General features: G+C 37.2%; 7 protein-coding genes, 1 long non-coding RNA gene, 1 other non-coding gene and 2 pseudogenes across 13 annotated transcripts; 9 read left to right on the forward strand and 2 right to left on the reverse strand.

The window, feature by feature from the left end:
• The first annotated feature begins 13,975 nt into the window (after positions 1-13,975).
• Positions 13,976-14,082, forward strand: LOC120078895 (small nucleolar RNA R71). The gene has a single exon (XR_005482171.1). It is a non-coding gene; the product is annotated as a small nucleolar RNA R71 (small nucleolar RNA).
• Positions 14,083-24,391: 10,309 nt separating this feature from the next.
• On the forward strand, positions 24,392-28,027 carry LOC120078783 (RING/U-box superfamily protein). The gene is made up of 7 exons (XM_039033092.2): positions 24,392-24,612; positions 25,466-25,560; positions 25,654-25,733; positions 25,823-25,878; positions 25,979-26,091; positions 26,973-27,034; positions 27,633-28,027. The coding sequence occupies exons 1-7, from the start codon at positions 24,474-24,476 to the stop codon at positions 27,922-27,924; spliced, it is 837 nt and encodes a 278-aa protein (XP_038889020.1). The 5' UTR covers positions 24,392-24,473; the 3' UTR covers positions 27,925-28,027.
• Positions 28,028-31,656: 3,629 nt separating this feature from the next.
• On the reverse strand, positions 31,657-32,040 carry LOC120076131 (uncharacterized). The gene has a single exon (XM_039029908.2). The coding sequence runs from the start codon at positions 32,038-32,040 to the stop codon at positions 31,657-31,659; it is 384 nt and encodes a 127-aa protein (XP_038885836.2).
• A 22,690-nt stretch (positions 32,041-54,730) lies between these two features.
• Positions 54,731-58,606, forward strand: MK (mevalonate kinase). Its single transcript, XM_039032897.2, has 5 exons — positions 54,731-55,160; positions 55,757-55,997; positions 56,082-56,335; positions 56,896-57,309; positions 58,166-58,606. Exons 1-5 carry the CDS (start codon positions 55,028-55,030, stop codon positions 58,282-58,284), a joined length of 1,161 nt encoding a protein of 386 aa, XP_038888825.1. The 5' UTR covers positions 54,731-55,027; the 3' UTR covers positions 58,285-58,606.
• Positions 58,607-60,505: 1,899 nt separating this feature from the next.
• LOC150035680 (zinc finger BED domain-containing protein RICESLEEPER 2-like) lies at positions 60,506-63,098 on the forward strand (annotated as a pseudogene). Its single transcript, XR_016530193.1, has 2 exons — positions 60,506-62,778; positions 62,871-63,098. The product of XR_016530193.1 is annotated as a zinc finger BED domain-containing protein RICESLEEPER 2-like (transcript).
• A 1,985-nt stretch (positions 63,099-65,083) lies between these two features.
• Positions 65,084-70,613, reverse strand: LOC150035681 (uncharacterized). Of its 2 annotated transcripts, none has more exons than XR_016530351.1 (5): positions 70,474-70,613; positions 68,254-68,718; positions 67,425-68,155; positions 65,517-65,598; positions 65,084-65,310 (listed from the first exon to the last, which is right to left on the reverse strand). It is a non-coding gene; the product is annotated as an uncharacterized LOC150035681 (long non-coding RNA). The 2 variants fall into 2 exon arrangements; XR_016530350.1 differs by having other exon boundaries at positions 67,425-68,176.
• Positions 65,120-66,261, forward strand: LOC120077428 (putative GPI-anchored protein At3g06035). The gene is made up of 2 exons (XM_090315040.1): positions 65,120-65,261; positions 65,605-66,261. Exons 1-2 carry the CDS (start codon positions 65,180-65,182, stop codon positions 66,102-66,104), a joined length of 582 nt encoding a protein of 193 aa, XP_090171166.1. The 5' UTR covers positions 65,120-65,179; the 3' UTR covers positions 66,105-66,261.
• LOC150035682 (putative GPI-anchored protein At5g19250) lies at positions 68,201-68,730 on the forward strand. Its single transcript, XM_090315041.1, has one exon. The coding sequence runs from the start codon at positions 68,201-68,203 to the stop codon at positions 68,702-68,704; it is 504 nt and encodes a 167-aa protein (XP_090171167.1). The 3' UTR covers positions 68,705-68,730.
• LOC120077427 (putative GPI-anchored protein At3g06035) lies at positions 68,649-71,031 on the forward strand. The gene is made up of 2 exons (XM_090315039.1): positions 68,649-69,309; positions 70,484-71,031. The coding sequence occupies exons 1-2, from the start codon at positions 69,213-69,215 to the stop codon at positions 70,993-70,995; spliced, it is 609 nt and encodes a 202-aa protein (XP_090171165.1). The 5' UTR covers positions 68,649-69,212; the 3' UTR covers positions 70,996-71,031.
• A 3,670-nt stretch (positions 71,032-74,701) lies between these two features.
• On the forward strand, positions 74,702-87,627 carry LOC120077179 (uncharacterized). 3 transcript variants are annotated; one of them, XR_016530137.1, is made up of 11 exons: positions 74,735-75,670; positions 75,944-76,012; positions 76,258-76,572; positions 76,657-76,959; positions 77,046-77,111; positions 77,929-78,420; positions 78,532-78,600; positions 78,905-79,069; positions 79,528-79,740; positions 79,820-80,146; positions 86,958-87,627. XR_016530137.1 is itself a non-coding variant. In XM_039031083.2 (11 exons), the coding sequence occupies exons 1-11, from the start codon at positions 74,930-74,932 to the stop codon at positions 87,071-87,073; spliced, it is 2,880 nt and encodes a 959-aa protein (XP_038887011.1). In that variant the 5' UTR covers positions 74,735-74,929; the 3' UTR covers positions 87,074-87,627. The 3 variants fall into 3 exon arrangements, 2 of the variants coding, with proteins under 2 accessions (XP_038887012.1, XP_038887011.1); XM_039031083.2 differs by having other exon boundaries at positions 79,524-79,740; XM_039031084.2 differs by lacking the exon at positions 75,944-76,012 and having other exon boundaries at positions 74,702-75,670; positions 79,524-79,740.
• A 2,890-nt stretch (positions 87,628-90,517) lies between these two features.
• Positions 90,518-96,482, forward strand: LOC150035683 (uncharacterized; annotated as a pseudogene).
• The last annotated feature ends 24,574 nt before the right edge of the window (positions 96,483-121,056 follow it).

The raw sequence follows: 121,056 nt of genomic DNA on the forward strand, positions 1-121,056 counted from the left end.
ACCATTAAGAAAGGCAGTCTTGACGTCCATTTTCCATATTTCATAGTAATAAAATGTGGCTATGGACAGGAGAATCCTGATAGACTTGAGCATGACAACATGTGAGAAAGTTTCTTCATAGTCAACTCCCTCAACCTGGGTATAACCCTTTGCCACGAGTCTATCCTTAAAGGTTTGTACCTTTCCATCTACACCTTTCTTTCGCTTAAAGATCTACTTATACCCAATAGGTCTTACCCCATCAGGTGGATCAACAAGCTCCTAGATGTTATTGAAAGTGCATAGACTCCATTTCCTGGATCATGGCTTTAACCCATTCATCTTTGTCAACATACTCCATTGCTTTCTTAAAAGACAATGGATCCTCGATCCTATCATTCGTAATGACGTTTAAGGCTTCAGTTAAACCCATGTAGCGATCTGGTGGGTTCATAACCCTCCCATTACGTCGAGGCAGTCTCAACTCTTGAGCTGGTTGACTAGATGTACTGACCTCAATAACTCTTGTTGATTTGTCGGCCTGTTCAATAACTCTTCTTGAACCCTCAGCAGTTTCAGTCTCACTAGAGATCTCAAGAAAAATAAGCTTACTCCATGGCTTATGATCCCTCATGTAGTCTTTTTCCAAGAAGATAGCATCTGTAGAAACAAACATTTTTTTTCTCACTCGGATCATAGAATTATCCACCTGTCGTTTCCTTGAGGTGGCCTACAAAGAGGCAAGCCTTCGAACGTGGTTCTAACTTCTTTTGGTTAGTCATTAGCACATGTACTAGACAGCCCCAAATCCTGAAGTGGTATAAACTACCTTTATGGCCTCTCCATAACTCAAAAGGTGTTTCAGAAACACTTTTCGAGAGAACATTGTTCAGGATATAACATGTAGTCTCCACCACGATCAGATCGTAGTGTTTTTATCTTCTTACCTAACAAGTTTTTAACTTCAGCCATATACTCCTTGAACTTCTCAAGGGCTTTAGACTTACGTTTCATTAGGTAAAGATACCTAAACCTTTAATAATCATCTATGAAAGAGATGAAATATTCATACCCACCTCGAGCTTTAACATTCATCAGACTACAGAGGTCTGAATGTACAAGCTTCTAGGCTTCCTTGGCTCTGTAACCTTTTCTAGTAAAAGGTCGTTTGGTCATCTTGCCTTCGAGGCATGATTCACATACCAGCAAGGAGTTTTCTTCTAAACTCTTTAGAAGTCCACTTTTCACCAACTTCTCAATCCTATTGAGGTTGATGTGACCTAACCTAAGATGCCAAAGATGGGCATTTTCCTTAGAAGAAACCTTTGGTATTTTAGCTATTGTTGCCGTACTGAACATTTCAGGGTTAAACAAGGCTTTTATGACTAACGGCCTTAGTACATATAAGTTATTTTCCATTGAACCATAACCAATCTCCATTCCATTCTTGAAAATAAATATTTTATTCTCAGAAAAGAAGATGGTATAGCCTTGTTTAATGAGACAAGAAACTGAGATTAAGTTCCTCTTAATATGAGGAACTACAAAAACATTATCCAGTAACAGATAACGTTTCTTGTCAATAAATAACTTCGGTCTACCTACAGCAACAGTTGAAACAACCTCACCAATACTGACTCGAAGAGTCATCTCTCCCTGTGACAACGTTTGCCAAGAACCGAATCCTTGGTAAGAGAAACTAACATCCTTGGTAAGAGAAACTAACATGATTGGTAGCACCTGAATCAAAGATCCAGGCAGAACCATCATTCTCTACCAAACATGTCTCCAAGACCAATAAATCAGATTTACTGTCTTGTCTTATATTTTGGAGAGTAGTGGGATCGAGGTCGTTTGCCATGAAATACGTTTCACACGATTCTTTCCACTGTAAGTAGTCGGTCATATTAAAATCACTAAACGAAAATACTAGCGAGTTGCTGAAAAGAAAAACACATTGACCTACGTTAGGTTTTAAGAAAATACCCGTTGTAAAAAAAACATCCAATAAGATTTTAGCAAAACTAATATGAACCCCATATGACATCTAGTTTCGCAATGACACTTCAAAGGTAGAGGAAAAAAGCCGTCGAAGGGAGGTTAGTTATCCCTCCTCTGAATTGAAAAGATCTCAACCAGTCATTAATACCAAAACAACTCTTGCTCCTATAACGACTAGCCATCATTGATTTGCCCAAGAGATCATTAACTTACTTAACAATCTCCCGTAAGTGTAACCCACCATTTTAGTCCGCCCCAAAAAGCCAATCCGAAGGGAAAAAATCCGATTGGGGAAAAACCTAAAGCGACCCTATCCATTTCTAGAGTTCACCTTGATCTTGACCAATTGTATAAAACCCATCTGAAGGGGGACGCTCCCAGAGCGCCACGAGGGAGTACAGAATGATTTCACGGTGTGAACCAATGATAGAAGCCATAGGACGTGTTGACACACACCCTCACCCACTTACTATAAACACTATCTCCGTTCACCTTGATATTGACTCATGCAAACACCATCCGGAGGAGGATGCTCCCAGGGCACCACGAGGCCAAGCATGAATCTCACAATGTGAACATTCAGGGAGAAACATGAGTGGAATCATAGATATATCAGATACATCTCTTCCTTCCACTGAGTATTTTATAACCTAGGGTTTAGCTTACTTAGAAAAAACACGGCTAAAGATTTTAACTAAGTGACTTTTAGGTTTGCCTAAGAGTAACTTTTACCTTGGATAGTGAAATAACTTTTGATCATCATCCATTAAACTCTTTAACGGAGTCTTTGACCAAAATGTCGCATGCTTGTTGAAAATCTATCTAATCCACCTTTCCAGGTAGGTTCCCAGGTAGGGGTGTTACGTTTTCGTCAACTTAAGAACCCCAACCTAGCTAGAACCCGTATTAGACAAAAGGTCCCTTATAATAGATTTAAAACAAATTTAATCTTTTATGCCAACTAATTTAATCCTATTAAACCGATTTTAAAAGATTAATTTGGGTTACTAAACTCTTTAGAACCACTTGAACTTAGGTCTATCTCAATCCAATTTTAAAACCCTTTTTAAAAACTTGAGTTCACCCTAAGTCCGCATGCAACTTTTTCTTATTGATTTTAGGTCTAATTTCCTTTATAACACTTATAAATGGAAACCATAACCACAATACTAAGCTAACACATGCAAGGTATTCATAATGATTATAAACAGCCTAAGTGTCATGCTCAATGCATTGTCCATTCATTGCTACTTCTTTTATATCACTTATACAAAACAACAATGAAACAAGCAAAACATACTTCCATTCACCGTTAGACTATAACATTTAAAATAAAAGAATGATGCATGATAATGTTCACTGCATGCAAAATATAACTCTTATATTTCATGATGCATGCACATGCTTTCAAGTAATTTCTTCATGCTCAATTATAACAATTATAATACATGATGCATGAATAATTGCACAAGCTAAGGTGGATTTGAAACTATATGTCAAACACTTTGGCATATAAGCACCATACATCACATGTATAAAAAATAAATGTTGATGAATCGGGTGAAATTGCCTTAAAAACACAAAAATAAAGCTAACTATTACAAAGACAAGGAGTTTCCGGTTCAAACAGGCAAATCGGGTCTTGAACCGCTCCGGCGAAGCATCGCGTCTCCAACCATCATGTACTAAACTCCCCGCGATCGTCTACACGATAAAACAAATGCTTTGCTCTATCGCTTACCAACGCTCCCAGAGCTAAACGATCGTTTAGCAAATACTACACGATCGTGTACCTTTTACTAAGCGATAAAGTCTGAGGTACACAATCGTTTAGCGCGCTTAGCCATAATGCCTGCCTTCCGCGATCATCTAAACGACTACGATGCCACAAAGCACCATCATCTAAGCGATCGCTTAGCTAGCGCCTCCATATCGTATACGTGCGATCGTGTAGGTAGTAACTAAATGATGAGGCTTGCTAACTACACGATCGTTTAGCACACGCCTTTCATTAAACGACGAGCATCACATGCTCCCACTACAATTGTCTACCTCCAGTGCCTACGCGATCGGGCAACCAACGCTACGCGATAGAGTAAACGATTTACCTTATTGCTTAGGATTAGCTAAACGATCGTTTAGTAAATACTATACGATCATTTAGAAAAATCTAAACGATCGCTTAGTTAAATCCCAACGATCGTTTACCTTAGGCTACACGATACGACCAACGTTTGTTCATCTTCTTTGTTTATAACTGCATCTCCATGCTTCGAAACTTCATCACGAACGACCCAACTAACTTAAACTCTTTGAATTATAGACTCGATTGCAAGTTAATTTCGCCCAAAAACACAGGGACCCTTACAAATTAACACTTTGTAATTGAAAGAAAGCTTTAACTAAAGGCAATTAAACCTGAAACATTCAGCAACTCCATCCACAAATGCATTTAACAATTAACCACAAATGCAGAAACCCACTGCGCTTGTAAAATGAAGTTCAAAACAGACTTGTAATTTGGAATATCAGAACAAACTGGCTCGGATACCAATTGAAGGAAATCGAACACGAGAATTTCATGAGCAGCGAAAAGATCATTCCAAATTACAATCATGTATGAACATTACAAATTACACTCATTAAAAAAAACATACGGTTATGCAATCAATACAGAAATTACAACATGAAACTATAAAAATCAAGGAGAAATATACACATTTTTGTAGACTCGTCTCCACACTCCTTGCTCAAAAATTCTCGAACACAACAACCTCGAACGATCGAACAACATGACCGCTACGCAGCACGAACACCGCAAACTCGAACTCAGCGATCGCCTCGGTCACGAACACCCCAACAGGACGAACGACCTCCACAGAAGCTCAACGGCATCGAGTTGAGTATGGCACCACCAAGAAAGCTACCTTGGTATTCTTGGTGTGAGAATCCAGATGGTGGACTCTGTGTGGACTTGGTTTGAGGTAGAAGATGGAGGAAACAAAATTTTGTAAACGATTGAGCAAGTGGGAGATGGTTGAAGCCTATCGTATAGGTCGATGCCCAATCGTTTAGCAAAAGCTAAGCGATCGTCTAACAAAAGCTAAGCGATCGTCTAACAAAAGCTAAGCGATTGTCTAGCAAAAGCTAAGCGATCGTTTAGCTGCGTGTCTGTCGCCTACAAACACTACACGATTATTTACCTTTGTCAAGCTGTCGCTTAGTAAATCATATTTACTTGACAACTTCCGTGAGATTCTTTTTTCGAGAGAGAAAATCTCAAAACATTTTTGCCAAAACTTACTAAAATTAGGAAAACAATTTTTCTTTTATCTCACGGTTACCATGAACCACCAATAACCTCCCACTCAATTGATTATTAGAGAAAAATATTTAATTATCCAATAATTAATATTATTATAAATATAAATGATAACCAATTTATCATACTATATTTATAACCTATAGTTTTAATATTATCTCATGAAACATATAAACTATAATTCTTTTTCTATTCCATGGTACTTAATGTAAATCTCATTTACATCAATCCTCCACTAGATGTATCTCAAACATTATACCGATCATATCATATATAATCGAATTACCTCTTGTCAATTTGAATATTTCAAATCAACACCAAGAACTGATCCTCAACTGAATCCATTGAACTACCAAGGGGACCTTATGGACCTGTAACTCGAAGCTTCAATGGTATGTGAATAACTGACTAAACTCTTTAGTCATGAGATCCACCATCCGTTAACTGCCAGGCACTCCACTAAAGACCGACAGCTGAACTCTCCTTACCACAAATATATTATGTGTCCATCTTAACCAATCAAAAGTACGACAACCTTTCACATATCGCTCGTAAGTATAGCTCGACCAATAACCCTTATGCCCCTGTAGCCAGGTTCAACGCCCCACTTTAATAATATATCGCAAAGCTTTGAATTTTTTTAAATGAATGCATTGTAAAAAGATAAATGCAAAGATGCCAAGAATGGGTAAAAAAATTTTTTGAGTAGAGGCTTACCAAATTTAAACTTAGAAAATATCCCTTTGAAGAAGTAGACAAAGTTGAGGAGAGTGTTGCTGCCAAGGTTAGAGGTACAGGTGAATTATGTTTTGAAAAGCTGGTCATCGCAAAAGGAAAGCTAGAGGATGAATTGTGAATTTCCTAAGTATAAGGCATGCTTGAGGACAAGCATGATTCTAAGTTTGGGGGTGTGATAACTAGTAGAAATACAAGTTATTGTAGCCTCTTATTTAGAATTATGAGGGCTAACAAGTAGAATATGCGGTGATTATACTAAGAATTCATGTGAGAAGTGAGCTTGCGTCGATCAACATAGAAAATTTCCACTAACCCAATTTTATGTGTTTTCTACGTCGAAATGTCTTATTTTGTAGCTATCGCAGGAATCGATCGCATGCGGTGAATCCCAAACGATAGCAAGGGTGATCGCGTACGTTCATCGCATGGATGTTGCGGCTACAAAGTAATAACCATGATAGAAGGTTGATCGTAAGGTTGGTGGAATTCGGCTACACTTCGACAAAAACGAGCATGAATGTATACCTTGGCAGTACCGAAAAGATAATGTTGACATTTCACCTACCACGCTGTTAGTGGCAGAGGTTCAGAGCTGGACCATCACGCCGTTAGTGGCAGAGATTCAGAGCGGGACCATTAATGCTGTCAGCGATTGAGCTCTATAAATAGAGCCTTAGAGCCCAAATTCAAGGCATCCGAGCTTCTGCCTTAAGGCAAATCCTTGTGATCATAGATAAGAGCATGAGAATACATTCTTTGAGAGTTCTTCATTCCTTCACCCATTTCGAGTGACGACTGGAGCTTTGTCGGAGATAGATCTCGAGATAGACTACTCCACCGTCCTTCCATGGCACCACTGGCAGCTTTTACACATATCTAATGGAAGCAAGAGATTGCCTACATCTAGCCCTTCATCTCTCTTCTATCTCTATATTGTATTATATTTTGGCTTAAGACATTAATACATTTTGTAATCAATGCATCTCTTTATTTCCTTCAACTCCATCTTCATTAACTTCTTCTTTATCATCCCTTACTTTCATTGCAACGAACTAAGTAAGATTGTAAGAGTATTGCATACTCAATCATGTGGCATAGACATATGAAGCATGTAGCAAACCACCGAAAGGTGTGCGTTATGCGAGTATAGTGAGTAAATCCTCTTTGCTTAGTGTGAGGCTGTAGCAACGCATGTCTATAAGCTGATCAGCGACGATTAACTGCCCGAGAGGGTAAGTAGTGGAATTCACTAAGCAAAGTAAACAGTGTTCCTAGAGATAAGAATAATCTTATGTTCAACCATGCTTTATGTGATCATCTTGTCTTATGAGTGCATCATTCACCCTTTGAACATACTTGAGAGAGTAGTCTAAAGATAAAATCTAGACATGAGAGAGTCGGATTAGAATCACATAAGCAAGAAGTAGAAACTTAGACATAAACTCTATTGCTATTTAAACAGCACATGCGCCCTAGAAATAAGATGTGGTGGTATGCGGTCACCTTGTCTTATGTGTGAGAGATCGCATAAGCAAGAGTAGAGACTTAGACATAAGTCCTATCGACATTATCACATATGCATCGCATGCGTATATTTGTGTATAGCATGATCGCATAACTTGTGCTGGCTGAGGTTACCCTTGCGATCAAGCTTAATGATGCGGTGAAGTTATCCCTTCCACTATTTTATCTATTTTTCCATGCATCTTATTACGAGTTAACAGTTTCCGCATCTCTACCAACTCTCATAGTCATACTTCCATTACTTAATCTGTTTAGTTAGGAGTAGGAGTAGCGCATAGTCCTTTAACTTCATTATTCTTTTATTTTTTGCCGCAAACATATCACTTCGCAACATTTAGTTACAAGTCCCTAAGTTCAACCTCGGATCACCCCGAGAAACTTGCGATCTCATTATATTTGGCGAAAGAGCAAGAAAACTTGTGGCAGAAATGCATGGTCATCATATATTCTTAAACACATATTACATATTCCTTAGTCCAACGCATGACCATCTACACATGGAGAATGAACGCATATCATAAGATGCACGCATATTTACTCTCCATTTTCCACCCATCGTAAGCCTTCCCAAACACCAACGCATACGGTGACATGCCTATGGGTGTTTTATAGGCAGTTTTATATGCCCACAATGCATCGTCAAGCTTCATGGCCCAATCCTTCCATGATGGATTCACCACCTTCTCTAAAATCGACTTGACTTCTCTATTAGAAACCTCGACTTGCCCGTTTGTCTGAGGGTGATATGCGGTGGCGATCTTATGGTAGACATTGTATTTGATCAGCAGTTTGTTAATGATACGATTGACAAAGTGGGTCCTTTCGTCACTTATTATGGCACGTGGAGTGTCAAAACGAGTGAAGATGTTTCTCTGTAAGAACTTGGAGACTGTTGCCGCATCGTTTGCAACGCATTAAACCGCTTCAATCCATTTGGAAACATAGTCGACGGCCAATCATCATCAAGTTTTTGGCACCGTTGCCGGGGACTTGGCAGCTAATAGTTTGTTGAGTTTTGTGTTTTCGCAGGAAACCTTTTTACCCTGGGAGTATTGTAGCTTGTGCGACCAAGTTGCAAACAATATTTGAATTGTAGGCGATGTGTCGAAAGCTAGTATTGACCCTAGGATAGAAGGGCAATCAGTCGTATGAGCTGAAGGTAGTTATAAGCGCGTGGTGGCCAACATGTGCCCAACAATTGCCAGAAGTTCCACTGGTCAGGGCGAGCCCTTTGACCTAAGCAGTTGAGAACAATCTCCTGCATGAAAGACTCCTTGCAGTGGCCTCACTCCAATTTCTCTAGGGACGTCTTCTACTCTATCTTTACCTTGCTTTTCTAGTTTAGTTTATTTTTATTGTTATTTTGGATATGCGGCTGCTTTCTTAGGTGTGGTGTGTTTGCTCCTTGTAGGTACGACAATAGTTCTCCTCGGTGCGCAGTTACAACGGAAGAATCCTCTCCATCATTCAACGCATGGCTTCAACCGCATGAATTCTGAAGCATGATCGCAAGTGTTATTCTACTCAAAGGTTCTTTTCTTGTTACCTTTTATGCATTATCCTTTTGAAATTCTCTTTTGTCCGCTTGCCTACCTTTGCAATGCATCTATGATGGTACGTATAATTCATTATATCCGCTAACTAAGTATCGCGAAGCTCACCTCACTTTTAATAGCTTCTTCAAAATTTGACAATCTAAGTTTTATTATGTGTAAACCTCTGCTAAAACATTTGTTACCGCATTCCTAGTGAGTTTGTCTTTAACTTTGCGGCGAGAGTGTTGCCAATCTCTAAGTTTGGGGGTGGCAGTGGTCCCGAAGAAATGTGTTCACTACATTACCATGCTCTAGAAAAAAAGTTTAGGAATAAAAACTCCACTGTCAGCACAATGAGGAAACCCATGCTGATAAAAGTTAAGTTGTGAAAGGTACTTACCCGTAGTTAGATACTTCGCATGACACACATGCAGGTAAGCCAAAACGAAAGTAAGTGGCCAAGATCAACACATAAGAGCAACTCCTCTGTCTGGCGCAAAATCAAGCCAAAACAAGAGTTGAGTTGAATATGGTATGCAACCGAAGTTGGCTGTCCGCATGACACACGTGGGGGAAAGCCAAAACGAAGAGCGTAACTAGGTTCAACGCCACATTCGAATAATAAATCGCAAAGCTTTGAATTGTCTCAATAGACGCATTGTTAAAAGCTAAACGCAAAGTTGCGGGGAATGCATAAAAAAAATTTTAGCAGAGGCTTGCCGGATTTAAGCTTAAAATAGATCTCTTTGAAGAAGTAGCTGAAAGTTAGGGAGAGCGTTGTTGCCAAGGTCTTTGTGATAGCCTCTCTTTTGCACATGCGATCGATTTCTGCGTTTGCTACAAAAATAAACAGTTGAATGTATAATAAGGAATAAAAGTGGGTTAGCCGAGATTCTTAATGCCAATCGACGCAAACCCGTTTTTCATGAATCCTTAGTATAATCGCCGCATAATCTACTTAACAGCCCTCATAATTCTAAATAAAAGGCTTATAATAACGTACATTTCTGCCCGTCATCAGCCAACAGAATGTATTTATTACCATTTGACGGTGAAAATGATCCCATGAAATCTATACCTTAGACGTCGAATAGTTCCAATTCCAATATGATGTTCATCGGCATCACATTTTTCTCTGAAATGTTTCCAGTGCGTTGGCACTTATCGCATTTCATAGAATATTCTCGTGCGTCCTTAAATAGAGTTGGCCAGTAATACCCGCTTTGCAAAACTTTGCCGCTATGCGCTATCCCCCAAAATGTCCTCCATAGGATGATTCATGATATTGAAAAAGTATGCGCTGAAAAGTAGTCTCTGGAACACAGAGTCTCGATATCTGGTCTGATCCCCTTTTGTAAAGATTTGGCTCGTCCCAGTAGTAGGATTTACATTCATGAATGAGCCGTTTGTTTTGGTGGGATGTGTACTTTTCTAGAAATTTTTTGTAGACCAAGAAGTTGACAATATCTGTATACCAGGGTAATTCTTCAATTTTAAGCAATTGCTCGTCCGAGAAGGATGCGTTCACCTCGGACTGAATGGGATCCACTTCAGGATTCTCTAACCTCGATAAATGGTTTGTGATCTGGTTCTGCGTTCCCTTGCAGTTGATTATCTCCATATTAAATTCTTGGAGTAGGAGAACCCATCGGATTAGTCTCAGGTTTGAATCTTTTTTGGTCATTAAATATCTTATTGTTGAGTGGTCAGTGTGGACTACAACTTTTGATCCCAATAAGTAAGGTCTAAAGTTTTCAATCGCAAAGATTACCACTAGAAGTTCCTTCTCTGTGGTAGTGTAATTCGCCTGCGTGGAGTTCAATGTTCTACTTGCATATGCGATGGGGTGTAACATTGTTTTTACTTTTTGTGCCAGGACTGCCCCCATCGCATATCCGCTGGCATCATACATCAGCTTGAATGGCTTTGTCCAATCAGGTGCGATCAAAATAGGCGTTGTAGTCAATGCGTCCTTCAGTGCTTTGAATGCAATGAGGCAATGTGAATCAAAGTTAAAAGGTCTGCCAGCTTCTAGCAATGCATTCAATGTACGGGCTATTTTGGAGATGTCCTTCACCAATTGTCTGTAGAACCCCACGTGTCCTAAGAAACTCCTTAAAGCTTTCACATTTGCTGGAGGTGGAAATTTTTCAATGGCTTCAGTTTTTGCTTTATCCATCTCTAGCCCATCCTTTGAAACCTTGTGCCCAAGCCCAATTCCTTCTTTAACCATGAAATGACACTTTTCCCAGTTCAGCACCAGATTAGTCTCTTTGCTTCTTTTCAGTATCCTCTCCAAATTTTTCAGACCGATTTCGTATGTTTGCCCATAGACCGAGAAATCGTCCATAAAGATTTCAACTAAGTCTTCAAGGTACTCGGAGAAGATTGCCATCATACACCTTTGAAACGTGCTAGGTGCATTGCATAGTCCAAAAGGCATGTGACGAAAGGCGAATGTTCCATATGGATAGGTGAATGTAGTCTTTTCTTGATCCTCTGGTGCGATCATAATCTGGTTATAGCCTGCATACCCATCAAGGAAACAAAAATAGTCATTCCCTGCTAGTTGGTCGAGTATTTGATCAATGAAAGGTAAAGGGAAATGATCTTTCTTACTCGCCGCGTTGAGCTTCCTGTAGTCCATACAAATCTGCCAGCCAGTGACGGTTTTCATGGGGATCAACTCATTGTTTGCGTTCGAGACTACTATCATTTTGCCCTTTTTGGGAATGCATTGCATGGGGCTAAACCACATGCTATCGGCGATAGGGTATATAATGCCGGCGTCTAACCATTTAATGATTTCTTTTTTAACAACCTCTTTCATCGTAGGGTTCAGTCTGCGTTGAGGTTCTATCGAGCCTTTCTGGTTTTCTTCGAGCCGAGTTTTATTCATGCAGAAAGTCGGGCTAATTCCTCTAATATCTACGAGCGTCCATCCGATTACTCTAATATATTTCTTCAGAATACTGAGCAGCGCAGTTTCTTTTTATTCCGGTTATGATTACTGGCAAGGTTTCATTCTGGCTAAGGAAAACATACTTTAAGTGATTTGGTAGAGTTTTCAACTCCAGTATAGGTGGTTGCTCTAAGGAGGGTTTCTGTGTTATTATTTCTTCATCAAAATTCAATTTTTCTTCATTGTTCACTGTTTCTCTTATTGCATGGCAGGTTTCTAAGGATGCTGTCGCATCCTCTCTTTCTTCATTTTCTTCCTCAGACTCCAAATCTTCAACGCAAGTGTGTTCATCGTTGGAATCTGATAAGCCTTTATCTTCTGGGAACTTCATTGTCTTGATAATATTAAACCTGAGCTTTTTTCCATTGATGCTCATTGTGATTTCTCCTTTGTGCACATCTATTTGAGCACAACCAGTAGACAAGAATGGTCATCCCAATATGATTAGCACATCTTTATCCGCTTCACAATCTAGAATGATGAAGTCTGCAGGTAGAATGAATTTGTCGATTGTGACCAAGACATCCTTCAATTTTCCTTCAGGGTGTACTAGGGACCTATCTACAAGCTGAAGAGTCACCGTTGTGGGTGTCAGCTGTCCTACATTCAATTGTTTGAAGATTGACAGGGGCATTAAGTTTATGCTTGCCCCAAGATTGTATAATGCTTGACCAATATAGATCCCTCCTATTGAGCAAGGTATTGTAAAGCTGCCTGGGTCATGCATCTTAGGTGGGATTATAGTGTTTAATTCTTGTGTTAGTGCCATCATGACGAATTTTCCTGTGCTTCTCTTCTTTGAAACCATATCCTTCAAAAACTTGGCATACACCGATATTTGCTCTATCGCTTCTATAAATGGAATATTGATGTGTAGTTGTTTCAATATTTCCAAGAAGCGATGATACTGACCTTTATTGTTTTGCTTCTTTTTCAGTCTTTGAGGGAATGGAGGTAGCTGTACTTTTACTGTTCCATGGTCTGGAGGCTTAGAGGTGATTGCATCTTCAGGTTTCATAATCTTGGGCTTCTCTAACTCAGTTTGCGTCAACGGTTTCTTTGATTCCATCGCATTTGAATCAATCCTACTAGGCTCCTTCCTAACTTCCACCGCCGCCTTTCCACTTCTCAGGGTGACTACTAGGATTGTTCTTTCCCTGTATTCCCTGGGTTGCATAGGAGCTCAGTTAAGCTTGGTAGTGTCCCCTACGGTCTATTTTTTAGCTCTCCCAAAATTTTTCCTATTTGGATTTCCAAATTGCGTATGGAAGTCACTTGGTTCTGGAGGACCGTTTCATTCTTTTCGATGTATTGTTTTAACAAGTTCTCCAGAGAGAATGGTGGTAGTGTTTGAGAGCTGCTGGCTTGCTGTTGCTGTTGACCGTTAGTTCTTTGGAAAAATCCTGGTGGTCCTTCTCTTTGCGCAATAGGTTGACAGCCTTGTTGTTGGTTATTTTTTCAAGCAAAATTAGGGTGGTTTCGCCACGCGGAGTTGTACGTGTTTGAAAAAGAGTTGTTCTTGACAAAGTAGATTGACTGCTGATTTCGTGGACAATCTTCAACAGAATCTGATTCTTCACATGTAGCACAGCTAGTGTTTGTCTGTTCTATCACATTGACTTGTCCTCTTTGCGTTCTGGGATTGTTTATTGCGATGCCCTGTAATAAATTTATTATCGCATTCATCTGATTTTGCAATGATGCGATGGCACAATTACTTGCGTTACCTTCTCTGGGTTTTACTCGTTGATCACTTTCTTGCCAATCTTCGTGGTTTTTTGAGATGCGATCAAGAATATTCTTTGCCTCGTTATAAGTTTTGTCCAGTAGTCCTCCTGCTGCTGCCGCATTGGCAGCTTCTGCAACGTAGAATTTAGTCCATGATAGAAAATCTCCATTTGGAGCCAATCTAGCAATCCATTGTGTGGGCAGTCGCGCACTAGTCTCTTGAATCTTGCCCACGCGTCATTGAGCGATTCATCTTCCTCTTGTTCAAAATTGGTGATCAATTTCCTCATTCTGGCATTCTCTGTAGGAAGGAAATACTTCTTCATAAACTTCTCCACAACTTGCTCCCATGAAGTTATCTCTCCTGGTTCGAGGAAGTATGCCCATGTTCTTGCTTTATCGCATAGTGAAAATGGAAATAGCGTGAGTCGAACCTCTTCTGCGGAGATATTAGAGAACACAAAAGTGTTACAAATTTCAATGAAGCTTCGTAGATGGGCGTGCAGATCTTCACCACGTCGTTCTCCAAACTGTCCTCCTGTTTGTATCATTTGTAACATTACCGGCTTCATCTCAAACCTTGATCCATCCAATGCTGGTCTCATGATTCTTAGGGAGAAATCATACAAGTTTGGTGACGCATAGTCCCGGATGGGTCTATTGCGATCATTTGCCAATAGGATAGGATTTTCCATTCTGTTTTTTTCATTTGCGGCTCGTTCTTCAGGTTGTTCAGCCATTCTATGAGTTCTTCCTTGTTGTCTACGTCTGTCTTTCTATCTTCTGCGAAATGTTCTTTCGATCTATGGGTCGTAGTTGGGCTTAGAAGTGTGTCCTTCGCTCATGCGATGCTTTCTTCTTCCTTTACCGAAGGAATGGCAATGCAATAGAGGTCAAAAGCTGCAAAGATCAAAGAGGTTTGATGTTAGTGCAATCTATATCGTAGTCCCCGGCAACGGTGCCAAAAACTTGATGCGTTAATTTATGATGCGATGGTGTGAGTATGCGATGATGTGTATTATGCGATGGTCATGCAAGTTTTCCTAACAAAGCCCAAGTATAAGCCTTCTTAGGTTCCTGGTAAGTCCAGGGTCGAACACAGGGACTACTAAATAGATGTGTGATAGACTCTTTGATTCTATTGTGGTGGCGAAAAAAAGTGGATAGTGTTTTGATTTAGATTTTTCCTATACGACGAAGTTGAACACGGAGTGATGAAAGCGTAGAGTTACAATAAGTATGCGATGAAGGGGTTGAGAAGGGGTTTAGCTAACATTTCCCAAGATTGTGCACAAGTTATGCGATCATGCAATACGCAAATATCAGTACTACATTTCTCAATGCAGAATGCCACAATTCATATTTCTAGGACGCATGCGATATATGTGAAACAGTCGATAGAACTTATTTCTAAGTTTCTACTCTTGCTTATGCGATCTAATCCGACTCTCTCAAGGCTAGATTCTATCTTTAGACTACTCTCTCAAGTATGTCCAAATGATGAATGACGCACACATAAAACAAAATGACCACATACCACCATTCCTATTTCTAGGACGCATGCGATGTGTAAATAGCATATAGAACTTATTTCTAAGTTTCTACTCTTGCTTATGCGATCTAATCCGACTCTCTCAAGCCTAGATTCTAATCTGACTCTTTCAAGCCTAGATTCTATCTTTAGACTACTCTCTCAAGTACGTCCAAAGGGTAAATGATGCATACAAAAGACAAGATAATCGCATAAAATGCATATCTTAAGTCATGCTAGCTAAGTACTTCTCAACCCATTCAGAAATTTAGCTACCCATGCATGGTGTGGAGAGATTGAACATAAATCGAAATGAAGTTTCCATTTTCTAAAAATAAAGTGTTGAAGACAAAATAACAAATGGATTTAAGAGATAACAAGCCCGGTACACAATGTCTTGCTTCCTGTGGCCTTTTACACTGCTTTTTATCACTTCAATTTTGTTCTAGTTGTGGATTCTTACTCTCGCAAGGGTTGGCCTTTTCTCCTTTGTATTGCTTTTCGGCAGTCTCTCGATCTGTTCGGAAGCGATTTCTCTCGGCTTTGCCTCGTCTTCTTGCTCTCTCCGTCCTTTATATATATGTATATGTATGTGCGTGAATCACTCTCTCACTGGTGGCATTCGGTATTTATAGATTTCAAGGTGAAGTAGCTTTTCTTACAAATGATTGCAATGATGGGCTCATTAATTTCCTTACTCTGTTGCGCCATTTAAAAGTCACCAAAAGTTCAATGTACTTACTACAGTGTCGCTTTTAACGGCTTGTCAACTGAATTCGGAATCGACCATTATCAGCTTTACGTCCCATCATGATTTATTATGTTGTCGCCTTGATGCGAGGTCTTTATGCGATCACTTTTTAAGAAACTTCTCATAATCACATGACTTGCGATCGCAACTTCAAGCGCATTGTCGCATTGTGCCCTTGGATCACAATTTCATGTGCGCCATCACATTGTATCTGTACAAAATAGGTAAATTAACTGCTTTTATGCGATGAGCATTAGCGATCGCAATTTCTTTCAATTTGGTGCTTTCAGACATGATATTGTCTATTTTATCATTGCTTTCTCTCATTGTTTTACTAATTTGAGCTGTAATAACTTATATTTCTAACAGTTATCATATAGCGTTGGACAAAGCTACACAATCACCTAGCGTCTTCCAACTATCATGTATCGCCATCGTCTAGCGTCGGACAAAGCTACACAATCGTGTAGTGCTATCATATAATACTTCAACGCATCGTTCAGCGCCTGCGCAAAGCTACATGATCATGTAGTGCCATCGTATAGCACTTCAACGCATCGTTCAACGCCTGCACAAAACTACATGATCGTGTAGTGCCATCGTATAGCACTTCAACGCATCGTTCAGAACCTGTAGCTACACGATCATCTACAACACTTCAACACCCTGCGTCCATAGCCACATGATCGTCTAGTCCTTTCGCTCTTGCTTTGTATCGAGATTTGAACAGAGGTTGAAGAACTTGAATCTACAACTCAACCTTCTTCACTTGTTTCTTCAATTACATTTTAATTTCAATTCTAATGACTCCAAATAAATTACAGACTCTTGAGAACACATATAAGCTCATCAGTCAATAGCCAATTACAAATTTAATCAAGAAATCAAAGAGAAATAAAATGCCAAATCTCAAAAAACCATATCAGTGCACCATTTTCATATAAATCATGAAAAACACCCATCACACAAAAATTAAATCGAATTGAATGCTTAAATGATGTTCTGATACCAATTGTTGGAGTACATCAGCAAGCAGCGGAAACAACAAGGATCAATAAGCACTCTAATTCATTAATTTTAGCAGTAACTAAAGCATGCTCATATCAAAACAAGAAGGTTTCAAGCCATACCTTTGAAGAACTTTTTCAATCTTGATTCTCAGTTGCAAACTTCTCCAAATCTTGTTGTAAACCACCTCAAGAACTTCCCCACTATTCTCTTGGAGCTTTAGATTGAGTTGTGGGACTCAAAATAAGCTTGAATGAAGGGAACTTGGAGAAAAACTCACAATAACAACCCACTTGAAGAACACCTTCTTCAACATGAATTTTTCAGCAAAAAATCTATAGATGCATGCCTCAATTCCACTCCAATCTTCTCAATATATTGTAGGACCTTCATGCAAAGAAGATGGCTGCATGAGATGCAGTTCATGCTTGGAGTTATTGAAGCCTAATGGAGTGGGTTTTGTGTGAGCTACTTTGAAGATGATAATGGAAAAATCCACAATTCCATTTTTGTGTTTTTCAATTTTCAAATTTGATTTTTAAAATTGGAAAAATTATTAATTTTACAAAATTAATTTCATAAATTATTTTTCTTATAAAATTAATAAATAATTATTTAAACAATTTAAACAATTCTAATTAATTTAATATCAAATATTAAATTAATTTTACACAAAACCACCTTTATATATTTAAATCATATTTAAATATTAGTTCTCCAATTCCGTTTAATTCTTAAAATTAAACGTGTAATTATATCTCATATAATTATTAATTCCCTTAATTCTAATTTGAACGTTTCAAATTAACTTATCACACTACTCTAAAGTTAATCCATTTACGAGCTAGTAGGGGGACCTCGCGGGCCTATAGATCATGGCTTTAATGATCTGGGATTAATTGGCTAACTCATTACACCGAATTAACCCCATTCGTTAACTAATGGGTCACTCCACTAAAGCCCATAGTTGAATTCCCCTCACTATAGATATATTATGTCCACTCGATATAACTATGATTAGTAAGTTAACCCTTCACAGGTTGTTCGTAATAACGGTTGGGTCAAATGTCTGTTTTACCCCCGAGATTATCTCTTGTTCCTTAAGTTCCACTGATCCTCTAATGAACAATTGATTTGTGATCCAATCAATAAATCGAGTCCCTCTCGGGCCAATGAAAAGGTGGGCTCCTTGTTCAAGACCCGGAGTCAGCACTTAAGGGAACAACCTCTCTACTATCCTTAAAAGCGGGTAGGAGCGAATTTCTTCTTGCACCCTATGTCCCCAACTATCTACCTGGTCTTACTCCTGAAATAGAGGTTTATTGAGCCAGTGCTGTTGAGCCAACCCTCACCTATGCAATTCTAAGGATAATCCTGAATAAACAGGAGTTCATAGTTAGCTCAGGATTAAGGTCAAGTTACTTAGGTCATCGCTTTGAAATAGTCAGTCTTAAATAGTAAACAACGTTATAAAGTAAGAGTGACTGATTCGTGGTCTAATCTTGTACATGAAGGATCTCTTAACGAGGAGTTCCATGAGCGCGTTTGGATCGCTCCAATTTCATCGTGACTGAAATACACCATGTACATTCAAATGCACAGTTATGCAAACAAACAGTAATTAACGACATGCTTTGAACAAGAAATAACAAGGGAGAGAATTCTCGTACTAGTTGAAGACGCTCTTCAAACTATGGAACTCAATGTAGCGAAAGACCTCTACCCGAACAACCAACACCCAGCAGATGCGTCGACTACAGTGGCACGAACAACCGCAAACACACGAACGCAGCGGGGAGGACACCACCAGAAAAGAGCCCCAGGTATTCTCGGAGTGAGAACCCAAAGCATGATCTTTGGTGAGTTTGGTAAAGGTAGAAGGAAGAACTGATCGTGTAGACGATAAGCAAGTGGGAGAGAATACGAAGCTATCGCATAGCAAGATGTTTATCGCTTACGATCGTGTAGATTTTACTGAACGATCGTTTAGAAAATAGTAGGCGATTGTCTAGCAAACACAACACACTATAGGATCATTTAGGAAAGCTAACCAATCATTTAGGACTTAGTGTGTGATCGTTTAGGAGCTAGGTAGGTGTCGTTTAGGCGCGAGGTATGCGATCGTTTAGACACTGAGCGACTATTGTATAGGCTCTAAAGTTTAAGCGATAGATTATGTTTTCACACCAACATCTGTAGTGTGAAGAGTGCAACTATCGGTCTTCAGTGGAGTGCCCGACAGTTAACGGATGATGGATAATGTAATTAAAGAGTTTAATTAATTATTCATGTACCATTGAAGCTTCAAGCTACAGGTCTATAAGGTCCCCTTGGTAGCTTAAAAGGATTATGTTGAGAATTAGTTTTTAGGTTAATTTGAATTGTTCAAATTAATAAGAAGGAATTTAATTATATATGATATAATTAAATTAATTCAATTATATATGATATAATTAAATTAATTCAATTATATATGATATAATTGATATAATGTATTTGATACATTAATTAGAGGAATAAATATTTGAATGAGATTCAAATAGTTGTTAATTTAATATAAATATTAAAACTATAGGTTACAAATATAATATGATAAGTTGGTTAACATATTTATTTATATTATTTATTATTTTGAATAGTAATCCATTTTTCTCAAAAACTACCTTAGTGGGTGGTTATGGAAATTTTATGGCAATTGGAATAAAATGAAAAAGAGTTTTTCATTTTTTAACGCTAAGGCTAAGATTTCCAAGAAATCAAAAATTAAAAAAAAGAATGCAAATAAAGACTATACGATAGTCTACATGACAAACATAGAGCATATACGATAGGCTGTCTTTGTCTATGCGATAGCCTATGCGATAGGAAGTTTTGCTATGAGATAACCTAAACGATCGAGAAGTTTGCTATGCGATAGTGCTTCTTCTTCAATTGTCTTCCTCCTCTAAACTCACAAATATCCTCTTAACCAAAATAGTTAGAGTCCACCACTCCTGGGTTCTCACCCTGGGTATACTGAGGAATCTAAGTGGTAATGCCCCTGTTGGTTCGAGGATCGAGTTGCTGTTTGCTGCTTGTTCGAGAGGAGTGTTCGTGACTTGTTTGAAGTGTTCGTAAACAAGTTGGATTGAGGGATTACTTGAAGAATAGTTCTTCAAAGGTATGATCTCTCAACCTTTGTCTTATTTGAAAAGCATGTTGTAATTTACTTTGATTTCATAATCTTCTTCTATGATTATAAATGTATGCGTTCAATCACAACAGAATTTGGATGATCCACTTCCACTCAAGGAACTCCTCATGTTGAGTTTCCCTTCGATTGGTATCAGAGCCAAGTTGTGTTTTGGTTTCTAAATTCCATTTGCTATATTGAATTTTGTTAGTTTCTAGTGGGTTTTAAGTTTCTACAATGCGTTTAAGTGTTAAATGTTTATGGATGTTGTTGATGGATGTTTCAGGATAGTTGTCTCTGTTTAATGTTTTCGTTTTACATTACAAAAGTTAATTGTAAGGGCCCCTACGTTTTTGGGTATAATTTACTTGTAATCGAGTCTGTATTGTTTTAAGTTTTTGAGTCGTTCATGAAGCAGCTTCAAATGCAAAAAGTTGTAGTTCGCTTCAATGGAGAAGACGGAATGATGGTTGCATCGTGTAGCTCAAGCTAGACGATCGTTTAGATTTGGGTATACATTCGTGTAGAACTTTTCTACTCGATCGTGTAGCATTTGCTAAATGATCGCAAAGCTAATGCTACCTAATTGTGTAAAGAGTTTACTCGATCGTGTTGCGTTGGCTACAGGATTGCATAGACGCTCGGGGGTAAACGATCACGTGGTATTTGATACACGACGCAAGGCATGCATGCTAAACGATCATGTAGGCTATCATGTTCATCGAATAGTCAGTAGCTACACGATCGCATGGTATACGATACTCGATGCTTGCTATTTGATCATGTAGTCTATCATGCTCATCGCATAGTTATTAGCTACACAATCAGGGCATGCGTTACTCAAAGCACACTGCACAATCGCATGGACTTTCATGCTCATCGCATAGTCCTAAGCCACGCGATCATTACTACACGATCATTTACACTCAACAAGCGTTACTCGAAAATCAAAGGATTTGCTACACGATCAAGTGACGAGGCTTCAAGGCGGGCGGTTCAAGACTCGGTTCACCTGTTCGAACTAGTTGACTCCAACTTTTGTAATAGTTTAGCAATTTTTTCGGTTTTGAGATAAATTATCCCGGCCCATCAACTTTTAATTAAACATGCATGTGATATATGTTTATTATATGTCATAATGTAAGTCATTTAGTTTTAAAACCCACCATAGGTTATGCATTTATTTTCATGCATCATTTTTATATTATAAGAGTTATAATATATTAGTATGCATGATTAAATTACTTAAAGCATGTTCATACATCATATAATATAAGAGTTATAATATATGCATGCATTAAAACATATCCATGCATCATCTATATTATAAATGTTATAATATAAGGTTGTATGTTAGCATGGAACGTATGCTTCCTACATTACTTAGTTATATAAAAGTTATATATTAGTAATGAATGAACATTGCATGAAGAATGATACTTAGGTTTGTTTATAAAAGTTATAAATATCTTATGTATGTCTAGCTAGCAATATGAATAGTTTTAATTGTTTCATTCTTTATAAGAGTTATAGTTAATGAAATTAGAATTAAAATCAATAACCAAGAGTTGCATGCAAACTTAGGTAAAATTATTTTTTAAAAATAGTTTTAAAATATGATTGAGATAGATCTAAGCTCACAAATTTCTAATGAGATTAGAAATTAGATTAATCTTTTAAATTGGTTTAATAGGATTAAATTGATTTAAAAAAAAGATTAAATCTGTAATAAATCTATCTATAAAGGACCTTTTGTCTAAGGCGGGTTTTGACTAGACTAGGGTATTTAAGCTGACCAAAACGGAACACCCCTACCTGGGAACCTACCTAGAAAGGTGAATTAGATAGATTTGCTACAAGCATGCAATTGTTAATTAATATTTGTTAAAGTGTTTAATGAATGTTAATCAAAATTGTTTAACTTTCCAAAGTGTTACTTTTGGGCAAACTTAAACAATCACTTAGTAAAAATAATTAGCCGTATTTTTTTCTAAGTAAATTAAACCCTAGGTTGTTTAAAATACTCAGTGGGAGAAAAAGATATATATGATATGTCATCATCACGTGCCCTCTTACCCTTTAGGGGGTTAGTCTGAACCAGTATACGTGGTTTCGGCTCTATGGGTTAGTTTGAACAGACATACGTGGTTCCGGCTCTATACGTTGCACATTTACAGGTTGATCTACATGGGGTTCATGCTCTTCGTTGTCCCCAAAGGACTCGTGAGTATCGATGGAGTGTTCAACCCTTTCGATCCTTCTTTCTCCAACAATATGAACCACATTAAGTCCTTCCAGTCGATCCTCCTTGTACCTTATCTCCTCTGCACTAAATACAAGTATTAACACAACAATAGTCTATACATAAACAAATGAGCAAGTCAAAAGTGATTTGTTACTTACTTTTTTCGGCTGGAAAACCTTATTGCTCAAAGATTTATAAGATAGAGCACAAGAACAAGTCCATCTAAGAATTATAGGAATTGCAACCTGGCTGATTTTTGTGGCAATGAACTTACTTGATGTGGATAAAATTTCGTAAACCCAAACCTACGATATGGGAACTTTGTTACACATATATAACACACAGGTTCAATATATATTAAAGAGAATCATAAACAAAAGAACATACTTGGAATGCAAGTGCGAATCCCTTTATACAGTAATATGAGGCATGGTGATCATTTTTTGCTTTCTTTAAATCATATGTCTCTTTCTTCCCGCGTATAATAGTCTTCATGCTATTCAATGTACGTATATAAAAGAGAGAAGACCAGTCGTAATGTACAAAGACTTCATGGTGATCGACAATCCCAAATATATTCACATTGAATGGAGTTTTCTTGTCTTTTCCAATCATCACTGTTTCAATGAATTATGCCAATGCAACCTTTACAACATCTTCGTCATTAGTAAAATTGAACTTCTCGAATGCAGTCTCCACATCCTTACAAGAACTATCATTTTCATTTGGGCCCTTCGGTCCAAGAATGAGTTTTTGCAACTTTTCACCGCTTGTTTCCCTTTCTACTGTTTCCCTGGTCGGTCACAACCCAGTTATCAAGTTAAAATCATCTTGAGAGAGTGTTACCTTCTTCCCTAGAATGTTGAATGATATAACGTCTAGTTTTGTATCCGCTACCTTCCTTAACAGAAAGTAGTACAAAAGTTGTCCATTAAAAACAAGATCTATATCCAACAATGGATCAAAGGCCATTTTCCTATACAATCATATTCATTCTTCTGTCAACTTATTCTTAATCATAGAGACAGTTTTGTGGACTTGGCAAGAGACTGTAGCAGGGAAATTTTTCTCAACGAGGATGACCATCTTACCAATATGACAGACGTGTATATTACAACAATTAGTAAACAATCGCATAACAAAATTAAACAATCGCATAACACAAACTAATCGATCGCATAACAGATATCTCAACGATTGCGTAACAGTTAGCTAAATGATCGCAAAATGGATAGTTAAACGGTCGCATGATATAAACCTAAACAATCGCTTAGTATTCTCTATTCGATCGCTTAGTAATCCTTATCCGATCGCTTAGTAATATCTAAACGCTCGCTTAATATTCTCTAAATGCTCGCTTAGAATTCTCTATCTGATCGCTTAGTATTCTCTCAACAATCGATTACGAACAAATACGTGATTAAACCCTAAAAGATAGTCAAACCTCGAATATCAACATGCATTCTTCAAGGAGAAGAGTCTCATATCTTTCAGATCACGACTATAGTGGCAAGTGCATAAAGACGACTGACGAGAAACCTACGAGGAGTGCTTGACTGAAGTTCGGAGAGGAAACAGGAGCAAATTTTAGAGAAAAATCTTCGAAGAGAAATGCTTTGAGAAGGAAATGAAGGAAATGAAGGGACATATTGTTGTAAAATATTCGTAGAGGCGCCCGGATATCAAACGGTCTGAGGGCTTTTTAAAATTGGAGGTAATTTTGGAATTTCGCATGAACAAAAGAGTACTGTTAGAAAAGTTTTTAGGGAAAGTTGGTGGTAGAAAAGCTTTTAGGGAGAGGTTATTGGTAGAAAATTTTTTAGTGGTCGATTTGTGAAATTTTTGGAAAACAATATTGATTTTTAAAAGCTCCCAACCAAATAGTTGCGCAAGGGATTCAACTGTAATTTAATCTAATTTACATATATATTGAGTGTCTGCTGGTCGATTGATCGAGTTATCGTTCATTGTAAACCCATGTCGGAAAGGGCCATGGAATTGCAAAGCACGGCGCCAGTGGAGACAGCGACGAGCAGTTCCTTTTCCGACGATACCAATCCTTGCCCGATCTGCCTCGGACTCATAATTCAACCTTCCTATCTCGACAAATGCTTTCGTACGTCTTTACTTCTCTCAATCTGTTCCTTCTTTCGTTTTTCTTGAATTTTCCAGTCATCTAAACAGAAATTAATTAAGAAAAATTGTTCGTTTTTATGAATTGGGGTTTCTTTTTTCTGATTCTTATAGTGACCCACTTGTAAATAATCCATTATGTGTTACTGTATCACCAGAAGAAGTAAGAACCACTCTGTTGTCCTTTTAGGGGATTTCAGCTTTTAGCTCTTCCCCAATTATCACGGTTTCTGCCATTGTTACTCGTATTTGATGAACGAAATTGTTTGATGATTATAGTATTTTAAAAGATAATTAACTGGATTCATTTGGGATAAAGGTAAACTAGCTAATTCTTTAGCTTTGAGTGGACATAAAGTTCTTCTGGAGGTTCTCAATTTAATCCAATGTACTCAGCTCTTCAGTGCTGTATGTATGCTTTATGTAAGCCATTTGAAGTGTTTATTATGGCATCTTCTTCTTTGAGGAAAACAGAAACAGCAGCTAGAATGTTTTAGGTTTCTTTGATATGTCGAGTGTAAATTTATTTTTTGTATACTTCCTTATGTCTGGGCTTGAATATTAGTTTTGATTATGTTCTGCAATGCACGGAATATTGAAATGAAAGAGTAAATATCACTTACCTTAAGATTTTGCATTTTGTATCATGTTGAGTATCGATAATTTCCAAAGTTAAGCCTTAAAGTTTGGGTGAATATGATCATTTAATTAACCCTAGTGATTCTATTTGTTCATTCACGTTAAGTACAACATACTATTTAGAAAAAAAAGGAATGTTGAAACACTTTGTTGAGGAGTTTGAATGGTTCTAGCTTAACTCTATTTCTGTCTTGCAGATAAATTTTGTTACAATTGCATTTTACAATGGACCAAAGTGGTTTCTGGGAAGCACTCCTGCATGCTCTCGTCCATTAAGTGTCCTTTATGCAAGGTTCAATTTTCCTTCCCCTCTTAATCTCGTTTTATTGTAGCATTCTATATTTTCTGTATTGCATTTCTTATTTTTTTTATACTTAAACACCAGACAGAAAGTTCTTCTATAATACACGGATTAGATGGACACTGTCTCCAAAGACATTATGTTAATCGGGATTTTCAGGATAGGTATCTTCCTGTTGATACTTCCCCTAGGTTTTCTAATCTTATTTTCTCTGCCTTTATTGACTGTGGTTTATAATTAATGTTATTTGCAGCTTTATCTTATCAAAAGCTCACAAGTATAGATTACAGTGCTATTATACTGAACCAGGTTTGTCTTTTGTTTATTGTTCAACTCGTTATGTGATGATGCTCCGACATTTACATCCAGTAACTTGGATTTATGAATTTCCCTAATTGTCTACATGTAGGTTTCTTGGATGACATATTCAATGTACAGAGGTACTGGAAGTTACGGAAGTATCTCCAGGCAAACCAATGGCTTGAAGTTTGGTTGAAAAGGGAACTTCAAGCTTTGATTCAGGTTCCTGTCTTAGTTTCTTACATCACATTTGTACTTCTATGAGATATGCTTCCTTTGGCCCTTTTTTTTCTTGGAGAATTGTTTACATCCAAAATCAAACAACAATCTCAAAACCAAAAATGCTGGTGGGAAAGCCATTCCTCATTCCTACATTCTCCTACAGTCGGATTCTTGGGGAAATGAATTCTATCACTGCACCTAGTAGTTAATGAAATTCTTAATTCCAAAATGCCCCCGTCGTTTGCCCATCAATAAATGGACCATTTGTTATGGAGACACAAGACGCTAGAAAGCATTTTTTTTTTTCCTGCAAATCATCTCAAGGCTTTCAAACAAAGGCATCCAAGCAATTGGTATCCCATTGAAACATAGAATCCATAGATTCTGTCACCTACTTGCGTCAAGCACAAATGAAATGGCTGATCATTCATTAAATTCATGAAGTTTCTAAGACTTCACTAATCAGGCTTACGCTTTCGAGTTCATAATGAATGAAATTCACCCTGGACGAAGATCAAATCTCTCTTCCGCATAGGCATATAAAAAGGTAGGAGAAGGTTGGGGTTTCTCCCATTTGTGGCATAGTGGCCCCTAGGAGGTTTTGTCTCCTCTAAGGAGGGGGATTTATCTGTTAATTGAGGATTTGTGAACTCTATTTTATTCTCAATGTTAAGGAAAACTGTGTATTGTGGAAGTAGGCAAGATGAGGTAAAGATGTGTCACTTTAACTATGAGGATTTGTGAACTCAGTTTTAGTAGAGAAGGAATTACTTCGACAAAACCGCGTTTCTATGGCATAGTTTCTTGATTTACCCATTCTATTTCTCTGCATTACAGTTCATTGTGGATGATGACTGATAGTGTCTCCTTCCCTTTTACAGGAAGAAGATATTGACATCATTATGCACCACCTACTTGGTTTTATTAATTCATTTTTTAGTAGGTAATAACCATCCATTATTGCATTCTATACTTTCATCAAATAGAAAATTGGATAAAGAACACAACTTTCATGGTTAGTCCCTAAACTTTAGTTCGTAATTAGTCTCGGCAAATTTTAGTGTAAATTTTATTTATATAAAAATTTAGTATTTTGTTATAATATAATGTCTGTATCATGAAAAGTATTGTCAAAATTTAATGGAATTTCTTACTCTTGTAGATCAATAAACTAATAAGGGATCAAATAAGTGGTTAAATAATAAAACTTGACGCTAGTTTGATGAGATTTTTCATGTTAGAAACTAAATCATTACGATAAGTACAGAGACTAAGTTGTTGCATACTAAAGTTCAATAACTAAATTGTTAAAATTTCAAAGTATATGGACAAAATTGTTACCCACCAAACTTTAGGGATTTTTTTATTTTTTGGTTAATGCTTTTCATTCCGGTTTGGCATGTAGAATCTTTTGAAAACACCCATTTTCATTTATCTCTCTGACTATCACCCATCACCTATCCACATGAATGTAAATATACATGATATGATACATGATTACACCCTAAAACCTGCTTCTTGTTCTCTGTCTTTCCTTAAAGAAATGAACCTAGGTATCAAACAGAAACGCCTGAACTGAAGAGGGAAACGTTTAACCGCATGGTCCTTGATGCAGCAAAGCCATTCCTGTCGGCAAGAGCAGACCGATTCGTGCTTGAGTTGGAGCTGTTTCTTGCTTCAGGTTTGAACATTGAAGCGTATGATTCGGTTTACTTGCAAAGGTTGGGTTGGAATGAGCCTGTAGTGCCGATCATGGCTATCAAAGAAGATCTTGGACTCAAACCTGTAACTCCATACTTGTATATCTTTGAATATGACCCTGATGATGATTAAACAAGTTCTTACAAAATTGGTTTCTGTGACAGTAACTGCTGTGTGTTATCTCTCCACCTTCCAATATGAGTTTAATGAAAAGTTGGTCAAATCTGATTATAAATTGTCATTTGAAATTTGGTAGCTCTTTCACTGGAATCTGTCAAGTTGTTTGCTGTAACTTTTGGTTATTGAATTTGATCATCTTCTAACTACATATTAATATTTCTCTCATTGAGATTGGCTGCGTACCAGACCCCCCATCAGCACAGACAGAATTAATTGGTTTCGGGTTGGTTTTGGCCAAAATCGATTCTAAGTCATATATAAGAGATTAAAAATTGATGTCAATTTCTCTTTTAAACAAAATCAAATTGGTTACCAATTCCAACCAACTTCTGAAACTGCTAAAGCAATCTAAGTGAAGTTAACTGATTCAAATGGATATTAAATTGATGCATTGTTTCTCAATGGTTGGCCACAAATAAATTTTCAATTTTATGCTTTAGAAAATCAATTAGTTACAAAGTAATCTTTAAGAGACTTTAAAATTTTGTTTAAATTATAGAAAACGTCCTTCACGTTGCCCAATTGTCCTATGAAAGGAAAAAGTAATAGTTTAGAAATAGATGAAGTTTTAAAAATTCAATTATTAAATTTGTTAATACCTTCAAACTCCTTCTCCTCGTCAGATGACAATGAAGAATCCTCCTATGACTAAATTTTTGAAATCTAAGAAATTATTGATAATTTTGATTCTGAAATATCAACATCCTCTAGTGATAATCAAATCAAGACATGTACATGACCAAAAGATTCTTTTTGAAGTCATTCGCCAAATTGAAGACCCCGAAATTAAAAGAGAATATTTTGAAAAACTTAAAGATCTTATTATAGAACCTAAACAACAAAGTTTCCAACATTATAATCTTAAATATATAATTTCTCGCTTTGAACCAAAAACAAAACCAATAACTATTCCCGACCTTCAAAGAGAAATAAATACAATAAAGGAAGAAATTTCTAACATTAAAAAAGAAAATTCTCAAATAAAATTTGAACTCTTATCACTTCAAACTCAACAAATAATTGATCAACCTTCCACTTCTGAAAATCCTGGAAACATAGAAACTGACAACAAAGCCGATAAAATTTCACATGAATCGTTTATCAATCTTATTAATAAAGCTCAAATACAAAAATAGTACTTTATTATTGATCTTGTCATAAATCAGGAATACCATTTAACTTCTAAGGTTTTAATTGACTTGGAGTAAATCAAAACTGTGTACGAGAAGACTTAATACCTACCAAATACTTTGAAAAAACCTCAGAAAAATTACATGGTACCAATGGTCAACGATTAAAAATTCGTTACAAACTTTCAAATACACATATCTGCAATCAAGGATATTGTTTCAAAAATACCTTCATATTAGTTAAAAGACTTACATGAAGAAATAATATTAGGAACTCTATTTCTATCCCAACTTTATCCATCAGTAAATGAGAAAGGAATAAATTAAAAAAATTTAGATAAAAAACATAACTTTCAAATTTGTAAATCCACTATCTACTAAATTAATAAATTCTATTCAAAATTCCTCAATATTTAAAACTATTAATTTCATTAAAAGAAAGACACAACAAATACAATTTCTAAAAGAATAAATAAGTTATAAAAGAATCGAAAAACAATTAGATGACCCTTATTGTAACAACCCCACCTCCTAGGACTACTAAAAAGGGGATCGCTACTGCATGCATGCATAAATATTCTCATTGAAGAAAGATAAAGTAAATTAAAATAAAATAATCATGATTTTGAACTGCTTTAGGTATATAAGAAAATGTTCTGACATCATCTCAAAATCTTAAATCGTTCAACCCGATCATCCTTTTTAACAAGAAATAAATTATATAAAAAGAAAATTAATTAATTAATTAATTAAATTATAATAAATCCATAATTGAAATAAAAAAAAAACATGTGAAAATATAAAGGGTCAAATGTGGAAGTGAATTTTGGTTCCTTTGGCACTGTCACGGATTCCTCTTGTCAGTCGCTCGAGTGTTCTTACCCTTACCTGAAAAAAAAATAAAGATAAAGGTTGAGTATAAAATACTCAGTAAGTGATCCCATTATCGGGATCAGACTATGCATCCACGAGCAAAGAAAGATAGCCTGTGGCTCATACAGTTACATCGATTTTTTTTATGATGAAAGGAAAACCAAAAGATGTACTATCTTGCCGTGAAACGCATGTCTAATGGCCCGTAGGCACACCGTCAAACATGATAATAACATGAACGTTAATCTGTCGATTCACGCATGTCTAGCGGCCCGTAGGCACACCATCAAAACATGAAACATGAAAATAAAAGTAACATGAACGTAAACCTGTCGGCTCACGTATATCTAGTGGCCCGTAGGCACACCATCAAACATGATAATAACATGAACGTAAACTTGTCGGTTCAGACATGTCTAGCGGCCCGTAGGCACACCGTCAAACATAATAATAACATACGTCAAGGCGAGACAATAAACCGTTCTACTGGTCTATTCATGCATCACATACATAATATCAGTACTAATTAGAAATTTTAACATGCTCATAATACTTGTAACCGCCATGCAACTAGCAAAACATAAGGTCAAACAAAATCATGCTCCAGAGTCCACCAAGTAACTTGATAGGTCTAATCTAGGTCACCTGGCACGAAGGCACCAGTAATAGTATCACTTACCTCAACTTGGTCTCAAATGTCTACACAAATAACTCCTTAATAGCCCTTGGATAAAACTCAAATCAACCTTAAGACATTAACCACAAGTTTAGTTTAGCAACTATGGCCTAGGAAGTGAGCCAAAAATTAAGTAAATCCTCGGGGTCCAAGTCCGAAGGATAACCAACTAACTTACACAAAACTTACCCAAACTAAAACTCTCCGATGAAAAGAATGGTCTCTTCTTTTATAATAACGCCCCAGAATCTTCAAAAAAATCCAAATCCTAAAAGTCGACACAAAGGGTAAAAACTAAATTGTTTCCAACACTAAGTGACACTCCAAAAAGACTCAAACACCAACCCTTGCCCAAAATAATCTAATTCTTACCCAATCTCAAAAAGGCAGTGGCAGGCGAACGACGAGGTTGGCAACGCTGCTCGCAGCGGTGACAGAACGGCGAGGCTAGCGGCGGCGAGGAATGGCGAGGTGAGGCTGCTTGCGGCGGCTGGAAGGAAAAGAAGAAGAAGAAAAAGAGAGAAAAAAAAAAAGAAAAAAAAAGGCTGCTTGCGTGGGGAGAGAGAGAAAAGAAAATTTACCTTTTTTTTTTTTTTCTCTTTTTCTCTTTTCTTTACCCTTTCCATAAATATATATAACAAAACAAAACTCTTTCCTTTTCCCTTTAAAAAAATAAATTCCTTAATTATTTCCTAAAATATATATACTTATATATATTTCCCCGTTTTTTTTATAAAAAAAAAAAAATCTAATAAACACATTTAATTATCTCCATAGATAGTCAAATCTCCCAAATACAAGCCAAAATAAAACTCAATTACTTCCAATTAAATCATATTTTAGCTTAGAAAAAAAACATAAATCTCATATAATTTATCCAAGTAGCCAACATAAAATAATAATAATAATAATAATAATAATAATAATAAATTAATTAATTACAAAATAAATCAGGATGTTACATTCTACCCACTTAAGAAACTTTCGTCCTTGAAAGTTCTAATCCTAAAAAAACTCGGGATAATGCATCCTCATGTCGTCCTCGTGCTCCCACATTGCTTCCTCGAACTGGTGATTCTGCCAAAGAACCTTCACCAAAACTATCTCCTTTTTGCGCAAAACTTTCACTTCCCTAGCTAGGATTCGAATGGGCTCTTCTTCGTAGCTCAAGTTCTCATTTAAATACAAAGGCTCATAATCCACAACATGAGATGAGTCTGCTACGTACTTCCTCAACATGGAAACATGAAAAACATTGTGAACTGCAGAAAGAGATGGGGGCAAGGCCAGCCGGTATGCTACAGGGCCAACCCGTTCCAAGATCTCAAATGGCCCGATGAAACGAGGGTTCAACTTACCCCTCTTGCCAAACCTCAACACTCCCTTCATAGGTGCCACTTTCAAAAACACCTTTCCATCTACCTCAAACTCTAGATCCTTATGCCTAACATCAGCGTAACTCTTCTGCCTGCTTTAAGCTGTCAACATTCGGGCCCTAATCTTCTGTATTGCCTCGTTCGTGGTTTTTACTAACTCAGGTCCTAGTAATTTCCACTCATCAACCTCATCCCAGCATACAGGTGACTTACAACTCTTCCCATAAAGGGCCTCAAACGATGACATGCCAATGGTTACCTGATAACTATTATTATAGGCAAACTCTACTAAATGCAGGTGAGAGTCCCAACTCCCTGCAAACTCTAGCGCACAAGCACGTAACATATCCTCCAGTGTCTAGTTTAAACGCTCAATTTGACCGTCAGTTTGTGGGTGAAAAGTCGTACTGAAATCCAAACATGTACCCAATGCTGCCTGGAGGCTCTTCCAAAAGCTGGAGGTAAATCGAGGGTCCCTATCAGACACGATGGACACTAGTACCCCATGCAATCTTACCACTTCTTTCATATATAATTGGGCCCATCTACTCACTGAATATATAGACTTCCCTAGAATAAAATGTGTCAGCTTGGTGAATCTGTCCACTATAACCCAAATTACTATAAAACTCTTCGCCGTTCGCGGCAAACCTATAATGAAGTCCATCGAGACATGCTCCCACTTCTATTTCGGTACGCTCAAAGGTTGCAATAAACCTGCTGGCTTTTGTCTTGGGGCCTTTACCTGCTGACACACTAAGCACTTACTGATAAACTCTCCTATCTCCACTTTCATGTAATTCCACCAGTAGCAACGTTTTAGGTCCTGGTACATTTTGGTACTGCTAGGATGTATTGAAAATGGGGAGTTATGAGCTTCCCATAACAGATTGTTCTTAAGGTCACTATCTGCTGGTACACATAAACATCTTCGAAAAGTAAGACCATTATCTGCTGACAAGGAGAACTCACCACCTGTCCTTTCTTCACCTACTGCGCTACTTTAACTAAGTAAGGATCACTGCGTTGAACAACAATGATCCTCTTCCTTAAACTTGGTTGTATTGAAAATTGTGTTAACTACGCAGACACCTCCCCTACCATTACTGCTATCTCGGCCCGCTCAAGGTTCTTACATAAACGACTCTGCCTGGTGATAAGGGCTGCTAAATGGGCTACCTTCCTACTTAGAGCATCCACCACTACATTTGCCTTTCCTGGGTGGTACAGAATCTCGCAATCATAATCCTTCACTAGCTCCAACCACCTACGTTGCCTCATGTTTAACTCCTTCTGAGTGAAGAAGTATTTTAAACTCTTATGGTCGGTGAAAATTTGTATCTTCTCGCCATACAAGTAGTGCCTCCATATTTTTAAAGCAAAAACAACAGCTACCAACTCCAAATCATGTGTGGGATAGTTCAATTCATGGTTCTTTAGCTGGCGAGAGGCATAAGCAACTACCTTACCTTGCTGCATCAACACGTACCCCAACCTTCTCTTGGAGGCATCACTATAAATAACAAAACCACCCGTTCCATCTAGTACGGTGAGAACTGGGGCAGTAACCAACCTTTGTTTGAGATCTTGGAAACTATCCTCACAAGCCTTACTCCAAATAAAGGAAGCTCCTTTTCTGGTCAACCGAGTCAGAGGGGTGGCTATACGGGAAAAGTCCTTCACAAAATGATAATAATAGCTCGCCAACCCCAAGAAACTACGTACCTCTCCGACTATGGTAGGACGAGACCAACTCATGACTGCCTCGATCTTTGCAGGATCAACAGATACACCTTCCTTGAACACCACATGCCCTAGAAAGGACACCTGCTTTAACCAGAACTCGCACTTGGAAAACTTAGCATATAACTGTTTCGCCCTCAAGGTCTCTAGAACCTTTCGTAAATATTCCTCGTGCTCCGCCTCTGTCTTGGAGTAAACCAAAATGTCATCTATGAAGACTATCACAAAGGTGTCAAGAAATTCCTTAAACACCCTATTCATCAGGTCCATGAATACTGCAGAAACGTTCGTCAACCCAAATGACATCATGACGAACTCATAATGCCCATACCTCGAACGAAAAGCTGTCTTGGGAATATCACTATCCTTTATCCTCAACTGATGATGCCCCAACCGAAGATCAATCTTAGAAAACATTGTATCTCCCTACAACTGGTCAAACAAGTCATTAATCTTGGGAAGCAGATACTTGTTTTTTATAGTCACCTTGTTTAGTTCCCTGTAACCAATGCAGAGTCGTAAAGACCCATCTTTCTTTTTCACAAACAGCACGGCGCATCCCAAGGGGACACACTAGGGCGTATGAAACCCTTATCCAACAACTCTTGCAACTGAACCTTGAGTTCCTTCAGTTCTGCTGGCGCCATTCTGTACGAAGCTTTCAAGATAGGAGTTGTGCCTGGCTCTAACTCGATAGCAAAGTCTATCTCCCGATGCGGCGGCAGACCTAGGAGTTCCTCTGGAAAGACATCCGAGTAGTCACGTACCACTGGCTCCAAAGTCAATGAGACCTCAGGTTCTCTAATGTCAACAACACTAGCCAAGATACTCCAGGTACCCTGGTTAAGCAACCTCTAGGCTTTCATGGCAAAAATCACTTTGGGTAGGACCACAGTCCCCGTCCCTTTAAATTTAAAGCTGGCTCCCGTGAGAAGGTTAAAGATCACCTCCTTGCGAGAGCAGTCTATACTGGTATGGTTAGCAGCTAGCCAATCCATGCCCAAAATCACATCAAAATCCTACATGTCCGAGACTATTAAAGTCACATCCAGGGTATGACTCGCTATTTCAATCTGACATGCTTTTATCTTCTCCTTTGCTAACATAATTTCTCCAGACGGAGTGGAAACCGACAACACATAGTGTAAAGGCTCTAGTTCTAACATGGCATGCTTAACAAACAACGATGATATAAATGAATGGGATGAACCCGAATTAAACAATACTAGCGCAAAATTCCCAAGATTGGGAGCGTACCTGTCACAACAGTGTCTGCTTTCTCGGTCTCCTGCCGGGTGGTAGAGTAAACATGACCTTGCTGATGCTGAGGCCTACCCGAACTCCTCTATTCATGGCCTACAAACTGGTACCCAAAATCGAACGTGCCTCTAGCAGGACATCTATCTATCAAGTTCCCCTCTTGCTTGCAATGAAAACAAACCCCAGTGCCTGCCAAACATCGACCCCAGTGACGTCTTCCACACGAGCTACACACCTGTTGCATTCTTTCCACCAGATCCGCCTCGGCAGCCTGCTGCCTAAAATGTCGAGGTGGTCTATTTGAACCTTGAACCTTCTGATGAGGGTGAGGCTCGAAAGCCTTCTGATCTACCTTCCTCTTTTGACCTGAGGATGGTCTCGCCCCAAACGCTCGTGAAAACTTATTTCCTGACTGTGGGTCCACCTCGACTGCTAAGCGAAGTACCTCAGCATGAGTGGTTGGTTTGAATGCTCGCACAATACCTCGTATACTGTCTTTTAGGCCTTGAATGAACCTTTCTGCCCTCATGGCTTCTGTGGCGACCAACTCCAAGGCAAAGCGGGATAAGGTGTCAAACTCCTGGTCATACTCCTCCACTAACCTATGTCCCTGCCTCAGCTCCAAGAACTCCCTCCGCTTATTGTACCTCAGGTTCGCAGAGAAGTATTTCATGTAAAAGCGCTCCTTGAACAGCTCCCATGTCACTAGATCCCCTCCTACACCCAACATCATTTCTACCGACTACCACTAGATCTGAGCTTTGTCGGTAAGCATAAAAACGGCACACTGCATCTTCTGATCTTCTGGGCATTTCATATAACGAAAGATCGTTTCAAACGTGGATATCCATAATTCTGCGTTGGTAGGGTCCTTTAGTGACCCATTGAAGGTGTTGGGGTTGTACTTTCTGAAATCTCGCAAATGCTTGGCCTCCACCAAAAGGCCTGACATGCTTTGGTTCTGGATCATGTTCTGAGTCTAGACATGCGGCACCTGATCCTGTGGTGGTGGTGGTGTCTGATGGAACTGGGCAAACTGGGCCAGTCATTAATCCAGCATGTCCTTCACCTTTCCCAACACAACTAATGTAACTGCTTCCTCAATAGTGGCTACCCAATCGGTAACCTCTGTTGAAGCGACGGGGGTGGGCTGCGTCTGTGGTGGCGTGGCCGTGTGCTGGGCTCTACTTTGTGACTGGGTTCGCGGCCACTCTGACCCTGAGGGGTCCCTAGGCGGCAAGAGATCCTCTGGTACCGAAGGGTCCTGAACTTGTGCATCTTGAACTTGTGGATCCTTATCATGAGGATCTTGATCCTGAACTAATAGATTCTGTTCTTCGGGAACGCGCCCCCTTCCGGTAACCCTATGACTGCCTCTTCCCCTAACACGAATCATTTTCCTGACAGTTATTCGCAACCACCCCTTAGCTACTTTTCTTACTAGCACAAAACACATCAATTGCAATCATAAATGCTACTAACTCGGGTGCATATTATTCTAAATACTTTTCATAAAGGGCATACCTCGCGATGACGAAGAATCCGTTTTCCCAAAGGAACAACCCGAACTTACATAATAAGTCAGTCTATAGAACCCCAAAAACCGGGCTCTGATACCAACTGTAAATAAATAAATTAAATTATAATAAATCCATGATTGAAATGAAAAAAAAAAAAAACAAAACAAAACATGCGAAAATATAAAGGGTCAATTGTGGAAGCAAATTTTGGTTCCTTTGGCACTATCACGGATTCCTATTATCAGTCGCCCAAACGTCCTTGCCCTTACTTGAAAAAAAAAATAAAGATAAAGGTTGAGTATAAAATACTCAATAATTGATCCCATTACCGGGATCAGACTATGCATCCACGAGCAAAGAAAGATAGCTTGTGGCTCATACGGTTACATCGGTTTTATTTTTATGATGAAAGGAAAACTAAAATACGTACTATCTTGCCTTGAAACACATGTCTTGCGGCCTGTAGGCACACCATCAAACATGATAATAACATGAACGTGAACCCATCGACCCACGCATGTCTAGCGGCCTGTAGGCACACCATCAAACATAATAATAACATGAACGTGAACCAATCGACTCACGCATGTCTAGCGGCCCGTAGGCACACCGTCAAACATGATAATAACATAAACGTTAACCTATCGGTTCATGCATGTCTAGCGGCCCGTAGGCACACCATCAAAACATGAAACATGAAAATAAAAGTAACATGAACGTAAACCTGTCGGCTCACGCATGTCTAGCAGCCCGTAGGCACACTGTCAAACATGATAATAACATGAACGTAAACCTGTCGGTTTACGCATGTCTAGCAGCCTGTAGGCACACCATTAAACATAATAATAACATACGTCAAGGCGAGACAATAAACCGCTCTACTGGTCTATTCATGCATCACATACATAATATCAGTACTGATTAGAAATTTTAACATGCTCATAATACTTGTAACCGCCATGCAACTAGCAAAACATAAGGTCAAACAAAATCATGCTCCAGAGTCCACCAAGTAACTTGATAGGTCTAATCTAGGTCACCTAACACGAAGGCACCGGTAATAGTATCACTTACCTCAACTTGGTCTCAAATGTCTACACAAATAACTCCTTAATAGCCCTTGGATAAAACTCAAATCAACCTTAAGACATTAACCACAAGTTTAGTTTAGCAACTATGGCCTAGGAAGTGAGTCAAAAATTAAGTAAATCCTCGGGGTCCAAGTCCGAAGGATAACCAACTAACTTACACAAAACTTACCCAAACTAAAACTCTCCGATGAAAAGAATGGTCTCTTTTTTTATAACAACCCCCTAGAATCTTCAAAACAATCCAAATCCTGAAAGTCGACACAAAGGGTAAAAACTAAATTGTTTTCAACACCAAGTGACACTCCAAAAAGACTCAAACATCAACCCTTGCCCAAAATAATCCAATTCTTACCCAATCTAAAAAAGGCAGTGGCAGGCGAACGGCGAGGTTGGTAGCACTACTCGCGGCGGTGACAGAACGGCAAGGCTGGCAGCTGCTTTCGGCGGTGACGGAATGGCGAGGTGAGGCTGCTTGTGGCAGCTGAAAGGAAAAGAAGAAAAAGAAGAGAAAGAAAAAAGGGGGGTTGCTTGCGTGGGGAGAGAGAGAAAAGAAAATTTACCTTTTTTTTTTCTTTTTCCTTTTCTCTTTTCTTTAACCTTTTCCATAAATATATATAATAAAACTAAATTCTTTCCTTTTCCCTTTAAAAAAACAAATTCCTTAATTATTTTCCAAAATATATATACTTATATATATTTCCCCCTTTTTAAAAAAAAGAATCTAATAAACACATTTAATTATCTCCATAGATAGTCAAATCTCCCAAATACAAGCCAAAATAAAACTCAATTAATTCCAACCAATTAAATTATATTTTAGCTTAGCAAAAAAAACATAAATCTCATATAATTTATCCAAGTAGCCAACATAAAAAATAAATAAATAAAATAAAATAAAATAAAAACTTAATTACAAAATAAATCAAGATGTTACACTTATATTCAAAATCCAATTAAAGAATTAGATGACCCTTATATTCAAAATCACTTTAAAAAAGTAATTGAAAAAGATATATGTGCTACTATTCCTAATGCAATTTTGGGAAAGAAAGCAACACATCGTTAGCCTTCCATAAATATTAAAAAAAAAAAATCATGAATAAAAAATTCCTATAAAAGCAAGACCTATACAAATGAATGTTGAATTATTAAAACACTGCCATAAAGAAATTCAATAACCTCTAGAGAAGGGACTTTTACGACCTAGCAAATCATCCTGCTGTTTTTTATGTAAATAATCAAGTAGAAATTGAACGAGGAGTACCTCGTCTTGTAATCAATTATAAGCCTTAAACTCTGTTCTAGAATGGATACGTTATCCCATATCAAACAAAAAAGATCTAATTAACCGAATACAAAATGCTTTAATCTTCTCAAAATTTGATATGAAATCTGGATTTTGGCAAATTCAAATTGCTGAGAAAGATAAATATAAAACAACATTCAATGTTCCATTTAGACAATATGAATGGAAGGTAATGCCATTTGGACTAAAAAATGGCCCTTATGAATTTCAAAATATTATGAATGACATTTTTAACCCATATCAAGAATTCACAATTGTCTATATTGATGATGTTTTAATCTTTTCACAATCCATAGAACAACGTTTTAAACATTTAAAAATATTTTACAAAATAATTAAACAAAATGGTTTAGTTGGTTCTTTACCTAAAATAAAATTATTTCAACAAAAAAATAAGGTTCTTAGGATACGATATTTTCCAAGGAAAAATAAAACCAATTCAAAGATCAATAGAATTTGCTAACATATTTCTATATGAAATCGTCAATAAAAATCAATTACAAAGATTCTTAGGTTGCTTAAATTACATATCAGACTTTATTCCAAATTTAAGACAAACATGTGAACCTCTATATTAAAGACTAAAAAAAATCCCCCTCGATGGAATCATCAACATACATGCATCATTAAAACCATCAAAGGTCTAGTCAAGAGTCTTCCATGTTTATCCATCATCAATCCACATGCATCACTCATTGTAGAAACAGATGCATCAGATATAGGATATGGTGGCATTCTCAAACAGTCCATTAATGGTAACGAGCAACTAGTTAGATATCATTCGGGTATCTGGCTAGGATCTCAAAAAAATTATTCAACCATCAAAAAAGATATTTTATCAATCGTTTTATGTACCAAAAAATTCCAAAGTGATTTAATCAACAAAAGTTTTTTAATATGTGTTGATTCAAAGCAGCTACAGATGTTTTACAAAAGGATGTTAAAAAACTAGTTTCTTGACAAATTTTTTCCAGATGGCAAGCAATACTTTTTTGTTTTGACTTCAAAATTGAAGCTATAAAAGGAAGTACAAACTCCCTTCCTAAATACCTCACTAGAGAATTTCTTCAAGGCAAGACTAAAGGAGAGAGTGAAAGAGAGAAAGAAAAGAACGAATGAATTCTATTTGCAAGAAAGAAGAAAAGCATGATCGTGATCAAGAACAACAACAACGATCAACAGCTCCACAAACTAAAGCCTTGTACTCTCAAGTGTTTCAATTTCTCAAAGAAGAATCATCACCAGTAATGGAGGATCGAAAAGGGAAAACTCCTCAAGCAATGTCGTTATCAAATAAATTTCAAATTTTGGGATCTTTCATCCCTTCAAAGCTTTCTACCTTAATAATCAACTCTTTCCCTATCAAAATTGAGGAGTCATCCACTCCTCTAACCACTTACGTCCAAGCCATTACAAACTCAAACTTTCAAAATTCAAAAATTATACCCTCAAACAAAACTTTTAATTATCAATCATCTTCATCTACTTCTTACCATAATAAAACCCAGACTTCATATGTTACGACTCTTGAGCCAAAATTCGTATGTAACTCTATGCTTGAAATATTTCAAAAAACATTTCCGTCAAATTTCCATTTTATTCCAAATCATCCACAAAAAACTCATTTATTCGAAGAATTTATTCTTGTTGATACCGACTCAATTGAAATCACTCATAATAAGAATAAAGACAACCCCAATAGAATTGCTTTTTCAAAAGTTAGAATTCTTTGTGTTCTAACTCCAACAAAATGGAACCAAAGTATTTATACCGAAAAAAGATTTTCTCATCAATTTTCTCCACAAACTTATTCATACATCGATTATCAAAATGCTTGGTATAATATGTTTTAGTTAAACAATTTTAATCATTCTTGGTTTATAATGTTTGACAAAACATGTATTCAGAATTTTTCATTATGGTATAATGATTGGTGGGATATATTTAGCCTTAATGAGGCTATCCTACCATACCCAATTCTTGAAAGTTTTAAATACTTTTCAAATAATATTTTCTCAAATTCTTTTGACTTAGCTCTACGTTTTTCAAATTATTTTCATCTAGAATGGATCTTTTGTTGGAATTATTCAGTTACAGAATCAAATGGCACCTCCTACCTTTTTCGATCATATAGAATCAAGTGGTGGGACAAATTCAACACAGTTGTTGCTTCAAAAAATGTGGTGGAAAGATTGTTTTTCATCTATCCCCACAACATGAAGTCAAACCTACAAAAAAAAAAATCAACAATTCTTGACTAAAAAATCAAGACTGATGGCTGCAATGGCACAAGTATCAAATGAAGAAGAGCCCAATATTATCCTTCAACAAATTTCATCTCAATCCACTATCAGCCAAGAAGAAAATACATCCAATATTCAAGAAGAAGAGGATGACAACGAATTTGCAAATTTTATGCATCACATCCACACACCAACTCAATCCACTGATCCAAATAAGTAGACGACAAAATCCAATTGAAGGCAAAATGTTGTATGCGTGTCAAATTTAAGTTTCAATGTATTGTACAAATGTTTGGCTTTTACACTTGTCAATGAACAAATGTGTCATATAACATGTCTAGCTAATGCAATGCATGGTAAGCTTTCTATCTCTATAAAGGATGCTTAGTATGAATCTAGGGACACAAGTTTTTCCTTCTAAATCTTTTGAGTCTTAAAAACAAGAGAACTTGTACCTTGTGATATAAAATAAAGAGTTCTTCATTTCTCCCATAAAATTCAAGTAAGTTCCTAATATTTTAATATTTCCAATAATTACTTTATTTACATCAATTTTTCTTTACCAAATTTTATAATTTCAACAACTAATTTAGTCTTATATTTCAATTTACACAAAGTTTTCATCATTATTTCAAACTCATCTATTATATTAAACCTTTGTCTCATCAGTACCAATATACTCATCATTCTTCATAATTTTACATTTTATACAATCATCATATCTCTCAACATATTCTTCATAATTTTTCATTCCATAACAATCATCATTTCACTTCTCTCTTCGCCACATGTCAAGCATGCATGCTTCCACCAACTCCATCTACTCCATCTTCTTCATGATACACATACATCACGTGTCCATTCGTTTAAAAAGTACTCTTATTCTTTCAAAAGTTGTAATATTGGTAATATTGTTCATGACTTCTCAAAGAAATCTACAACTGCACTTTATAGAAATTCTTTAGATTTTGAATAATGGTGTGACAGTGACCTAGTACAAAAACTTTTCTCAGCAGGTTGTTTTAGCAATCTCTACATTATTTTGTATATCAATTTTCATCCAAAATTTAAAAGATGTTCTATTCTAAACATAGTTTTTAAACTTTTATAAAAGCTCATAGTAATATTGCAAAGTTAAATAAAAGAATAAAGGTACTTTAAAACTAAATCGCAAAGTTTAGGTGAAATTTGTACGGATGACCCATTTTTTGGGTCCAAAATGTCATATGACCCATTTTTAAAAAATAATGTCAATTGACTCTCTGCTGACATCATCGTCATACCAAATTACGTAAATTATCCTCATCTCTTTGTCTTCTTACCCTTTTACTGAAAAACAACCAAAACTAAAAACGGAAAATTTGTACGAATGACCCATTTTTTGGACCCAAAATGTCAAATGACCATTTTTAAAAAAATAATGTCAATTGACCCTCTACTGACATCATCGCATACTAAATTACGTAAATTACCCTCACAAGTGCCTCACGTTATAAGTCTCATTCTCGTCTGGTTAAATACTCTCGCTCTCACTTTAAATTCCCTAGTTTGATGTTATTGTTCATCAGTGTACGAATGATTTGACAATTTTCACGACTGAAGCCTCAAATCAATAATACCTAAACACAATACAATGGTGATTTCTTTAAATTCTAAACTCCATTTCAACAGTGATTACTTCATTCCCTAGTTTTCGACGGTGTTTTGTTGAATGGAGTTTTTTCGAACGAGGATTTCCAAGACAAGGCTTTTTCAGAACAGAACAGGTTTTTTAGAAAGATGTTTCAATATTTAGAGTATGTTTCATTATTTTTGTTGTGTTATTTTTGGAAAGGTAGGAATTGAGCATTACGAAATTTTGTATTGGGAGAGAGAGCGAGTAAGAGAGAGCGAGATTAAGAGAGAGAGAGTACACTACAATTGCTTGTACAACTTAATGACAAATGTTCTCTTGCTTTGTAGGATGACAGAAAAGTGTCTATTTATTCGATATGGAGGTGATTGGGATAAGAATGAAAGTTCATATAATAGGGAAGAGTTAACAGGAATCATTGTGCCTGTTATATTGAAGTATGAAGAACTTAAATCTCACATTTACAGGGTTACAAATATCAGTTCTTTAGAGTTTGATCTTATAATGAGATTTAAATATAAGCTTTGATATGAAGCCCTTCCACAATACATAAGGAATGATGATGTTCGCTTTCTTCTTTTCCAAGAAGAGCTTAGTAAACTTTAATTATCTGTAATGCTAAAATCGAATTGGGACGAAAATATTAGAATGGGATTTGGAAATGTGAGTTATGATGATACAACTGTGGACGGACAATCCGAGGAATCATATGAGTTTCGTCGGGAAGAGGATGATATTCCATTATCTACCAACATTGTACCATCAACATTATCACTAGACAACGATCGCACTAATCCAACAAGATTGAATTCGAATTATGGTGATACAGAATTAGACGGTACTTCAGTTGTTGGTAATGAGAGATCGTCTAAACTTGATTATATGGATTGTGGTCATCCAGAGCAACGTTGTGGTCCTTCAGTGGATGTTAATGAGTAATCAATAGGATTGAATGAAATGGATCGTGATCATAGAGATGTGCATTGTTCTACAGCAACTTCAATGGTTCCACCACCTGTATCTTCAAGTCATAGAGGAGAGTTGATTATGTCTGATACCTCTTCATCTGGGACAGACATTGAAGTTGGTTAACTATTTTTAAGTAAAAAGGACTTGAAAATGCAATTATCTATTTTGTCTATCAACAAAAATTTTGAATTTAGGGTCAGGAAGTCAACCAAATCTTTGTTCACTGTCAAATGTATTGGGGAGACTTGTAAGTGAAGCCTTCGTGCAGTGAAAATGGAAGGGTCTGATATATTCAAGATCACAAAGTATTGCAGTTCGCACACCTGTTCCATCGAAATTTTGAATCACGACCATAGATAAGAAACTACTACGGTTGTTGGTCAGTTGATTAAAGATAAGTTTACAGGCATAGTACGTATTTATAAACCTTGTCATATCGTTGAGAATATGAGGAGAGATTATGGCGTGAACATAAGTTATGATAAAGTGTGGTGTGCAAGGGAGGCCGCATATGATCTCACTAGAGGTACTCTAGAATACTCATACTCCATACTACATGCTTATGAGAAAGTGTTAAATATAGAGAATCTGGGTATAGTGTTTGAGATCGGACTTGAAGATGATGTGCATTTCAAGTATATGTTTATGGCATTAGAGCCTTGTATTAGAAGTTTCGTAAGTTGTTGGCCTGTGATAATTGTTTATGGGTCACACTTGAAAGGAAAGTACAAAGAGACCATGTTGAAGGAACTCTTATTCAAATATACAACCAGTGAGCGAAAGCAAGATCTTATTCAATTGAAGGAACTCTTATTCAAAAGAACCAGTGAGTAGAAGCAAGATCTTTCCACGCCCATTGTGAAAGAATAAAATATTTACAAACATACAACCACAGTTATGCATTATAGAGTAAATTACAACATGCTTTCTTAACTTAAATACAAAGGGAATTGAGAGACATATCTTTGAAGAACTCTTTTTCACGTATTCCCTCGATCTACACTGGTCAGACGTCCTAGCAAAGTCTAAACGATCACGAACGCAACGAACACCCAGTGTAATCACGAACTGTCTGATCCTCGAACGGCAACTCTCGACACTACCAGTCGGTTATCTTGGTATTCTCGGAGTGATAATCCTAGAGGTGTGAGCTCTGTGTGAATTTGGTAGAGGGAAAGAGTAGGGATGACAACGGGACCGGGGCGGGGATTCGGGTCCCCATGGGGAAAAATCCCCGTTTTTCATTTTATTATTTAAAATTAACTAAAATTAGTATTTATATTGAAATTGTGAATTTTAGGTGATAAATTAATATTATTGTTAGATATATTTATTTAAATTAACACTTAAAAAAGTATTTTAATATTTTTTATTATAAAATTTATTATATTAAAAAAACTAACTAAAACAATTTAAAAAGTTTTTAAATGTTTTTTATTATAAAATTAACTAAAATTAGTATTTATATTGAAGCTACTGTTTTCATAGTTTTTATATGTATTAATAATAATAATTAAAACTAGAAAAAAATTATAATTAAAAGTAGCTTTTATACTGTTTCGGCTTTTTCTTTTTACTTTTAATTATTATTATTATTATTATTATTATTATTATTATTATTATTATTATTATTATTATTATTATTATTATTATTATTATTATTATTATTATTATTATTATGATCATCATCATCATCATCATCATTTATTTTATATATGTGTGTGTGTGTTAGCAATTAAAAAAATCGGGCCAGGGGTGATAACTGGCAGAAATGCCAGTTATTATAAGCCTTTTATTTAGAATTATGAGGGCTAACAAGTAGAAAATGTGGTGATAATACTTAGAATTTGTGAAAAATTGAGTTTTGCGTCGATTAGCACTTAAATCCTCATTGACCCCAATATTATACGTTACTCTATGCCAAAGTGTCTATTTTTTGTAGCTATCGCAGGAATCAAACGCATGTACTGGAAATAAGCAATCGCAATCAAACGCATGCGTTGAAGCCAAGCGACCGCAAAGACAAGCGCATGCACTGAAATCCGAGCTATCGCATAGACGAACGCATGCGGTGATTGAATGCATCCATCGCATAGAAGTTGCAGTGATCATGCGAATACGGTAATCACTTGGAGATTGTGGCCACAGAGTGATAACCATAATAGAAGGACGATCGCAAGATGGGTAGAATGCGTTGATACTTCAGTTGAATTAAGCTCGGATGCATACTTTAGGAGTATCAACAAGATAAGATGATATGACATTGCCCATACTGCGACAAAGGCAGCAATGAAACATAACGCAATCATGATAGCTGTCGACGTTTAAACTCTATAAATAGCCCATTGAACCTTCATTTCAAAGGATCTGAACTTCTGCCTCAAGGCAAAGGTTTGCGATCACAGATGAGGGCATGAGCGAGATTTTCTGTGAGGATTCTTCATCTCCACAAACCAAACCGAGTGACGACCGGAGCTTTCGCAGGAGATAGAGCTTGAGAGAGACATCTCCACCATTCATCCATGGCACCACCAGTAGCCTTGACTCAAAGTCTTTCATTTCTTCTTTAATCTCTGTATTGTATTACATTTTAGCTTAAGATATTAAGACATTTTGTAATCAATGCATAACTTGATTCCTTCAATGCCATCTTTTTCATCTTCTTTATCTTTATCATCGTTTACCTTCATCGTTTATTTATCAAACGCGATCGCATACTCAATCGTGTAACCTAGAGATAGGACGCATGTAGCAACCCACCGAAAGGTGTGCGTTGTGCGAGTATAGTGAGTTAATCCTTTTTGCTTGATGAAAGGCTGTAGCGACGCTTGTTGATGGGTTGGTGCAATGCTTGTCTATGAGTTAATTAGCCACATGTAACTACCTGAGAAGGTAAGAGATGGAACGCACTAAGCAAAGTATACATTGTTCCTAGAGATAGGCACGGTCTTATGCTCGACGCACCCATGTACTACAGAGATATAGTCATGCGGCTGACCACCGAGAGATGTGCGATGTGTTAGTGTGACGAGCTGGGATTACTCAAGCGATTTAAGATAATAAACATTACTATGCGTTAACAGTTGTTGTGTATCTATCAATTCTCATCGCAAGTCTTCCATTGCTCAATCTGTTTAGTTAAGAGTAGGAGTAGTGTGTAATCCATTAAACTTCTTCTTTTTACTTTTATTCATCGCCTCAAATGCATTGCTTCAAAAGCATTATTGAGTGTTCGACCTCGGATTACCCGAGAAACTTGCGTTTTCGTTATACTTGGCGAGAAGGCAAGAAAACTTGTGATAGGAACGCATGGTCATTGCATACTAAATTAACGCATACTTGTTATTCCAATGTATGATCTCAGACGCATGGGCATAAACATATAACTTAAGACATACAGCATACAACAAATAATGCGTTCACACCCCATAATTTCCCATCAACAAGTTTTTGGCGCCTACCGGGGACTTGGCAGCTAATGGTTTGTTAAGTTTTATGTTTTCGCAGGCACCCTTTCAGTCTTAAGCGTATTGTAGCTTGTGCGACCAAGTTGCAAACAATATTTGAGTAGAGGCAATGCGCCAAAAGTCAATACCGAAAGTCAATATTGACCCCGAGATAGAAAGGCTATCTGTCGCATGAGCTGGAAGCAATCTTAAGCACATGTCAACCGTCATGTGTCCAACAATTACTGGAAGTTCTAATGGTCAGGACAACGAGTCTTGACCTAAGCAGTTGAGATCAATCTCCTGCATGGAAGACTCCTTGTGGTGACAACACTCCAATTTCTCTAGGGAAGTATTCTACTTTATCTTTACCTTACTTTCATAGTTTAGTTTATTTTTATTTTTATTGTTATTTTGGATATGCGGTTGCTTCCTTGGTTGTGGTGTGTTTGCTCCTTGTAGGTGCAATAATAACTCTCCTTGGTGCACAGTTACAACGGAAGAATCCTCCCCATCCTTCAACACATGGCTTTGATCGTATGAACTTCAACGCATTGTCGCATGCGTATTTCTACTTAAGGTTCTTTTCTTGTTATTTTTTATGCATTATCCTTTTGAAATTCTCCTTGTCTGATTGCGGTCTTTTGCGATGCATCTATTATGGTACAAATAATTCACTACATTCGCTAATTAAGCATCGCAAGGCGCTCCTTACTTTTATTAGCTTCTTCAAATTTTGAAAGTCTTAAGTTTTATTTTGCGCAAACCTTTGCTCAAACGTTTATTACCACATTTCTGTTGAGTTTGTTTTTAGCTTGCGGTGAGAACGCTGTCAACCTCTAAGTTTGGGGGTGGCAGTAGTCTCGGAGAATTGCGTTCATTCCTATAAAAAAAAATTGGAATAATAACTTCGCTGTCAACGCAATGGGGAAACCCATGTTGATAAGAGTTAAGTTGTGAAAGGCACTTACCCGTAGTTGGATGTCCACATGACACTCGTAGGGGGAAGCCAAAACGAAGGTAAATCACCAGGATCAACGCATACGCACAACTCCTCTGTTTGGCGCAAGCCAAGTTAAGCAATACATGAGTTGAGTTGAATATGGAACGCAACCGAAGTTGGATGCCCGCATGACACACGTGGGGGTAAGCCAAAACGAAGAACGTAACCAGGTTCAACACCACATTAGAATAAGTAATCGCATAATCTTGAATTATTTTAAACAAACGCATTCTCAAGAGCTGAACGCAAAGTTGCGGAGAATGATTAAAAAGTTTTTGAGTAAAGGCTTGTTGAATTTAACTTAGAAAATATCTTTTTGAAAAAGCAGCCGAAGTGGAGGAGAGCATTACAACCATGGTTAGAGGTACGAGTAAATTTTATTCTGGGAGGCTAGTCATCACAAAGAAACATTGGAAGGTGAGTTAAGAATTTCTTGAGTATAATGCATGCTTAAGGACAAGCATGATTCTAAGTTTGGGGGTATGATAACTGGCAGAAATGTCAGTTATTATAAGCCTTTTATTTAGAATTATGAGGGCTAACAAGTAGAAAATGCGGTGATATTACTTAAAATTTGTGAAAATTTGAATTTTGTGTCGATTAGCACCTAAATCCTCATTGACCTCAATATTATGCGTTACTCCGTGCCAAAGTGTCTATTTTTGTAGCTATCGTAGGAATCAAACACATGCGCTGGAAATAAGCAATCACAATCAAACACATGCGCTAAAGCCAGGCGACCGCAAAGACAAACACATGCGCTGAAAGTCGAGCTATCGCATAGACAAACGCATGCAGTGATCGAATGCGTCCATTGCATGGAAGTTACAGTGATAATGCGAATGCAGTAATCACTTGGAGATTGCGGCCACGGAGTGATAACCATAATAGAAGGGCGATCGCAAGATGGGTAGAATGCGTTGATACTTCAATTGAATCAAGTTCGGACGTATACTTTGGGAGTATCAACAAGATAAGATGATATGACATTGCCTATACCGTGACAAAGGCAGCAGTGAGACATAACGCAATCATGATAGCTGTCGGCGTTTAAACTATATAAATAGCCCATTGAACCTTCATTTCAAAGGATCTGAACTTCTACCTCAAGGTAGAGGTTTGCGATCACAGATGAGGGCATGAGCGAGATTTTCTATGAGGATTCTTCATCTCCACAAAGCAGACCAAGTGATGACCGGAGCTTTCGTCGGGGATAGAGCTCGAGAGAGACATCTCCATCATTCATCCATGGAACCACCAGCAGCCTTAACGCCATCTTGTTCATCTTCTTTATCTTTATCATCGTTTACCTTCATCATTTATTTATCAAACGCGGTCGCATACTCAATCATGTAGCCTAGAGATAGGACACATGTAGCAACCCACTGAGAGGTATGCGTTGTGCAAGTATAGTGAGTTAATCCTCTTTCCTTGATGAAAGGCTGTAGCAACGCTTGTCGATGAGTTGTTGCAATGCTTGTCTATAAGTTAATTAGCCGCATTTAACTGCCTGAGAAGGTAAGAGATGGAATGCACTAAGTAAAGTATGCATTGTTCCTAGAGATAGGCACGGTATTATGCTCGACGCACCCATGCACTATAGAGATATAGTCATGCGGCTGACCACCAAGAGGTGTGCGATGCGTTAGTGTGATGAGCTGGTATTACTCGAACGATTTAAGATAATAAACATTACTATGCGTTAACAGTTGTTGTGTATCTACCAATTCTCATCGCAAGTCTTCCATTGCTCAATCTGTTTAGTTAGGAGTAGGAGTAGTGTATAATCCATTAAACTTCTTCTTTTTACTTTTATTCATCGCCTCAAACGCATTGCTTCACAAGCATTATTGAGTGACAAGTCCCTGTGTTCGACCTCGGATTACCTGAGAAACTTGCGTTTTCTTTATACTTGGCAAGAAGGCAAGAAAACTTGTGATAGGAACGTATGGTCATTGCATACTAGATTAACGCATACTTGTTATTCAAATGCATGACCTCAGACGCATGGGCATAAACGCATAACTTAAGACATATAGCACACAACAAATAATGTGTTCACACCCCATAATTTCCCATCAATAAGGGGCGGGGATCGGGTTCGGGGTCGAGGACGGGGCGGGGATCCCCTTCCTGTCCCCGACCGAGGACTCGATTTAAATCTTCGGTTTGACCCCCATACCTGGTCAAACTAGGGATTCCTCACCCCGATCGGGTCGGGGACCCACAAGGAATTTTGCCATCCCTAGGAAAGAGGATGTATACGATCGAGTTACACAATCGAGTAAGTGGGAGAAATAGACAGTCTATCGTATAGACAAAAGGTACTCGATCGTTTAGTAAACGAGGCAGTCGTGTAGCTAACTTGCTCATCGTTCACTCTCTCAAAGGGCTATCGTATAGCTCTCTCTTTTTCACTCGATCGATTAGTATGCAATGATGTGATTCTCAAAAAATGAAATCTCTTTTCATTTTATTCTTCAGTTATTAAAACTGAAAATAACCTCCCACTTGCATGGTTAATGGAGAAAAGAAAATAACCAACTAACAATTATCTCATAATTGTATAAATAAATATTAAAGCTAATTTAACATATTATATTTATAACCTATAGTTTTAATATCACATCATATGTAATATTTAAACCATAGTTTTTTTCTCCTTTATTCAATATAAATCATATTTATATTAATTCCTCCAATTAATGTATCTAATACATCAAATCAATTATATCACATCTAATTGAACCAATTTAATTATATCATATATAATCAAATTCCTTCTTGTTAATTTAAGCACTTCAAACTAACCCAAAAACTAATTCTCAGCTTGAATCCATTGAGCTACCAAGGGGACCTTATGGACTTGTAGTTTGAAGCTCCAACGGTACGTGAATAACTGACTAAACTCTTTAATCACGATATCCACTATCCGTTAACTATTGGGCACTCCACTAAAGACCGACAGCTGCACTTCTCACTACAGATATATTTATGTGTCTATTGGATATAACCAATCAACAGTACGATAACCTTCACAGATCACTTATAAGTACAATTGGGCCAATTTACCGTGTTGCCCCTGTAGTTACATCTACCACTGATTCCTCTAATGAACAATACATCATAGTCCTACTATGAGTGAACACTTCTCGGGCCATGAGAAATTGTGTGGCACCACATTGTTCAAGCCCCGGAATCAACCCTTAAGGGAGCAATCTATCTACTTACCCCTGCTTTGGGGAAGGAGTGAATTTCGTCTTGTGTAGTTGAGTTCCCAGTTCCCCAATCAGACGAATCTTCAAAGTGGTACATTTGAGTCGACAATCTGGCCGCTCACACCCATGCAAATCAAAAGACCGCCCTCAGAGGCAGGAGTTCTCAACTCACTCGGGATTAAGGTCATGTTACCTATGGTCATCCTAATGAAATGAAAGTGTCATGAACGACATTATATAACGAGACTAAAAATTTTGTGGTCTAGTCTTATACAAACTCCTTTGTATAGGATACCCCCACTTGCATGTCTCCACCTGAATGATCAGGATCAGACCATCTATAGCACTTTACAACACTTAAAACAACTACAAAGCGAGTCGTATCCGTAGTGTCACCAGGATAAGATTTCCCTCCTTTATCCATATACTACAGACCATTTAGGTTATCACTTAAGGCATGATCCACTTGTATGTCTCCACGTACATGCTTAAGTTACAATGATAACCAGGGATCTTAGTTTATTTGTTTGTGGTTAATGTAACTAAAATATCTCATATTTCATAGACAATAGTGAAGAAAATTATTATTACATCACAAATGTTTGTCCATACACGTGTTTACAGACTACAGGACTCTACGAGATTTAGGGCATTAACCCCAACAGGTTGCAGTTTCTATGGATGGAAACAATCAATTATACCCATTAGCATATGCAATAGTGGACAATAAAATCGATCGATCATGAAAATGGTTTATGTCGAATATGAAATACAGTATCGGAGAACCTGATAATCTAGTATTTGTGTCTAATCGGATGGTATCTATTAGCAATGCTATTCGTGCATTTTCTTCCACAGCATTTCATGGATTGTGCATGTGGCACATAGATTAGCACTCATGGATTGTGCACGTGGCACATAGATTTTTCCTCATGAAATGTTGTAGGAAAAATGCACGATCGATTGGTTTTTCGATACCATTCGATCAGACAAAAATACTATATTATCGAGTTCTCCGATACTGCATTTCAAATTCGACATAAACCATTTCCATGATCGATCGATTTTATTGTCCACTATTGCATATGCTAATGGGTATAATTGATTGTTCTCGTCCATAGAAACTACAACCAACATGGTCCCTTTGTATTTACCTTTCAAGTGCACCCATCAACAATTATCACAAGCCGATAGCTTGCGTAACCTCTAATACAAGGCCTTAATGCCATAAACATATACTTAAAATACACATCATCTTCAAGTTCGATCTCAAACACTGTACTCGGATTCCCTATTTTTAACGCTTCCCCATAAGTATGTAGTATGAAGTATGAGTATTTTGGAGTACTTCTAGTGAGATCATATGTGGCTTATCATAACTTATGTTCACGCTATAATCTCTCCTTATATCCTCAACGATATGACAAGGTTTATAAATACGTTCTATGCCTGTAAACTTATTTGTAATCAACTGACCGACAACCATAGCAGTTGCTTGTCAATGGTCGTGATTCAGAATTCTGATGAAACATGTGTGCGAACTGTAGTACTTTGTGATCTTGAATATATCAGACCCTTCCATTTTCACTACATAAAGGCTCCACTTACAAGTCTCCATAATACATTTGACCGTGAACAAAGATTTGGTTGACTTTCTGACCCTAAATTCAAATTTCTTGTTGATAGATAAAATAGATAATCACATTTTCAAATCCTTTTTAGTAAAAAATAGTTTACCAATTTTAGTGTCTGTCCTAGATGAAGAGGTACCAGGAATAATCAACTCTCCCCTATGACTTGAAGACACAAAAGGTGGAACCACTGAAGCTGCTGTAGAACAACGCACATCTCTATGATCACGAATCATTTCATTCAATCATGTTGGTTGCTTATTAACATCCACTAAAGGACCACAACGTTGCTCTAGATGACCACAATCCATATAATCAAGTCTAGATGATCTCTCATTATCAATAACTGAAGTACTGCCCAATTCTGTATCACCATAATTCATTGATTCAATCCTATTGGATTAGTGTGATCGTTGTCTAATGATAATGTTGATAGTACAGTGTTGGTAGATAATAGAATATCATCCTCCTCCCGACGAAACTCATATGATTCCTCGTATTGTCTGTCTACAATCGTATCATCATAACTCACATTTCCAAACCTCATTCTAATATTTTCGTCCTGATTTGATTTTAGCATTACAAATAACTGAAGTCTACTAAGCTCTTCTCGGAAAAGAAGGAAGTGAACAACATCATCATTCCTTATGTATTGTGGAGGGGCTTCATATTCAAGCTTATATTTAACTCCCATTATAAGGTCAAACTTTGAAGAACTAACATTTGTAACTCTGTAAATGTGAGATTTAAGTTTTTCATACTTCAATGTAACAGGCACAATGATTCCTGTCAACTTTCCTCCATTATACGAACTTTCATTCTCATCCCAATCACCTTCATATCGAACAAGTAGACACTTTTCTGTCATCCTACAAAGCAAGCGAACATTTGTCATTAAGTTGTACAAGCAATTGAAGTGTACTCTCGCTCTCTCTCTTAATCTCACTCTCTCTTAATCTCACACTCTCTCTTAATCTCGCTCCCTCTCTTAATCTCGCTCCCTCTTAATCTCGCTCTCTCTCTTACTCTTGCTCTCACTCTTGCTCTCTCTCACTCTCGTTCTATCCTTCGCTCTCTCTCCCAATACAAAATTTCGTAATGCTCGATTCCTACCTTTCCAGAAATAACACAGCAAAAATAATGAAATAAACTCAAAATAATGAAACACCGTTTTGAAAAACCTGTTCCATTCTGAAAAAGCCTCGTCTTGAAAATCCACATTCGAAAAAACTCCGTTCAACAAAACACCGTCGAAAACCAGGAAAGTAATCACCGTTGAATGGAGTTTAGAGTTTAAAGAAATCACCATTGTATTGTGTTTAGGTATTATTGATTTGAGGTTTCAATCGAGAAAATTGCCAAATCATTTGTATACTGACGAGCAATTACATCAAAATAGGGAATTTAAAGCGAGAGCGAAAATGTTTAACCAGACGAGAGCGAGACTTATAACGTGAGGCACTTGCGAGGGCAATTTACGTAATTTAGTATGATGATGATGTCAACCGTCATTTGACATTATTTTTTATAAATGGGTCATTTGACATTTTGGACCCAAAAAATGGGTCATGCGTACAAATTTCTCAAAGTTCAAAATATTTTTTTATGAAATAAAAAAGTATTTTATGTTTATCCGCAGTAGATTCAAAGCAAACCCACATTGTGAAAACTAAGAATTTCTTGGGGAACAAACAAAACAACGAAGCAGTGTTTTGGCATTTATGAATGCTCCTTGTTGGGCTGGGAAAGTAGGATGACACATGAATCATGAGAAAAATAAAAGAAAAGGAAAAAAGAATTAAAAAGCATATTGGTTTCAATGATCAACGAATCTGCGGCAGTTTTTCAATTCAACGATTTGCTTCGTTTGCTGTGCCGAACTGTGCAGAGGCACCCAGAAAAGGCTAGAAGCTTCTATTGAAATTCATTAGAAAATAATGGAAGTCAAAGCCAGAGCTCCCGGGAAAATCATACTTGCCGGTGAACATGCCGTCGTCCATGGATCCACCGCCGTTGCCGCTTCCGTCGGTCTCTTCACTACAGCTTCAGTTCGATTGCCGGGTTCTTCAGGTGCTCTCTCTATCTCTACCTCTTATTTGGGTTTGACTTTTATTTGGGTGTTTGGTACTGAAACGTATGATTTGGAAGGTGAATTTGCGGATTATCAGTCTCTTTCATATGGGTGATCTAATTGCTTGATACCCATTTGATCATTGAGGCTATTTCTATAGTTTGTCGATTCAGTGAACCCCATTTCATTATATGGGTTATTAACGCTTGCTTTTGTGTAAATTCAATTTGAGTTGGAAAGCACTGTACCCTCTTGTAGTTATGTTCTAATTTCCAGTTTTCTGGGTAGTTTTCTTGTTCATCTTGCATCCATATTCACATTCTGGTGTTACTTGATTTTGATTTGTAAGGTTTGAACAATTGATTGAAACTCTTCTTCTTAGCATTAAGAAAAAGGAAGGAAGAAATGAACTTAGATGCACGAGTAATACTGCAGAAGGTGTCAGAACAGCTATATGCCTTTGTGATCTCTACATCTTGGTTTAATTGTTGCATATCTCACAGATTGCTTATCTTATAATTGGAAAATTTTTGTGCATTTCATCCTAAGTCTTTGTACGCCCTTTTCCTCATCAAATTACATGCTTTCTTATCAGACAAGGATGATCTTGTGAAACTCCAACTGAAGGACCTGGCGCTCGAGTTTTCATGGCCAAGTAGTAGAATCAAGGAAGCTTTGGGTGTGTTTGTTGGTGCCATCTCGACACCCACATCGTGCCCTGCAGAATGCTTGAAATCAATTGCATCTCTGGTTGAGGATCAGAACATTCCGGAGGCGAAAATTGGACTTGCCTCTGGAGTGTCAGCATTTCTTTGGCTTTGTTCTTCCATACTAGGGTATGGCATATCATTCATGAAAGGTTTGACAGATTTTAACCTGTGCATTCTCTATTTCCCTTTGACTGCTCCCTTGTGTTTCAGATTTGTGCCTGTTGAGGTGTCCATCACTTCTGAGCTTCCTCTTGGATCTGGCTTGGGATCATCAGCCGCATTTTGTGTTGCCCTTTCAGCTGCTTTGATTGCTTTATCAGGTTCGGTGAATGTCAATCGGGAGCACCGTGGATGGATGGTATATAAAGAAGAGGAATTAGATTTGTTGAACAAGTGGGCCTTTGAGGGTGAAAAGATAATCCATGGAAAACCCTCTGGAATTGACAACACAGTGAGCACATATGGTATGCAAAATCCAATTTTCTTCTTACCATAATCTTCCCACTTTTTGTTCAACTGCTTGTTTATAGGTTTCTAGTTTTCCATTGGCCAATGCAATACTTTATAGGATTTTATTTGTCTCTGAAGCAAAGTGGACTGTTTAAGAACTAACTTTGCATCTGCTAGGCATTCTTTCTCAAGAACTAACTTCACTCCATGCCACTATGGCAGCTGACTAACTCTTATAGACTTAGTGATCTATTTGTCAAGAGCCAAGGTATTGGAATATCAAAAAGTTATCCAATCGTGTTATAGAATTTTTATCGAGTACAAAGATATCATGTTATCCTAATGGAGAAATTCAAGGAGGATAAGTTTACGATATTCTGAATACTATGTTTCTATCCCTAGGATTACTTAGGACCGGTTAATTGAATGGTACCAGTTTTTAATGTGTGTATGTGTGTGTGTAGTTTCATTACTTGAATTCAGTTTCGAACCATAATTTGTACCAAATTACATCTTTGTTTGTTACAGATGTTTTTGTTTTGTCTTTCTCATACAAGAAAATCTTATGTATCAGGCAGCATGATCAAGTTCAGGTCAGGCAGTTTGACCCTCATTGAATCCAATATGCCATTGAAAATGCTTATTACAAACACAAAAGTTGGAAGAAACACCAAGGCTTTAGTTGCTGGTGTTTCTGAAAGGGCCATTAGACATCCTGATGCAATGAAATCAGTTTTTAACGCTGTCGATTTTATCAGCAATGAGTTATCGATCCTTATTCAGTCACCAGTTCATGACGACGTGTCCCTAACTGAGAATGAAGAAAAGTTGGCGGAATTGATGGAAATGAATCAAGGTTTACTTCAGTGTATGGGGGTAAGCCATGCATCTATCGAAACCGTCCTCCGGACTAGCTTGAAATACAAGCTAGTTTCCAAATTGACAGGAGCTGGAGGTGGAGGCTGTGTTCTTACGCTGCTGCCTAACTGTATCCTTTTTCTGTTATGGAATCTTATAGCATGATTCTTCATCTGCTCTCACTTCTATCTCTTTATTTCCCTCTTGCGAGTATTGATGTTTTTGGAGTTCACTGGTAGGAGTACATGGTTAATCCGTATTTTCCCTTCCTATCTTTTGATGCCTGGTAAATTAGATCAAACAAGTTTTTACTTAAATGCTCTTAGTATGCTGTTTATTCAAGGGTTGAATAGTCATTCCAATCTCTTACTTCTTTTTTCCAATTTGGTCTCCCTGATTTGGTCAAATCTATTAAAATGCCATTGTTGTTTTCGAATGTGAAAAGTTTTCCTATGTGATATATTTTCTTTAGATACAACAATAGGCGATGAGCTGGTATCTTAAGAAAACGTGCAACATTAAATATTGTTAGTATCTAGTAACAAGGAAATCGTTTTGAGATATTTGACTTTAACATATAAACTTTTAAAATGATAGGGGCTAGTGTAAATGTCATTACTCCTCTTTTTTTTTTAATTTCAAGCATTAATGACCATTAAGCTTATCGAAAAATGTCTCTTCATCTCCCTCCTTTCTTATATTTAATACCATGAATGAAATATCTTGTTTCCTATCATTTTCATAGACGACTAACTTCAAATAAAAACGAATTAGGGAGCTAAAATGATAAGTAACATGAGATTAGAGATTTAGGTACTCAACATCATTCCATATTTTATGTAGTGCCGCCTCCTTGAGGGTAATTTTAGAAAATGTATGTCAGCATTCATCCATTCTAGTCCATAAGAAAACTGCAACTTGGATTTATCTTATTGTAATCACAAGCAAGATATTCCTTTATGTGTTTTCTTAACTATGTGAAACAGTACTTTCAGGGAAAGTTGTTGATGAAGTAATTGCAGAGCTTGAGTCATGTGGATTTGAATGCTTCATTGCTGGGATTGGAGGAAAAGGGGCAGAGATCTCGTTCGGTGATCTGTCTTGAATTTTCAAGTTGTTTTTTGAATGAAACGAACCCTTTTCCTTTTGTTCCTTTCTTTTCATGAAGTTGAATACGCTCATTACTTCACGCATGTCACTTGAAAATTTCTTGAAATCATGGTTCACACACCCCCATCCCCCAATAGGAGAAATAAACTTTTATTCTTCCAGTTTGTTAGTTCAACCAGGCAAGATTTAGAATGAAGTCTATATGGTAACTTTTGTTGATCATGGTTAGCGTCAGACTACTGAAAAGTTCTAGTAGATGATAATCTTTCTGCTCATGATACTCTTGGTGTTAACTAAATGAAACTTCTTTCCGGATATATTGGTTTGAGAATTTCGAATAGATAGCTTATTTTCAAGGGTCCAAATGAAAAAATACATGTGTTTTTAAGAAAAAACTATTTTTTTTTGCCTTATGCTTGTGTCACATGGTGAAATTAGTATAATACCTTTTGGAGCATGCATGGTAACCCTCAATGCTTGATTCTTGCTACTCACTATCGCTCATCTCAATACTCATTCTTGTAATCGCTCTCGATGACTCAACACTTGCTTCGTTCTTGCTTTCTTATTCTCGATTCTAGTTAAAGATGACAAAACAAGAAAGAAAAAATGAACGTTATATATCACGTTCTAGTATAAAATATACATCGTGAGAATCGAGAACAATTAACGAGAATGAGAGTAGAAGTAGTGCAAGTGTCAAATCAATGAGAGTAAGTATCAAGATGAGCGAGAATCGACCGTCGAGGGCCACTACGCGTACTTCATAGGATGTTACAATAATTTCACCATATGATTATGCAAGTAGAAGATGAAAAAAAACTTAATTTTCTAACCAGTTAGCTTTTTTTACATTTGAACTTTAAAAATGGGTCATTCGTATAAAAGTCATGGTTTCTCTGTTTTTTTTTGTAATCGTTGATTTACAATGTGGGTAAGTTGAAAGACACAAAATCTTTTAGTGCAGAAATTTTTTCAGATACTTTCACATTCTTCATTCAGGACTTGTCCATCTTAATCATTTGTGCATATTTTACATACCATGATGCCTTTGTTAGGAATGCAGAGTCAAAATCTCATCTTAACAACGAGGCATTGTAGGTAAAATCATCCATCATCACGCAAGCCATAAATTCGCAATAAAATCATTCATCATTCAATTTACCAAAAGTCACATTAAAGTTATGCACAATTGGTGAATTAGGAGATATTAATATATTTGAGTTAATATTTGTTTAGTTGTTAATTTAGATTAATTGATGTTTAATTAGTATTTTAGAATTAATTAGTTAATTGTCTTTTTTTCTTGGAAAGTAGTAAATAATCATGTTAGGGCTGTAAGCCTGTAATAATTTTTTTCTTTTTACTATTTATTTGAATATAGAACTATGGTTCTTTCTTTCTCCTACTTACAATGAATTTGGCAATAACTGTCTTATGGATAGTAATCTAGTTTAAAGTCGATAATATTATATCAATTTAGGTTTTATATCCATTTATAAATAATTCTACTTATATTTTTTGGGCTAAGGAAACATGTTCGACAATTTAGCAGGCAACAATAACAATTTGATTTCGGGTGAGATTAGTTTGTAATTTAACACTTAGAATTAGGGGTGAGTATGTTAGACCGATAAACCGACACGACCGACCTAAACCAGCTGGGGGTCGGTTTCAAAATTACCCACCGAATTAGCTTTCGGTCGAGCACACAAGGGGTCGGGTTATCGATATTTTAAAAAAATATTAAAATACTAAATAATTGAATAATAAGCTTCGATTTTCCTTCTTTCGTCTGCACGTCGCAAATTGTTAAGGTTTTGTTCTTCGGTTTTCAGCTTCTTCCGGCCTTCTTCCTTCTTCCTTCTTCCGTTCCGTCTTCCGCCGTTCTTCTTCCTTGCTAGTTGCTAATAATCCTTCACTTACAAATTGTGGAGGGTCCGATTTTCAGAGGCAGCCATCCCTTTCGCAGCTCACAGTCGCATTGTACGCTACTGCTCGTCTTCTTCGTAGCCGTTCTCAGGCACACCAGTGGGTCTTGTCGTTCCTTCCTTCCTTTCGCACCGTCTTCATGCTCGTCTTCGTGCAGAGACCTTCCTTTCGCAGCTCGTCTTCGTGCTGTTCCTTTCTTTCGATTCTCAGTCGCATCGACAGCCGTTCCTTTCGATTTTCAGCCGTTCTTTGTATTTTGTAATGTATTCTAAATGGAAATTAGTTTGAAAATAATGGAAATTATGGATTGACTTTGATTTATGGATGTGTGGTTAGTGATTGACTTAACAATCTTACTGAGTTTATGTAAAGCTGAAATCCTTTGAGTTTTTGTGAATTGTGTGATACTGACGAGTGATGACATCTGTCATGTTGTGGTTCAGCTACATGGATTCAACGGATATGGAGTTTGATGGAACTGCAACTGATGCTTCAAAAAATGAACGAGATGCAGAAGAAACGGATGCCAATACAAATATCATTGGTGTTGATCAGCAAATGAGACATTCGATGTTCCAAATCCACCAAAAAGAAGGAAGGCGGTAAAAAAATCCATGATTTTGGATCATTTTGAGAGGCTAAAAGGTGATCCTAAAGACCTTCATGCTCAATGTAAGTACTGTGGAGTTATCTATGCAGGTCATTTCAAACGTAATGGTACTGGGACTATGAAGAATCATTTGGAAAATTGTAAAAAATATCCTTACCAGAAAAAGATTCAACTCAAATGACATTATCTTTCAAAACTAAAACCAAAGACAATGTTGGGGATAATACGTCACAACTTGTATGTGAGTCATATAGTTTAGAGAGTTGTCAAGAAGCATTGGTTGAAATGGTAATTGTTGACGAATTGTCATTCAAGTATGTGAAGGGTAAAGGATTTAATAAATTTTTCGATAGATTAACATGTGCAAGTCAACCTAGATTTGTTGTTCCGTCTCAGTTTACTATGGCTAGAGATGTGCTTAAGTTGTATGTTAATGAGAAAAAGCGTTTGAAAGACATGTTTATGAATAGGAAGTATATAGTTTCTCTCACTATGGATTGTTGAACATCGGGACAAAATATAAATTACATGGTCCTAACTGCCCATTTCATAGATTCTGATTGGAGATTACATAAAAGAATACTTAGTTGTTGTCCAACTGAGAATCATAAAGGCGATACTATTGGTAAAACCATCGAAAAGAATTTGAAGGATTGGGGCATTGAAAGGATAATGACTTTGACTATTGATAATGCAAGCTCGAATGATATTGCCATTGCTTATTTTTTGAAAAGATTCAATAAGGAATTATTGTTTGGTGGAAATTTTCTACATGTTCATTGTTGTGCTCATATATTAAATCTCATAGTATGTGATGCTTTTAAGGAATATAATGATTGCATTGAAAGGATTCGATATACTGTATGGTTTATAAGATCTTCTCCTGCACGTTTTTTGAAATTTAAAAAGTGCATTGAAATTGAAAAAATTTCTTATAAGAGTTATGTGTGTCTTGATGTTCCCACTAGATGGAACTCTATATATTTGATGCTTGAGACAGCTGTAAAGTTTGAAAAGGCTTTTGATAGATTAGAAGATGAAGATGCTTCTTATAGACACGATTTGTCACCAAATAAGGAAGATTGGACAAATGCTAAGATGTTGATTAGGCTTTTAAAGGTCTTTTATGATGTGACATTGAAAATTTTGGGGTCTTTGTACACCACTTCAAATATGGTTTTTCATCATATTACAGTGGTTTAGAATTGTATACGTTTGAATGTTGGTAGTGCAAATGCAATGCTAGTTGGAATGACCAATAACATGAAGGCCAAATTTGAGAAGTATTGGGGGAACAATGAAAAAAATAATTTGTTGTTGTATGTTGCTATTGTGCTAGATCCTCGAAAAAAGTTAAGGTTTGTATCGTTTTGCCTTAAAAAAAAATTTGGGCCAAAGGTTGCCAAATCTATGGAAAATGTAGTGGAACAATGTTGTAGAAGTCTCTTTCATGAGTATAGTATTACTCATACTCAGAGTGGGAGTGGTAGTACTACTACTAATACACCAATTGTCCCAGCCTCGGAGACCATGATTGATTGTGATCCAACTGAAAAAGTGGGTGAAGACTTTGTCTATGATACAATTGATCTTGATTTTGAAGGCGATGAGACTATACTTTTCGAACAGGGGTCAGAGATTGATATTTATTTGTTGGAAGCGAATGTTAAGAATGAAGGTGATTTTGACATACTTCAATGGTGGAAGAGGAACAATCATCGGTTTGAGGTTCTTAGTCGTATGGATAGAGATATTTTGGCAATTCCAGTATCTACTGTAGCGTCTGAATCGGCTTTTAGTATAGGAGGACGTGTTGTTGATTCATCACGTTGTTCATTGGTTCCAAAAATAGTGGAGACTCTCATTTGTACTCAAATTGGCTAAGTTCTGGTCCAATAGATCTTGAAGTTCAACATGACATGGAAGAAGCTTCATTATTTGAAGAAGGTATTAATTCATCATTTGTATTTTGTAGTTGTAACTTGTTAGGTTAAAATCTTAATGAGATTGTTTTTCTCTTTTTAATCTTAATTATATAGGATTCAGAGCGGTTACGGACAATGAAAAAGACATTCAAGACTTTCCTGATTTTGCAAAGTTGTCCATTAACGATTAAGCATTTATCATTTGATTTTATTATAATTTGGTTGTATTTGGCAATTGACTTTATGTTTTATTGTAATTGGGTTGTATTTGACAATTGACTTTATGTTGTAATTTCTAGTTTGATTGTATTGTATGTGAGTGTGACTATGTGCCATGTGACATTTCTATTTGTGACATACACTCTCGACTCTTATATTAGTTTTGTTTTCAATTATATATGTAATATGTATTAAAGGTTCTTCAAGCAATTAAGTAAAGCGAGCTGTAACAGAATCCCAAACAATGGACAAATATTAAGGGTTGTCAAATCAAATCATATCAATATCTTATTTTTAATACCTCTAGGCTAGCTCTATTCCATAAGTATTAAAATAATAAAATGTGAAATAGTATCTTGAATTTTGACTCACAATCACAAATTAAAAGAGAAAACTAAACATGATTGATAAGGAAGTTAATAAATAGTTGGTTTTTTTTTTATTATTAAAAATTGTTATTTATAACGATAATGATTTATAATTAAATATAACTTCTACCTAATAGCCAAAAAAAATTATAACGATTTATAATTTATAATTGTAATTTTTCTTATAATTTTAATAAATAAATATAATTTCTTTTAAAGGAAGAAAAAAAGCAAAAAAAATAAAATAAAAAAATATAACTCTAACCCGAAAAAACCGACTGACCGATCGGCCGGTCGTGTTTTCGTCCAGTTGCCGGGCGGGACTGTTTTGGATATATTCCAAATCGATTCTGGTTGGTTCGGGGTCGGTCTAGTCGGAAAAGCGACTCCGACTGGCCGATGATCACCCCTACTTAGAATGATTTAGTCTCCACTACAATGTAAAATCTTATTTATGTTGATTGGTAAATTTATTTGGTAAATTTATTAAGAACCAATCTTTTTGATAAACTATAACGACTAAATTGATACATCACGAAAATTAAAATTGTAACAAATACTAACAAGAAATTGTTTGCCTATATCGTTAACTAATTAATTTTCTCATCTTATTTAACATTGTTTTTCAAATCAAAGAATCTAAATCTGCTGACATGAGAATGTTCAACATGTAAGTAATCTATTCTTTCTTTTGAATTCGCAAACATGTGCTCAACATCTATTCATGAGGTCGGAGTTTTGAGAGGAAGAACGATTAAATAACAAGAACATATGCTTCAACCGGCAAGTCCAGCTCTTTTTGTTTATTTCTTTTCTTTATTTTTATTTTTATTTTATTTTCCTTTTTTGCCCTTTTTTGGTGTGCTTCCCAAGATATGCCCAGACCTTAGCTTTAGTAAAGCCAATTCCTTCTCATTTTACATTCAAAGAATAAGATTTTGATCAAGATGTCACACATTTTGAAAGAATAATATTTTGATCGAGAGATCACATATTTCGCCAAAGATGCTATTGGCCAATATGTTGAAGAAAAATAAAGAAAACTCTTCCTTTCCTTATACAATATGTCCATAAGCATCATCAAAATCAAAGACATTAGACATATAATTTGGAATTCAAATGTTTATTCGAGAATTTTTTTTGCTTCATATCAAAGAATAAGATTTTGATCGAGATGTCACACATTTCGCCAAAGATGTTGGCCAATATGTTGAAGAAGAATAAAGAAAGCTCTTCCTTTCCTTATACAATATGTCCATACATGTTATCAAAACTAAAGACATATACATATAATTTGAAATTCAAATGTTTACTTGAGAAATTATGAAAACGATTAAGAAATTATGAGAAATCAAACACAATTTTAAAGTCTAAATAATTATCAAAAGAAACCTTAAGGTTCTCTTGAATCATGACACAAACAATTACCAATCCAAGCTAATCCATTTTACTGATAGTTCGATGAAATCTAATTGAATGAACGACTTGATCTAAGAATAAATTTCTACCTTCCCAGCTTTGATTATCGTAAGAGGATAAGCCATTTCATTTTCTCTCTTGGTCTTGTTCTTTTTTTTTTTTTTCCCTCAACCTTGTTGCCTAGTTCCAAGGGCAGCAACATGTTTCACATGTTAGTGAGTGGAATTTTGTTACCTTCAATGCCAAGGCAAAAACAGAAACGAAGATGTAATTTAACAAACAAACAAAAATGAAATGAAAAAGAAAAAGAAGCTTAGACAATAATAGAAATAAACCGATTGATTCTCATTCTTTTTTGTGTTTGCTTTTTAATGACAAGACAAATATTTGTGCTTCCATTGTTGATTTGAAACTGCCATGGCTTTCTTGAAACGTTGCCTCAGCCTTTGTGCTCTTCTACACTGTTTGTTGTCTCTGCTACATTTGGTACACTGTGATGGTTAGCTCTCTCTCTCTCTCTCTGTGTGTGAGTTTTTAAAGCTCGTCAACTACACAGAAAACAAAACATTCTTAACCCAGTTTATTCATTCAAGAGAATTGAAATTCCCCAACTCTTTTTATGAAATTGTACAAAAATCTTATTTTGCCATACCCTTTTCTCCACATTTCAAACTAAGCGATTTTTCAGTCATCTTTCTTAATACATTCATCAAAGAAATATATAGTATGAATCGATAAAGTCAGTCAAACTTACAGCCCTTTTGAGAAAGATGAATGGCCAGTCTTCTTTTCATATCTTCATTAACACTGATGAGTGAAACTTCAAACCTGTCTACCTGCAGTTGATTTAGAAGAGCTTTTTAAAGGCCTTAACATCCATAGAAACTCACAAAACCGGTTGGTTCTCACTGAGAACGCCAAAGCAAAGTGTATAGCAGAACAAATTGCGAAGAACTGGTATAATCAACTGCCTTGCAGTCATGCCAGCAATGGCGATGCCCTTTCGCCATCCAACCAGAGCCAACTTCCTTTGTTCGATCATTACTCAAGAAAGTGCCAAGTTAAACTCAATCATACAATAGATGGGGTCATTTTACCAGTATACGTGCCTAACTCAGCAGAGAAACTTATGCTTACTAGTTGCACTCATTCTCAGGCTCCAAAGTATTTGGGTAATGCAACTTACACAAGGGTAGGTCTTGCGACAAATAAGGACTGTTTGGTGATTGCTTTGGGTACTGATGCAATTGGTGGAAGCTATTCTGCTGGTGTATCTTTGGTTCCAAATATTGGCTGGGTTTATGCTGGGATTATTGTTTTGGGGGTCAATTTTTTGTTTTAGTGAAGGTGAATAGCTTTTGTTTTCTTTCATTATTTAAATTGTTATCTACGATGTATGGTCGATGATTGTCTCAAGGAGTAATGTAATGCAGTACACCGTACGTATCCATTTTACATAAATCGGAACAGCATACTAAATGATATTTCAAAGGGGCAAAGTGTTCTTTTTTTTCTTTGTACTCTGTAACTGTCCGTCTTTAGGTCAACTTATAAGCTCTAGTAGAATGGAACTTGTTTTAAATCCCAAAAAGAAGAAACGCCAGAGATACACCTGAAGATACACTAGAAGAATCCTCTAAAAGAAGCAACTTTTGTCCAAAGAGGGGAAAAACCTCTAAGACTGTTATCTTGAGAGAGAGAGAGAGATACACCTGAAGAATCCTCTAAAAGAAGCAACTTTTATCCAAAGAGGGGAAAAACCTCTAAGACTGTTATCTTGAGAGAGAGAGAGAGAGATACACCTGAAGAATCCTCTAAAAGAAGCAACTTTTGTCCAAAGAGGGGAAAAACCTCTAAGACCGTTATCTTAAGATCCTTTAAATGATTTAAACCTCTTTAAAAAAAATTTGGTAAGACACGCCTTTTAAAATGAAAGCAACTGACGAATCACAACACATCACTATAATGGAGTTCAAATACAACGGGAGCCCTCGAAATAGAGATAATAGATCATCAATACCAATGAAACAACCAGGAAGAGCAATGTAAGCCCCAAGCCTAGGAATCGGAATCTAGATGATTTGGCACTTGATGGCCCTAACATTCTCCTTCGACATGGGCATTTAATCAATGATTAACCTCTTGGCTAGTCGGCCACCCTACTTGTCTTGAACTCCTACTGAGAGTGAAGACTGTCACTATAGACCAATACGGATCCTTTCGACATGCGTTATCATCACTCACATGTTTTCTAGAAAAAATCTTAAGAGGTCACTCAACATTGAATTGAGCTACCGAGAAGGATTGTACCTCTTGTTGGTATGTTAGTAACTACCAATTCTTTTAAGTTTATTTGAATCATGCTTATGTAACATCAGGATCCTCTCTCATTCGGATGAGTTGTCAGTTTATTCATGTACCTCTCTTCTACTCTCACGTCACGATAACGAAATTCATGGCTTTTGGTTGCTTGTGAAATGTACATAGCTTCAACTGTTTGGAATATTGTGCATAACATATATGAAATTGAAATACATTGAGAAAAAGAATCCTAACAATCTTCCTTAATTAGATGAACAAGAATGTATTCCCAAAAAAAAAAAAGAAAAAAAGAAAAAAGAAAAGAAGAAGAAGCACGTCCACATTTTTACAGTTCATATACCTGTAGAGAAAAGTTCAGGAAGGTCTTTACCGTTCCAAATCTGAAGACAAAAAATTGTAAACCTGAGGTAGATGGGATTTCGTACCTGTACGCCGTTACAGGCAAATTGATTGAGCAACCAATAGTTCTCTTGAGCACCTTTAATTCCATTTATTCCATTAGTTATGATTTTAGAATACAAAAAGTAGGACATGAGAACCTCATACCCTTCATGAATAAAGCAAAGCAATACAACCAGAACAAGCAAATTCTAAAGATACCACAATGGCAGAAGAACCAAAAAGAAAAATGCTGAAGATACCTCATAACCTCATATACTAATTATTTCTGTTCAACTCTTCCTTATCCAAGCAGATCTGATGCCTTCTCCTTGACCCTGCAGCAGAATAATGGCCTTGGCCAACCCCAAACTCGGCCTCTTCCTCTGCGGTCTTGCACATGGCTTGCTGCTATTGGCGAGCTTAGTGCATTGTGATGGTTCTCTCTCACTCTCTCTCTAGTTCCACAGCACTTGATCGGTTCTCTTGTACACTGTGACCCTCTTTCTCAATACACACAAACACAATAATTTCAATAGTTCCTAGTTTTTCATGGGTTCTTCTGTGCTTTGTGATGGCTCTCTCTGATTCTCTGTATTTAAACACTCACACACAGTTACACAGTTCCATACCTTTGCTGGGTTCTTTTGTACTTTGACAATGGCATTATCCATAGACGATATTCCCTTATTGCTGCCTCAAAAAAACTCACACCTAATTATCCATCATTTGCAGTGAATGAAGACACTTTTCAAGGCCATAAACAGCTACAGAAGGTCAATAGAACTTACCCCCATGAACAGGAACTCCAAAGCAGACTGCCTCGTGACGAATATCGCTTGGGATTTCGACGACCAGTTACCCCTCAGCATCTTCACCAGCGGCTCCATGATCAGTCCGAGCAACTTAACCCAACTCCCCGATCTCCCCGACTACCTATCCAAGTGCAGAATCGAGCTCAACCACACGAAAAATGGCCTGATTTTGCCCCTTTACATCCCCAGCTTGGCGTTGAATCTTGTTCTCCGTGAATGTACACATTCCCAAATGGCCAAGTATTTAAGCAAACCCGAATTCACGTCGATCGGAATTGCGTGTTATGAACAATGGGCAGTGTTCGCTTTCGCCACCGATTCGCCCCTTGGAAACTTTAATTCTGCCGTGAATTTGTCTGATTTGGGTCTTCGCCATTTTTACTTGGTGTCGTCCTTGTTTTTTGGGTTGTTTCTTCTCTCTGGGTGAGGGCTATTTTCCATCTGAAACGACATGTCGATATTGTTCGGAAAATTTCAAGGCATGATGGCACAGTATTTGTCGTCTTTTTCTTTTTCTAATCAATTTATTGGCCGATGGAATTAATATAATCTCCATGATTATAATATTTTATTAGAAAAAACACCTCTTTACCCCTTTAATTTGAAAGTTTACATCAAAGGCCAAAAGTTATCCTTAATTGTGTTCCATGATTATAATAGGTATAGAAAAAAGGAAAGGGTTGATATGGGGATTGGAATGGAATTGCATGGGAAGAAGGGAAGGAAGGGGGAGGTGGAAGAGGTTGGAAGAAGAAACGTGTCTATTTTGGGTGTCAAAATTCCTCTTCCATAGAAGGGCACTTGGAATGGCCACAACAAAACCCGGACACAAAACACGACTCTATGCAACCCCCCCACTCTCTTTTCCTTATAAATAATTATAACTCACCACCACACTCTCTAATCCATCCATCCATCCTTTTTTTTAACTAATAATGCCTTCTTCTTCCTCTTCTTCTTCTTTCTTTTCTTTCTTGGGCGTTTTCGCCGTTGCATTTCTCTTCTTCTCCTCCTCTCCTGTTCTTTCTAAAGGTGACACCCTTTCTCTCTTTCTATTTTCTCTTTTTTCTTCTTCTTTTCCCAATTTACTTTCATTTATTCAATCCATGATTAAGATGATGTTATAGCAACTGAATTTAGATGATACCAAAGTAGGTTGAAAGTTCCCTCAATCGAGGACTTAAGGTGGTATTAGAGCCGGTAGGCTTAGAATGGTCGTAGAGCAGTGGGTTTAAGCAATTATGTGTTCAACCCCAATCTTACACCCATCTTATTTCCTTCCAGAATCTTCAAACCCTTGAAGTTACCAATATTTTACTATATTTTTCGTTTTTTAAACTAAATTGAAAAGTGGATAATGGAGAAAAATTAAAAACTAAAAAACTAAATGGAAGGGTGTCATAGATACTCGATGGTTTTGTTTATTCTGAATGAATAATTTTTAAGAATATCTCAAAATATTCTCATAACTGTACTTGTACGGGAATATGGAGATGTCGTTATGTATTTCACTTATCAGTTATCGGTCTTATATAATTTAAATTTATAAATGCATTTTTTATATACATTTTAGTTGAAATAATTTTGTTTTAAATAACAAAATTGCTGATTTTTATGGCGTTTATTTTACTACATTTGAAAACCGCCCATTTTAGTTTATACTTATTTTATATTTGAGTTTGAGGTTTTATCGCATACATGTAGAAATGTGAAATAAAGTCTTCTATTAAAAAAAACGTGAAATAAAGAAAATTGATACAAAAATAAAAGGAGAAAAATGTTTGGCAAAAATCTCATTAGAGGATGTGTTCGTAGAAATCATCGAAACTCATGAGACCCAATTCTACTGTATGAGCATTCTAAGATGTTCTGTTATCTTAAAATATATAGATATCTAATCAAATTGGATAATTCAAATACTCGTACAATGGGAGAGAGATTCTTGGATTCAAATGCCCCCTTAAAGTTAACCAGTGGAATCATCAATCTCAAAATTGATGGTTCGATACCACCCACGAATTTTAATTTAGAAAGATTTCTTATAAAATTACAGACGTAGGAGGTGGATTTGAACTTGGTTAAATCACCATGTTTTCATTTCGTTTTTGTTCTATGCGGTGCGATATTGATTATTGTAAATCTGTAGAGAATGCGTGTAAATTTTATAATATAGTGGAATTTTGTTGACCAAATCACCTGATTGCAGATGAAGAAGACAACCTTCTCCAAGGCTTAAACAGCTACCGACAAGCACAGAACCTCCCGCCGCTCACAAAGAATGCAAAAGCCGACTGCATTGCAAACGAGATCGCCGACGATGCAGAAGATCAGCCCTGTACTGTCACCACCGCCAAATCAAACGTCGTTGCAAGCCGACCGTCACAGATCACGAAGTTCCCAGATTACGCCGAGAAATGCAAGGTGGACATCGCCACCACCGCTGACGCCGTCGTGATGCCGGTGTGCGTGCCGAAGCTAGTCCAGACTCTGCTGCTCACGAACTACACGCACTCGCAGTACGTGAAGTATTTGAACGATTCGAGGTTCGTCGGGGCCGGACTGGGCAAGGAGGATGACTGGATGGTGGTGGTTCTGACCACCGGAGCGAATACCGGGAGCTTTGAAGGATCGGGGGCGGGGTTGGTGGTGGTTTCGATTTGGGGATGGGTTGTGTTGGTTGTGTTAGGGTTTCTGATTGGGGATTTTGTGAGATTGTAAAAAAGGGAATTTGAGATTTTGCCGCCAAATTTCGTTGGGTTTTTTTTTTTTTTTTTTGGGTTCAGTTTGTTTTATAGGTTGAAATGTAGTTTGGGGGTTTGAAGTTTTGATTGGGATGTGGAAAACGTAGTCGTATCGCGTATCATTTTAATGGACAGTTTTCGTGGTTCAGTGCTTAATATTTAAATTCGATGAAAATTGAGGTGTCTTTAAGTTTGAGTTTTTTATAGGGATATTTTCAAATATTTTTCAAAGTTTTCCATTTTAAAACAATCTTTATTTATAAGTAAGTTGATTAGATTTAATTGATTTCCAGTTGAGTAGGGTAGTCAATGTTAGAAAGCATGATCCATTTTGTGAAAGGTGTCATCTAAAATGCACTTCTGGGTGCTATCGAGCTCGAGTAGAGCTTACTTTGACGTATAAGTTAATGCATATTAGTCATTGGGAGACCTTTTCGAGCATCATGCTTCGAGTCGAGTCGAGTTTACTTTGATGTATAAGCTAATGTATATTAGTTAACGATTTGGCTTTCTCTCTGGCGGCGAGTATATTAGTTAACGATTTGACTTTCTCTCTGGCGGTGGCTTCATTGCGATTTCTTAGTTAACGATTTGGCTTCCTCTCTGGTGGCGATTTCTTCTTCTATGGATGCACTAGAATATGATCGAGAGGGCGATTTCTTCTTCTATGGATGCACTAGAATATGATCCAAAGATGGAAGAAAAGTCTTTTAACTTCTTTTTTCAACGGGCTTTCTCTTGTAAAGCCAAGAGACTGAGAAAATTTTGGGAGTGATAGTCAATTGGATTGTTTTTTCGTAATAAATGTGGTAAATTTTTATACTATTACAGTAATAATATCTATTATGATAATCATGAAAGTAGTGAGTTTTATATATTTTTAACTTCAATTAAATTGAATACATTTTATTTTTTAATCAGATTATACGATTTGATTATAAATTTTGGAGGGATCACACATTAGTAGTTCATCTGTTACATTATCATTTGTGGGTTATTTTCAATATGTTGAATAATATGAAACATTATCATTTGTGGGTTATTTTCAATATGTTGAATATATTATTGGAGTCTGACTAAAGCATATTTATTTTTACTTATGTCAAAAAGCTTTAACATTGCTGTTGCTATTAGTTAATTATATTTTGAAACTCGATACTTAAAAGAAATTATGAAAATAAAAATTTAAAATAATATTTAAATTAACAAATAAATCTTTTATGTTTTAAAATAAGTTAACCAAATCTTTTTGTATTTACATGTTTTTCTTAAAAATTATCAGACAAGATTTTGTTCTACTATACATTAAAAAAATCAAAATTATAAATAAAAAAAAAAAAAAACTATTCATAAAAAAAAAAAAAAAAAAAAAAAAAAAAAAAATCAAAGTTATTAAAAAATGGATCAATACTAACTCTGAGTTTGTTTTTCCAGGGAAGACCTGAAGTCTTCTTCCTCACTTCTTGTGGGCTTGTAAGGTCTCAAAAGGAATTTGGCTTTGCTGCTATTTTCCTAATCTTCAAAGCATCTCCATAGTAATTCCAAAGTAAGTTAAATTTGTATCGACCCTTGTTTCTATGCAAGGTGCCCAAGTGGTGAGACAGGCAAGCCAGGGTTCGTGATCTCCTCCAAGGTTGTATGATTAGAAGATGAACGTCAATGCTTCTTGGAATCATGTGAATAAGTGTCGCGATGTGTGATAGGTGGTTCATGACTCCCTCGAATCTCCAATCTATGTCAGATATCAACAGATTGCTCAGGAATGGTCAATCAATTTACAAAAAGCTCAAACGGTTATTGAGGGCTTAACACATTCATCCTCTATTCAAACTCTTCCTCCATTTGTTTTAGTGCTAAAATCTGGTTCTTGAGAGGTGGTTAATATGATAAACAACTGCCTGATAGACTTTACTAAGGTAAGGAATGCAATTGATGAGATTGTTGTTTTAGCAAGGCGATTGGAAAATGTATCTTTCTCTTATTGTCCTCGTGTTTGCAACTGTGTAGCTCGTTATGTTGCTAGATTTTTATCCCATTTAGATTTTTCTGGAACTTCCAGTTCAAAAGCTAATGAAGTTGTTTTTCCAAAAAAAAAAAAAAAAAAAAAAAAAAAAAAAAAAAAAAATCAAAATTATATCCAATATATCAATTCATTTTTTCTTAAAAAAAATCATATGTTAAGGACCTAATAGACACAAAATTGAAAGTTCAGCATCTACTCAACATTTTAAAGTTTATAAACTATAAGACTTAAAAAAAATGTGTTGGACCAAATAGACATGAAATTATATTATAACCTACAAATTGTTATATAATTTGAAGTATAGAAACTAAATCATTAAATACTAAAGTTTATAGAGTAAATTGATAAATATTTAAAAGTATAGAGACTAAATTTTTACTCACTTAAATTCAATACAAAATTAGTACTTTTATAAAAGTTGAATCGCCTATTAAACATTTTAGGGGTTGTTTGGGTCCAACTTGAAGTTGGTAGGGTGAATTATTTAGCATACTCCATATCTTGGGTTCCAAATATAATAGTTGTACAACCTACAATTAACTACAACAATACTATTTGAAATTTCTCTTTATTATACTGTTTACTATTTCTTACTCATTCTCTCTCTTCCTCTCTATTACTGTTGCCATTTCCTACTTTACTAAAATAATATGTACCCGAATATATACTACTATAACCGTTGATTATTATAACCCATTAACTAAAAGCCCCTTAAAGTTTTGAAACCTAAACACTTTTCAAAGTTCATAATCTAAATAGATACAAGCCTATTCACAGATTAAGTTTGTAATTTAATCTAGAATTTATTACAAACTTTATAATATAGAAACTAAATCATAATCTACAACTTACATATTCAATAGATAAAAATTTAAAAGTATAAGGGCTAAAGTTTTACTCACTTAAATTTAGAGACTAAATTAGTACTTTTATGAAAGTATAGAAATATCGTTCTACAAATTTATTTAGAAAAATAAAATCACACTTTTGATCCTTGAAATTTGACCTACTTGCATTTGGGTCTCTAAATCTTCAAAGTAGATGTTTTAGCCCTTAAAATTTAGAGTAAAATCATTTGGTCCTCATCGATAGAACTTTTAGTCAGATTGTTAACTTTTTGTTACATAGGCTTAACATAACGTTTTTTTTATTATTAATTTAAGATGACATGAAAAAAACCACGAGTTACAATTGCACCCTTAAACTTTCAATGGTGAAAATTAGGTCTTTAAACATTTAAAAATGTTAAAATTGAACCATCAAACTTATAACAATTATAGAAGTTGAACCCGCAAATGATAACAATTGAACCCTCAAATTTATATTTGAGGATTTAGTTTTTAAAATTGACCATTTAAAAGTATAATTGCAACTAACCTCATATTTTAAGAGTGGTTTTTGCAATCTGTTATGCTTTTATTATTAGTTTAAATTTCAAACGAGAATATAAACTACTTTTTCTTTTCGTTTTCTCACCTCCTTATCTATATTTTTTTCTCTAATTATACCAAATTTAAGTGCTAAAATATCGTATTTGAAAATTTAGAGACGTAAACACAATTTTAAATATAATTTTAGGGACTAGAAATATAATTTGTTTTTATTTTATTTTATTTATTTTAAAGAATTAACATAGAGTATACAAGTTTTAAAGTGGAGTGAATAAATAAATGTAACGTAGGAGAAAAAAGTTATAATTTAATAGGATGGGTCCAAACGACAAAGTCCAGTTAGATACACTCTGTATATTCCGGCTAAAATGCGCGCCGTGCGCATTTGCAAACCATCAACAAAGCCCTGAATCTCAATCCATCCGACGCCGACGGTGAGAACCGGCCAGAATCGAGAATCTGAGACAGGGTTAGAATCAGAGTGGAGATTCTTCGCTATGCTGGACGACGACGACGATGATAGTTTCGGCGACTTCAATTTCGTTACAAACCATCCCGATCAGATCAACAACCGAACTTCCTCCACGAGCATCGATGACGACGATTGGGGCGATTTCGTCGACCATTCCTCTCAGATCGCCGACGCTATCGATCTATCCCGTCCCCAGCCTTCTCCCAATTCAAACCCCTCCGACATGTCCCCGAAGATTCAGTGGGCGAAGCCTCAGGGGGCTATTCCGCTTTCCATTTTTGGTGAGGAGGAAGAGAAGGAGGAATTGGGATCTGGTGTAGTTGGTTCTAGTGTTGGGTTTGGAGAAATTTCGTTTGTTGGGAAAGAGAGTGGTTCGGCTAAGAAGGGAGGGAGTTTGGGTGTTGGGGTTGGGATTGATGATTTGATTGCTAATTTGTATAGTCCTCATCACCAGATCAAAGCTGGAAGTCCGTCGAAATCGAACATGGAATTCGATCCTTTGAACTTCAACAATTCCTTGAATTTGAAATCTAGTGTCTCCAATTTGAATGTCAATGGTGTTTATTCTTATGGGAGCCAGACCAATTTTGTTACCGGTGCATTAAATTTTGAAACTAATGGAGTGATGTCTAATGGGTTCCATTCTGACTTGACAAACGTCGGTGGGAGCATTGAGGATGATTGTCAGGAGGTGGACGATTTTGATGGCTGGGAATTTAAAGCTGCAGAGTCAGTTACTCCAACGGGCGATGATCAGAAATCAAAGGTAAATTGAATACAAAAACTTACTAACGATGTTAAGGCTTTTTAAGGGAGTTGATATCAAACTCCATAAATTGGTTTCGTTTAAAAATTTCTTGAAGTTCAAGTTATTAGAATGGAAATATAGGTTTTTCAGAGTGTTAATGTATTAAAAGTAGAAGATGGTAAAACATAGTTTAAAGATTAGATAGGAATTCAGACTTCAGAGTTTTATTGTGGTTCATTTTATTAATTTCAAAACATCAGTAGGAGCTACTCATTTTCATAACTATACCAGGAAGAACTGGTTTTTGAACCATTCCATTTGAAGATGGAGCCTACAATGCAAATTGAAGTTGCTATTCAGGCCGGTATTACTTATTTTATTTACTTTACAGTTACCTACTCTTTATTGTTTAAGGTTACAGGAACATGCTTAAAAATTTATAGATTTTCTTTCGCTATGAGTTATTCTCTTGTATTTGCATTACTTACTACATATACTGGAGACTCCTGTTGGTGGGTTTGATTGGTTCAGTACCTTTTAAAATAATGTCTATGAACTGCTATGCGTATAAGAGATGATACTTATCGACATTTTATAATCTGAAGGTTGACAGCACAAACCAAGAAGGTTTTGATGGAGTGGCACAGGCATTTGAATCTGCAATCAATGGGCATAACCATGTAGATTCGGTTGTTCAATCAAATGGAGCTGTTAACAACATAGATGACAGGGACTTTGGTTTTAGTCTTGATGCAAGTTCTGTGGCCCAACATGGTGTCTTATCAAACTCACAAAATAAGAATGGTCAGAATGATCTAGGTACTGGCTTAAACCCTTCTCCTATTGATCGGGATGCCAATGGTGGTGGACATGTGTGGGATTTCAAGGATGCTTTTTCTGATGCATCAGGCTATAAGTTGGTGAGTTGTTATACCTATTTTTAGCATTGTATTGAGTAGATATTTAGTAAGTTCATCATGCTATACTTTTTATTTTCATTGTAGGAAGAGTTGAAGCCTGTCATCATTCCTCCTAATGGTGTAGAGGTGCTTGTTCTGAATGGCAGTGTTGATTTATTTGCTCCTGATGGGATTTCTCACAAATCTAGTGAACAACAAAATTTTGACTTAAATTTTGATCTGAATTGGGGGAAAGAAGATGGAAAGTTTTTTCATGGAAACCAGGATGACAACTTCCATGATACCAGAAAAGATTTAAACACTTCTCTAGTTAATGAGGATGATGATTTCAACGAGAATATTTGGGATTTCAAGTCCGCACTTTCAGATTCTGGATCAAACAATAAGGTTTTTTTAGCCTGTCATATTCAAGATATTTAAGTTCTATGTTACCTCTATTTGAAATTGATGTTCCATTTTTTATTTGGCTGTAGGGAGAGGCAGTTGAATTTGTGGCTGATCCCGAAGCACCTGCTTTTGGTTTTAGTAGTAGTATTCAGGTGGTTGCTCATATCTCCAGCTGTATGATAATTACTATGGAGTTCTTTTGATTCTTATAACATCAAAACTTTTTTGTCATATAAAATGATGATTGCTTCATAATGCACTAAAATTAGTGCAGAGAAGTTGTTATCGTGTCAGCAATAGTTTTTTATAAGGATTTCTCTGCTCTTGTTTGGGCCTTGAGGTGGGTACTTTAAAAAAAAAAAAAAGGATTCTTCTATTCTTGCTCAGTTTCTTAAAAGACAATTACTGATGCTATCATGGCCACTCATGGAGTGTGGATATGTATATTTGTATGTATGTTATTGATGTCCAAAAGTATAATTGCATATATTAAATCTTTAAACCGTAGTCTTAGTTTTTCCTCTGTAGTCTAGATGGGAAAGCTTCTTGTAGTTATTATTTTTGAAGTTTGAGGATGTGTCATCCTCCTTTTATTTTATTGTTTTTAATATACTATTGTTTAAATTAAAATAAACTTGAATTTATAACTTTCCTCTTATATTATTGTCAGGGTCAGTTCCTCTAAACCTCGTAACTGTAATTAGTTTGAACATGGATGATCTAAATATTCTTGTTCTGTTCCGTGTTCGATTCACGTCAGGTTCAAAATATCCTTGTTCTAGTTTTGTGCACTTCACCTTCTATGGGTATTGCATATATAATATCCATCTCCAATTCCGCAATCTTACTATACATACTACCTTGGATGTTTATATCTTCTCAACCTTCAACTTTCTGTGTTTCTTTTGGTTTTATAGACGTATTGTGCTTGGGTTTGTAATGATTGGTTCTTTCAAAATTTTCTTCCAGAGGAGTTCAGAGTTATTGTCTAGTCACCAGAAAGCCCTGCCCTTGTCAATTTTTGGAGATGAGGGTCTGGAAACTACTGATGATTTCTCAATGAATCAAGATGCTTCTACCTTTATTACTGTCACCCATGAAGGACTTGATAACAAAAAACCTGGTTCTAGTGTATCTATCAATGACTTGATATCAAGTCTATACAGTCAAGCTGAGAACAATGGTTCCATCAAATCTTCCCCAGAAGAAAATGAAAATGGAATAAATTCATCTCCAAGGATGTCACACTCAGATTTTGGCAATGATGATGATGATGATTCCTGGGAGTTTAAAGATGCATCACCAGATGTTAACATGCCAGATCAAACATACGTTTCTATTCTTGGAGATTTACCCCAGCTGTCATCTACTAAACTTCAGTTTGATTGTTACATGGATTTTTATCACAGATTAAATGTTGTTTTGAACCATGTTGTTGATGGCCTTCTTGAGAATTTAAAGGTTGGTGATCTTATGAAAAATTAAAAAAAAGAAATATATGCATGCCAGATGAAATGGCTGTTACTATATGACGTGTTATTAATGTTCTCTTTTAATTTTATTCCTTAATAGAAAGTCCAGAGTAATGCCCCTCTTTCTGGTGAAGAAGCAAAAGTAAGAGCCATTTGTGAAGAAATTCAGGTTAGTAACCATGCTTGCTTCTTTACTACTGGGTTTTCTTTTATCATTTTCTCTTCAATCTTAAGCCATGATAAATCTCTTTAATCAAACTTTCTCGAGATGTATACTTTCTTTGATAGTTTGTGTAAACACTAAACACTCATTGTTAAAACCTGTTCTTTTTCCTTTTGCATTTGCATCTCTTTTCGTAATCATTATGAAAATTGCTATGAGATGACTGTTGGAACAATGACAATTTGTGTCTTTCTTATGTAATATGTACTATTTTCCTGTAAACTCCTGAGAAAAAGATTTTTTCCTTCAGAATTTCAGTGCTGAACTGTCACAAGAGAATATTACAGCTGACAACTTCTCATCAGATCTTCTCCTTCCAAAAAACAATACTTTTGGTGAGCTCTTTGAGATGTTGCGGGATCCAAGGTTTCAAATTCTTGATGAAGAATTCCGGTTGTCGGAAAGGTTACTATTGGTAAGACTCTTGCATTTGGATGATATATATTTCTTTTTGGCAGGAAACAAATATTAATTAGTAGCTTTTAGAAATTTGAATTTCCTAGTGTTCAAGTTCCGCAAACCCCCCCCCCCCCCCAATTGCCAAACCGTTGAGTGCACAACCCCAAATTTTTGTTAGTTTCTTCTGTTGCAAGCATGAATGTATTTTTTTAATTCCACATTATTTAGGATGTTTATGATTGCTGCAGGGCGTAAGACTATCTGGTATATTTTCTAGAATTTCGAAGTTTATGAAATAGTTTTTTTTGTATTTTTTAAGCACACGTCTGGAATACAGAGCAATTTTAATTACACTCTCAAGTCTTAAGCGCTGCATCAATTTTATGGCTCCAGAATCTATAATTGTTTGAATAATTTTGTCCTTGGTTATGGATATTACTTCATAGTGTACTTCCTTGTTCTATTGATAGGCAGAAAATGATTTGAGATCAGCTGTTGAGCTCTTGAAACACGTTGTGTCGACTCTGAAGATTCTTAAACTTGTATCAGTGGAGGAGCAATCTAATTATGTTTCCATATGGAATGAAATGATGTTTATTTGCTTTCAAGAATTAAAACACGGTGCTTTGATTTGGAAGGAATCTGTACAGAGAAATGTTGAAAGTTACATATTATCTGAACCTCAAGGTACTGCATTACTTAGCACTATGGATAATATTTGCAAGTTGTAAATTAGCTGACCAGTTCATGTCTGCCATTCTTTCAGGAAAACAATATATCTGCGCCCTTGGAGAGATTTATAGGGTAGTTCAAGTGCTTAGAGCCTCAGTTGTACTTTACAAGCCATGGATATTGTTAGGTCAGGTTGGTCCCAGTGGTTTGATTTCTCTTCTGAATGAGTGCTCCAGTATTTGGCTGAGTTCAGGACTCGGTGGAGCTCTCTGCAAGATAGATGGTCCTATTGATTGCAAAGCATTATTGGATTCCATCAATGTTATTCAGAATCTTGATGAATGGGGTTTGAGAAAGCATGTTCTCTTGGGACAACAACCTACTTGTAATCTGTCACTCTTAAGTGCTGAATCAATTCCAGGTATGCACTGGTTCTATTATACTTTATTTTTCCAAGCTAGGAACTTAGACTTCCTTAGAACCGAAGATTACAAAAGAGAAGAGAGCATGAGTCAACAACCCACCCAGAGTACCTACTCCCATGTGCTTGAATACACACACATATATAGAAGTAAAAAGGGAAATGAAAAGAAAAAAATGACAATTAAAAATTAACTTCAAGAGGATACGCAAGAATCCCAAAGAGCTAACAAGATTCCAAATGTCCAATTGCATGTTTCAATGATAATTGAAGACCTAAAATTTTTTTCCTTTCAGAACTTTGTAAGGCCCCCAATTATACACACGTATAAACACAGTGGTAGGAAAGGAATTGGGGAGGAAATGGGAGACTGAGGAGCATTATGAAGTTTGTTAAGGAGGTGGGGACTAGCATTAGGCATTATGGAGTTTGTTAGAGAGGTGGGGACCAAGAAGGTTGTAAGAGGGTTTAAGAAGGGGTTATGGCGAGGTAGAGTAGAGGCAATTTTGAGTACATCAAGCTTGGCTTGTTAGAGAGGATTCCAGCCCTCTATAAAGTGTTGTGGGATAGTGATCAATTGTTCTTTTCTATTTCTTGCAATTTTGCTTTGGCAATTCTCTGTAATTTCCCTTGAAAGTTCATAAATAAAGCTTTTAGAGCATTGCTCTGTTCTAGGGAAGGTGTTGTTAGGGAATTTTTACTTGCAAGGGTTCGGGTTCCTAACAAATTGGTTCCAGAGCTACTCCCATCCTGGGAAAAACGAGAGGAGAGAAGAAGCGGGAGATGGAAGAGAAGCTGGAAAACCATGCGAAGAGTATCGTAGAGCTCAGAGAATGGATGAACGAAATGCGAAAGAATTTGGAGAAAGTAGTTACCACGGTTCAAATCCTGATGGAGACACGGGAGAAGGAGGCTTCAGTCATCATGATGAGGACCCCACAGACGCAGGCACCTCAAGAAGGAGACGAAGGAGAGAGTTCCCATTCTAGAACGAATGAAGTTCCAGTAGATTGCAGCAAGTATAAGCGCTTGGAGATGCCGATTTTCGTAGATCCCAATTCGTGGGTATATAGGGCTGAACACTTCTCTGAAATTCACGAATTGTCCGACGAAGAAAAAATCAAGGTAGTGGTTGTCGCTTTTGCACCAGATGCAATCGATTGGTTCCGGTGACGATAGGAGGCTGATTTGAACATGGGGAGATCTGAAGAACCGAATGTTTGAGCGATTTCGTCCGTCTCAAGAAGGTACATTTCTATCCCGATTACTACGAGTTAAACAGGAGGAAGGGGTCATACGAGGAATATCGGAAGAAGTTTGAGACGTGCTGCACTAATACCAAAGACGGCAGAAGAGGTCTTGGAGGAGTCATTCTTAAACGGGTTAGCATAAGATATCTAAGCAAAGGTAATCAGCCGACACCCAGTGGGCTTGCATAGGGAAGCCCAAATTGTTAGCGACAAGAATTTGGCCCTACAGATTGTGAAAGGAGAAATGGGCTTTGCATAGTAATCGACCCAAAAAAGTTCGAACGTGCCAACCACGAGTGGAAGGCCCAAATCGCCAGGAAAAAGTCAGCCCTAAAGAGTGTATTAATACCTGAGAAGGGAGCAATGCAAAAGAAGGAAAGGGCATTTCGAAGATTGACTGACTCGGAGGCGAAGGAAAAAAGGGAGAAAGGGTTGTGTTTCTGCCGCGATGAGAAGTATCATCCGGGTCACCGTTGTAAACTGAAGGAGAATTGAGAGCTGAACTTGTTAATCTTCCAAGACGAGGAAGAAATCGAGGAAGTAACGGTCGGGTGGTGGTGGAAGAACCCGAAATTAAGACTCCGGAGGTCACAGATAACATCGAAATCGCCTTACGTTCCATCCTTGGGTTATTAGGAAAAGGGACGATGAAACTAAAAGGGCTGTTAGCCGGAAGGGACGTGGTAGTGATGATCGATTGTGGAGCCACCCACCATTTCATACACCGACGACTGGTGGAAGAGTTGAAGCTGCTATTGACCAATACATCAAATTACGGAGTTGTAGTTGGAAACGGGGATGCCATCCAAGGAAAAGGGGTGTGTAAGGGGTGGTTGTCATTTTGCCCAAGCTAATGGTTACGGAAGATTTCTTGCCCCTGGAGTTGGGAAGAATGGATGTCATCCTGGGAATGATTTGGTTATGCAATATGGGCTATATGGAGGTCCATTGGCCGACCTTAACAATGACATTTACAACTGGGCAACAAATGATAGTGCTAAAGGGAGACCCATCCCTCACGGTCACGGAGGTATCCTTGAAATCTTTGACGCACACTTGGGACGACGAAGATTTGGGATTCTTGGTGGGATGCCAACAGTTGGAGCCGAAACCGATAGATGAAGGGAATAACGACTCGGAAGCCGAGGGAGAAGCAGAGGTATCCCACAGTATACAAGAATCGTTGACAGAATTTGGGACATTTTCGAGGTCCCTTCTTCTCTTCCCCCTAAAGGGGCGGGGGGTGGACCACAGGATATTAACCAAGGTAGGGGAGGCTCTGGTGAATGTGCGACCCTACAGGTCCAGTCATGCTCAAAAGGATGAGATAGAAAAACTAGTGAACGAGATGCTAATGGCTGGGATCATACGACCAAGTCACAGCCCCTACTCGAGTCCTGTTCTTTTAGTAAAAAAGAAGGATGGTGGATGGCGTTTCTGTGTGGATTATCGTCGACTCAATCATGTGACTGTGGCTGATAAATTCTCGATTCCAATGATCGAGGAGTTGCTAGATGAACTTCATGGCTCAACAATATTTTCAAATTGGACCTTAAATCAAAATATCATGAAATACGAATGCATGAATCAGATGTGGAGAAGACGACTTTCCAAACTCACGAAGGTCACTATGAATTCTTGGTAACCCTTCGGATTGACTAATGCACCGGCTACCTTCCAATCTTTGATGAACCAAATACTCAGACCATTTTTACGAAGGTACATATTAGTTTTCTTTGATGATATTCTAGTTTATAGCCCTTATGAGGAAATACATACTAAACATTTGGAAATGGTAATGAATGTTTTGCGAGATAATCGACTCTTTGCCAACTAGAAGAAGTGTACCTTTGGCAAACGAAGGATCCAGTACTTGGGTCATTGGATGTCAGTGGTGGGGGTTGAGGCAGATGGTGACAAGATAAAAGTCATGCTACGTTGGCCAATTCCAAGGAATGTGACAGACTTACGGGGGTTTTGGGGTCTCATCGAGTACTACCGACGATTCGTGAAGGACTACGGAACCATGGCGACTCCTTTGACCAAACTCTATTGCAAAAGGATGCATTCAAGTGGAGTGATGAAGCCACCTTGGCATTCGAGGCATTCAAACAAGCCATGGTGAGCCTACCTGTGCTAGCTCTCCCTAATTCTGAGTTGCTGTTTATCATGGAGACAGATGTATCTAGAGTTGGGTTGGGGGTTGTGATGATGCAAGAACGACCTATTGCATATTTCAGCCAAGCACCGTCAACACAAGCCCAAGGGAAGTCCATTTACGAACGGGAGCTCATGGCAGTGGTACTATCAGTCCAGAAATGGAGACTTTATCTATTAGGGCGCAAATTTATGGTAATCTCCGATCAGAAAGCCTTTAAGTTCTTCTGGAACAGAGGGAGGTTCAACCTCAATTTCAGAGGTGGTTTGACCAAACTAATGAGATATGATTTCGAGATACTTCATCACTCGGGCCTGAATAATAAGGTAGTAGATGCATTATCAAGAATGCCACCCCAAACCGAACTCATGACATTTCCAGCCCCATCGTTGATTGATGTGCAAATAGTGCAACAAGTGGTTGAAGCTGATGAAAAGTTACAACAGATTCGTAAGAAACTAGAGGAAGATCCGACGAGCGATAAGAAATTCTCTGTATCCCAAGGACTTCTGCTGTACAAAGGCAGGTTGGTGTTATCCAAGAACTCGACTTACATACCCACCCTGTTGTCAACGTTTCATGATTCCATACTAGGAGGTCATTTGCGTTACCTACGCACGTATAAACGAATGTCAGAGGAATTATGTTGGAAAAGAATGATGGATGATGTCAAGAAACATGTGGTGGAGTGTGTGATCTGTCAGAGGAACAAAAACAAAGCAGTGGCTCCTGCAGGGTTGCTCCAGCCGTTACCTATACCTGACCGAGTATGGGAAGACATATCAATGGATTTCGTGGAGGGACTGCCCAAGTCATGCAGAAAAGATTCCTTAATGGTAGTGGTTGATAGGTTGAGTAAATACGCACATTTTGTTCTGCTTAGTCATCCATGTACAACAAAGAAGATAACGGAGGTCTTTGGGTTCCCAAGGTCGATTGTTTTGGATCGAGACAATATCTTCATGAGTAGTTTTTGGGTGGAGCTTTGCAAGGTCCACGGGGTGGCTCTAAAAAGGAGTACAACCTTTCATCCCCAAACAGATGGCCAAACCGAACGAGTTAATCGATGTGTGAAGACTTATCTCCGTTGTTTCTGTAATGAGCAACCGAAGTAGTGGTTCAATTCCATCCCATGGGCTGAATATTGGTACAATACCACTTTTCATGATTCCATCAACACTACCCTTTACTCCGTGGTTTTTGGGAGACCCATTCCACCCTTGAATTCCTATGGAGATCGGAAGACGACAAATGACACTCTAGAGCAACAATTGATCGAGCGAGATAGGGCCTTGGTGGCACTAAAAGAACATCTAACTGTGGCACAAGAAAGAATGAAACGATATGCCGATCAACACCGAAGGGAAGTTCAGCATGAAATTGGAGACTTAGTTTTTCTCAAATTGCACCCTTACAGACAAAGAACCTTGGCCAAGAAAAGATGTGAGAAGCTCGCTCCACGGTTCTATGGACCTTATCGCATCTTGGAAAGGATTGGAGAAGTGGCATATTGATTGGAATTACCAGCTGAGGCAAGGGTTCATGACGTTTTCCACGTTTCATAGTTAAAACATGCATCGGCAAGTCACCGCAAGTGTAGAATAAAGCCCCAGATCTATCTGACGATTTTGAACTACAACTATCTCCGAAAGCAGTCAGAGGTGTCCGTTGGAATACTAAAATGATGAGGGAAGATTGGTTGGTAAAATGGAAAAACTACCCGGAAAGTGACGTAACGTGGGAAGGGGTGGAAAATATGAGACAACAATATCCTCGATTCCACCTTGAGAACAAGGTGACTACAAAACCGGAGGATATCGTAAGGCCCCCAATTATACACACGTATAAACGCAGGGGTAGGAAAGGAATTGGGGAGGAAATGGGAGACTAAGGAGAATTATGAAGTTTGTTAGGGAGTGGGGACCAGCATAGGCATTATGGAGTTTGTTAGAATGGTGGGGACCAAGAAGGTTGTAAGAGGGTTTAAGGGAGGGGTAATGGCGAGGTGGAGAGGCAATTTTGAGTGCATCAAGTTTGGCTTGTGGGAGAGGACTCCAGCCCTCTAGAAAGTGCTGGGGGATAGTGATCAATTGTTCTTTTCTATTTCTTGCAATTTTGCTTTGGCAATTCTCTGTAATTTCCCCCAGAAAGTTCATAAATAAAGCTTTCAGAGCATTGCTCTGTTCTAGGGAAGAGAAGGTGGTGTTAGGGAATTTTCACTTGCAGGGGTTCGGGTTCCTAACAAGGAATAGTTTTAACAGTGTTCATCCTCATTCATACTATCTTTGCTTCTCTTAAAAAGATGACCAATAACAGCTGGTTATGTTTTCCATAGAGCTTTGAGAAAACCACCAGCTCAACCGAAACTCCTTAGTAGTCTTGGCCATCTCTGTTAGGCTATCTGCAGCTACACTAAGGTCGTTCTTCTGCAAACAACACCCAATAGCTCGAAAGGGGTAGTTTTTTTCTGTCCTCTCTTTTGAGTGACTTCCACTATATTACAATATCCAATAGCCTTTTGAGAGGGTTCTCTCGCTCCCAAGTTCCACAATGGTCAATCCCACCAAAATGGATCCTCAAAAGTTTTAACACCCAATATTTATAACCAGGTCACCTCTTACCTAATAACCACTATTCCCTTACTATCCTATTACCATTCCCAACATAGTCCCCATTAGTACCCTCACAAAAGGCTCTGCGAAACAATCTCCCCATAGCAGTTAGCATTCGTGGAAGGGTGAACTAAGTGGAAATCGCCAGGAAAGTTGTGGATGAGCTAAGAATAAAGGAGAGACGCTTGGCTTTCTGAAAAAACATATGATAAGGTTAACTGCCGAATTTCCTTCCGAATGATAGCAAGCCTTTCGGTAAAGATATAAGAAAGTACTAGCTATCAAACCCAACGGAGAAGGGGTTCAGGAAACCTAAGGTAAAAGACGTGTCTCGATGATTGCCAAATGGATTTGGCAGTCTGTTGATGGAAAACTTCTTGCGGCATAAGCAACTAGATGATTCCAAGCAAAGCAAGCATGGCAAAGATCATCTTTAGTAGGTTTACTCTGAAATAGCAGTCATAATTACATGACGTGGATCATTCTAGTAACGGGGTTTGAGTTCCACCTTAGTGTTGTCCATAAGCCCAAATTTTACTTTAGCTTTTAGCTTAGTTATGTTTGGGTTTGATGACACCGAGAACTTTGAATCTTCCAGTTTCGTGCACCAACGATGTCTGTTCAACAGATAATCGCATTTAATCGATAAATTAAATAACCCCCCACCTCTCCCACATTGGAAAGAGAAATATTTAGAATTCTGGCAATCAAATACTATAGCCATTTCTATCTTTGTTTTGTAAATTTCATTTTTACAGTTCCATCTTCCTGAGATTTTGGTATGGCATTAGGTATGGATTTGGTGGTCTGGAATGGGGAGAACTACTTTTTGAAGCTCGCAAACTTATGGGCAAATCTAATAGGTCGTGATCCTCCATTCATTCAACACTCGAATAATAGGAGATAGAGGATCAAGCCATATTGTTTTGTATAATAGTCTGGATGATGTGGCTGTTGCTATTTTCTGCGACATCAGCTTTTGTTCCAGCTGCTCATCCGCGTTGATGTTTAATATGCAATGCTAGATGATTTCAAGAACTTTCTGGGTTTTCAAGAAGATCAAATAAATCAAATCCAGGTTTCTTGGCATTCAGTTTCCAACCCATACTCTGCCATTCTTTAGAAGAGCTACTGCTTAGCAACTCGACGGTGTTTCATATCTGTATCATATTATGATTTATGCAGTCCAGAACTGGATGGATTCAGAATACCACATACATAGAGAGATTTTCGTCATGTTCGAGATCATTTTTGTTACAAGGTATATGTATTCTTTTCCTTTTTAATCCTTTTGGTTCTTGTTTAAATGTTACGTTTCTAGTTCAGAATCCCAGAATCAGAACAAGATCTGTTTATCAGAGATGAACTTTGTACACTGTCTGTATATATAGTTTTTCCCAGAATCATTGTGGTATTTATAGTATGTGAAGGTAATTGATTTTATTTTTCCTATTGTTTTAACAATTTGCATTAAAATATTTACTATTACAATGCCTGAAAATCTTTAACGTGTTTCCATTTCTTTATAAACCATCGACAACTCTTGGACGTAATCAAGTCTATTAATAAGAGCTTGATTTTGGGTTCTTAACTCCTCGTTGGCTAGTCTTTAATTTTTATTTTTTATTTCATTTTTCTCGAGAATTGGCAAATCTTCCTAAAATAATTAAACAAATAGTGTACTAATGAAGGAATGAAGGCAAAGAATTGGTTATAAATGATTATAACTGACTTGACATAAAATTTGTACTATCAGCCATATATTTGCCAAAAAAAAAATATATATATAGATAAATCATTTAAAACAATTTCTCTAAAATTAAACTATTTCTCGAATATATTTTAGGTCACGTTTACTTGAGCAGAATGTGTATAAATCAATCAAATACACAATTCATTTTGTTCATCCCATCGGATCATTTTAGATTTTGCTTGCAAGTGGGATCCACCGTATCATTCATAATTGAGCTTGGGAAGGTCCTAAATCTACTTGTGTTTGATGAGAAGGTTCTCAATCCAATTGCATTTGAATATTTGGTGAGATCCATACATTTGGTAAGAATATTTTTGGATCAATTTTTGTCATTTGCCCTTTGAAATGAGGTGATACTGCTTTATAAATGGTAATATCGGTAGTGATTTTGACCACTTTAATAGTTTTATAACTCCCTTTTATTGGTCTTACCGATCTACATGTTATCCGAAGTATCGGTAGCGATTTTGATCACTTTAACAATTTTATAACCTCCTTTCTTCATCTTATCGATCTATCGGTTATTATGATGAAGTCGATAGTGGTTAAGATCCCGATGCTTTTATCGCTTTTATTTTGTTTCGTCAGTCTGAACATTGAATTTTTAAATTTTTGTTAAAACCACTTTCATGCTACAATTATCGATCTACTGTTATAATGTTCCATCGATTGGAAAACTTTAAACTTTAACGCGGTTATCCGGTTAAGCCTCATGCATATGGATTTACTAGTTCCTTCATACTCATGCAATCCCACAAACCAGATATTGATGTATAAAAGAAAGAAAAAATAGTAGACTATCAAAACAAAAATATTCATTCCATTTCTAGAAAAAAATTTATCATAAAATTAGTGAATGATCAGCAAAAGAGAGTTAATATGGCCAGGATACGTTATTCAACAAACCAAAAAAAATAAAATAAAAATGCAAACCCTAACCTCTAGCTCTACTACAAAAAGGAGAACCCTAGTTAGAGTCACTGGATATAACCACTAGTGTTCATTTGAGTTTCTTCTTCTAGACCTTCGTGCTTCTTGGTCCTTTTCCAGCACGATGCTTCCTTGCCACTTTCTCCACCTTCCCCTTCCCTTTTTGGTCTTCAGGGCAGTTGACGGATATCAGCGATGTTTTGTGAGGGGATGACTGGTTCACACTTGGTTGTGAACCGGTGGAATCATTTCCCCACCATCAGAGGAGTGGGATTTTGTGGAGGTTGACTTTCCGTGGTGCTCACATTCCCTTCTACCGTGTCCGCCGGTTCATCGTCTTCACTAGTCTTTTTGGGCTTCGACGTGGTCAGATAGGTGTAAGTACTGGACTCGTCCGAACTCCAAGTCCATTGATCAGATGGGTAGTTCGAGAAGCAGCATTCCGAGGAGTCGTCATCTTCCACAGATGACTCCTCCATTGTTGGTGGTGTGATGGGTTGGTGGGTTAGAACTAGAAAGATCATCAACGTAATCAATCTAGTCATCGTTGTTCGAATCATAACTATAATCGAACCACATTTTTATATTTTTTTAAGTGTAAAAAAAGAAAAAATTAAGAAGGAATATGAAGGGTTAGTGATGGATTAGGACGTTGATGGGTTTAATATATAGCCAATTAACTCGTCTCTTCCGTTTAATTTACCAGCCTTCAGTGCAACGATTGGCATGACGTGTGCATTAAATACCATTGATCGATATCGGTAGATCGGTATCATCAACAATAAATGCATACGTGTCTGTTGCGTATGACAGACACTTCATCATTTTTACCGATTATGCGTTCTCCACATATCACATAATTGCGTTTAATGGATGGTAAAGTTGCTGGAAACTTAATGCGACTTCAGGTTTTCTCCTATCCATGCACAATAAGTGGGGCAATATGATCATTATGACAACATCATTGTTAAATGGGGTTTTAAATGAGCGATAATGATATTAGTAATCCAATCGGTAAAGAAGTAAATTTCAACCAATCTTCCACTGCATACTATTTGGTGGTAGCGCTAAAAGTATCGGGTTATTGGTAGAAGTAAGCCCGTCGATCAACATATCAATGTCTGTCACACGCGGAGTCATTCAATCATCGTCAACTGGAGTTTTAAATGATCGGTACGAATCGATAGTCGTAATCACGTCAGTTATCATTGTTCTAAATTTTTTTTTTAAATATTTTTTTTAAGAATTTGATTTTCCTTATCTTACGTCTAAAGCTGATGTTTCTCACTTGACACTGGTTAGACACATTCCTTGCTTTGGCCAGTCGTCATCCACGACAATTGAGAGGTATGAATATTCAATCACTAAACTTCCATTTTACTATCGACTCCATCACCTTTGGCATACTAGACCAATCTTATTCTGGTTTAGACTTTTCGAAAAATGAAATTTACATTGCAGTCGTATATGTAATTGATTTTTTTTTTTGTTTAGACTTTTCGAAAAATGAAATTTACATTGTAGTCGTATATGTATTTGAATTTTTTTCCTATGTTCATTTTTTTTATTAGTTTGTTACATGTTCATTTCCACTATCTAAATTTGTACAATTGCTTGCACAATCTAGATTTTTTCTATATATTTTTGGGTTGCCAAACATAGTCTCCCATGGCTGAAATTAATGGTACAATTTTGTGCATACATGTTATAGTAGAAATTTCTCGACTTATTGATCAAAAGAGGGAAAAGGTATTTGTTGTTATACAACTGTTGGCATTTCTAATCCGTGTCACATTTGCAACTTGTTGTGCTTTATGTTACTACAGTCCAGGACATGGGTTATGGACTAGAATAGACAATGAATTCTTTAGGTTGACTTATCAGATATGCCACTTGCAATCTTTAATTGAGGTGAATGATGTTAGTTGTGTGAATACTCTTTGTATGGATAGACGAACGTTCCACAAGTTATGTTGTATTCTTGTTATGAGAGGTAAGTTAAAGAGGACTGGAATGTTTGTGTCGAGGAGATGGTTGTCATCTTCTTGCACATATTAGTGCACCATGTCAAGAATAGAGTGGTTGGATTCACCTTCAAGAGGTCTGGTCGAACTATTAATAAATGTATTCACGAATGTCTAACATTGGTTCTCAGATGTCAATGACTATTTTGGAAGACCCCTGTTGTCATCCCAACAAATTCAACCAACTCTCGATAAAGGTGGTTTATGGTAATTAACAAGTACTAGTTGAGATGCTAGTTGATGTATATTGCATTTGTAGGTGTTTGTTCAATATGGTTTATATGTTCTTCATTAAGGTTTCCTAGGTGCTCTAGATGGGACACTTATCAAGGTTCGTGTCTCAAAAAGTGTGAAACCTAAATACATAACCCGAAAGAACGAGATTGCCACAAATGTTTTGGAAGTTTGTCCGTCGAATATGCAATTCATATACATCTTACTTGGGTGGGAAGGTTTGGCACACAATGGTTGTGAAACCCAGATTTTCATTTTCCCTACTTAGTAGGTAATAACAGGAATTAACTAAGTGTAAGTTAAATCCTATGCTAAAGAAAAGGAAATTCTAAGTGTGTAAATAGATTTGTTAAGTAGCTTTGAAATAAGCCTTAACTAGTGAAAATTTGGTTAAGTATGAATCCAAAAAGAACCATGCATTGGAGGCTAGAAAATGGCTAAGTGTTGTGCCATGCATTGGACATGCTCATTTGAGAGGTTATTTGGGCATTGAGGGAAGCCAAAGGGTGGTCGAGAGGAAAAAGCTATGTATGGACAGGCATGCAGCAACGAATGTCTTAAGAGATTAACAAAGCATGCGACAGCCTTAAGTTGCAGGGGCATGGGCGCTAGGCATTGGAGGTGCGCGCGCTGAACGATCGTGTAGTAAGGAGCAGGCACTGGACGATCGTGTATCAAATGCGTGGAGCTAAGCGATATGGTAGGCGATCATACGGAACGGTGTGGCGTTAGACGATGCGGAGAGTCGTGCTAAACGATAGCACTATGCGATGGGCGATAACGTTAAGCAATGGGGCGTTGGCACTACACAATCGACATCAGTGCTAGACGATGGGAATCAGTACTACATGATAAATGGAATACTAAGCGATGAGCGTTACGTGATAGACGCAGACGCTAGGCAATGACGTTAAGCAATAGGCGGATGCGTTAGACGATGAGGCATCAACGCTAAGCGATGGATGCGGTAGCTAAGCGATAGATGCAATATCTGCACAATGAGCAAGAGCTGTATGGTAGGCTATGCACTATGTGATAGGCGCAAGCACTATGCAATGGGTTGTGCGTTGGATGATGAGCGGCAGCATTGCTAGACGATGAGCTAGGCAATAGGACAATCCATGATGGACACATGGTGAAATGTCTTTGCGTTGCTAAGGCTGGTGGTACATAAGGCTTATGAGGTCAGTTTGCGTTGGTCTTGAACAAGAGACTAAGGACGTTGGCAAACAAGGACATACATGCGTTGGTCATGGGGGATGCATTAGCAAAAGGCTAGGCGATGGTAAGATATACCATGAGGCGTTGAGTTGAGACCTAGCTTGACTCAAGGGTTGTTATGCGTTGGTGATGTGTTATGTACCAAGGACATCCGAGGGCATGTGGGCGCATAGAACAAGGCAAATAGTATGTGTTGGAAGAGTGTTGGTCCTAATCCTAGTTGAGCGCATAGGGCTTAGGTAAGCCATGCGAAAGAGAAGGATATGCGGTCAAGGATGAGTCTTGCGAGTATCTAGCATATGTGACCAAGTTGCATCAATTGGATGCACAAGGTAAGGTTGCGGTAATTGGACATGGCACAATCGAGGTTAGTAGGTCGCATATGGGGCAAGGTGCTAGGCGACAATGGCTTGAAGAGTGTTATTTTGAGGTTAAAAAGACAAGGGCGCAAGATGGGATTGATGCATGCACCAATGGGTGGTGTCCAGACATAGGTTTGTTGTGCCAATTGGATGGACGAATTTGAGGTCGGATGAAAATTTTGAGGTCAGATGGGTGCATCGCCATCGAGGGAGCGATTGTCCAAGATGGCTTGTGACCATAAGGGTGTGGAATGCACCAATGTTAATGCCAAATCATCCGGACATGTGGCTTGTTGGGGAGAAATCTTGGGCTTCAAGCAAGAGAGGTGGATGCACAAGAAGACATGCAATTTGAGTGTTATGTGTTGGTTAAGGAAGTGGAAGACACCTTGGGTTGCGATGGCATGAAGGTTGCGTTAATAGTGTGGAAAAAAGAAACTTAGACATGCGGCCAAGTAGGAGGTGTCGGCCTTGGAGAGATTTTGGATGCCTATAAATAGAGCCAAGGACTTTTCTTCAGATCATAATTCGAATTCTCTTCAAAGGACATTAGGGAGAGTGTATGAGGGCTGATTGTGAGGAAACTATGCATTGATGAAGGAATGCATGCGTTGATAGCAAAACCATGCATTGGTCAAGAGGTTCCAAGAAGAGGAGATGCTATCGGACGGGAAGGTCTGAAAGTAGCATCAACTTGGGATGAGAATATCTCCTAGAATACTCGTGCGTTTAGAGTGATTTTAAAGTCACCTAAAAGCTCTGAGAGTTTTTAGGATAGGGCTGCCAGAGAAGAAGCTCCAAGGAATCAGGCTGGAGAGTGAGGAAAAGACAGAATGGTCGAGCTGTCGGGTAAGCTTAGGTCAGTCTTGATGATTTGAGGATTCCAGTCAAACCACGAGGAGTTATGAGCTACGATTTTAGGGTAATATTTCTGAGACAATTTAGAACATGTTTACAGAAGGAAGTATCTTAAAATAAGATCTGGAACTATAAGTAATTTAAGCTTATAATTGAATTTGGAATTTAGGGTTTAAAAAGGGAAACCGAGGAAACCTAAGGAACTTTGGAGAGGAAAGTTCCTAACCAACCAAGGTGAGTGGTTATTCTATTGTTTGTATGATTGATTTCCATGTATATATGTGAATATATATATAGGTTTTGTTTGAAATATTGGCATGATTGGGAAATGTGTTTTGCCTGGATTTGATTGTTGTTGTATTGTTGTCATAATGTGTGTGTCATTATGTTGGAACGAGATTTATACTCGGGATACTGTTAGCATGCCTTGTGGACGATTGGTTGGGAATGTCAAGGTACCTGATTGGAATTGTCAACGTACTCAAGCATGAATAACAAGAACTAATAATATACTTAGCATACTATAGGATTGTGTCCAAGTTTGGTCATCGCGGGTTATTCACGGAGAATAGCCGGGAAAGATACATGATCAAGCAAGAGTTTCCAAGCTGATAGGCTGGGGTGGTTACATTTTATTATGTGATTGTTGTTGATTGTGGAATTGTATTCCCAAAAATGAATTTCTAAAATCAAACCTATGTTTGTATAAAACCACCACTCATTGAGCTTTGTAGCTCATGTTTTCAATGTTTTATGTCTTCCCCCCTCCCAGTAGCGAAAAGTAAGGAGTTCCAGGGTGCTGCTAAGGTCAAGGTCTGTCACAAGCCACAGTCACATTTCCAGAGGGTTTTAAGATTGGTTGTTGTAAACTTAGTAGTTAAGTCTTGGAGTTGTATAAACATTACATTGCTGTAATAAAATAGGCCTACTTAATCAGTTGTTGTTATCTCCTTGATTTAAAGTTTACTGCGTGCAATAAAGAGGTTCAGTTGGATAGTAGGTATCACAAAAGGTAGTATCTGCGATCCTTCACGCCTCTCCTCAGGCTCAAGAGTGTGGGCTCGGGGCGGGGTGTGACAATGGTCGTGTTCCAAGGGACACAATAACCCCGAAACATGGTTTGGGAGTCCTATAAGGTATAATTATGGGTTAAATTATATCAAATTCTCTATTTTAATATGTTCTTACACTAAAGTAAAATGGAAAACTGTTCATGTCTTTATGATGGATAGGAAACTACTATTTGGTTGACTTTGGTCACACGAATAGCAATGGATTTCTTGCACCCTTCAGGGGATAACGATATCACTTGGAAGAGTGGTTGGATGGTTCAGTGCCTGTGTCAATTAAGGAGTTCTTCAATATGAAACATGCATTGGCTAGAAATTGTGTTGAGCGAGCGTTTCGGTTGCTTAACATGCGTTATGCCATATTACAGAGTCCTTCTTTCTATGATATCATCACGCAAGGAATGATCATATTGGCATGTTGCATGCTCCAAAACTTCATTGGAATGGAAATGCCAAATGACCCTATGGAGGACTTATGCAATATGGAAGATGGTCTTGTACTTGAAGATGGACATGGTGATGATTACATCAACTTAATTGATATACCTAACGAATGGATGGATTGGAGGCAAAACTTGACAGGTCAAATGTACAATTCGTGGTGGTCTAGAGCATCTGGTTGACACATGACCGATGCAATATGTTTTTTTGTTCAACAATCCTATCACTGTTTGCTTATAACTAGAATTCAATTTTCGTATTATATCTGCACACAACTTCCAAAGTTATGCTATTTCAAAATGTCTGATCACTAGTATTTTCCATATTCTTTCTTATCTTGGTTATTTATTTATTTATTTTTATAATCATTTGTGTTCTGTGTACATGAATAATTTTTTTTATACCTCCTAAGTTATATTTATGTTTTAGTTTTTTTATTTATTTATTTATTTTTTTTTTTTTATATACTTTGATTTTTTTCCCTTCATTGTTTATGTATTCTGTCATGAAATAGGGTAGTTGTAGTTAATAGTTCGGAAAGAACATGAAGGGGGAGAGGTTTAAACATACATTTCTGGACTATAGCTAAAGATGCAATACTAGTCCATACATTGCAAGAGATTAGTACAGACACCCATTGAGGAGCAAATAATGGATTTCATAACAGTTATTTGAATACAATAGAACACATTATGGTTGAACAGATACCAGATTGTAAAATGAAAGCCACGCATCGACTCTCGATTGCATATAATGAAAATCAAATATAATGCAATTACGGATATGCTGAACAAAAGTAGGATAGGACGAAGCGATGAGACCTTGACACTTCAATATGAGAGGGCGATGTATGACGAATGGGTTAAGGTATTGAAGTATTAATTACATTGTTTTGTAAGTTAATACATGTATATAATGTATGAATGTCCTCTAACGTTCCTTTTTTGTCATATAGTTGCACAAGAACGCGACTGGATTATTTGGTAAACCTTTCCCCTACTACCAAACGCTTAGTGAAGTATACGGTTGAGACAGAGCTACAGGTTTGAACGCAGGTGCAGCTAGAGAGAATGAAGGGTTATTCGCCATGATGATGCAACATCAAAGTGTGATGGGAACGAAGTTAGACCTGAACACTGAACCATTTATGTTGTAGACTGACACAGGTGATGGAACATTTGAGCATATTAGATCAACTCGGCCGAACTCACTTCTACCATCATCAGTAGACAACAATCACAAATGGAAGAGGGATTCAATATCAGGACACATATCTGATATGGCAGACTCTATAGCATGCACATTACCTAAACTGGATAGACTTAGACACGCATTAACCACTGACAGCACACATGAGATAGCTGATATGCAAAATCGCCTTATGAATGAGTTGAAGTGCATACCAGGCATTTCATTTTCCTAGTGCTTCAGACTTGTGAGCATATTAGGAAAGTAACACCACATGTTGTGGGCATTCTTTTCTCTGGATGGCATGGAGAGAATGACGTTTGTGGCTAATATACTTCAGAACCAACTACCTTATCTTCCACCACTATTTCTCGATTCACTTTAATTATGTTCAATTATGATTGTATCCGTTCATGTTGTTTTAGGCCATATATTGTTTTTAATGTTTAAGAGCAAAAGCATTGTCTAAATTTAAATAAGCGATATATATTATTCCTTGTCTAAATAGTAAGGGATGTTGGCCCAAAATTGACATACATATTGGATCTAACTTTTTTAAAGTGATCCACAAAAAATTTGGACATGTCCGGATGAGTTACATGATACTAAAAAAACTTACAACAATAAATACCGCTATCCAATCGACCTGATACCTCTAATTCTAACGTATTGACTAGCTTCACACTCTAGGATAGCCATTGTTGTGCTTGATTTCTTACTGGAACCATGAAAAATTTTGAAAATGGACGGTCGTGTATGGGTAAGTGTAACCAAATTCTTCAATAGATCTGCCATTTTAATGTGGGGAGGCATGGAAAAAAAAAAGTGAAGTTTCCCCTTCTTCGTGTCTACCACTAACAACATCCAATGACCCTGCATGGTGAAAGAACCATACAGGAAATCTACATCGCACCATGCAGGCTTGTATTGATCAAACACTCCTAAAGCATAGTCAACCAACAACCGGTCCACTTGGCAAATAGCACTAATCTTCGACCATGATTTTTGCAGAATGTCTTATACACCCCGTCGGGCATGTTAAGGTTCACATGCGACAACGACATGGAATGATTTGGGAAGTGTTCATAAAGCAGCATATGATTTGCATGAAAAAATTGCACAACTCAACAATTGAGTAATACGAACCATTGTTAGCTACGAAAAAATTGTGAAAGAATTTCGATTAAGATATTTCAACTGAACGTTTTGCTTTATTAGCAGCATGATTGTGTCCATCACTTGCATTGCGTACATGTATGTGAGATTATATATTTATGTATAGAACGCCAACTATTCATAAATTTGATTAACATAGTAAACAAGATCTCGCACGTGAAAATCTTAAGTTGTAATTAGAAAATTGTTGGGATTGATGTCCTAAATCTAGTGTATCTCGTGGTTTGTAGTTTTGTTAACACAAATTATTTATCTAATAAAATCATAGTTATTTTATTTGACATTCAGACAACATTAATTCAATTCAATATACTAAGATCCAAGGTTATATGATGTCAGTTGAACAGTACGTGGTTGACATGCAGGTGATTCATGTTCAAGTAATAACCTAAAAGGTCTGTAGTAAATGGATGAAGGTTGGGTGCCTTATCCTAATAACATTGCGAATACGACCTATTTTGTAATTGTTACCTGAGATGTAAGTGTTACAAATGATATGAACCATATTGTTCATGTAAAGACGTGTGAGTGGGGGTATATAAATGAGTGTATATAAATGAGTTTATACATAGATCAGACCACAAAATAATTAGTTTCTCTTTATAACACTGTTACTCGAAGAAACTAATATTTAACTAGGATAACCATAGAAGACTTGATCTTAATCCTGAGTGAGTTATGAACTCTTATTTATGACAGTAGTTCTTTGATCTGTATGGGTGAGCCACTCTATGATAGCCGACTCAATAAGCTTACCATTTTGGGAATTTATCCGATTAGAGAGCTGGGAACACAACTACACAAGATGGAATTCACTCATTCCCATTCCTTAGGAAAGTAGATAAATTGCTCCCTTAATAGCTGGTTTCGGATCTTAAACAATGAGGCCTCTGTTGGGGTTGATGTTCTAAAGTCTCGTGTCCTGTAGTTTGTAAACAGTTTGTACGAATGCTTGTGTAGTTAATATATGATATTTACATCACATCTTGTATTTTGCTCATTTACTTGTTTTATTTGCTTTACCACAAACCAATAAACATAAAATCCCTGGTTATCTGTATGTGATTCAAGCATGTATGTGGTGACATACAAGTGGATCATGTCTTGAGTGATAACCAAAATGGTCTGTAGTATATGGATATAGAAGGGAAACCTTATCCTGGTAACGCTACGGATGCGACCCGCTTTGTGGAATGGTCACAAGTGTTGTGACTTGTCACAGATGGTCTGACCCTGATCATTCGTTTTGGGGACATGCGAGTGGGGGCGTCCTATACAAAGAGTTTGTATAAGACCTGACCACGAAGTGTTAACATCTCGTTATATAACACCGTTCATGACAAAGACTTCAAATCACTAGGATGACCATAGATAACATGACCTCAATCCTGAGTGAGTTGGGAACTCCTGACATTGAGGGCGATCCTTTGATTTGTATGGGGTGCGAGTGGCCAGGTCGCCAATTCAAACCTACCATTTTGGGGATTCGTCTGATTTGGGAGCTTGGAACTCAGTTGTATAATATGGAATTCACTCATTCCCCGAGGTAGAGGTAAGTAGATAGATGACTCCCTTAAGGGCTGATTCTGAGGCTTGAACGATGTGGCGCCATACACTTTCTCTTGGCCCGAGAGGTGTTCACACATAGTTGGACTATGTTGTATTGTTCATTAGAGGAATCAGTGGTACTTAAGGAGTGAGATGTAACTACAGGGAAAAAATGGTAAATTGGCCCAACTGTACTTACGAGCATCTGTGAAAGGTCATCGTACTCCTGATTGGTTATATCCAATGGACACAGAAATATATTTGTGGTAAGAAGAGTTCAGCTGTTGGTCTTTAGTAGAATCACTGACAGTTAATAGATGGTGGATCTTGTGGCTAAAGAGTTTAGTCAGCTATTCACGTACCATTGGAGCTTCGAGCTAGAGGTCTATTAGGCCCCTGGGTAGCTTGGATAAAAGTCGAGAACCAATATTTGGATTAATTTGAAATGTTCAAATTTACAAGAGGAAGTTCGATTATATATGATATAATTGGACTGGTTAATTATATATGATATAATTGGCTAAATGTATGAGATACATTATTTTGGAGGAAGTTAGATATAAATATGATTTATATCAAGTAGAAGAGAAAATACTATAGTAGATATGTGATATCAAACTATAGGATATAAATATAATATGATTATATTTATTAATTTATTAATTGATTAATTATATAATAATTAATCATTTTTCCACGCTCGGATGTTGGTAATGGGCAACGTCGGTTATGGTAACCGATGGGTTAAAATGAAAATAGTTTTCATTTTTGAATAGTGCAATCAATATTCTGTCATTCACCCAAGAGAATTCGAAAGCGCACTGGTGATTTGTAAAACGATCGCTTGAGAGCCTATATGATAGCGTTCTCCACCTAAACGATCGTATACCTCGCGCCTAAACGATCGCACACTGTTGCCTAGACGATCGGATAACTTCTCTAAACGATCGTATATTGTGCCAATTTAGCTAAACGATCGTATACCTTTTCCTAAACGATCATTCAACAAATCCTACACGATCGTGTAGCTCCTCTATGCGATAAGCACTTCTGCTATACGATAGCACTATTTTCTCTCCCACTTGCTTATCGCCTACACGACTCGTTTTTCCTCCGTCCTTTACCAAATTCACCAAAGCCCACCCTTTGGGTTTTCACTCCGAGAATACCCGGGGCTCATTAGTGGTGGTGTCGTCCCTGTTGCAACGTTCGTATTCGCGTTGATCGTGCCATTGCAGTCGACGTTCCCACCAGGCGTTGGTAGATCTCTTGGAGGGTTTCTGCTGCGTTAGAGTTCTGGAGTGTGAAGATAGTCTTCAACTTGTATGGAACTCTATCCCTTATGATTTTGTTTGTTCTTAGCATGTCGATAATTAGATTTATGTGCATAACTGTATGTGATGAATTCATATTGTTATATATCAGTCATGGTGAGATTAGAGCGATCCGAACGCGCTCATGGAACTCTCGGTATGAGATCCTTCAATTGGTATCTGAGCTAGGTTCTGATACTCCAATTTTATCTGTTGCAACGAAATGACTTTTACATTCATGGTGGGTGCATTTCTACGCTGTTTAATTGTTAAATCTGCTGTGGATGTGCTAGATTAATGGATGTTTTCTGGATGATTAGCCTCAGTTTATTTAAGATCCTTTTACATTTGCGGTTATTTGTAAAGGCCTCTATGTTTTAGGGCACTAATAATCATTATCAAGTCTGTATTCAAAGTTTGTTTGAAGTTTTGAGTCGTTCGTCGAAGTTCTGGGAAAAACGTTGTAGCTCTTTGAGGAAGGAGGCGATCCAGGGTTGATCGCATTGTGTAGAAGAAGTTCTACGCGATCGCTGTCCATCGCATCGTAAAGATGAAAGAGTATGCGATCGTTGGTGAACGCATCGATTAAACGATGGTGAATACGATCAAGAGTTGGCCGCATCAGGTTGACGATCGAGTACGCACGCGCTAGATGATCGTTTAGGTCAGCAAGCTTCATTGCTTAGTAATTGACTAAACGATCGCTTAGCATCGCAAGATAAATCGTTTACCTAGTTGCACGCATCTCATGGACGATGAGACGCTCGCGTATCATTTAAAGCGTGTGCGCTAGACGATCGTTTAGGTCAACAAGCTTCATCGCTTAGTAACTAACTAAATGATCGCTTAGCATAGCAAGGTAAATCATTTACATGTCGTCGCGCTACATGATCGCATGGACGATCAGGCTTTGCAGCCTCCTCTTCGTCTATGCGATCGTTTACTTATACTTCTATCATCTAGTGCACGCTGAACAATCGTCTACCTGCAGAGTATGCTACATGATGAAGACTTCCTGACGGCTCAAGACCTGGTTCGCCTGTGAACCGGTTTGCTCGATTGAAAATGTAATAGATAGTTTTTTTTTTTCATTTCGATTTTTGTAAAGGCTCATCCCGGTCCATTAATCCTTTGTTTATTACATGCGATGTATGTCTTTATATGTCATATGATATGCACATATAGTAAGTCCCATCTTAGGTTATGCAATGGTCATGCATCATCTCTTTATTATAATTGTTATAATTTAGAGAAGCATGATTTTAATTATGTAAGAGCATGCTCATGCATCATATAATATAAGAGTTATATTTATGCATGCATAAAAAGCATTGACATGCACCATCTTTATATTATAATTGTTATAGTATAAGGGTGAATGATAACATGTTTGCCTGGTTGTTACGCGTTATATAAAAGTTATATATAGTAATGACCGGACATTGCATGAAGCATGACACTAGGTTATTTTATAAATGTTATAAACGTCTTGTTGTGAGCAATGTTTTTTAGTTGTTTCTGTTTAAAAGTTAAAGAGAAATTAGAACTAAAAAAAAAATAAGAAAGACATGCATGCTTACTTAGGTTTAATTCATGGTTTTAAAATGTTTAAAACTTGGATCACATAGACCTAAGATCACGGTTCTAATACGATTAGCAACCCAAGGGCTTTAATCTTTTAATCAATTTAATAGGATTAAATTGGCTAATAAAAGGTTAAAGTATAGCAAATCTATCTATAAGGGACCTTTTGTCTAAGGCGGATTCTGTCTAGGCTGGGGTATTTAAGTTGACGGAAACGTAACACCCCTACCTGGGAACTTACTTAGAAAGGTGAATTAGATAGATTTGATGCATGCATGCAAGTTAAGGACAATCCATTAAAGTGTTTAAATGTGACTACTTGAACTTGTTCATATTTCATAAACAAACGTTGTTTATGAGCAGAGTTTAAAAAGATGACTTAGACTAAAATCAGTAGCCGGATTGTCTAGGTTAATAAATCCTTAGGTAGAACATTCAGTGGGAGGTACTTGGGGCATGAGATGCTTCACTTAAACCTTTCACTTTTCTCCTAAATAGTCCACACCATGAGATCTATCCTCGGCCTCGTGGCATCCCCCCAACAGATGGTGTTTGGGTAGATCAATATCAAGGTGGATGGAGAGAATGTTCATAGTAAGTGGGAGTGGGAAGTGCGACAGCATATCCCTCGGTCTTCCTCGTTAGGTTGAATAAATTTACTACGCATAGCCTCGAGGTACCCTGGGAGTGTCCTTCCTAAAGGATGGCAGTTTTGCGCGTTTCTTTATTTGATCTCCTGTAAGAGGATAAGGTAACTTAGTCTCTTGTCCTAATCTATCTTTTCCCTACGGTAAGCGCATTAGGGCGGGACTCTGTCACCGAAAGCGAGGGGTTACACTTACGCGGAATAGTTAAAGGTTAACGATTCTGGACCAAAAAATGGTGGCTGTTAGGTTCAGTTCCAAGAGTTGGTTCTGTCTAATAGTTGAGAATGTCTCATCCCAGCGAAGGGGCAACTGATCACCCCACCGGTGGCGTTTTTCCTGCCTCATTGAGGCATCATTGAAAAATAGAAGTCTATAACTTAGGGTACTTGAAACTATTTTGCAAAATTGATTGGTTTAAAAGTGGTTTAGAAAAATCTAATTTTGTTCGTATTTTCAACAAAATTTTCAAATGGCAACAACCACATTATCGTTGTTGATCACCGAAAAACTTACTGGCGATAATTTTCAACATGGAAACATATGATCACGACGATCTTGATCATCAAGGATCTCATGTTCGCTCTCACAGAGGCTAGTCGTCCTATTCTAGCTCTAAATGCTGCTCGAAATGTTTGATAGGCATACGAGCAATGGACAAGGGCGAATGAGAAGGCCCGAACGTACATCTTGGCAAGTCTTTCTAAAGTCTTGGCCAAGAAACATGAGCCTATAGTCTCAGCGCGTGAGATCATGGAGTCCCTGTAGGGGATGTTTGGACAACCATCTGAACAGCTTATGCATGAGGCTCTTAAATACATATTCAACTCTAAAATGCAAAAAGGCACCTCTGTTCGTGAACATGTGCTAAACATGATGGTCCACTTTAATGTGGCGGAGTTGAATGGGTCTACCATCGATGAGGGCAGCCAGGTTAGCATAATCCTGCATTCTTTGCCGGAGATCTTCCTGCACTTTGTTAGTAATGTGATTCTTAACAAAGTGAAGTATAGCCTTACAACTCTCCTCAACGAGTTGCAGACATACCAATCTTTACTGAAAAGTAAGGATAGATAGAAGAGTGAGGCAAATGTTGCTTCATCTTCAGGACATTCCATAGAGGTTCGACCTCAGGAACAAAGTCCGCACCTGCTACTTCTAACTCTGAAAAGGGAAAAAAAAAGAAGGGTGGTAAGGGAAAAGGGAAGGCACTTGCTAACCCACCGCCATTCGCCCCAAGTAGGCATCCACAAGTTGCTAAAGGAAAGTGTTTCCACTGCAACAAGATGGACACTGAAAGAGAAACTGTCATCAGTATTTGAAAGAGAAGAAAGCAGCCAAGGTTAAGGCCAAGGCGGATAAAGGTAAATGGGATGTACTTGTGCTTGAAACTTGTTTAGTGGAGAATAATGATTCTGCCTGGATAAATGATTCAGGTGCCACTAATCATGTTTGTTCTTTTTTTCAGGGGATTAGATCTTGGCGACAGCTAGAGGCTGGTGAGATGACAATGTGAGTAGGCACCAGGCACGTCGTCTCAGCTATGGTAGTGGGAGGACTCCAGTTAGCTTTACAGAATAAATTTCTTATTTTAAATGATGTATATATTGTTCCTGAAATAAAATGAAACCTTATTTCTGTAAAGTGTTTATTGCAACGTAAATATACTATCTCTTTTGATTTGAATAAAGCATTTATTCATAAAGAAGGTGTTTTTATTTGCACAACAAATATGGAATCAAATTTATATGTGCTAAGGCCGTTAGCCATTAACTCCCTCCATAATACTGAAATGTTCAGAACTGTCGTAACTCAATTAAAATGTCAACGAATTTCTCCAGAAGAAAATGCCCAACTTTGGCATCTTCGTTTAGGGCACATCAATCTCAATAGGATTGAGAGATTGGTGAAGAATGGACTTCTAAATAAGTTAGAAGAAAATTCTTTACCTGTGTGCGAATCTTACCTTGAGGGTAAGATGTCTAAACGACCTTTTACTAGAAAAGGTTATAGAGCCAAGGAGCCTCTTGAGTTAGTACATTTAGACCTTTATAGTCCTATGAATGTGTGAGCCCAAGGTGGCTATGAGTATTTTATCAGTTTTACTGATGATTACTCCAGGTACGGCTATGTTTATCTTATGAAACGGAAGTCTGAATCATTTGAAAAGTTCAAAGAGTTCACGGCTGTAGTTGAAAATGCATTAGATAGACGGATTAAAACACTTCGATCGGATCGAGGTGAAGAGTTTTTGGACTCGGCATTCTAGGACTATTTGATAGAACATGGAATCGTTTCCCAACTCTCAGCGTCGGGTACACCTCAGCAGAATGATGTAGTAGAGAGGAGAAATAGAACCTTGTTAGACATGGTTTGCTCGATGATGAGTTACGCTTCCTTACCGGACTCGTTTTGGGGTTTTGCAATGGAGATTGCAGTTTACATACTCAACTGTGTTCCCTCTAAGAGTGTTGCCAAAACACCTCTGAAGTTGTGGAATGGGCGTAAAGCTAGTTTACGACACTTCCGCATTTGGGGTTGCCCTGCACATGTGCTTGAGGCTAATCCCAAGAAGTTGGAACCGTGGTCGAGGTTATGCCTCTTTGTAGGCTATCCCAAAGGTACACGGGGGGGGGGGGGGGGGGGGGATTTTATGATCCCATGGAAAATAGGGTGTTTGTTTTAACAATTGCTACTTTTCTGGAGAAGGATCATATAAGGGAGCACAACCCACGAAGCAAAGTCGTGTTGCGTGTGCTTTCCAATGAAACTACTGAAACTTCAACAAGAGTTGTTGAAGAGCCTACTACATCAACAAGAGTTGTTGATGGGATTTCATCCAGTAGGTCGGTTCCACCTCAAGAGTTGAGGGAACCTCGACGTAGTGGGAGTTGCGAACCCACCTGTTCGCTATATGGGTTTCACGAAAATCCTTGCTATGGTAGTAGATGGTGACGTTGAGGTTCCGTTATATTATAAGAAGACAATGGAGATGTTGACCGGGATGAATGGGTCAAGGCCATGGATCTCGAGATGGAGTCGATGTACTTCAACTCAGTATGGGATCTTGTAAATCAGCCGAATGGGGTTCACCTTATAGGTTGTAAATGGATCTACAAGTACAAACAGGGTACTGATCGGAAGGTACAGACCTTCAAGGCTGAACTTGTGGCAATGGGTGATACCCAGGTAGAGGGAGTCAACTATGAGGAGATTTTCTCGCCTGTTGCCATGTTAAAGTTGATCCGCATCCTCCTGTCCATTGCAGCTTATTATAATTATGAGATCTAGCAAGTGGACGAAAAGACAGTCTTTCTGAATGGCAATCTTAAGGAGACCATTTATATGGTGCAGCCCGAGGGATTCATAGTCCAAGGTCAAGAGCAAAAGGTTTACAAACTGAATCGGTCCATTTATGGACTGAAATAGGCATCTCGATCTTGGAACATACGATTTGATACTATGACCAAATCGTATAGCTTTGACCAAAACGTTGATGAACCTTGTGTCTACAAGAAGATCATCAATGGTTTAGTAGTCTTCTTAGTGTTGTATGTAGACGATATCCTACTCATTGGGAATGATGTAGGTCTACTGACTGCAGTTAAGAACTGTCTAGCGACCCAATTCCAAATGAAAGATTTGGGAGAGGCTTAGTTTGTTCTAGGTATACATATCTTTTGCGATTGTAAGAACAAAGTGCTAGGATTTTCTCAGGCATCGTACATTGACAAGATGTTGCTCAAGTACTCGATGCAGGACTCCAGGAGGGTCCTACTGCTGTTCAGGCATGGAGTCACTTTGTCTAAGGAAATGTGTCCTAAGACGCCTCAAGTGATTGAGGAGATGAGACGGATCAATCTAACCTAGGCCATTTTAATGTTGCTGACCCGTTTAGGAAAGCTCTCACGACTACAATGTTTGAGGGTCACCTATGGAGCATGGGTCTACAGGATTGGCCACGGTTGGACTAAGGCAACTGGGAGATTTTCTTGTTCTGGGCTTTTATGCCCTAGTTTATTGTTTTGTACACCCCACTTCACTTTTGGACAAGTGGGAGATTGTTGGGGTTAATGCCCTAAAGGCTTGTGTCCTATAGTTTGTAAACAGTTTATATGAACGCTTGTGTTGTTAATATATGATATTTACTTCACATCTTGTATTTTGCTCATTTACTTGTTTTATTTGCTTTACCACAAACCAATAAACATAAAATCCCTGGTGGCTAAACATAAAATCCCTTGTGGCTAAAGAGTTTAGTTAGCTATTCACGTACTGTTGGAGCTTTGAGCCACAGGTCCATTAGGTCCCCTGGGTAGCTTGGATAAAAGTATTTGGATTAATTTGGATTAATTTGAAATGTTCAAATTGACAAAAGGAAGTTCAATTATATATGATATAATTGGACTGGTTAATTATATATGATATAATTGGCTAAATGTATGAGATACATTATTTTTGAAGAAATTAGATATAAATATGATTTATATCAAGTAGAGAAGAAAATACTATGGTAGATATGTGATATCATACTATAGGATATAAATATAATATGATTATATTAATTAATTAATTGATTGTATGATAATTAATCCTTTTTCCACGTTCGGACGTGGGTAGTGGGCAACGTCGGTTATGGTAACCGATGGGTTAAAATGAAAATAGTTTTCATTTTTGAATAGTGCAATCAATCTTCCATCATTCGTCCAAGAGAATTTGAAAGCACGTTGGTGATTTGTAAAACGATTGCTTGAGAGCTTATATGATAGCGTTCTCCGCTTAAACGATCGTATACCTCGCGCCTAAACGATCGCACACTATCGCATAGACGATTGGATAGCTTCTCTAAACGATCGTATAGTGTGTCGATTTAGCTAAACGATCATATACCTTTTCCTACACGATCGTTTAGCAAATCCTACACGATTGTGTAGCTTCTTTATGCGATAAGCACTTCTGCTATACGAAAGCACTGTTTTCTCTCCCACTTGTTTATCACCTACACGACTCGTTTTTCCTCCGTCCTCTATCAAATTCATCAAAGCCCACCCTTTGGGTTTTCACTCCGAGAATACCCGGGGCTCATTAGTGGTGGTGTCGTCCTCATCGCGGCGTTCGTGTCGCGTTGATTGTGCTGTTGTAGTCGAACGTTCTCGCCAGGCATTGGTATATCTCTTGGAGGGTTTCCTCTACGTTGGAGTTCCAGAGTGTGAAGATAGTCTTCAACTGATATGGAACTCTATCTCTTATAATTTTGTTTGTTCTTAGCATGCCGATAATTAGATTTATTGGCATAACTGTATGTGATGAATGCATATTGTTATATTTCAGTCATGGTGAGATCAAAGCGATCCGAACGTGCTCATGAAACTCTCGGTATGAGATCCTTCAGCCTCAACCTCTCAATGGCCCGAGAGGTGTTAGTTTATAGTTGATTTATAAACTATTTGTTCATAAAAGGAATCAATGGTACTTAAGGAGTTAGATATAACTCCAGGAGTAAAATGGTATTTTGACCCAGCTGTAGTTATGAGAATTTGTGAAGGGTCATCACTCTATTGATTGGTTGTATTCACGGACACAAATATATCTGCAGTGCGAAAAGTGCAACTATCAATCTTTAGTGGAATGATTGATAGTTAATGAATATTGATTAATTGGATTAAAGAAGTTTAATCAATTAATCTCATATCATTGAAGCCTCTAATCTGTAGGTCCATAAGGTCCCCTTATTAGCTCACTAAAGGATAATAATGAGGAATAATTTAAATTGTTCAAATCAAATGAGGAAATTTTTATATTATTGAGATTAATATATAATGGTTAAGTATATATATGATCTATAATCCAAATTATATAAGAGAAATATATTTAAATAAGATTCAAATATTAGAGTTATATGAATTGGATTCATAAAGAGATGTATACATATACATATATGATATTTATGTTAATTAACTTCATACTAAATATGATTTATTATAGTTATTTAATTGATTGATTAATGGTTAATTAATTGATTAAGAAATAATGGAGATTGGAGATTTGTATAAATATATGATATTTATGATAATTAATTAAATGTATATTAAATAGGATTTAACATATGGTTATTTAATTAATGTGTCAATTAATTAAATAAGGGTTATTTAATTAATTAACACTAAGGGTATAAAAGAAAATTCTTGGAGAAGTGGTTAACCTTTCTCCATATAAATATATTCTTATAGCCTATTTAGGAGGTTTTTATTACACAAAGAACCTAACTTCCAAGTGTCTACCTTCTCTCTAACTTCTCTCTAAAAATTCTCTACCATTTTCCCCCTTAAAAGTTCTTGGAGACCACTCTTCCAAGTTCTTTAGAATCCTAAAGAATAGCAAGATAACTTTGTTGGTGGTTTCATTCTTCATTGGAGAAGTTCGAAAACGTTGATAACGTTAGAAGAGGAAAGCTAGAAGAATCAACAAAGGTGAGTTTTGATTTCTTCTCTTCTTCTTCTTTTTTAGCATGCTTATAGTTTTGTTTGAATGTTTATCCTACAAATGCATGTTTTATTTTACTATTTTTGTTGCCATAAAAATCTAAATATCTAAATGCAAGGTATTCACATGCTTCCACGAGAATTTGATTACTTTAATTAGTATCAGAGCCAATGTTTTCTTGCATTTTGATTTTCTGTCTTTTAAAACAAAAATCAGTTCATGAGGTGGATTATTTTTCTTCATTTTGCTTGAAGATGTATGAGGTTTGCTTGATAGATAATTTCATTTATTGACACCATTGATTGTAAAATTTTATATTGATTTGATCAATGTAAGGGCCTATTGTATAGGCATTTTATTTTTGCAATCTAGTCTGTATTTTTGGGTCGTTTGGGGTAAGAAACAAAGCTGTCTAGAGCCTAGATTTTCAGAGAAAATAGAGGGTTTGCTTTTGTCTCGCGGTGCCTGGTGCCTTGGCATGCGATGATGGCTTGCAGCGAGATGCATGCGATGATGGCTTGCAGCAGGATGTATTCAATTTGTTGAGGTGATGGCTTTGGAAAGCAGAGGAGTTTGAAGATAAGCGTGTCAACTATACCCTGCGTCGACACTTACAAGGATGAACGAAAACCCACACGATGAAGGGACTTAGGTGTGGTGGATGCAATGCTCACAGTTGCATGCGAAGGGACTATGCCTATGCGTTGAACTTCATTGTCCAATGCATGCAATACTTGAAACTCATGCGTCGAGCGAGGCACCATGCATCAAGCACTTTGTCTGCCATGCATGGAGTTCAGCAAAAATCCCTTGCTCTTCTTGGTTTATGCATCATAGAAGGTACTTGGCAGATAGTTGATCGCAAAAGTCTCTTCCAACGTAAGGCTGGCAACTTTCCTTTGTAATTTTAATTTTGTTAAATTTAGGGTGCCAATATTTGGTCTATCATAACTTTTATATAGTTTTATATGCATGTGATGTATTATTTAACTATATGTTTTATATGTTGGATAATGTATGTCATATAGTTTTAAAATCCCACATTAGGATAAACATGATCATGAATTATATAAATGTTATATGGTTACATGATTAATATAAGCATGCTCATGCATCATAATATAATTGTTATATTATTTGAATGAATGTTTTGAGTAAGCATATTCATGCATCATAAATGTTATAATATATCATAAAAAAATGATTATGTATGTTTATTTTTCATGTATGATAATTATAAGCGTTATAATTAGATGGAAAATGAACTTTGCATTGAGCATGACATTACTTAGATTAATATAAACGTTATATTTGTTGGGTTTGATGCCTAAATCTCGTAGGGTCCTATAGTTTGTAAATGTTATGTACAAACTCATTATTTATTTAATAAAATATATGATATTTCATTCCAATTTTTGTTGCATTAATCACAAACCAATAAATTAAATTCCATGGTTATCTCATAACTTAAACATGTATGTAGAGACATATAGATAGATCATGTTTTAAGTGATAACCTAAATGATTTGTAGTAGATGGATAAGATTGGATACCTTATCCTGGTGATACTATGAGAATGACCCACTTTATAGATATTACAATTGTTGTAAAGTGTTACAAGTGGTCTGATTCTGATCATTCATGTAGAGACATGTGAGCGAGGATATTCTATACAAAGGAGTTCGTATAAGACCGAACCGCGAAATGCATTGTCTCATTATATAACACCGTTCTTAAGAGAGACTTCCACTTCATCAGGATGACCATAGGTAACACTATTTGAATCCTCAGTGAGTTGTGAACTCCTGCCCATGAAGGCGGTCTTTTGACATGTATGGGTGAGAGTGACCAGATCACCGACTCAACATGCCTACCATTTTGGAGATTCGTCTAATTGGGAAGCCGAGAACACAGCTACACAAGACAAAATTCACTCCTTCCCCAATGTTGGGGAAAGTTGATAAATTGCTCCCTTAAGAGCTGATTTCAAGGTTTGAACATTGTGGCGTCACTCCCTCTCCTGGCCCAAGAGTGGTTAGTCATAATGGAACTATGATTTATTGTTCATTAAAATAATCAATGGTACTTAAAGAGTTAGATGTAACTACAGGAGAAAAACAATAATTTAGCCCAACTGTACTTACGAGCAATTTGTGAAAGGTCGCCATACTATGGATTAGTTATATCTAATGGACATAGAAATATATCTGTAGTGCAAAGAATGCAGTTTTCGGTCTTTAGTGGAGTGCCCGACAGTTAACAGATGGTGAATAATTTAATTAAAAAGTTTAATTAATTGTTCACGAACAGTTGGAGCTTCAAGCTACAAGTCCATGAGATCTCATCGGTAGCTCATCGGATTTTATGAGAATCAAGTTTTGGATTAATTTGAATTGTTCAAATTAATTGAGGGAACTAATTATATATGATATAATTAAATTTATGATATTATATATGATATAATTACTATAATGTATTTGATACATTATAATATAAAGAATTTATGAGAGGAATTAAATGTTTGAATATGATTCAAAGGTTAATTATATGAATTAGATTCATATAATTAATTTTTAGTGTAAATATGATTTATATTAAATACCATAAGAGAGAGAAAAAAACTATAGGTTATATATGGATATGATACAATTTTAAACTATATGTTATATGTTATATATGATATAACATATGATTTCATTATATATAATAAGTTGGTTATTATATATTTCTGTCGTAATTTTAATTGTGAATTAAAATTATTTATGAATTATTTTATTATTAAATAATTTTCTAATTATTTGATTTTAAAATAATTAAGGGGAGGGAGTTACAACTCCCTCCCTATTTTTTTCTCTCCACCACTCACGTAAGAAGTGGTAGAGGTCTCTCTTTGATATACCTACAAAAAGAACAATAGAGAAAACACAGAAAGAATGTTGCTCTCTGTAAAAGTTTTTTGAGCTTTCCCAAGGTTGATCTCTCAAAAAATTCTTCCTTCTCCCTCAATCCTAAAACACTGTAGAGCCCACACTGTTGAGGTTGATGCCCTAAATCTCACTGGGTTCAGTAGTTTGTAAACATGTATATGAACAAATGTTATGTGATGTAATAATATGAGATATTTTCTTCACTACAGTCTTTGCTATATGAGACATTTTTTTGCATTAACCACAAACCAATAAACTAAGATCCCTGATTATCGTTGTAACTTAAGCATGTATGTAATGACATACAAGTGGATCGTGCTTTAAGTGATAACCTAAATGGTCTATAGTAGATGGATAAAGGAGGGAAACCTTATCCTATTGACACTACGAGTGTGGCTTGCTTTGTAGATGTTGCAAGTGTTGTAATGTACTACAAAATGGTCTGATCTTGACCATTCATGTATTAGACATGCGAGTGGGATGCTCTATACAAAAGAGTTTGTAGAAGACCAGACCACGAAATGTTTAGTCTCATTATATAACGCCGTTCATGATAGAGACTTTCATTTCACTAGGATGACCATAGGTAGCATGACCTTAATCCTAAGTGAGTTGGGAACTCCTACCTATGAGGGCGGCCCTTTGATTTGTATGGGTGTGAGTGGCCAGATCGTCGATTGAAACCTACCACTTTGGGGATTCGTCTGATTGGGGAGCTGGGAACTCAGCTACACAAAATGGAATTCACCCCTTTCCTTATTTAAGGGTAAGTAGATAAATTGCTCCCTTAAGGGCTGATTCTGGGACTTGAGCAATGTGGCACCACACCTTCTCTTGGCCCGAGAAGGATTTACTCATAGTAGGACTATGATGTATTGTTCATTAGAGGAATCAATGGTACTTAAAGAGTTAGATGTAATTATAGGGGCAAAATGGTAAATTGGCCCGGTTGTACTTACGAGCGATTTGTGGAGGGTCACCGTACTGTTGATTGGTTATATCCAATGGACACAGAAATATATCTGTAGTGCAAAGAGTACAGCCATCGGTCTTTAATGGAATGGCCGACAGTTAACGGATGGTGGATATCGTGATTAAAAAGTTTAGTCAGTTATTCACATACTGTTGGAGCTTCAAGCTATAGGTCCACAAGGTCCTCTTGGTAGCTCAATGGATTCATGTTGAGAATCAGTTTTTGGGTTAGTTTTGAAATGTCCAAATTAACAAGAGGAAATTTGATTATATATGATATAATTAAATTGCATCAATTATATGAGATATAACTGACTTAATGTATTGGATACATTAATTGAAGGAATTATAATTGAATGCTATAAGGGAGAAAAATAACTATGGTTTATATATTGCATGAGATGTGATATTAAAACTATAGATTATGAGTATATTGAATATATTTGTAATTAAATCAATTATATGATAATTAGTTACAGTTTTTTCTCCTATAACCAACTTAGTAAGAAGTTGTGATCAGTTCTGGTAACTGATGGTTAAAATGAAAATTTTTGTCATTTTTACACTATGCGATCATTAAGCGATTTTGAGAATCCGACGATCAAAAGCATAAGCTATACGATAGTTTGAGAGCATACACGATCGTGTAGCAAGTTTACTATATGATAGTCACTTATCTTCTAAACGATTAAGTACATTGTCCATACGATAGATTGAAACCATTTCCCACTTACTCGATCGTCTACACGATCTGAAAATTCCTCCTACCCTCTACCAAATTCACAGAGCCCACAACTCTTAGATTCTCACATAGAATACCAAGGTAACCTACTGGTGATGTCTGTTTACTAATCGAGGGACGGGTGTTGTTGGTGCTTGTTTGAGAAGATTGTTGAAGCCTGACATTCATGTTTGGTGAACGATCGTGCAGCAAAGTTCGAGGGAACGAGAAGAATAGTTCTTCAAGGGTAAGTTCACTTGAACCTTTGTATTTTCCTTTTGCAGCATGTTGTAATTTAGAGTTTTGCATAACTTTTACTGTTTGATTGTAAACGTGTATGCTCTGTCATAATGGGATTTGGAACGATCTCACTTCCGCTCACGGGTCTCTTTGATAAGAGTTCCTTCACACACCTCCTATATTCTCACCAAAGAATACTGAGGACTCCTTCAGGTAGTGTTCGACGGATTCGATTGAAGAACGAATTCAAAGGTAAGGTTTCCTAAACCTGTTTGGTTTTTTTTTTTTTTGGACATCTTGTATAATTTATTTTTTCCTAATGCATATGCTGTAAAAATGTTTTTAAAAAACGATTGGGAATTGGGATGATCCACTTTCACTGTGGTCCCCTTCACAGGGGGTTCTTTCAATATTTAATCAAAGTTTTCATAATGCAAACGAAAAAAGAGTTTGACAAATTCATTGTTTTATAAAGGTTATAAGTCCAATGAATTAGATTAAAACCGATAATCAAAAGTTGCATGTAAACATAAGTTCTATTCTTCCTTTTTTTTAGCATGCTTATGGTTTTATTTGAATGTTTATCCTACAAATGCATGTTTTATTTTACTATTTTTGTTTCCATAAAAATTGAATGTCTAAATGTAAGGCATTCACACGCTTCCGCAGGAATTCGATTCCTTAAAAAATTACATACATCACTATGGACCCAAGTGCTAGGCTAATGAAACCGCTTATCAGGCAACTGCACTTGCGAATCTCATTTTTATTTTTATCATTAGCCAACCACTGAAGAACTTTCACTCTAACAGTAATCGGAAGATTGTGTAAAGGATGATACGTCATTTCTGAACCAGACTTACCATGCACTTCGCTTATCTTACCAACTGCATCGTCCACTAAAAGAACAACATCTATACTTTCATTCATGGTTGGCTCTAATGATTCCATACTGGTAGGTGATATCTTAGTCTTCTTACATCGATCATCGTAGACGGTCGTTTGCGAATAATCTACCACAAATGACTATAGTAATTGATTTCAAAGGTCAAATATGAGACATTGCCTTTGTAGAATAGAATTCACTAAACAACGTAACTCAATCCATATATTGTCTTTGTTGGGACGAATGAAATAGACGTTGTCTTGGAATGGAGGTTTGACAGTCCCAATACAGGTTCCTTCCCCTTCATCGGTTTGTAGGAGGTGTGTATACTTTACACTGTTAACCATTCTTATACTTTTCCTTGTCATTGACACCTATAAATATAATATGAGTGAGGCAATGTTCATATACTAAAAGAAACAACTTAGCACCACCAGAAAGTATAACTAAAAGAACACATCACATGCCACATCTTTGGATTGAATTGTCGTCTCTTGAGTGGTCGCATGTTCACTTAAATGTGTGTGTTATGGGTTAGACACATCTAGGGCAAGTTCAAGCATTGTATCTGAGGGAAGGGTGACTACACATTCAGTATTTCCAGACGGACCTATATGTGGTTCGGCTGGTTATGGGTTAACTATGTAAACTATCTCCATTGATTTAACAGAGGATGGATCATGAATGTTTGAGCAGAGGTTTACACATAACAAAACTTAGACCATCAAACCTTGAAGAAGCTATTAAAGTGAGGTGAGCCTTGCAGTGTTAAGTTAGCGGATGTAGTGAATTATAAGTATCATCATGGATGCTAATTTATCAACGCAAAGGTAGGCAAACGGACAAAAGAGAATTTCAAAAGGATAATGCATAAAAGATAACAAGAAAAGAACCTTCGAGTAGAATAACACTTGCGACCATGCTTTAGAATTCATGCGGTCATAGCCATGCGCTGAATGATGGAGAGGATTCTTCCATTGAAACTACAAACCAAGGAGAATTATTATCACACCTACAAGGAGCAAACGCACACCACATCAAGAAAGCAGCCACAAATCCAAAACAATACTAATCAAATAAACAAACTAAACTAGGAAAGCAAGGTAAAGATAGAGTAGAAGACGCCCCTGGAGAAATTGGAGTGGAGCCACCGCAAGGAGTCTTCATGCAATAGATTGATCTCAACTGCTTAGGTCAAGAGGCTCGTCTTGACCATTGGAACTTCCGGCAATTGTTGGACGCATGTTGGCCGACACACATTTATAACTGCTTTCAGGTCATGCGACAGATAGCCTTTCCATCTTGGGGTCAATACTGGCTTTTGGCGCTTCTCCTACATTTCAAATATTGTTTGCAACTTAGTCGCACAAGCTACAATACGCCCAAGATAAAAAGGGTGCCTGCGAAAACACAAAACTCAACAAACTATTAGCTGCCAAGTCCCCAACAACGGCGCCAAAAACTTGTTGCGTGGAAAATAGAGAATAAATATGCATGTGTCTTATGATATGCGTTGATCTCCATGCGTCCATGGTCATGCATTAGACTAAGGGATATGCAATATGCGTTTAAGAATATATGCGATGACCATGCGTTCCTGCCACAAGTTTTCTTGCTCTATCGCCAAGTATAACGAGATCGCAAGTTTCTCGGGGTGATCCAAGGTCGAATTCAGGGACTTGTAACTAAATGTTGCGAAGTAATGTGTTTACGGCGAAGAATAAAAGAATAATGAAGTTAAAGAACTATGCGATACTCCTACTCCTAACTAAACAGATTAAGCAATGGAAGTATGACTATGAGAGTTGGTAAAGACGCAACAACTGTTAACTCGTAATAAGATGCATGAAAAAATAGATAAAATAGTGGAAGGGATAACTTCACCACATCATTAAGCTTGATCGCAAGGGTAACCCCGGTCAGCACAAGTTATGCGATCATGCTATACCAAATATACGATTCCTATTTCTAGGACGTATGCGATGTATATGCGATAATATCGATAGGACTTATGTCTAAGTCTTTATTCTTGCTTATGCGATCTAACACACATAAGACAAGGTGATCGCATACCACCATATCCTACTTCTAGGGCACATGCGCTATGTAAATAGCAAATAGAACTTATTCCTAAGCCTCTACTCTTGCTTATACGATCCAATCTGACTCTCTCAAGCCTAGATTTGATCTTTAGACTATTCTCTCAAGTATGTCCAAATGATGAATGATGCACTCATAAGACAAGATGATCACATAAAGCATTGTTGAACATAAATTATTCCTATCTCTAGGAATACTGCTTACTTGCTTAGTGAGTTCCACTATTTACCCTCTCGGGCAGTTAGTCGTCGCTGATCAGCTCATAGACAAGCATTGCAACCGCTCATAGACAAGCGTTGATACAGCCTCACACTAAGCAATGAGGATTTACTCACTATACTTGCGCAACCCACACCTCTCGGTGGTTTGCTACATGCTTTATATGTCTATGTCGCATGATTGAATACGCGATACTCTTGCAATCTTACTTAGTTTGTTGCAATGAAAGTAAAAGGTGATAAAGAAGAAGTAAATGAAGATGAAGTCGAAGGAAATAACGAGATGCATTGATTATAGAATGTATTAATGTCTTAAGCCAAAATGTAATACAATACAGAGATAGAAGAGAAGTGGAGGGCTAGATGTAGGCAATGTCCTGCTTCCATCAGATGTGTGTCAAGGCTTCCGGTGGTGCCATGGATGGGCGGTGGAGTAGTCTATCTCGAGATCTGTCTCCGACAAAGCTCCAGTCATCACTCGGAATGGTTGAAGGAATGAAGAACTCTCAAAGAATGTCTTCTCACGCTCTCATCTGTGATCACAAGGATCTGCCTTAAGGTAGAAGCTCGAATGCCTTGATTTTGGGCTCTAAGGCTTTATTTATAGAGCTCAATCACTGACAGCATTGATGGTCCTACTCTGAGTCTCTATCATTAATGGCGCGATGGACCTGCTCTGAATCTCTGCTACTAACGGCGTGGTAGGTGAAATGCCAACATCATCTTTTTTATACTCCCAAGGTATGCGTTCATGCTTGGTTTTCGAAGTACCATCACATTTCACCAACCTTGCGATCACCCTTCTATCATAGTTATTACTCTGTAGCCACAACCTTCATGTGATGGACACATGCGATTATCAGCCGCAACATCCATGTGACGAACGTATGCGATGTCCTTTGCGATGGTGGGATTCACCGCATGCGATCGATTCCTACGATAGCTACAAAAGATAGACATTTTGACGCAAAATAACACATATTATTGGGTTAGCCGAGATTTTCAATGCAGACCGATGCAAGCTCACTTTTCACATGAATTCTTAGAATAATCACCACATATTCTACTTGTTAGCCTTCATAATTCTAAATAAAAGGCTACAATAACTTTCATTTCTACCAGTTATCAGACCTACATGTGGTTCGGCTGGTAGTGGGTTAACCATGTGAACTATCTCCGTTGATTTAATTGAGGACGGATCATGTGCTTACAAAAAGTTCTGAAGTTCATCATCATTGGGTTCATTCATCTGAACTTCAGGTCCAATTGTGAGGCCAACTGGTTATTGGCATTATGTATCAGTGGGAGGGTGGTTTACACAGTTCAATATTTGAAATGAGTCAATAACATGCCATGGTTATGATTCAAACAGGGTTGGACTAACGTTAGATTCGGGTCTCAGTACTACAGGACAATCTTCTTATTGCGATCCAAGCCTACTCGATTCAGTCGTAGGTGACAGAGGTCGAGCATCAGAATCGGTTAGGATTCGATCCTTATTGTGAATGGAGTCGATCAGATCACATCCAACCTATGAATTGTTGTCAGCCTCTTATAAAAGAATGAGTTTATCATGTGAAATGGATTGAGGTCCATCTGAGGTAGAGGGTGAAGGATCTCATATCTAAGATTTCCATGAGCGCGTTCGAATCGCTCCGATCTCATCGTGATCGAAATACATACAATATACATTCAACATACAATTATGCAAACAAAACTTAATTATTGGCATGTGAAGACAAAGATATAATAAGGGAAAGAGTGTCATACTAGTTGAAGACGATCTTCAATCTTCGGCATTCAAAGCAGTGAAAAATCTCCACGCGATCTACCAATGCCCAACGGAAACGTCAATAACAGTAGCACAAACAACAGCAAACTCACGATCGCAACAGGGACGACACCACCACTAAAGAGCCCCAGGCATTCTTGGAGTGAAAACCCAAAGGGTGGTCTTTGGTGAATTTGGTAGAGGAAGGAGGAAACACGAATCGTGTAGGTGATAAGCAAGTGGGAGGGAGAAAGTCGTTATCGCATAGCAGAAATGCTTATCGTTTAGGAGGAGCTACACAATCGTGTAGGATTTACTGAACGATCGTATAGAAAAAGGTACACGATCGTTTAGTAAAATCGGCACACTATACGATCGTTTAGAGAAGCTATCCGATCGTGTAGGCGACAGTGTGCGATCGTTTAGGCGTGAGGTAGACGATCGTTTAGGCGTAGAAGAGGTATCGTATAGTCTCTCAATTTTCTTAAGCGGTCGTTTTGCTTTCTACCAACGCTCGCTCTCACGAATTCTTTGGACGATGGATTAAACTCCGGGTGATTAAAAATGAAAACCATTTTCATTTTAACTCATCAGTTACAATAATCGACGTTGCCCCACTAACCCATGTCCGAACGTGATTTTTTGCATAATTATCTTATAATTAACTAACTAATTAATTAATTAATATAATCATATTATATTTTTTATCCTATAGTTTTTTCTCCTCTACTTGATATAAATCATATTTATATCTAATTTCCTTCAAAATAATGTATCTCATACATTTGCCAATTATATCATATATAATTAACCAGTCCAATTATATCATATATAATTAAACTTCCTCTTGTCAATTTGAACATTTCAAATTAACCCAAATACTGGTTCTCGACTTTATCCAAGCTACCTAGAGGACCTAATGGACCTGTGGCTCGAAGCTCCAACGGTCCGTGAATAACTGACTAAACTCTTTAGCCATGAGATCCACCATCCGTTAACTGTCAGGCATTCCACTAAAGACCAATAGCTGAACTCTTCTTACCACATATATATTTTTGTCCATCGGATATAACCAATCATGAGTACGATGACCCTTCACAGATGCTCGCAAATACAGTTGGGCAAAATTACCGTTATGCCCTTGTAGTTACATCTCACTCCTTAAGTACCATTGATTCCTCTAATGAACAATGTGTGAACACCTCTAGGGCCAAGAGAAGGTGTGTTGCGCCACATCGTTCAAGCCCCGGAATCAGCCCTTAAGGGAGCTATCTATCTACTTACCCATGCCTCAGAGAAGGAGTGAATTTCATCTTGTGTAGCTAAATTCCCAGCTCCCAAATCATATGAATCCGCAAAATGGTAAGTTTGAATCAGCGATCTGGCCACTCGCACCTATACAAATCAAAGGACCGCCTTCAATAGCAGGAGTTCCCAACTCATTCAGGATTGAAGTCATGTTACCTATGGTCATCCTAGTGAAGTGAAGTCTCTATCATGAATGGTGTTATAGAACGAGACGTTAACACTTCGTGGTCAGGTCTTATACAAACTCTTTGTATAGGGCGCCCCCGCTCGCATGTCACCAACACGAATGATGAGGATTAGACCATCTGTAACAAGTCACAACACTTGTGACCATTCCACAAAGCGGGCCGTGTCCGTAGCATTACCAGGATAAGGTTTCCTCCTATATCTATATACTAAAGACCATTTTGGTTATCATTCAAGACATTATCCACTTGTATGTCACCACATACATGCTTGAGTCACATACAGATAACTAGGGATTTTATGTTTATTGGTTTGTGGTAAAACAAATAAAACAAGTAACTGAGCAAAATACAAGGTGTGAAGTAAATATCATATATTAACAACACAAGCGTTTGTACAAACTGTTTACAAACTACAGAATACGAGACTTTAGGGTATCAACCCTAACAGAGGGATCTTTTATGGTTTGGAAAATTGACTGTACACTTATATCGATGGGTAGATGAAGAGAAGGTTGTAGCTGTGGGTTAAATTCTTCAGCAGAATGTGGGGGACTAGATTCATTACGAAACTGTCATAGATTTTCAACAAGGGTCTCATCATTATTATAGTTTGGAGATGCTACATAAGGAGTCAGTATTGTATAAGGATAGATGCATTGAAAATTCTGGTTATCATGGAAGAATTCTTCAACCTAGTTACAAAAATGCTATATATTAAGTCCTTATCAAT

The sequence above is a fragment of the Benincasa hispida genome, chromosome 6 (assembly GCF_027475165.1).
Source record: "Benincasa hispida cultivar pf3 chromosome 6, pf3_genome.v1.1, whole genome shotgun sequence".
Classification (NCBI taxonomy): domain Eukaryota; kingdom Viridiplantae; phylum Streptophyta; class Magnoliopsida; order Cucurbitales; family Cucurbitaceae; genus Benincasa; species Benincasa hispida.

Coding starts and splice junctions, on each gene's coding strand:
- LOC120078783 (XM_039033092.2), top strand. CDS start 24,474: ATGTCGGAAAGGGCCATGGAATTGCAAAGCACGGCGCCAGTGGAGACA. Junction 25,561..25,653: donor TTAAGTGTCCTTTATGCAAG/GTTCAATTTTCC, acceptor CTTAAACACCAG/ACAGAAAGTTCTTCTATAAT. Junction 25,879..25,978: donor GTGCTATTATACTGAACCAG/GTTTGTCTTTTG, acceptor GTCTACATGTAG/GTTTCTTGGATGACATATTC.
- LOC120076131 (XM_039029908.2), bottom strand. CDS start 32,040: ATGAAGGGAGTGTTGAGGTTTGGCAAGAGGGGTAAGTTGAACCCTCGT.
- MK (XM_039032897.2), top strand. CDS start 55,028: ATGGAAGTCAAAGCCAGAGCTCCCGGGAAAATCATACTTGCCGGTGAA. Junction 56,336..56,895: donor CAACACAGTGAGCACATATG/GTATGCAAAATC, acceptor CTTATGTATCAG/GCAGCATGATCAAGTTCAGG. Junction 57,310..58,165: donor TCTTACGCTGCTGCCTAACT/GTATCCTTTTTC, acceptor TATGTGAAACAG/TACTTTCAGGGAAAGTTGTT.
- LOC120077428 (XM_090315040.1), top strand. CDS start 65,180: ATGGCTTTCTTGAAACGTTGCCTCAGCCTTTGTGCTCTTCTACACTGT. Junction 65,262..65,604: donor ACATTTGGTACACTGTGATG/GTTAGCTCTCTC, acceptor GTCTACCTGCAG/TTGATTTAGAAGAGCTTTTT.
- LOC150035682 (XM_090315041.1), top strand. CDS start 68,201: ATGAAGACACTTTTCAAGGCCATAAACAGCTACAGAAGGTCAATAGAA.
- LOC120077427 (XM_090315039.1), top strand. CDS start 69,213: ATGCCTTCTTCTTCCTCTTCTTCTTCTTTCTTTTCTTTCTTGGGCGTT. Junction 69,310..70,483: donor CTCTCCTGTTCTTTCTAAAG/GTGACACCCTTT, acceptor ACCTGATTGCAG/ATGAAGAAGACAACCTTCTC.
- LOC120077179 (XM_039031083.2), top strand. CDS start 74,930: ATGCTGGACGACGACGACGATGATAGTTTCGGCGACTTCAATTTCGTT. Junction 76,013..76,257: donor AAATTGAAGTTGCTATTCAG/GCCGGTATTACT, acceptor TATAATCTGAAG/GTTGACAGCACAAACCAAGA. Junction 80,147..86,957: donor AAGTGCTGAATCAATTCCAG/GTATGCACTGGT, acceptor GTATGGCATTAG/GTATGGATTTGGTGGTCTGG.